Consider the following 144,179-nt stretch of genomic DNA (forward strand, 5'->3'; position numbering starts at 1 on the left):
GCCGCTTACAGTTATCGATGCCACCGCCAGATGCGCTCGCTTCCAGCTTCTCATTGGCTTACCCCGAAGAGGGCGGTAGCCGGCGATGCACGCGGCGTTCTCTCACTGGCTGAAAGGAAGAGGGCGGGAGGCCTGACGGAAACCACGCGCGAGTGACGATCGAGCGACGTGGCAACGTTTGCAGGCTGCATGCAGGGGGCATGTTTGCTCGCGGGGACAGTGGGCGGGGCTGATGTCGGCGTGGGGGCGGCGCCACTCGGCCGGCGGCCTCTTGCTGTCTCGGATTGCTTTGAAGTCCGCGAACTGGGTGATTTAAATATTAACTCGAGCGTGGGACCGGCTACACCTTAAATTGAGCAGTTCGGAGGGAGCCTAAAGGCAGTCTCCACGTACAGGCTCGGGAGGAGAAACTTTTCGCTCTGTTACCGGTGTCGGACGCTGATCGCTCCGCTCTCTTCTGTGGGAAACGGTTGGGTCGACCATGGGCTCGCGGCCGCGGTGGGACATCGCTCTGCTGCTCGCGGAGCTTCTCGCTCTGTGCTCCCCGTGGGCATGCGCAGAGAGAGACGCGGAAACATACTGTGGAGGTGAGCGATTGGGGGGCGGGGTCCCTGCTGCTGCGGCTTCTATGGTGACCTTGGTGGGGTGGGAGATGGACACCAACGTGGCTCTGAGACGAGGACATATGGAGCTAAGTATTTCCCCCTTAACGGATGAGTCAAGCCAAAAGTCGGAGTTTATTGCCATGTACACAATGAAAAACTTAATTGTAGCAGTAGTCACAAGTAAGCACATTTATGCACATTTTTTAAAACAAAAAAAACACGCAAATTAGAACAGAAAACTGAAACTCATCTTCGTGCAAGGTGGTCATAATTTTGCTATACTGAGGTGATGGTTGGGGTAGCATAGGTTGGTTCAAGAACTGAATTTTTGAAGGAAAGTAACTTTTTGGACATGGTGTGAGACTTAAAGGCTTCTCTGCATTATGGTAGTTTCGAGAAGATAGCACGGGGTGGATAAAAGATATTTGCGTTCTTATGACTGCCGCACGTACTTAATATATTAAGAGGTTATGCAAAAGATTTAAGTAAAAACTTTGTAGAGAGAGGTTATGATTCAGAATTACCTATCCATGAGAATGGTGGAATCGGTGCCTTCAAAACGGTTAAATAAAGAAAAGCCAGCGAGGTTAGCACTCTTGAATCAATGACTGGCAGAACTGGAAAGGTGAGAAATCAGGCTTGTAAATTGAAAGGTGTGTGTGGAGGTGGGGAGGTGGGGGGGGGGGGGAGATCTGGGAGATGTCTGTTCTAGGGTGGAAACTAAGATCTTGAGATGACACAATTACTCTTAATCCTACTGCGAAGGAAAGGAATATAACAGTTCTGTAGACTTGCGGGGAAAGATTGAGAGGGTGTGGAACTTTTGGGATTGTTCTGCTTATAATTGGCAGGAGACTTAACAGTAAATTTATTATCAAACTGGGTATATGTCTCATACGACCATGAGATCCAGTTTTTTCGGACATTCACAGTAAACACAAACTAAGACCATCGGGCAAACGACCATTATGCAAAGGAAGACATACTGCAATACAAAAAAATAACCTCATAATAATAAGTAAGATTGAGAGCATGAGTTTCAGAGTCCTTGAAAGTGAGTCCAGAGGTTGTGGAATCATTTCAGTGTTGGTATGCATGAAGTTATCCACTTGACCATTGGTGGAAAAGCAATCATTTTAAAAGTTAACTTCAGATATGGTAATGTAGCCATTCAAAGAGAAACCGACTTGATTGTTCTGCATTTGGCTAAACTGAATAATACTGTCTGTAGATGCCCAATGTTGGTTTTTAAACTCATTCTTTATATCCTCCACAAATATTTATTTTTGTAGGAAATGAAGATGATCAAAACCTACAGATGCTGAACATTTAAAATCAAATAGAAAATGCTGGACCTCAACAGGGGAGGGGAACAGTTAAGATTTGAGGTTGACAGAAGGTTTCATTTGTATTTCTTTAGCTGGTGTATTTTAAAAAAAATATAATACCCCATGGACCTTCATTACCAGTTCAGGGAGTAGCAAAGAACATCTATTTAAAAAAATAAATAAAAACGAAGAGATCTGCAGGTGTTGGAAGTCCAGAGAACACCCACAAAATGCTGGAGGAACTCGACAGGTCAGGGAGCATCTATGGAAATGAATGTTAATGTTTTGGGCCGAGATCCTTCAGCACCAAGGAGGAAGGTGAAGATGCTAGAATAAAAAGGTGGGTTATTTAAGATTAGTGCTTTATAATCAAATCACTGAAGTAATTTGTGAAATGTAGGTTCTGGTATAGTCGTTTTTATTGATTTGCTGGGTAGGCTTAGACCTAATTACTGTTGTGAAGGAAAGAGTGAGCTCCCGTACTGAACTTGCAATGTGGTAAGTTGGGAGCTTTAGACTGGATGGAATATTGATATATTTCAGATTCAGGATGTGGTGGATCTGGTGGCTAGTTTATATATAGCATACTCCTATAAAATAGCAGTGATAATGACCAGATATTTTGCTTTTTTGCCTTTGGTTTGAAGATCCTGATGGAATGTATCCCAGGGTACTGAAAGGAATAGAAGTTATAGTTGAAACTTTGGTGGTAATTTACCTACATTTTTTGGACTCTGGCCAGGTTCCAGTGGATTGGAAGAAGGCAAATGTCACTCAGCTGTTCAAAAAAGGATGCAGACAAGTGGCAGGTAACTATATAGGCTAGTTAATTTAATATCTGTATTTGGGGAAAATGCTCGAAGCTATCATTAAAGAAGAAATGGCAAGGCAGCTGGAAAGAAGTGGATCCATCAGGCAGACACAGCATGGATTCAGCAAAGGCAGGTCCTGTTCGACAAACTTACTGGAGTTCTTTGAGGATATAATGAGTGCAGTAGATAGACGGGAACAGATGGACATTATTTACTTGGATTTCCAGAAGGCATTCGATAAGGTGCCGTATGAAAGACTTGTCCATAAGATAAGGATGCATAGAGTTGGGGGTGATGTAATAGCATGGATTTCTTAACCAATAGAAAGAAGAGAGTTGGGATACATGGGTGTTTCTCTCATTGGCAATCAGTGGCGAGCGGTGTGCCATTGAGATCAATACTGGGCCTACAACTGTTTATAATACGCATTAACAATCTGGAAGAGGACACTGAGTGTAGCGTACCTAAGATTGCTGATGACACCAAGTTGCGAGAAAATGGAAATTGTGTAGAGGATATGGAGATTTTGCAGAAAGATATAAATACGTTGAGCAAGCAAAGTAAATGGAGTAAAATGTTGCTAAATGAGAGGTCATCTACTTTGGAAGGAAAAATGGAAGACCAGATTATTTAAATCTTGAGAGAATAAGGGGCATGCCCATAACAGTGTTCTGCTCTGTTCTGGGTGTCAGATGTGGTCTTTCCAGCGGACACCCAAACTCCCTGATAGACACATCTGCATCAGGTGCATCGAGACAGGAGACAGAAAAATGGGTGACTGTTAGGAGAGGGAAGGGAGAACATCAGATAGTGCAGAGCACCCCTGTGACTGTCCCCCTTGACACCGTCCTCCATTTTTGAGTACTGTGGGGTGGGGAACCTATCTGGGGGAAGCAACAGGAGCTGTGCCTCTGGCACTGAGTTTGCCCCTATGGCTCAGAAGTGTAGGGAACTGAAGAGGATGGTAGCAGTAATAGAAGACTTTATAGCTGGGGGAGACGGATGGGTAATTCTGTAGATGCAAAAAGGAAACACAGATGGTAGTTTGCCTCCCAGGTGCCAGGATCTGAGATGTTTCAGGATGTGTTGATAGTATCCTGAAGAGGGAGGGTGAACAGTGAGAAGTCATGGTACATATTGATACCAACAACATAGGAAGAAAAAGGGAAGAGGTCCTGAAAAAAGAATATAGGGAGTTAGGAAGGAAGCTGAGAAGGAACCTCAAGGATAGTAATCTCGGAATTGCTGCCTGTGCCACATGAAACTGAGGCCAGGAATAGAATGAGGTGGCAGATATCTGTGTGGCTGAAGAATTGGAGCGGGGGCGGGGATTCAAATTTCCAGATAATTGGGACCTTTTCTGGGGCAGGTGGGACCTGTACAAAAGGGACGGGTTGCACTTGAGTCTGAGGGGAACAATATTCTTGCGAGTAGGTTTACTAGAGCTGTTGAGAGTGGTTTAAACTAATATGGCAGGGCGTGGAAGCCAGTATGATAGAGCTGAGGATGATCCAGCAGGTTAAGAAGGCGTCGATGAGTGTAACATGAATACAAGAAAGGACAAGCCAATGACTAGGTACAAATTCAGACAGAGCATAAGGTTAAATTGTACCACAGTGGCAAAATTCAAAAGGATGAAGATGTAGGACTGAAGGTGCTATATTTAAATGCACGTAGCTTTCGAATAAGGTGGACAAACTCATGGCGCGATTAGAGACTGGACAGTATGATGTGGGCATCACTGAGTCATGGCTGAAAGAAGGCCATAGTTGAGAGCTTAACATCAAAGGATATCCTTTGTATTGAAAGGACAGGCAGGAAGGCATAGTCAGTGGTGTGGCTCTGTTGGCATTACATCTTTAGAAAGAGGTGACATCGGGTCAGAGAATGTTGAATCTTTGTAGGTGGAGTTAAGCAAAAACAAGGGTTTTTAAAAAAAATAATTAATTCTGGGAATCATATGTGGCCTCCAAATAGTAGCCAAGATGTGGGGTTAAGACTGCAAAGGGTGCTGGAAAAGGCATGTAATAATGGTAATTGTAATGGGAGACTTCAATATGCAAGAAGATTGGGAGAATCAGGTTGGTGTCGGATCACAATAGAGGGATGTCTACAAGATGGCTTTTTTTAACAGAGCAGCTTGTTTTTGAGCCTACTTGGGGAAAGGCTATTTTAGATTGGGTGTTGTGTAATAACCCAGATCCCATTAGGGAGCTTAATGTAAAGGAATTCTTAGGAGGCAGTGATCATAATATGATTGAACTCATAGTCAAGTTTATTGTCATTTCGACCATAAGCTGCTGGTACAGTACACAGTAAAAACAAAACAACATTCCTCCAGGACCATGGTGCTACATGAAACCACACAAAACTAGACTAGACTACAGACCTGCACAGGACTACATCAAGTGCACAAAACAGTGCAGGGCAGTACAATAATTAATTAAAATAATTAATAAACAAGACAATTGGCACAGTAGAGGACAAATTTCAATATAATAAATGATGTAGATGTCATTCTGGACTCTGGGTATTGACTGATGGCTTGGGAGAAGGAACTGTTGCACAGTCTCGTCGTGAGAGCCCGAATGCTTTGGTACCTTTTGCCAGATGGCAGGAGGGAGAAGAGTTTGTGTGAGGGGTGCGTGGGGTCCTTCACAACGCTGTTAATGCGGGGAAGCGAGACCCCTATGATCTCAGCTGACCTCATTATCCGCTGCAGAGTCTTGTGATGACAGTGCAGTTTGAGAGGGAGAAGCATAAATCGGATGTATCAGTGTCACAATGGAATAAAAGGGTATTACAGAGGCTTGAGAGAGGAGGTGGATTAGCGGAGGATACTGGTGGGGATGATGGCAGGGCAGAGATGGCTGAAGTTTCTGGGAATAGTTCACAAGGCATGGGATAGAAGTGTCCCACAGAGAAAGAAGTTCTCAAATGGCAGGAGTAGGCAACTGTGGCTGACAAAGGAAGTTAAGGACTGCAGAAAAGCCAAGGAAAGGGCATATAAGGTTGCAAAAGTGAGTGGGAAGTTGGATGATTGGGAACCATTTAAAATTCTTCAAAAGGCAACGAAAAAGGCTATAAGAATGGAAATGATTAAATATGAGGGCAGACCAGGCAATAATGTAAAGGATATCATTTTTTTTCAGTTGTATAAAGAGTAAAAGGGAGGTGAGAGTTGATATTGGACCACTGGAAAATGATACTGGTGAGGTAGTGATGGAGAACAAAGAAATGGTAGATGAACTTAATGGGTACCTTGCATCTGTCTTCACTGTGGAAGAGACTAGCGGTGTGCCAGAGGAAATTGTAAGCCAGTTAGCCTAACCTCTGGTTGGCAAAGTGCTGGATTCTATTATTAAGGATGAAGCTTCAGGGTACTTGCAGACTAATGATAAAGTAAGTCAAAGTTAGCATGGTTTCTGTAAAGGGAAATCTTGCCTGACAAATCTGTCAGACTTCGAGGAAGTAACAAGCAGGAGAGGCCTTCTGAAAATCCAAGTAAATGATAAGGTGCCACACATGAGGTTGCTTAATGGAGTAAAATCCTATGGGGTTTTTCACTTTTTTTTTTGTCAGTGATTTGGATAATGGAATTAAAGGCTTTGTGGCAAAGTTTGCAGATGATACAAAGATAGGTGCAGGGGTAGGTAATGCTGAGGAAGTGATGCGGTTGCAGCAAGACTTAGACAAATTGGAAGAATGGGCAAAAAAGTGGCACATGAAATCAGTGTTGGGAAATGTATGATAATGCATTCTGGTAAAAGGAACAATATTTTCATTTATTTCAATGGGAGTAGAATGTGAAAACAAGGAGATGATGTTGAGCTTTATAAGACACTCGTCAGGCCGCACTTAAAGAATTGTCAATAGTTTTGGGCCCCATATCTCAGGAAGGGGATGAGGATGATTCCTGGAATGAAAGGGTTAACATGGGAGTATTTGGCACCTTTTGGCCTGTACTCTCTGGAATTTTTAAGAATGCATGGGGATCTCATTGAAACCTACTGAATGTTGAATGGACTAGATACGGTGGATGTGGAGAGGATGTTTCCTTTGGTTGGGGTATCCAGAGCTAGAGGGTGGAACCCTTTGGAACAGAGGTAAGGAGAAATTTTTTTTCAGCCAGAGTGTAGTAAATCTGTGGAATGCTCTGCCGTAGACTGCAGAGTCTGTGTGTATGTTTAAGGCGGAAGTTGATTGTTTCCTGATCGGTTAGGGCATCAAACGATATGGCAAGAAGGCAGGTGAATGGGGTTGAGTGGGATCCAGGATTAGCCATGATGAAATGCCAGAGTAGACTTTGAGCTGAATGGCCTAACTTGTTTGTATGTCTTATGGTCTCGTTATTTAAATAGTAAAGATTGCAGCAGGGGCTTGGGAGTACTGGTGCATGAATCACAAATGGTTGGTTTCCAGGTGCAGCGGGCTATCAAGAAGGCAAATGGAATGTTGGCTTTCATTGCTAGAGGGATTGAATTTAAGAGCCAGGAGGTTTTGCTGCAACTGCACATAGGACTGGTGAGGCTGCATCTGGAATGCTGTGTGCAGTTCTGGTCTCCTTACTTGAGGAAGGATATACTGGCTTTGGAGGTGGTGCAGAGGAGGTTTATCAGGTTGATTCCAGAGATAAGGGGAGTAGACTATGAGTAGAGATTGAGTCACCTCGGACTGTACTTGCTGGAATTCAGAAGAATGAGAGGAGATCCTGGAAAAATATCAAATATATAGTGGCAGGGAAGTTGTTTACACTGGCAGGTGAAACTAGAGCTAGGGCACATAGCCCCAAGATTCAGGGGAGTAAACTTAGGACAGATGAGGAGGAACTGCTTTTCCTAAAGAGTGGTGAATCTTCTGAATTCTCTGCCCAGTGAAGCAGTGGAAGCTACCTCAGTAAATGTATTTAAGACAAAGTTGGATAGATTTTTGCATAGTAGGGAAATTAAGGGATAATGGGGGGGGGGGGGGGGGGGCGGGGGAGGAGGCAGGTAGGTGGAGATGATTCCATGGTCAGATCAGCCATGATCTTATTGAATGGTGGAACGGGCTCGACAGGCCAGATAGCCTTCTCCTGCTCCTATTTCTTGTGTTCTTATGATCAATACTGGACAGAATGTTGTGTGGAGAATTAGCTTGCTTCTCTCTGAAATGGTGTTTAGTTGATTTATTTTTTTTTTAAAGCATTCTAAGAGTACTAAGTCTTCGGCTCGTAGTCTTATTGATACGTAGTTCATCTAACAAGATAGTGTATCTTCAGTATTTAAATCAAGGTTATGTAGTCAGGTCTGTGGGTTGGGATTTTGAGGCAACAATACTATTGGCTGTGCCATAGGAGGCTTTAATGTTCGTCATTCATATCCATTGATTCTGAAGGGGAAGTTTGAGAGAAGATGTGATACATCTTGAAAGCTAAATGGATTACAAACACTTGATTTCTTTCATAATATGGAAATTCATAGCTTTTTTTTGTTGAATCAACTGAGGGAATAAATTCTGAGGTGGCAAGGTAGTATAGCAGCGCAGTGCCAGTGATCACCGATCAGGATTCGACTCCTGCCGCTGTCTGCAGGGAGCTTGTGCGTTCGCCCTGTGACCACAAGTTTCCTTCAGATCCTGTGGTTTCATCACATATTCCAAAGATGTATAGGTTGGGGTTAGTAATTTGTGGGTATGCTATATTGCTACTGCAAGTGTGGCAACACTTCTGGGCTGCTTTCAGCACAATCCTAAAATGCAAAATGGTGCATTTCACTGGATGTTTTGATATACATATGACAAATAAAGCTAGTCTTGAACACTTGAAGTGCAGGATAAATACATAATTCACACTGTCAATGTTAAGATAATTGCTTGAGTATTGTCCCTGATGCATAATCAGTATAAGTGTGCTTTTGATTGTGAGAATCAGTAAAAATCAGGGAGAAAGTTTCTTTTTTCTCATTTGGACCATGGCATACTAATGGAAAACAAGGATGTCCATTAATTTAGCATTGGGATGTATCGAGATCCACTCAATATTTGGATCACTGTTGTAGTAAATGCATCTTTGTCATAAGCACAACTGCATATATACACAGGTCAAGGAACATCTTGCTTGTAGAAGCATCACAGGAACATAGCATCATATAAGCAGCTTTTACAAGAAAACAGAAACCACTATCTATTTTAGTGCACAGTTGTTAGTGTTGCTAAACTGTAGTGAAAAGGGTTGTACCAGTTTGTTCAAGAACCAATTATTGTAGCTGTTCTTGAACCTGGTAGTGCAAGACTTTTGGCTTTGCTACTTCCTGCCTGATGGTAGCTGAAAGAAGATTACATAGCCCAGGTGGTTGAAATTTTTTACGATTGCTTTTTGTTAAGGTACGGCAACAATGAATATAGACTTGACACTTTTTTTTAGAAACAAATGAACATTTAAACTCTGGTCAATAAAAATGAAAACTAAACAAACAACTAACTTAACTGGAAGTTAACTGTGATGCAGCAACTCGAACAGTTCTTAAACCGATAAATGTGAACACAGTTCTTAAAGTGATAAATGCAAAAGTCCAAATGATTTATACGATCAATTAGGATAGACTTTCCTGAAGTGAGGAATTCCTCGACGACATGATGTTACTGCTGATCCCAGCTGAAATATACCTTGCACGAAGGATTCATGATTAAGGAAATAAAAACGGCTTTAAGGAACTGACCTTTTCCTTGGCGAATAACACTGCGCCCAACCCTTTCTGTTCTTGTAATGAAGGGGCTATCTTGGATGCAGGTTACTATTTCTTGAACGAAGATCCAATAAGATCGATCCTGTATTAAACCGCCGACGACACCAACTTTACTCGGTCCTTCAGGTTTCCATACTTTGGTAAATCTTCACTCTCCAATACTTAGACTTTAAAATTAAATCAAAGATGCATCAAACATAACTAGCAGTGATTTTCAAAACTGCTGGCACAACAACAATGTATCTTACTGTTAAAATTAAAACTCCACTTTAAAACAAAACTGCGTCATGAAACCAAATACGCAGCATAATGGAGTAATGAACGACTTAAACGTCATCCCAACAAAAACTCCTGACTCACAGCAGGCTTTCCCCGTTTTATACCTGTTGGAACAGGCCATCACATGACCTCACACTGGCGGGAAAATATATCACCCCACCATCATAAGACCATTACATCACGCTCACCAGATACTCACAAAGTATGTAACATTTTTGATGTAGCATCTCCTGTATTAATGGTGGAGAGGATATGCATGTGAAATTTTGGATCGAGTCCACAACTGTCTGCAGCTTCTTGCATTCCTATGTATACAATTTGCTATGCCAGGTCATGATACAACCAGATAGGATACTCTCATGTTCAATGACAATCTGAACCTCCTTAACCTTGTAAGAAAGTAAAGTAAAGTACTTTGCATTTAGTACCCAGAATAGGTCATTGTATATGTTAATACCCAAGAATACTGGTATTTAGAAGAATGCTGGGTAATCCATTGAAACCTACCAAATGTCAAAAGGACTAGATAGGATGGATATGGAGAGGATGTTTCCTGTGGTTGGGGTATGAGGGCACAGCCTCAAAATTGAGGGGTGACCTTTTAGAACAGATGGAAGGAGGATTTTGGTCAGAGTGGTGAATTTGTGGAATGTCCTGCCTTAGAGTGCTCAGGGTGTCAGCGGATATGGCAAGAAGGCAGGTGTATGGGGTTGAGTGGGATCCGGGATAAGTCATGATGGAATGGCGGAGCAACTAAGATGCCTTTTCGCATTTTGCATCCCATTTTGCTCTAAAATAATCTTTACCATCTTCCCCTTTCGTTGTCCTCCATTCTTTCCCGAAGGGAGGGTAATACAGAAGCTGATTCAAAGGGTGACTCGCTTTGGAGTAGTTCTTGACAAAACTCTGATAGTTTCCACAGAATCCAAGGAACGAGTGTCGAACACACATTCTAGGGCCTTGGCCATGGGGTGACTACCTCTATCTTTGATAAGTCTGCAGCTACTCCATCCTGTGAGACTGTGTCGAATATAGTTGACAGACGTCTTGCAGAACTGGGATTTGTCTAGTGACAGTTTTAACCCTTCAGTATTCAGTTGGCCTAACACCTTCTGTAGCCTCGCCTTGTGCTCTTCCAGGGTAGATCGAAACACTGGGATCGTCCAGGTACACCAGCACCTCAAACAAGTTCATATCCCTAACAGTTTTTCCCATGATAAATTGGAAAGTAGCCGGAGCTCCTGATATGCCCTGAGACATCCCTTCAGACTGAAAGAATCCAAGTGGACTTATGAATGCTGTCTTCTCGTCGGCCTCACTCATGGGTATCTGATACTACACACTCTTTGGGTCCAGTACACTGAACCACTTCAATCCACTCAAGCAGGCCAGTGCGTCCTTGATCCTTGAAACAATATACTGGTTGGAGAATGTGCGTCAGTTCAGAGTCCGATAGTCATCACTCATTCTTCTTCCTCACCACCACTATGGGGATGCACAGGGGCTCCTGAACTCGGTGATAATCCCAGCTTCCTTCAGTTTCCGTAAATGCTGCTGAACATCCTCTGCCTCGGCAGGTGCCAGTCACGAAGACCTTTCTCTGAAAGGGGTGTCCACTGTCACTAGAATGGTGTGGCGAGTACTCTTGGAACACTCACATCAAACTCATCAGGAGAAAAGACATCTTTGAACTTCAACATCTTTTCTGTCAACCTCCAGGTACCAGGAAGTCACCAAAGTTGAATGACTTTACTGTCAACTTTCCCTTTCCAGGAGCTGGTTTCTCTCCTGCTTGTTTCACCAGAAAACGAGACATTACAGTTACTGGAAAATGGTGTGCCATTAGCATTTCCAGTTTGAGAGGGACCTCCATCTCCAAGGTGTTTCTGATAATCACTGTCACCCTGTACAACTGACAGCTTCTGTAGTTCAGACCTCTCCAGCACTCCTGCAGGTAAGTATAACTCCTCTTCGTGGTCTCTGGAACATCCACCAAGAGAGCCATAGCATCAGGCATGCCAGGAGATTTAGAGCTTCCCATCACTAGCTACTTCTCCAGAATTTTTATTAAATCTACCAAGAAGATTATATTGAAGTTTAGAAATCACACCTTAAGAAAGATGTACAAAATGTTGGAGGAACTCAGCAGGTCAGGCAGCATCTATGAAGAAAAATGAACAGTCAGTGTTTCAGACTGGAAAGCAAGGGGGAAGACCTGTTTAAGAAGGATGTATTCATTTTGGCAAGCAAATCTACTGGAGCTTAACAGGGTTAAAGAATGCAATAAGTTAAATAAACCATTTTAGAGCTTTAAATGATGTTAGCTTTTAGGTGCTAGGTAGTAGTAAATAATTCATATAAAAAGGGAAGTGTGTCCTGCCTACATTTGATGTTTGCGTAGAAAATGGTAATCCTGATCAAAATAGAATGATGTCATGCTATTTGCAAAGCTGTGTCTTAGATTAGAGCAAAAGGGCTGGTTTAGTAGTCTTGAAAAATACTCTATTGCATTTGGTAAATAGGGGCATTAAGTGTGTTGACATGGCTAGAGACATGTATCCAGAAAGATTTTGATTCACAGTATCAGGGCATATTCTAAAGTATTTAACTAAATTTTGCACCACTATATAAAAATGAGGGGAAAAGAGGTTGTGTTCATAGGTTAATTTTGCATTCAGAAATGTGATGGTAGAGGGGAAGAAGCTGTTCCTGAAATGTCGAGTGTCTATCTTCAGGCCCTTATACCACCACCTTGATGGTAGCAATGAGAAGCTGGCATGTCTTTGGTTACACTGTTCGTGTAAATGCCTCATGGCTATCGTTGTTGCAGCAACTCGTCCTGATCTTGAGCACTTTTCTCCCTTTTGAAGCAGGTGGGAACCCTTTTAGCTGGCATAGTTTTAAGGATTTTTAAATTAGAAAGTGCACAATTGGTAAAGTGATTTGAAGGTAGAATAAAAACAAAGTTATGGTAACAGCTTAACAAACCTAAATGTGGAAGGCTTTTTTGGCTCAGCGGCATCCTTCTGGACAGTAACTTTTGAGTCATTGTTGGAGAATAACAATGTATACATTGTTTTTACAATTATTGCAAGTGTTACTTTTCTATTGTTAGCTGATTTGTTAAACACAACATGGATGTGGGAAATCCTAAATTTATTTATTGTTTGAAATTGACTCAAGTGTTGTGCATTCATCAATTCAACTTAGTTATATTTGCATCAACACTGATGGACAGATCTGTGCTTTTGTAGTTGTAATCTCTTTCTTCGTTACAGATTATCTGTCCTTTAGCTTTAATATTAGCATTTGGGATTTGACATTTTGAATCTGGAGGCAAAAGCCGATTAATATGTCTGCTTCTTACCATGATGACTAGATCAGTGTCATATTTGTGCTTACTTTCTACATTGCAGCAATCAAAATACCAATTAATGGAAAATGAATGTTAAATAGATAATGTGAATTAAGTATGAACAACAAAAATACTTGCCTTCCACATTTTGCATTTCTTGTCAGGAAGTGGTCCAGGTTCACCTTAAAACCATAGTCTACCGTTCCATGATAGAAAAATGAAGGGCTAAGTAGAAATAAAAGGTTGGATTGATCTTGGAATAGGTTACAAGTCAGCACAATACAGTGGGTCAAAGGGTTTGTGTAGTGCTGTAGTGTTCCATTAAACATCTACCATACCAGACAGAACTTGACATGGACTAAGACGCTAAAGATGCATGTAATTACCATTATTAATTGATTTGGACTTGCTCTTGGATCTAAATCATTGCTGCTTTTCTAATAGATGCTGCCTGACCTGCTGGGTGTTTCAAGCATTTTCTGTTTTTGTTTGAGTTAGGCCAAGTGGTGATTATATCCCATTACCTTTTTTGAAAGTTTCTTTTTGCTTAATTGCTTTTATCATTACAGTGCAATGAAATTTTATTTAATTGTATGGCTGAAAATGTATTTTGTGATGTACAATTAATTTTCTAAAGGCTTTTTAAAAAAAATACAAGCTTAAGATTTTCTCAGTTGGTGGTGAAATAGAGTACATTTCTAAATGCCACAGTTTTAGGAAGCAGTACAGCTTTGCTCTTGACTCAACTTTTTTTTTGTTTACTGATTTATCTTAAACCACTGACAAAACAGTTTCTTTCTTCATTTTCACACTCTAGAAATAGCCATGGTGGTTTTCCTCTACTTCAATTCTTGTGATCAAAATGCCCATTAGCCATTTCATCTCCATCTGTTAAAGTGAAAGTCACTGCTTTCTTTTTCAAAAGTGCGGCCTTAGAACAAAATCAAAATTGTATTTAAGGGTTTATATTACTTATCATACAATTCTGGTTTAAATGTATCATTTATACTAAACCTGACAGTTGGAAAAATAATGACAGATGGTAACAAAGTAAAAGATAACTAGTAGATCTTGAGGCACTGTTTGGATTTTACATTTTCCACCCTGGCGATTACTGTTCTTTGGAGTAGGTGCTGAAATGCTGTAACCCAAGAATCTTATAGTAGATTGATACATCCTGGCTAACTCGTCTCAATTCTAAAAAGTGATTCTGTTTTAAATGTGTTTTATTTAAGTTGCAGTACTCAATTTTTTTTTTGGGCCTTATCACCTGTATTATTTGGTTATCTTAAACTTTCTCATTTTAGCAAACGGTGAGACTGGCTTTGGGTCAGTAGAGCCATTTGTACAACAAGGTTGGCTAAACACTTCTTCAAGTCTTTTGAGTATTGATTTAATGATTATTAAAACTTCTATAGTCCATAAGTTTCATGATTGTGGTGAGGTTCTTCAGCATTGGAAATTTATTACAGTAGTAATTTTTCTTTAGACAGCTTAAAAGAACAACCTTTTTTTCTTTGGTTTTAGATGAGTCATTCTACTTTAGTCTCATGATATTTTGTGGAATACTTTTAAAGTGCACTATTTTGTAACTATTTTTCTTTTGTACTGTCTTGTTATAATGTGATGAAATTGTCAATATTAATACGAAAAACTTTCACTGTACTTCAGTACCTGTGACAAAAATAAACCAATTTACTTGTGATCATAATCAGATAGAAAGGAATTAACACACTTTTAAAATTTGGAGTTGCATTTCTTATCATGCATTTTCAGAAAATGATCTTCAGGAAAAGACTAAGTGAAATGTTACTCCTTTTGGACTAGAGCCACATGAAAAGGAATGCCTATCATGCGTCATAAACAAGTTCTTTCTTTTTACAGTATTTTTATTCAGAAGAAAAAACAAGATTTACAGAGTGCAACACATAGATACATCTCAACATAAAGTGTGTACATTCATATATTGTAATAAAATTGATCAAAATGTTATAGCACATCACATAAAGGTATACCATTCCATAATCCAAATTTTAAAGATAGGTCATACATCATAAAAGAAATTTTTTATATAAAAAAAATCAACCAACTACCAAAGAAAAAAGCTGATGGATGATAATGGATAATTGGAGGAAAAAACATATTCGCTTAAGAAGAGAAGATAGAAATATACATAAAAGTCTGTGCACTGTTGAACTTTATAAATTGGAAAAGTAATTTAGGAAAGGTCCCCAGATATCATAAAAAGATTTTCGAATTGAAGACTGAGCAGCGGATCTTCTCTAAATTTAAATATCACGTAGCCATTGAAGATGTGTAGGAGGGGTAGACTCCTTCCATTTAAGCAAGATTGCTCTCCTTCCTAAAAGAGAGGTAAAAACTAAAACCTGTAGGTTAGGAATATTAAAGTTATATCTTCATTTGCAATAATACCAAACAAGGCGGTAAGGGGATTTGGGTCAAATTGGACCCTAAAAAGTTGTGAGAAGATATGGAATACTTCCCGCCAAAACTTTTCAATTTTAGGACAAAACCAAAACATATGAATTAAAGAGGCATCAGCAGAGTTGCATCTATTACAAAGTGGAGAAACGTTCGGATTAAAAACTGGACAGCTTCTGTTTAGAAATGTAAGCTTTATGAACCACTTTAAATTGTAGAAGAGAATGACAAGCACAGAAAGATGATTTATTAACCCGTTTAAGAATTTTATTCCATCTTTCATCAGAAATCTGACAATTTAGGTCATCCTCCCAAGCTTTTTTTATTTTATTTAAAAAGTCTTGTCTAGAATCAATCAACAAGTTATAGATACCAGTAATAGAGCCATTAACAAAAGGTTTTAAATTTAAAAGATCGTCCAGTAAATTTTTATCAGGACCTATAGGAAAAGTAGTTAATTGGGAACGTAAGAAATCTCTAATTTGAAGGTATCTATAAAAATGTGTTTTTGGCAGTGCAAATTTAGTCGACAATTGGTCAAATGAAGCAAAAAACCCTGAGATAAACAGGTCCCAAAAACACTTAATACCTAGTTCATCCCAGTCCTTAAAAACTTTGTCGGTCATGGAAGGGATTAAAAAAAAAAAATTAAGGGGAATGGGAGATGATAATGAAAAATTCGCTAAACCAAAAAATTTTCTAAATTGAGACCAGATCCTTAAACTTTGCTTAACAATTATATTATCTGTTGTTTTATTTGTTGAAAAAGAAGAGTATGATCCAAGAAGAGAAACAATAGAGGAATTTTTTTTACAGAATTAACTTCTAAGGAGACCCATGATGGGCAGTCTTTACGATAAATATAATAGGACCAAAAAGTAATATTCCTTATATTGGCAGCCCATTAGTAAAACCTAAAATTGGGTAGGGCTAATCCACCCATCTCTTTATTTCTTTGTAGGTAAACTTTACTTAAACGAGCTTGTTTATTATTCCAAATATAACATGTTAAAATTGAATCTAAAGAATCAAAGTTGGTCTTGGGAATAAAAATAGGTAATGCCTGAAAAATATATAAAAATTTAGGAAGAATCTGCATTTTAATGGAATTAATTCAGCCAATTAGGGATAAAGAAAGAGGAGACCATTTAGAAAGCATCTTTTTCACATAAGTCAATAAAGGGTTTAAGTTTTCTTTAAATAAATTCTTGAAGTTTTTAGTCATTGTTATACCTAGATATGTAAATTGACTTGTAACAACTTGGAACGGAAATCTGGCATTTGATGACATTAGGTCATTTAAAGGAAATAGCTCATTTTTATGTAAGTTCAGCTTGTATCCTGAAAAATAACTAAACTGGGAAATTAAAGAAAGAACTGAAGGTAAAGAAGTTAGTGTTAGAGATAAAAAGTAAACTATCATCAGTGTATAATGAAATTTTTTGAGTCATATCTTCCCTTAGTATACCAGAAATGTCCTTAGATTCTCGAAATGCTATTGCTAAGGGTTCTATAGCTAAAGCAAAAAGCAAAGGACTAAGAGGGCAACCTTGTCTAGTTCCCCGCTGTAATTTAAAGGGCTTAGAAATTTGAGAGTTAGTAATAACCTGAGCGGCAGGAGACAGGTAAATTAATTTAACCCAACAAATAAAATTAGGCCCAAAATTAAACTTTTCTAAGGTCTTGAAAAGATAATTCCACTCAATCCTATCGAAGGCTTTTTCTGCATCTAAGGATAATATACACTTTTTTTGGATGGTGAATATATCACATTCAATAACCGATGTATATTAAAATGTGAGTAACAGTTTTTAATAAATCCTGTCTGGTCATGTGATATAATAGATGGTAGAATATTTTCAAGTCTTCGAGCTAAGATTTTTGATAAAAAAATCTTGCATCAACATTTAAAAAAGAAATCGGTCTGTATGAAGAACATTCAGCTGGATTTTAATTTTTTTTAAGAATAAGAGAAATAAAAGCTTCATAAAAAGATTGAGGGAGTTTACCTGATTTAAAGGACTCTGACAAAACAGAGGATAAATAAGGTGTAAGTGACGTAGTGAAAGTTTTATAAAACTCCCCAGGAAAGGCATCAGGTCCTGGGGTCTTACCAGAATGGTGGAAATCATTCTAACTGGTTGTATTGCTGTCTGATATGGGGGCTCCAATACACAGGATCACAAGAAGTTGCAGAAGGTAGCATCCATCACTAAGGTTCCCCTCTCTGCCTCTCTTCTCTTCTCCCCACCCCACGTGTGCAGTTGGTTGGGGGGGGGACGTCATCAGGGAGTAGGAGAATAGAGGCAAAGCCCTTGTGCTCAATCTCTGCCCTCAACCTTGTTAGAGGTACTCTCATTTGAGTTGAAAAATAATTGTTTCCAGATTTGTCTGAGATGCTTCAGCACAAAAATTTAAGTTGTCTCTGAGGCTGGATTGTTCAAAATGACATTTTGCTAATGGGATGTTAAAGTGGTTTAGCTGATTCTTTTTCACTTTTGAGAGAATATAACAACGAAACTACTGTCCACACTAGGTTGCAAGTGGAGCAAGTAATTGGGAAAGCAAATGCTGTAGCATCAGGATTTATTGTAAGATCTTGGGGTTTGGAAATGGGGGGTGGGTATTATTACAGTTGTACAGATGTTGATGAAGCCACCTGTGTGCAGTTTTTGCCCCAATTATAAGAACTTGCATTGGAGACAGTCCAGAAGAGAGTGATTCCAGGAGTTATAGGATATTCTTAACACAGACAACTTTAAAACAGATCTATATTCATTGGACTATTGGAAAAACTGAGGGTTGATCTTAATTCATCTGCATGAAATCCTAAGGGGCATGCTTGATATCCTGTGCTATTATTTCTAGGGGCAGCACAAGTGTTCTCAATTGTTTGGCTAGAGCTTATCAGCCAGCTATTATCTGGTCATTGCTATTTGTGGAAACTTGTTATAGGTAGTTTGCATGCAAACCTTGCGTCAGTGGTATGTCGTGTACATTTGATAAGATAGGCTGATCAACGATGGTCAATATGTCTGTCGGGGAGGAAGGAATTTGGCTTAATTGATTTTGTGTTTTTTTTTAAGGAAGTAATGAAGAAGTTTGAAAGTGATGTGGTAGATGTCACATACACTGAAATCCATTTAGGCAAGGTCTGGGTGGAAAGTAACAAGGTTAAGTGACATGGCATTTAAAGAAAACTGGCTCAGTGCATGTAAGTGTAAAATTGTTCTGGTGATTAGCAGAGGGTGGTAGTGGTGGAAGGTTGCTTTTCTGATTAGAAGTCTGGTCAAGGATGAGTGTTGGAACCTTTGGTTGTCATGACTTGGATGAGATTGGTAGGAAGAACAGTTGTATTTCATTTGCTCTTCTCGTATTTCATCTTTTTCCTTATGGCTTTTTCAGTTGCCTTTTGTTGGATTTTAAAAGCTTCCAATCATCCAACTTCCCACTCACTTTTGCTACTTTGTATGCCCTTTCCTTGGCTTTTATGTAGTCCTTAACTAATTTTGTCAGCCACAGGGGCCTAACCCCCATTTGACAACTATTTCTATTCATCCTGCACCTTGTGAACTATTCCCAGAAACTTCAGCCACCTGCAGTATACCTCTGTAATGTACCTGGACAAGCTTCTTCTCTCTCATGACTCTGTAATTCCCTTTTATTCCATTGTGATACTAATACATGTGATTTGTGCTTCTCCCTTTTAAATTACAGTATGAATTCAATCATGTTATGATCACTGTCATAATATGTCTCTGGATGGTGGAGGCCAAGTCTCTGGATGCATTCAAGAGAGAGTTAGATAGAGCTCTTATAGATAGCGGGGTCAAGGGATATGGGGAGAGGGCAGGAACGGGGTACTGATTGTGTATGATCAGCCATGATCACAGTGAATGGCGGTGCTGGCTAGAAGGGCCGAATGGCCTACTCCTGCACCTACTGTCTATTGTCTCCAAAGGGTTCCTTTACCTTAAGCTCCCTAATAGAATCTTAATTATTACATAACGCCCAATATAAGATGGCCTTCCCTTGAGTAGGCTCGAGCACAAGCTGCTCTAAAAAGCCATCTCATAGGCATTCAACAAATTCCCTCTCTTGCAGCTCGACACCAACCTGATTTTCCCAATCCCCTTGCATATTGAACTTCCCCTTTACAATTGTAACATTGCCCTTATTACATGCCCTTTCCAATCTCAACCCCATTATGTGGTGACTATTTGGAGGCCAATATATGATTCCCATTTTTTAAAAACTCTTGCAGTTTCTTAACTCCACCCACAAAGATTCGACCTTCTAACCCTATGTCACCTCTTTCTAAAGATATAATTCCATCTCTTGCCTCCACACCCACAGCACCGCCTATGCCTTCCTGCCTGTCCTTTCGATATAAATAATGGTGGATTTCAGTATGCAAGGGATCTGAGGAAAATTGGGTTGGTGTCGGGTCACGAGAGCGGGAATTTGTTGAATGCCTATGAGGTGGCTTTAGATCAGCTCATGCTTGAGCCTACTCAGGGAAAGGCTATTTTAGATTGGCTGTTGTGTAAAAACCCAGATCTTATAAGGCAGCTTAACATAAATGAACCCTTGGGAGGCTGTGATCATAATATGATTGAATTCGTACTGCAATTTGAGAGGGAGAAGTCAGAAGTATCAGTATCGCAATGGAATAAAAGGGAGTTAGAGGTTTGAGATGGGGCTAGCCCAGGTGGATTGGAGGAGGATACTGACAGGGATGATGGCAGAGCAGGGATGGGTGATGTTTCTGGGAATAGTTTACAAGGCGTAGGATAGGTATGTCCTATAGAGGAAGAAGTTCTCAAATGACAGGGATAGGCAACTGTGGTTGACAAAGGAAGCCAAGGACTGCATAAAAGCCAAGGAAAGGGCATATAAGGTTGCAAAAGTGAGTGAGAATGATGATTGGGAAGCTTTTAAAATTCAACAAATGGCTACAAGAAGGGAAAAGATGAAATATGAGGGCAGAACAGACAATAATGCAAAGAAAGATACTAGAAGTTTTTTCAGTTATATAAAGGGTAAAAGAGGTGAGAGTTGATATTTGACTATTGGAAAATGATGCTGGTGAGGTAGTAATAGGGGACAAAGAAATGGCAAATGATCTTAATGGGTACTTTGCATCTGTCTTCACTGTGGAAGACACTAATGGTGTGCCAGAGGTCTGAGTGTCAGGGAGCAGGAGTGAGTGCCATTGCTATTACAAAGGAAAAGTGTGTGATAATCTCAAAGGGCTTAAGGTGGATAAGTCACTGAGGGAGGTTGCTGAAGAGATAACCGATGTATTGGTCATGATCGTTCAAGAATCACTTGATTCTGGCATGGTCCCGGAGGACTGGAAAATTGTAAATGTCACTCCACTCTTTAGGAAGGGAGGAAGGCAAAAGATAGGAAATGATTGGCCTGTTAGCCTAACCTCAGTGGTTGGGAAAGTTTGGAGTCCATTATTAAGGATGAAGTTTCAAGGTACTTGGAGACTAATGATGAAATAAGTCAAAATAAGCATGGTTTCCCTAAAGGGAAATCTTGCCTGACAAATCTGTTAGAGTTCTTCTGAGCCAGTAGTCAGGCCACCTCTTGAGTGTTGTCAACAATTTTGGGCCCCATAGCTCAGAAAGGATATGTTGTCTTTGTGGAGGTTCCAGACAAGGTTCACGGGGATGATTCTGGGAATGAAGGGATCAACATGTGAGGAGCAGCTTTGAGCCTGTACTCACTGGAATTTAGAAGAATGTGGGAGGATCTCATTGAAACTTATTGAATGTTGAAAGGACTAGATGGGGTGGATGTGGAGAGGATGTTTTCTATGGTGGCGTTATCCAGCACTAAAGGGCACAGCCTCAAAGTTGAGGGGTGACCCTTTTGAACAGAGGGAAGGAGGAATTTTTTTCACCAGAGTGTACTAAATCTGTGGAACACTCTGCTGCAGACTACGGTGGAGGCCAAATCCATAGGTATATTTAAGGTGGAAATTGTTTCTTGATTGCTCAGGGCATCAAAGGATATGGCAAGAAGGCAGGTGTATGGAGTTGATTGGGATCCAGGATCGGTCATGATGGAATGGTGCACCAGATTCGATGGGCTGAATTGCCTAATTCTGCTCCCATGTCTTATGGTCTTGTATCCTTTGATGTTAAGCACCTAACTATAACCTTCTTTCAGCCCCTACTCAGTAATGCCCACAATGTTATGCTGACCAATCTCTCTCTAACAGTGCCACGAGTTCATCCACCTTATTCTGAATACAACATGTATTTAAATACAGCACCTCCAGTCCTGCATTCTTCACCCTTTTGAATCTTGCCTCTTTGCACTGTATGCATTTGTATCCAATCATTGGCTTGTCCTTCGTTACATTCATATTACACCACCATCTATTTGTAAACTCACTAGCTCACCCTCACCTCTATCATATTAAGGTCTCGTCTGTGGATTTAACTAGATGTGAATTAGAACATTAGTCTGAGAAATAGTTCTCCCACTTCAAACCTTGAACTGCAGTTATTTCTGCAAGAGGCTTTGTTCAAAGTAAATTTATTCTCGAGGTAGATGTATGTCACCATATACAACCATGTGCGATGGTTGTTGTGCGATCATTGGATAGATGATTAACTCATTTTTTCATCTACTACCCAATTTCATATTGGGTGATCATCCTTTGTTTATTTTAGCAGTACTATCACACAACTTGCTCAGCCAGCAGAGAGAAGCAAAGAATCAGCACATTACTTGTGTGTATGCCAGGACAGAATGGCTATAAATTTCAGATTGCCTTCTCTAACAAATACTATTGATCTAGCTAGATGGGTTTTTAAGGTAATCTGGTGAAACCTAGTTCAAAACATTTTTAATTTGAATTTAACAGCTGCTTGGTTAGCTTTAAATTTTATATTCAAATATGGACAGAGCCTTTTAGTTGTGAAAGATTCCAGCATCTGCAGTCTGTTAGCCTTTTGACTGGTAAAGCAATCAGGTAACCCAAGAAACTTGAGGCTATCTCCCTCTAGAGGCCAGTTGCAGTTGCAACTGTGTAACCTTTGAGGAAATTTAAGATGTCTTTTCATTTGCACAGAGCTGTGGATATTATGTTCCAATAAGATAAAATTCCAGATCCTGTGACGTGCAGTTCCTGGAATCTGGTGATTTCCGTTTGAAAGCTTCATTCAAATTGTGGTTTATGTTGTATGGAAAGAATGTATGTTTGCTCTGTTTCTGATTTGAGATTTTGCATCATACTAAGAATATTAGCAAACATTTATAATTAATAGATGTATGGCATAAAACATGACTCTTTGGCCCACCAAATCTATGCCAACATTTTTGCCCATTTAGACTACTCCTATCCCTTGCCTATTGAAGTGTTTGTCTAATTTATTCTTCAGCATGGTTATTGTGTCTGACTCTACCACCACCTCTGACTAAGTGGGGAAGAAATTGATAGGTGAATCCAGGAGGGTTTCTTGACAGTTTGTCAATAATCCAACTAGGGAAGAGGCTGTAACAGATTATATATTGGAAAATGAGCTTGACCGTAATGACTGGAGTTAATGGGAATCAAAACTCTGTGGGTGTATATATTTACGGCTAAGATAAGACTAGACCTTAAGAGTGCAAAATTGGGGAAAGGAGGTAGGATTCCTTGTAGGAATTTAAGACTAACATCTTCCTGTGTGGAAGACTGAGGATGGCAAGGTTCACGGACCTTGCATGATGAGAGATGTTGCAAAGTTAGTCAAAGAAAAAACAAAGTTTGGGAACCTGAAAGGAGAGTGAATATGTCTGAGTATGACTTAAGAAACTACCACTGCATTTTATGAAGCAGTCTAGTGAAGCTTAAGAAGCTTTTAGTGGACACAAGAGTATGATGGCAATGAAGGGATATGGAAAAAGCACAGGAGGATATTTAGTATAAATTGGCATTGAGATCAGCACCACATCTTGGACCAAATGGCCTCCCCAGTACTATACTATTTTTAACTTCTGTGTTCATATGTTATGACCCTTTCTGTGTACTCCTTATTCATTCCTTTCTCTCCCACACTCTTTACTCTTCAAGAGACTCTTGATTGCAGTTGTGTCTTGTCTGCTATGTTCCCCACTGCCACCCCCGCCCCCCGTCAATCCTTTTGTCTGTTGTCATCCATAGTTCCCTAAACTTGCCATATTTGCATTTCACCTTTTACTGGAACGTTCTGGCCTTGAACTTCTGCTAACTCTTAAGTATTCTACTTATCAGCTATCATTTTGCCCATAAGTATTTACTTACAATCTATTTTTGCCAAGTCCTATCTTGTGCTTTTCAAATTGACCTGCATTTCAAAACCTCAACTTGAGGACCAACCTCAATTAAACGCTGAGTCTTTTCTCCTCGGCTTCAAGGGTAAGCTTCCAAGCCCAAGGATTGAATTCCAATCTTTCTTTAGTTTTTGGCTCAATTTCTTCTCGTGACTTCTGAGTTCATCTTGTCTGAAGCCCTTATCCTTGTTTTTCAATCCACCAAACAATTTGTGCTCCCTATTTCCTGATTTGCTTCTGGTATTGAACAGTGTATGTCAAATTTGTTATTCTGTCTCAAACTTCTACTAATTTTTTTCCAAACCAGTTCTTCATCTACATATTCTTCAAAATTTGGACAATTCTTCAAAAGTAATTGTCCAAATCTGGGATTATGTTTTCCAAAAATTGCAATTCAAGACAATGGATGTGGACTTATTAATGGTGCAGAGTTGAAACTTGTCACATTTTGTGTTTTTTGAAGATTTTTGCTTCCTTTTCTTGATCTTTAACATGATTCACCACTGCTTCAAACTTATCAAATCATGAACAGTAATTGCCTCTTGTTCTCATCCAGTGTTGCATGTTGTTCATTCCTGTGGCTTGTCTTTGTTTTGCTTTTCAAGTATGCTGGTGGCAGCAAATTCTAACAATTCATTGCTTCCAACTCTGTTATCTGTAAAGTTTTGAATAGAATTTTTCTTTTAATAGACATGTGAATGTGTAATAACTCTGTATATGTGTTCCATTTATTTTGGTGTTTGTGCAGATGTAGACCTTCAGAGTTTTTAAATCTGTAGCTTTGAAGTCCTATGTGGTGTTAAGGCTTTCATGAAGAAAAATGGCGCAATGTTTCTTACAAATAGCACAAAGATACAGTTGATAGTTCTGAATCTGTGCACAGTATTCTAAATTAGGTTTCACTCTGAAGAACTGTAATGAGAGTTTGCATTCTATCTCCCTTCTGATAACTGCTAACATCTCAATTCCCATCGGTTTTCTAAGGAAAAGACAGGATTCTGAAATGTGAGTCTAACTTGTTTAAGTGAGGTGCGCACATATATAGTATCATGACATATGCAATTCACTTATTTTTACATATAACTCAAATTATTTAAATGAACAAAAATGCTTAATCAAACAATATTGTTATAATATTACTTAAATGCTACTGAAATATTAAATATGCAACACTCTTCCACAGCTATAAACACCAACTCAATGTAGAATGCATGTTAACTGTACACATTGTACAGATTAACTATAATCCACCTACTATACAGACATGCAGCTTATGGCAAGGTCTGCACACCATCGCTGACTTCAAAGCTTAAACGCATTGGAGTTTCCAACATCACTGCCTCTCTCTCCCACACGAGCTAAATCTTTTTTACACTCGATTCAATGTCGCCAGCACTGAGCCCCTGAGGAGACCTGCAAATGATGCGACTGGCAGCTTGGTCATCTCTGAGGCCAAAGTATGCAGGTGCTTCTGGCAAGTGGACAGTCGCAAGGCTGTGGGACTGGATGGCATCCCAGGGCGGGTACTCAGGATGTGCATGCATCAACATGTAGGTGTGTTTACAGACATTTTTTAAACTCTCCCTCTTCCAGTGCCGAGTGCCCTCCTGCTTCAAAACATCCACTATTGTTCCAGTACCTAAAAAGACCAGGTAACATGTCTGGACAACTGCAATCCTATTGCACTCGTCTCAGTAAGCAAATGCTTTGGAAAAACTGGTCAAGGATTTGCATCTGCAGCATGCTACCACCCACACTGGATCTCTAACAATTCGCCTACCAACACAACGGATTGACAAATGATGCAATGGCCACAGCTCTACATACTGTCCTTGCACATCTGGAGAAGAGGGATGCTTATGTGAGAATGTTGTTGTTGGACTACAGTTCAGCATTCAACACCATAGTTCCCTCCAGGCTTGACAAGAAGCTCAGAGACCTTGGTCTTCACCCTGCCTTGTGTAGTTGAATCCTGGACATCCTGTCAGATCGCTGGTAGGTGCTAAGAGTGGGCTCCCTCACCTCTGACCTTCTGACCCTCAACATAGGTGTCCCTCAGGGCTGTGTACTAAGCCCCCCCCCTTTACTCTTTGTATACTCGTGACTGTGTCACTACCCCCAGCTCCAATCTGCTAATTAAATTTGCTGACAACACTACACCAATTGGCCTAATCTCAAATAATAATGAGGGAGCTACAGAGAAGAAGTTGCCACCCTCACACAGCGGTGTCAAGAAAACAACCTCTCCCTCAATGTCACAAAAACAAAAGAGCTGGTTGTGGACAACAGGAGGAATGGAGACAGGCTGACCCCTATTGACATCAATGGATTTGGGTTGAGAGGGTTCAAGTTCCTCGGCATAAACACCACTGAGGATCTCGCGTGGTCTGTATGTACCGGCTGTGTGGTGAAGAAGGCATAACAGTGCCTCTTTCCCCTCAGACGATTGAGGAAGATTGGTGTGTGCCCCCCTAATCCTAAGAACTTTCTCGATAGTGGCACAATTGAGAGCATCCTGACTGGCTAAATCACTGTTTGGTATGGGAACTGTACTCCCCTCAATTGCTGGACTCAGCAGAGAGCGGTGCGGACAGCCCACCGCATCTGTAGATGTAAACTTCCCACTATTCAGGACATTTACAAAGACAGGTGTGTAAAAAGGGCTTGAAGGATCATTGGGGACCTGAGTCACCGCAACCACAAACTGTGCCAGCTGCTACTATCTGGGAAACAGTACCACAGCATAAAAGCCAGGACCAACAGGCTCCAGGACAGCTTCTACCACCAGGCCATCAGACTGGTTAATTCACGCTGATACAATTGTATTTCTATGTTATATTGACTGTCCTGTTGTACATTCTATTTGTTACTATAAATTGAACATTCAGATGGAGATGTAACGTAAAAATTTTTACTCATGTATATGAAGGATGTAAGTAATAAAGTCAATTCAATTCATCCACAGTATAGTAAATGTTTAAATTGTCCCATTCAGGCTTAAAGATTTAATCACTGTGGAGGTTTTCAAACTCTTGTTGGTAACTTTCCTGATAAGGTGATTGGGGGGGGGGGGGGGGGGGAATCACTCTGCTTGGCAGGTGAGACTTGTGTCTGTGAAACAATCTCTGGTTCTGGGGCCTCCTCTGTGATGTTTGTAGGGATTGACTCTGAAATGGCAATAATTGATTCTGACAGCTCTGGACACCTTTCTTCTTTTCTTGGCTTTTCTCTGGATCTACTTCAATCCTTGCACACCTCCCAGTCCAGGCTTCTTTCATTGTAATCCTGCTCTCGATCCCTTTTTTTCTTCCTTTTTCTAAGATGTGTGTCTTGATCTTGGGAAGGTGCATTTATTTCACAGGACTATTCTCTTATTAATCCTTCTACTGCTCACTTTATGAACAGATCTTTCCTCTTGGTTTCCTCATCCACAACATCATCTGATGTCCTCTGTTTTCATTTGTTCATTAACTGCTTTCTTCTTGGTCTTCCATTCATCCAGCTGGGCTCTGGTCTTTACATCTACTTTTACAAGCAGCTTTGTTGTCTCCCACTTGAAGTTTGCGCAATACCCTTAATGCACTCAGCGTAAATTCTAGTTCTTTATAAGACCACAAGACATAGGAGCAGAATTAGGCCCTACAGCCCGTCATGTATGCTCTGCCATTCAGTCATGATGGATCCCGGATCCCACTCAACCCCATACACCTGCCTTCTCTCCATATCCTTTGATGCTCTGACTGATCAGGAAATGATCAACTTCCCACTGTGGTCTGTGGCAGTGCATTCCACTGATTTACTACTCTCTGGCTTAAAAATTCTCCTTACTGCCATTCTAAAGGGTCACCCCTCAGTTTTGAGGTTGTGCCCTCTAGTTCTGGATACCCCCACCATAGGAAACATCCTCTCCACATGCACCCTATCTAGTCCTTTCAACATTTGGTAGGCTTCAGTAAGATTTCACCACCCCCCACCCCCGTCCTCACTTTGCATTCTTCTAATTCCAGGGAATACAGGCCCAAAGCTGCCAAATGCTCCTGTGTTAACCCTTGCATTCACATAATCATCTCATGAAACTCCTCTGGACTCTGTCCAATGACAACACATCCTTTCTGAGATATGGGGCCCAAAACTGTTGACAATACTCCAAGTGAGGCTTGACTAGTGTCTTATAAAGGTTCAGCATCTCCTTGTTTTTACATTCTATTCCCCTTGAAATAAATGCCAACATTGCATTTGCCTTCTTTACCACAGACTCAACCTGGAAATTAACTTTCTCGGGAGTTTTGCACGAGGACTCTTAGGTCCTGCTGCACCTCTGATGTTTGAACTTTCTTCCCATTTAGATAATAGTTGGCATTATTGTTCCTTTTACAAAAATGCATTATCATACATTTCTCAACACTGTATTCCATCTGCCACTTCTTTGCCCACTCTTTGAATTTGTCTAAGATATGCTACATCACATTGCTTCCTCAGCACTACCTACCCCTCCACCTATATTTGTATCATCTGCAAACTTTGCCATACAGCCATCAATTCCATTATCCAAATCACTGACAATGTGAAAAGCAGCAGTCCCAATACTAATCCTTGAGGAACACCACTAATCATTGGCAGCCAACCAGAAAAGACCTCTTTTATTTTCACTTTCTGCCTCCTGCCTGTCAGATACTCCATTGTCCATGCCAGTATCTTTCCTGTAACACCATAGGATTTTATGTTGTTAAGCAGACTTGTGTGTAGCTCCTTATCAAACGTCTTCTGAAAATTCAAATAAATGATATCCACTGCCTCTCCTTTGTCCATCCTGCTTGTTACTTCCTTGAAGAACTCTAACAGATATGTCAGGCGTGATTTCCCTTTACAGAAACCATTGCTGACTTTGACTTATTTTATCATTAATCTCCAAGTATGTCAAAACCTCATTCTTAATAATAGATTCAAACACTTTTACAATCAGTGAGGTTTAACTAACTGACCTATAATTTCCTTTCTTTTGCCTTCCTTTCTTAAGTGTGGTGTAACATTTGCAATTTTGCAGTTCTCTGGGACCATGCCAGAATCTAGTGATTCTTGAAAGATCATGACCATTGCATTTGTTACCTCTTCAGCAAGCTCTCTCAGGACTCTAGGATGTAATCTGTCTAGCACAAGTGACATGTCCATCTTGAGAGCTTTGCGTTTGCTTAGCAGCTTTTCCTTTGTATTAGCAACGACACTTGCTCCTACTCCCTTGCATTCACGGACCTCTGGCACATTGCTGATGTCTTCCACAGTGAAGACAGATGCAAAGTACCCATTAAGTTCATCTGCTATTTCTTTGTTTCTCTCCCCACCCCCCATTTCTACCTCAGTAGCATCATTTTCCAAGGGTCCCATAACAATTCTCACCTCCCATTATTCTTTTATATAAATCTAAAAACTTTTGTTATCCTGCTTTATATTATTGGCCACTCTGCCCTCATATTTCATCTTTTCCCTTATAGATTTTTTAGTTGTCTTTTGTTGGATTTTAAAAGCTTCCCAATCATACAACTTCCCACTTTGCTACCTTGTATGCCCTTTCCTTGGCTTTTATACAGTCTTTAACTTCCATTGTTGGCCACGGTTGTCTACCCCTGCCATTTGAGATCTTCTTCCTCTGTGGGACATATCTATCCTGCATCTTGTGAACTATTTCCAGAAACTTCTGCCATCTCTGCTCTACTGTCATCCCCACCAGTATCCTCCTCCAATCCAGCTGGGCAAGCTCCTCTCTCATGCCTCTAATTCCTATTTATTCCATTGTGATACAGATACGAGTTATGCTTCTCTCTGAATTAATCATATGATCACTGCCTCCTAGGGGTTCCTTTACATTAAGCTGTCTAATAAGATGTGGATTGTTACACAACACCCAATCTAAGATGGCCTTTCCCCAACTAGGCTTGAGCACAAGGTGATTGAATTTTTGAATTTGTTGAGATATTTTTAAAAAAATAACAAAAGCTTTCAACAAATTCTCTCTTGCTACCCAACACCAATCAGATTCTCCCAATCCCCTTGCATATAGAAGTATTCCCCCGTTACAATTGTGTTATTTACATGCCTTTTCCAGCTCCCTTTGCAATCTCAATCCCACAGTTTGGCTTCTATTTGGAGGCCTATATATGATCCCCTTAATGTGTCTTTCTTTTTACAATATTTTTATATTTTTATTCAGAAGAAAAAACAAGATTTACAGAATGCAACACATAGATAAATCTCAACATAAATTGTGTACATTCATATATTGTAATAAAATTGATCAAAATGTTATATTATATCACATAAAGGTATACCACTCTGTAATCAAAAATTTAAAGATAGGTCATACATCATAAAAGAAATTTTTTATATTAAAAAAAAGTCATCCCCCTACCAACTACCAAAGAAAAAAGCTGATGGATGGTAATGGATAATTAGAGAAAAAAAACATATTCACTTAAGAAGAGAAGATAGAAATATACATAAAAGTCTGTGCACTGTTAAACTTTATAAATTGGAAAAGTAATTTAGGAAAGGTCCCCAGATATCATAAAAAGATTGTTTCAAATTGAAGACTGAGCAGCGGATCTTCTCTAAATTTAAATATCACGTAGCCATTGAAGATGTGTAGGAGGGGTAGACTCCTTCCATTTAAGCAAGATTGCTCTCCTTGCTAAAAGAGGTAAAAACTGAAACCTGTAGGTTAGGAGTATTTAAAGTTATATTTTCATTTGCAATAATACCAAACAAGGCAGTAAGGGGATTTGGGTCAAATTGGACCCTAAAAAGTTGTGAGAAGGTATGGAATACTTCCCGCCAAAACTTTTCAATTTTAGGGCAAAACCAAAACATATGAATTAAAGAGGCATCAGCCGTGTATGCAGAAATGTCCTCCTCATTTTGATTCCACTTATGAAACCTAAGCATTATGTAATCAACAACTGTTGGGATTCTAAGTTTTCCTGTGTTACTTTCATGATATCAGCAAGCTCATTTCAGCTGTTTGCTTGGATCAGTTAGGTTTCTAAGCAGACTGTGTGCCTTTAAATCCAATGTACTCAGCAAAATTGGTACTTGTTTCTCATAGGCTATTTCATTTGCTTTAAAATAGTGCTCAATCTATTCCGTATACGTATTCCAGTTGTTGTTTGTGTAATCAAATGTGTCAATCTTTCTCACGTCATCAGCATTTCTGTTCTTTTTAAATAATTATTATCACCTAGTACTCACTGTTTGAGGCCATGAATTCTTCAGTTTCTTGCCTTTTTAAAAAAAAAACACAACCGTCTTTTTTTTTGAAGAGCATGCGCTGCGCTGTTTTTATTGAACTCCAATGGCTCACTGTGCTTCAAGTAGGTGTCAGGTGAGGTTTTAAAAAAAAAAATTTAAAAAAAACCTGATCACTACTGTTGTGTTTTGTAATTCCAAAGCATTAAATTAATTGAAAGGAAAAGGCACGAGTCCAAAATGTGAGTCTAATTTCATACAACACACACAAAATGCTGGTGGAACACAGCAGGTCAGGCAGCATCTATAAGGAGAAGCACTGTCGATGTTTTGGGCCGAGACCCTTTATCAGGACATCTAATTTCATGTTTACTTTAAGTGAGGCACACATGTATCACGTGGTAGTGTCATGATGTATGCAGTTTCACTTATTTTTTTACATCACAATTATTTAAATGAACAAGAATGATTAATCAAACAATATATTTACAATATTATTCATACTACTGAAATATTAAACACACACCATACTACTTGCTGCACTCACATACTTGCTTTGTGTATTATCAGCTATGTATCAAAGTATCTACATGTGCTGTTAAGCAATTTGTGCTGAAATAGTTTGGGATTAAGCTTTTTTGTGTTTCCCTTCTGTGAAGCCACTTGAAACTTTATTGTATTAGAAGTCTGATAGTTCTAGCTGTGGTGATGTATGAAAATAAATTCTGAAGTTAGAAGTGGACATCAGCATAAGGCAGAGAAAAAATTAACTTCCATTGCCATTTTATTTCTCTTTTAGAATCTAATACTGGAATAGATGACATGAAGCTTGTCTTGTGGCAAAGAATAAACTAAATGAATGACTTTTGATATGGGAGAAAGTCAGAAAGAACTATAATGAAGTGACAAAGTCTCAATGTGCAGTTTTTTGGTAATATTCCTTCAGAAAAATGAAAAATAATCCTGTCAGCTTGTATACATAATTTTGATTGTAATTCTAATGTGAGTTGAAATAAACATTTGAGAGGAAAAAAAGATTTGAACATGTATTCACATGGCTTCCTACTTCATGATTTTGCATGAGTGCTGGGTTAGAAACTTCACAAAAGCCAATGAAACAAATTTAAATTGGTTTCCCTTGAGTCTTGTGACATTCTGCAATCTCTTAAAAGCCAAAAGCAGTCTTCTACATTCCTCTGGAGAGCATAATCCAGCCATTTTTCTTTTCATTATCCTGTCTGCCTCTAAATCGTTTGACTTGTACGTGCTCTGAAGACCGAAAGAAATCGCTTGCATCAGCAGCAGCTTCTGATCGTTTTGTGGAATTTTTTCCCACCATAAACGTAAAGCTCAAATAGAGAAAGTAGGTTAGGAATTGTGTTTGTCCACAGACAATGGAAAATATTTCAGTTTTTTTTCTGGTTTATAAATTTTACTCCCACCCCCCACCCCCGATAAGCCAGAGTTTTCCTGCTCAGAGTATTAACGTTTCAGATTTAAGAGCATAGTGATGCAGAATTAGCACTACTACCACACAGCTCCAGTGATTCAAATTTGACCCTGACTTGGGGTAGGATCAGTTAAATTTGCATGTTCTTCCAGTGACTATGAGATTTCCTCATTCCCCTGTTTCTTTCCCCCATCTCTTGTACTGATTAGGAGATTAATTAGCTGCTGTACATTTTCCCAGTGTAATGAGTGACAAGAAAATGTATTTTACATATACGTCAAATCTGATGGATACGTAAAAGAAAGTAGCGGATAAAGACCTGGGTGGGCTGAATGGCATAATGAGGAATTTTAAAATGAAGAGGCAATATCACTGGTATCCTGAAGCATTCCCACAGCATGATGTAGCCATCACCATGTTTCACAGTAGGGATGGTGTGTTTTTGGTGATGTGCAGTGTTTGGCTTTTGCCAAATACGGTGTTTGATGGCCAAAAAGCTCAATTTTGGTTTCATCAGAACATAGAACTTTCTTCCACGTGGCTTCAGTGTCTCCTACATACCTTCTGGCAAACTCCAGCGAGATTTCATCTGAGTTGTTCCTTTTTCAACAACAAAGCTTTCTCCTTGCCACTCTCCCATAAAGCTGCGACTCATAAAGCACCCGGGCAACAGTTGTTGTATGTGCAGTCTCTCCCATCTCAGCCACTGAAGCTTGTAACTCCTCCAGAGTTGTCATAGATCTCTTGGTGACCTCCCTCACTAATCTCTTCACTCAGTTTTTGAGGATGGCCCACTTTAGGCAGATTTACAGCTGTGCCATATTAGACCATAAGACCATAAAACATTGGAGCAGAATTAGGCCATTCAGTCCATCAATTCTGCTCTGCCATTCCATCATGGCTGATCCTAGATCCCACTCAACACCATTCACCTGCCTTCTCGCCTTATCCTCTGATGCGCTGGTCGATCAGGAAACGGTCAGCTTCCACCTTGTATGCACACAGATTTGGTGTCCAGCGCACTCTGTGGCAGAGCATTCCGCGGATTAACCACTCTCTGGCTAAAAAAAAAATTCCTCCTTGCCTCTGTTCTAAAGGGTCACCACTCAATTTTGAGGCTGTGCCTTTTTTAGTCTGGATGCCCCCACCATAGGAAACATCTTCTGCACATCCACGCTATCTAGTCCTTTCAACATTTGGTAGGTTTCAATGAGTCCCCCCCCCCCCCCCCCCGCATTCTTCTAAATTCTAGTGAGTACAGGCTCAAAGCTGCTTCTCATATGTTAACCCCTTCATTCCCAGTATCATCTTCAAGAACCTCCTATGGACTCACTCGAATGACAACACATCCTTTCTGAGATATGGGGCCCAAAACTGTTGACAATACTCCAAGTGCGGCTTTACTAGTGTCCATAAAGGTTCAGCATTATCTCCTTGTTTTTACTGTATACTCCTTGAAATAAATGCCAAAATTGCATTTGCTGCCTTTACCACAGACTCAACCAGGAAATTAACCTACTGGGAGTTTTGCACGAGGACTCCTGGGTCTGTCTGCACCCCTGATGTGTGAACCTCCTCTCCATTTAGATAAGTCCTCACTATTGTTCCTTTTACCAAAATGCATCATCATGCATTTCTCAACACTGTATTCCGTTTGCTACTTTTGTGCCCATTCTTCCAATTTGTATAAGATGTGCTGCAATTGCATTGCTTCCTCAGCACTACCTACCCCTCCACCTATGTTTTGTATCATTCGCAAACTTTGCCACAAAGCCATCAGTTCTATTATCCAAATCAATGACAAACAATGTGAAAAGCAGTGGTCCCAATACTGACCCCTAAGGAACACCACTAGTCACCAACAGCCAACCAGAAAAGGCCTCTTTTATTCCCACTTACTGTCTCCTGCCTGTCGGACATTCCATTATCCATGCCAGTATCTTTCCTGTAGCACCGTAGGATTTTTATCTTGTTAAATAGCCTCGTGTGGCACCTTATAAAATGCCTTCTGAAAATCTAAGTAAATTACTTCCACTGCCTCACCTTTGTCCACCCTGCTTGTTACTTCCTTGAACTCCAACAGATTTGTCAGGCAAGATTTCCCTTTACAGAAACCATGCTGACTGACTTATCATTAGTCTCCAAGTACCTCAAAACCTCATCCTTAATTACAGACTCCAACACTTGCCCAACCACTGAGGTTAAGCTAACTGGCCTATAATTTCCTTTCCTGCTGCAATTGCATTGCTTCCTCAGCACTACCTATCCCTCCAGCCATCTTTGTATTGTCTGCAAATTTTGCCACAAAGCCATCAATTCCATTATCCATCCTTGGACTCACTTTACACCACACGCTGTCGGAACAGTGCTGCCAGGATAATCAAGGACAAGACCCACCCAGCCAACACACTTTTTGTCCCAATTTCCTCCGGGAGAAGGTTCAGGAGCATGAAGATTCGTACGGCCAGATTTGCGAACAGCTTCTTTCCAACTGTGATAAGACTGCTGAACAGATCCTAACCTGGATCTGGGCTGTACCTTTCAAATATCTGGACCTGACTTGCACTACCTTACTTTCCCTTTTCTATTTTCTAATTATGATTTATAATTTAAATTTTTATTATATTTACTTCGATTTGTACTTCAGGGAGCGCGAAGCGCAGAAGCAAATATCACTGTGATGATTGTATGCTCAATTGTTTGGTGACAATAAAGTAAAGTATCATTGACAAACAATGTGAAAAGTATTCCATTTCTTGGTGATTGACTTAACTGTACTGCAAGGGGCATTCAGTGACTTGGAAATTTTCTTGTATCCATCTCCTGACTTGTGCTTCCCAATAACCTTTTACTGGAGTTGCTTCGAGTGTTCTTTTGTCTTTGTGGTGTAGTTTTTGCCAGGATACCTAACTCACCAGGTGTACACAGGTGTATATTTTTTTACTGCAATCGATTGAAACGCCTTGACTGCACACAAATCCCCATTTAATTATGTGACTTCTAAAACCAATTGGCTACATCAGTGATCATTCGGTGTGTCATATTCAAGGCAGTGAATACTTGTTCAATCAATTATTGTGTTTTATATTTGTAATTTAAATCACTTTGTAGAGATCTGTTTTCACTTTGACACGAGTCTTTTTCTGTTGATCAGTGTCAAAAAAGCCAAATTAAATCCTCTGATTCAATGTTGTGAAAACTTCCAAGGGGGTGAATACTTTTTAGAGGCACTGTATAAGTAAATAGCAATAAATAACAAGCATGAAATAACAAAACAGGGTGCTTAAATGAGTGCAGCTATCCCCTCTTGTTCAAGAGCTTGGTGGTTGATGGGTAGTAGTTGTTCTTGTGCATAGTGGTGCGAGTCCTGAGGCACCAGTACTTTCTAATTGATGGTAACGGTGAGAAAAGAGGATGGCCTAGATGGTGAGGATCTTTGATGGATGCTGCTTTTCTATGGCAACATTTCATGTAGATGTGCTTAATGGTCGGGAGGCTTTTACCCATGATGTACTGGGCCGAATCCACTACCTTTTGTAGGATTTTCTGCTCTAAGGCATTGGTGTTCCCATACCACGCCATAATGCAGCCAGTCAGCACATTTTCCACCACACATGTATAGAAGTTTGCCAAGGTTTGCAATGATATGCTGAATATCCACAAACTCCTGAGCAAGTAGAAGTGCTGACATGCTTTCTTTGTAGTAATATTCAAATGAAGCATCCAGGACAGGTCCTCTGAGATGGTGACACCTAGGAATTTAAAGTTACTGACTTTCTCCACCTCTGATCCTCCAATGATTACTGGCTCATGGACCTTTGGTTTCCCTCTCCTGAAGTCTACGATCAGTTCCTTGGTCTTTTTGACATGAGGTTGTTGTTATTACACCACTCCGATAAGTTTTCAATATCCCTCCTGTATGTTGATACATCACCTCCTTTGATAGAGCTCATACCAATTGTGTCATCAACAAACTTGTATATGGAGTTGAAGCTGTACTTGCCCCCATGCTCTACTCACTTTATACCTATGACTGTGTGGCTAAGTGCACATCCCTTTTTTGCTCCTGTGCTGATGGAGATTGTAGAGGAGATGTTTTTGATTGGGGTCTGCAAGTGAGGAAATCCAGGATCCAATTGCACAAGGGGGTATTGAGGCCTGGGTCTTGGAGTTTTCTGATTAGTTTTGAGTAGATGATGGTGTTAAATGCTGAGCTATAATTGATTTATAAAAAAAAAATTCTGAAGTATGCATCATTACTGTCTAGATGTTCTAGAATTGTGTGAAGAGCCAACGAGACGGCATCTGCTGTAGATCTGTTGTTTGGGTAGGCGAATTGGAGCGGATCCAAGTTGCCATTCTGACAGGATCAGACGTGCTTCAACACCAGTCTCTTAAAATACTTTATCACTGTGGATATAAGTGCAACTAGGTGATTGTCATTTAGACATGTTACCACGCTCATCTTGGTCACCAGTATGATTGAAACCTGCTTGAAGCAGATGGGCACCATATACTTACTTCCTCTAACATTCTCAATTGGATCTGTCCTTATCACTATTATATCTGTAGACAATTCGATTTCTTTGATTCTACACTATATTCTTGTCAATTTGGTTGGGTTGGTTCATAAGACATTTTTTTGCCCTCCTTATACATCTTCCAGATGCACTCTAGAGGGCACCATACAGTTTATATCTTGTAGAAATACTGGTGCAATTTGAGGAAGGGATTTCTTGACTTCAGTAATTTGTATTTCTACAAAGACTAAAAGCTAGTAATGTTCTTTATTATGGTTTGTCAAAAGCTGTTTCTCTTTAAACTTATAAACTCAAAACAAGGTGTATAGAGTGGTTTAATTCATTTTAAAGTAGTTACATATAATAAAACATTAACTATTTTAGAGCTTGTTTGTGCTTTTGTCTTCAGTGACCAAAAAGACTCGATTAGCTCTTTATCCATTTGTGTTGTAGTAAAAAGACACATCCGTAAAATTTAATGATGACACTAATATTGGCAAAATCTCATGGTGATGAGCAGGTGTACAAGAGTGAAAGAGATAGGCTAGTTAAGTGGTATCACAACAACCTTGCTCTCAGTATCAGTAAGACTAAGGAATGGATTATGGACTTTTGGAAGGGGAATTTGGAAAATCTCTTAGCAATCCTCATTGAGAGGTCACTGGTGGAAAGGGTGAGCAGCTTCAAGTTCCAGAGTATCAACATGTCAGAGGATCTTTCCTGGGTCCAACACATTGATACAATCATGATGAAGGCATACTGTACTTCATTAGGAGTTTGAGGTATTGTGGTATGTCACCAAAGATGTATTGTGGAGAGCACTTTGACTGATTGCATCATGGTCTGGTGTGGAGGCACCAATGCACAGGGTCATGGAGGCTTCAGAGGATTGTAGACTGCCAACTCCATATGGGTGCAAGCTTCCTAACCGTCAAGGACACCTTCAAAATGTCCTTCAAGAAGGTGTGATGCATCAGTATGAACCCTCACTATTAGGGACATGCCTTCTTCTCATTGCTGTCATTAGAGATGAGGTACAAGAGCCTAAAGTCCTACACTCAATGTTTTATGAACAGCTTCTTCCCCTCTAATATCAAACTTCTGAATGGCCCATTAACACTGCTATTCCTGTTTCGCACTATTTATTTATTGTGTTGTAACTTGTAGTATTTTTTTTCCTCTGCTAAACTCTCTACTGCTACCACAAAACAACACATTTCATGACTGATTTCAGTGACAGTAGACTTTCTGATTATTGGCAAATAAGTATTTCATGAAGCTTTGCTCCAAAAAAACTAGCAGAGATTTAGTTGATTTAAAAGTTTAAAATTATCATTTAATGCATCTGTGATTGCAGCCATCGGGAAAGTACAACTTTCTTTCCAAACAAAACCATGCCAGTGGCAATATGCACCAGTACTTTCAATGCTAATCAAACTTAGTGTGCCAGCTCCTCTTGCTCAGCAGAAGTAGCAGACTTCTGAATGACATGAAATATAATTAACGCTCTAGCACTGGGATTTATATCTGTTGGTATAGATCTATTCACATTTTAACCTCCAGGTCGCTTAATATAGGAAAAAATGGATTGAATTGGAGGTTTGTTGTCTATATAACTCAATTAAAGCAGCTCAGGTTCAGTGTGATATGGAGGCAAAGATAACAAAAGCAAACTGTCACAGCTAGTAAAATCTCTGTACAATTTAATGTTATTTCTGGTTTGAAAGTGGAAATATTCATGGATTTTCAAATTCTTTGAATTAGATTTTTTGATATTTTCCCCATTTTTGTATTTCCAAAGACTGTTAAGGTCAAATGTGAAACAAAAAGCTCAACAGCTTGGATAGTAACTTTATTTCCAGTACTTCTCTTAGAGCATGATAACAAGCCCTTCCAACCCAATAAATTCTCACTGGCAATTACACCCATGTGACCAATTAACCAATGAACCCCCAAGTCTTTGGAATGTGGGAGGAAACTGGAGCACCCAGAAGAAACCCGTGAGTTGTGGGGAGGATGTACCAACTCCTTGCAGTCAGCCGTTGAATTGAATCCAGGCCACTGTCACTGTAATAACATTACGCTAACCACTGCGCTACAGGTCTGTGGAGAGAGAAACATTAAACCATAGAATTTGAGTTATTTTGCATATAATAAAAATCTTTCAAACCTTGAATTTTTTTTTTCAGAAGAACAGTAAAATTTAGAGATGTGAAGTAAGTTCAGTAGAATAAAGTTTTTTTTTGTTGTATTTTCAACACCCTTGTATATCACCCAGGTACCCATTTCATGATCAGCACAATTCTGATTTAGTATTGTTAAACCTTGCAAATAAATTATGGAGTGCATCATTGACCTCTAACTGAAGGACTATACTAACCATGTTGCTGAGGTATTGCTCATATATTTTGTATTAAATGATGAACTGTGTTTTGTTCATAATTGGGGATTCCAAAAACAGATCTATTCTGAATGTACTTAAAAACTCATTTTGTCTTTAAATATAAACTTTATGTATACTTATTTTGACTTGAATTGCTTTTCTTTTAAGTTTGCAGGGCATTAGTAGATGAAATAGACTGGGCAGTTAAGAAAGTAGATCCAAAAAAGACAATTCAAGTGGGATCTTTTCGAATTAGTCCTGATGGCTCTCAAAACCCAAATGAGGTATGTATGTTGTTTATTATGCATAATTTATAGCCATTTATCCAAACAGCAGTGTTCTACAAATTTGGTAACCTTAGTCACATAGGATAATAGAATATGAATTAACTTTACCCTTGGGAAATGGAAATTTTTGGTGATGTGTAGAATGGACTTAAATATGTGAAGAATATAAAACATTAAAAATGCCTTAAAGAAGGGAGAAATCCCAAATTTACCCCTACAATACAACATTTACCACTCTTCAATTTAATAGAATTATAATGGGCAATTAAAATTGTATCCTCTATCGGTGAACTTCATATTCTTCTTGGTCTTTAATCTCTACATTTATTATATGAATATTTAATAGTTTATGACAGTTCACTAAATGTTCATTGGTTGTTTGGGTTTTGCTTATGTGTATTTTGTTTATAAATTTTATTGTATTTTTTGTTTCCTATAAATGCCTGCAAGAAAATGAATCTCAATGTCATATATAGTGACATGTATCTACATTGGTAATACGTTTACTTTGAGTTTGACTAGAAGGTTAATTCTAAGTTGCATCAATTTTCAAAAAAAACAGCTGCTTTTTTTTGGGAATAAAGTATATCAGTAAAGGTAGGAAATTGGAAAAATGGTCAAAGGATGATGTGGATTTGAAATCCTACCCACTGTCTAATCAGGTGTTATGATCTGTATAACCAAAGATAAAATATTTTGAAATATCATACATGGCAGAAGAAGAAAAGGAAACACTTAAGTAGCATTAACCTTCTGCCTGTAGGTAATGTCTCAGCCATAGTAAGAAATACTTGTAAATTTTAGAATATTTTGTTACTTAAGGAAGCTTTCAAAGAGAGATGATTTACATACAAAGTAGGGAAAAGAAGGATATCTAAAAGTAGAGCTTACTCAGTGATCTAAAGATAGACCTGAAATGAGATGGTGAAAAGGGATTTAAGAAAATTATACGATGAATTCAATATAGTAGAAATCTAATCTAATCTGAACATGAAAGTCACAGAAGATAACTTGGAAGAAAACATTAATGAAAGTAGATTACTGACCATAAAAAAAGAATGCAAGTATTCTGTAAATGTTTAAGTTGTAATGAAAAGTGTAATTAAAGGAAGATGAGGCTGTCCAACAAAGAAATTTGGTGTGCAATGAGTACTTTGCATCTGTCTTCACTGGGAAAGGGTGGGGTATAATTGTCTTAGTACACAATAGGGAATAAAATTAAAGGGGAATGAGATTAGTTGAATAGCTCTTTTAAAGTATTGTGACACACACTTTTTGTTCTATATAATTCATCCCAATTATTTTTCAAAATGGTTAGAAGTTCCTTTCCTCCTCGAATTTGTTAGCTGCATACCCCTTGGCTTGAAGCAGTTCTGTACCTGGATTAATGTCTTTTGGTTTAATGCTCATTGTGTACTTGACACATAACCAAGATAATTAATTATTAAAATGCTATTCTTTGGATTATTATTGCTCTGTCTACTACTTATGGTGTCTTGATCGGTATTCTTTGCTTAATCAAAAGAAAATCCAATTAGGCACAATGGTTATTCATTTTGCATTGTTTTCCCTGGGTGGTTGGCTCAACAAAACATTTGCTTCAGAAAAACTAAAAATGTACATATGATCAGCAAATTAAGGTAAATCTGTAGAGGAAAAACAGCTAATGTTTCATCTTGATGATGTGAAGAGTGGTCATCAGTATTAATGTGTTTTCACCACAGATGCTGTCTGACTTGATGAATATTTCATTTTTATATCAGATTTCTACCATCTGTATTGCTTTAATTATGTAATAAAAGTTTTGTTTTCTTTCTCAACATGCACAAGATGCTACCAAAACTGGCAGACTTCCAGTTCCTAGTACTTGATAAGCTACCTTCTGGAACTACTATAGAGGTTTGATTTAACTGAGTATTTTGCTGGGCCATTTGGAGGACATTTTAATGGTCAGCTACATTATCATGGGTGAGGTACAGATGACAGTTTAATGAGGCCTGGATCCTAGAGCCAGCTATAAGTTAACTTGCTGGTCTCAAATCATCTTTTCTGATTGTATTTTGTTTATGGAAGTAGTTCAGACAGTTTCTTTTCAGCCAGTTATGGTGGGATTTCAACTCCAAAGTTCGGCTTGGGCTTTATTAGCAATGTGTTGCTACACTGCTATAGATGATGTTAATGAGCTACATATATCAGACATCTGTGTTGAGCAAGATATATTAGTTAGTAATTGTTAACTGTTAGCAGCAGGAGGTGGCTTAAAACCATCAAAGTTAACGTGGATTTAAAATTGGATTTGATGCTTGGCAGATAAAAGTATTTTGTGTCCTGGAAATCCATGGTGACTTCGAAATGCCTACTGTTTTGAAAAACTGAAGGCTCCTATAGAGCCTAATTGGCTTGTATTTAGCTCTGCACAGAGGTTTATATGGACAGTAGTTTTTGATTAAGTGCATTTCTATCTTATTACCCAGTTGAAATGCAGTACATTTTAAATAATACATAGTAATAATAAGTTTGGTTAAGATGCTCATCATCAAGCATCTATTCAACAGCAACTTCAGACATGGTAGGTTGTGCACACAGAATTTGGGAACTTTAGGGAGTTCGCTCTGCCGCAAGCTGTGTGAAAGCAACATCTTACTAGCTGGCTCTACATTTGAGTGTATAAATGCTGTGAAGTTCCTTTGGTTGCATTTTAAAAATAGACCAAACTTCCACAGGAAAGTTGGGCTCATTTCATTTCAAGTGCCCATTTTAATGGCACCACGAGTCTCAATTGCTATTATTAACTTCCTGAAAATTAATTGATAACTGTGGACCTGCAGTTTTCAGCTTGTAATTATTTTTATAATTTGTTTTTAAATCTAAATTATGTTGAATTTTAATCAAATCTTTCTTTATCTCTACATTTTTCTTTCTGTACCTGTTTAGAGATTTTAATTCAAACTTGTGTTGGCTCATCTACTGAGCTGTTCATTATCGCTTCTTCAGTATAATACCAAAGATGCCCAAAAGCTTTCCTTGTCACTCTGGGTTCCTTTCCATATTGACTGTTCATGGAATGCTAATGATGCACCATGCAGGACAGCTGCCTCCTTGAGATGTGGATGGAGCAAATTGTAATTCAATCAGTTATTCAGATTTGATTTTTGTCTCTGAAGTTTATTGGTAGTAGTTTAAGATATAGGGAAACATTGGCAAGACCATTATAATGCTAAGGAGGCATGTGACAAATCTCACTGCCTTACAGGTCCAATTCAACCTTAATAATACTTTGAAATGAGTGGGTAGAGAATTCCAAATTATTGGGCAATCACAACATTGAATGGTGCAGAATCACCAAATCAGGATAACAAATATGGTGATGGCTTAATGAATGCTCGTCTTATCCATTTTGGTAAGAAAGACAAACTCTTTGTAACAAAACTAGAAGATGTTGCTTTTTTATTGCTAATACTAAGAAAAAAGTAATTTAATAAAATAATTACATCAATATAACCATTTTGGAAGAAATGACAGTTATGAAAATTTGAACACACTCTTAATTGACTACTTCCTCAAATTACATCTTAAAAAAAAAACCAGGATATCCTACAAACAAAGCCAAACTAACTATCAACCCCTAACTTTCAAAACTTGGATTAATCCTGACTCTCAGTAATAATTCCAATAATTCCTTTCAGTAATTTCCCTACAATTAACTATTCCCTACTTCCTCAAATTGACTAACTGCTTCTTGCTGTGCCCAACATGCTTAATTAAAACACAACAAAATTCAAGTGAAATCAAAGACAGCACTTTGTCATTTGGAATGCCAGTGCATTCAACTTCATACATAAAATAAACTAAAGGCTTAAGGATTAATTTCAAGTAGCTAAGCTAGTGAGAGATAATTGAAGTATTATTAATGTAAGTTAGCCAAGATACATTTTCTGTGACACAGAATATATGGAAATAATTATATAAATTCAGTGAGTGTTCTGTGCAAGTCTCTGTGCCTGTTCCTGCTGGCTAAAATGGATGAAGTATTTTCCGCTTCATGAAATTAATGCAGCAATGAGCAGTAACCTCTGAGGTGTTGCAGGTATCTAGTAACATTGCTCACAGATGAGATACCAAATGATTAGAGGCAGCAAATGCTGTACTTTTTTTTATTTATAATGATAAGCCAGGTAATTTGAGTCCAGTGAGTTTAATATTGGGAAATTATTGGAAGGAATCATTACTGAAAGTCAGGATTAACCCAACTCTTGAAAGTTAGGGGTTGATAGTTAACATGACCTTGTGGGATATCCTTTTTTTTAATCTTTAAGTTTTTACTTGAAGATATAACAGGATGAGAACAATGTGGTGGATTTAGTTTTCATGGATTTCAGTAAGGCCTTTAATAAGGTCCCACATTGAAGGCTGGTCCAGAAGCTTGGAGCTCTCCATGGAGAAGCCATTCATGGGCCATGTGCATTTGAGGAATGGTTAGTTTGCACCTTTCTAAAGTCTGTATCATCTCTTTAGTCTTGTCCTTGTTGAGATTCAAGCTGTTGTGCTCACACCATTCTACCAGCTGGTCTACCTCCTCTCTCTACACTGTCACAGTGAAGTAAGGCCGGGTAAGTTCCTTTCAAAGGAGAAAGTTTCAAAAGTTGAGACAAGTATTGGGTAGGTCATGGCAGCTGAGATCAGCCCCGTGGTTTGTTCATCTTGCAGCATGTGGGAAATCATGGATACTTCCAGTGTCCCTGACAACTATGTGTGCAGGAAATGTGTCCAGCTGCAGCTTCTGGCAGACCGCATTGAGCGTCTGGAGCTGCGACTGGATTCATACTGGAGCATCCGCGATGCTGAGAAAGTCGCGAATAGCACATTTAGTGAGTTGGCTGCACCTCAGGTAAAGGCTACACAGGCAGAAAGGGAAGGGGTGTCCACTAGATAGCATAGCAGTAGGCAGGTAGTGCAGAAGTCCCCTGAGGTCATCTCCCTCCTAAACAGATAGACTGTTTTGGATACTGCTGGGGGAGATGTCTCATCGGGGTAGGCAGCAGCAGCCAAGTTCATTGCATCATGGGTGGCTCTGCGGCACAGGAGGGAAGGAAAAGGAGTGGGAGAGCTATAGTGATAGGGGATTCGATTGCAAGGGGAATAGATAGGCATTTCTGCGGCCGCAAACGAGACTCCAGGATGGTACGTTGCCTCCCTGGTGCAAGGGTCAAGGATGTCTCTGAGCGGCTGCAGGACATTCTGGAATGGGAGGGTGAACAGCCAGTGGTCATGGTGCACATAGGTACCAACGATATAGGGAAAAAACGGGATGAGGTCCTACAAGGTGAATTTAGGGAGTTAGGAGATAAACTAAAAAGTAGGACCACAAAGGTAATAATCTCTGGATTACTACCAATGCCACGTGCTAGTCAGAGTAGAAATAGGAGGATATTTCAGATGAATACGTGGCTTGAAAAATGGTGCAAGGGGGAGGGATTCAAATTTCTGGGGCATTGGAACCAGTTCTGGGGGAGGTGGGACCGGTATAAACAGGACGGTCTGCACCTGGGCTGGACTGGAACCAATGTCCTAGGGGGAGCGTTTGCTACTGCTGTTCAGGAGGATTTAAACTAATGTGGCAGGGGGATGGGAACAAGTGCAGAGAGACAGAGGGGAGTAAAATGAGGGTAGAAGCAAAAAGTCTTAAGGTGAAAAGTAAAAGTGGCAGGCAGGCACATCCAGGGCAAAAAGCAAAAAGAGCCACTTTTCAACATAATTGTATAAGGCCTAAGAGTGTTGTAAAAACAAGCCTGAAGGCTTTGTGTGTCAGTGCGAGGAACATTCGTAACAAGGTGGATGAACTGAATGTGCAGATAGTTATTAATGAATATGATATTGTTGGGATCACAGAGACATGGCTCCAGGGTGACCAAGGATGGGAGCTCAACATCCAGGGATATTCAATATTCAGGAGGGATAGACAGGAAAGAAAAGGAGGTGGGGGTAGCATTGCTGGTTAGAGAGGAGATTAATGCAATAGAAAGGAAGGACATTAGCCTGGAGGATGTGGAATTGATATGGGTAGAGCTACATAACACTAAGGGGCAGAAAATGCTGGTGGGAGTTGTGTACAGGCCACCTAACAGTAGTAGTGAGGTTGGGGATGGCATTAAACAGGAAATTAGAAATGCATGCAATAAAGGAACAGTAGTTATAATGGGTGACTTCAATCTACATATTGATTGGGTGAACCAAATTGGTAAGGGTGCTGAGGAAGAGGATTTCTTGGAATGTATGCGGGATGGTTTTCTGAACCAACATGTCGAGGAACTAACTAGAGAGCAGGCCATTCTAGATTGGGTATTGAGCAATGAGGAAGGGTTAGTTAGCAATCTTGTTGTGCGAGGCCCCTTGGGTAAGAGTGACCATAATATGGTGGAATTCTTCATTAAGATGGAGAGTGACATAGTTAATTCAGAAACAAGGGTTCTGAACTTAAAGAAGGGTAATTTTGAAGGTATGAGACGTGAATTAGCTAAGATAGAATGGCAAATGATACTTAAAAGGGTTGACGGTGGATATGCAATGGCAAGCATTTAAAGATCGCATGGATGAACTACAACAATTGTTCATCCCAGTTTGGCAAAAGAATAAACCAGGGAAGGTAGTGCACCCGTGGCTGACAAGGGAAATTAGGGATAGTATCAAGTCCAAAGAAGAAACATATAAATTAGCCAAAAAAAGCGGCACACCTGAGGACTGGGAGAAATTCAGAGACCAGCAGAGGAGGACAAAGGGCTTAATTAGGAAAGGGAAAAAAGATTATGAGAGAAAGCTGGCAGGGAACATAAAAACTGACTGTAAAAGCTTTTATAGATATGTGAAAAGAAAAAGATTGGTCAAGACAATTGTAGGTCCCTTACAGTCAGAAACAGGTGAATTGATCATAGGGAACAAAGACATGGCAGACCAATTGCATAACTACTTTGGTTCTGTCTTCACTAAGGAGGTCATAAATAATTTTCCGGAAATTGTAAGGGACCGAGGGTCTAGTGAGATTGAGGAACTGAGGGAAATACATGTTAGTAGGGAAGTGGTGTTAGGTAAATTGAAGGGATTAAAGGCAGATAAATCCCTGGGGCCAGGTGGTCTGCATCCCAGAGTGCTTAAGGAAGTAGCCCAAGAAATAGTGGATGCATTAGTGATAATTTTTCAAAACTACTTAGATTCTGGATTAGTTCCTGAGGATTGGAGGGTGGCTAATGTAACCCCACTTTTTAAAAAAGGAGGGAGAGAAAAACCAGGGAATTATAGACCGGTGAGTCTGATATCGGTGGTGGGGAAAATGCTAGAGTCGGTTATCAAAGATGTGATAACAGCACATTTGGAAAGAAGAGAAATCATCGGACAAAGTCATCATGGATTTGTGAAAGGAAAATCATGTCTGACGAATCTTATAGAATTATTTGAAGATGTAACTAGTAGAGTGGATGGGGAGAGCCAGTGGATGTGGTATATTTAGATTTTCAAAAGGCTTTTGACAAGGTCCAACACAGGAGATTAGTGTGCAAACTTAAAGCACACGGTATTGGGGGTATGGTATTGATGTGGATAGAGAATTGGTTGGCAGACAGGAAGCAAAGAGTGGGAGTAAATGGGACCTTTTCAGAATGGCAGGCAGTGACTAGTGGGATACCACAAGGCTCAGTGCTGGGACCCCAGTTGTTTACAATATATATTAATGATTTAGACAAGGGAATTAAATGCAGCATCTCCAAGTTTGCGGATGACACAAAGCTGGGCGGCGGTGTTAACTGTGAGGAGGATGCTAAGAGGATGCAGGGTGACTTGGATAGGTTAGGTGAGTGGGCAAATTCGTGGCAGATGCAATTTAATGTGGATAAATGTGAGGTTATCCACTTTGGTTGCAAGAACAGGAAAACAGATTATTATCTGAATGGTTGCTGATTAGGAAAAGGGGAGGTGCAACGAGACCTGGGTGTCATTGTACACCAGTCATTGAAGGTGGGCATGCAGATACAGCAGGCGGTGAAAAAGGCAAATGGTATGTTGGCATTCATAGCAAAAGCATTTGAGTACAGGAGCAGGGAGGTTCTACTGCAGTTGTACAAGGCCTTGGTGAGACCGCACCTAGAGTATTGTGTGCAGTTTTGGTCCCCTAATCTGAGGAAAGACATTCTTGCCATAGAGGGAGTACAAAGAAGGTTCACCAGATTGATTCCTGGGATGGCAGGACTTTCATATGAAGAAAGACTGGATCGACTAGGCTTATACTCACTGGAATTTAGAAGATTGAGGGGGGATCTTGTTGAAACGTATAAAATTCTAAAGGGATTGGACAGGCTAGATGCAGAAGATTGTTTCCGATGTTGGGGAAGTCCAGAATGAGGGGTCACAGTTTAAGGATAAAGGGGAAGCCTTTTAGGACCGAGATGAGGAAAAACTTCTTCACACAGAGAGTGGTGAATCTGTGGAATTCTCTGCCACAGGAAACAGTTGAGGCCGGTTCATTGGCTATATTTAAGAGGAAGTTAGATATGGCCCTTGTGGCTAAAGGAATCAGGGGGTATGGAGAGAAAGCAGGTACAGGGTTCTGAGTTGGATGATCAGCCATGATCATACTGAATGGCGGTGCAGGCTCGAAGGGCCGAATGACTACTCCTGCACCTATTTTCTATGTTTCTATGTCTCATCATTGTTGTCGATGAGGCCAACCACTGCTGTGATTTCATTTGAACTGGATCTAGCGTTACAGTCATGTGTCAAAGGCATGAACAGCTTTGGACTGAGCATACAAGCCCTAGGGGAGCGCCAGTGCTTAGTATGATGGAGCTAGGGGTGTTTCTGCTAACATGGACTGACTGGTCTTTCAAGAAGTAAAAGCTCCAGTTACAGAGAGAGGCATTGGGACCCAATGAGGACAGTTTACCCACCAGCTTCTGAAGAATGATCTTATTGAATGTCAAGCTAAAGTCACTAAACAGCATCCTGGTGTATGAGGCACCATTTTCTGGGGTAGAGCAGAACAGAGTGGAGTGCAGAGTCTGTGGCATCATTCATTTATTTGAATGATAAGTGAACTGCAAAAGGTCTAATGTAGCAGGAAGATTGGATTTAATGTGATCTGTATCCAGATGCTCAGAGCACTTCATTGTTGCTGAGGTTAGTGCCACTGGATAGTAATCGTTATGGCAGGATACTGTCACCCTCTTGGGCACTGGGATGATAGTGGCTGCCTTGAAGCCTGGGGATTCAGTGGATTGTTTCAGAGAGATGTTGAATATTGTCAGTTAGAACCTCTGTTAGCTACACTGCATAGTCCCTCAGCACCCAACCAGCTATGTTATCAGGCCCCCCTTTACGTGAGTTGCCCCTGGCTAGGGAATTCTTCACAGTAAAGCTTGTGTACATTGATGACTTTTTAAAGTGAGTTACTTATGATAGCTAAATTACACAACTATCTTGGACAAATGTTAACTTGGGTGGAGAATTGGCAGGTAAAATATAAGCCCAACAAGTGGGAGATCTATTAAAGGTAGGGACAATACTGTAAATGTTAGGACTCCAGTGTATTCAAGAACAGAGGGACCTTTACGTACAGTTCATAGAATCTTAAAGTCACAACACAGAATCATGAGTAGATAAAGAAAGCATATGGATGGCTTTATTAACCAGAGTATTGAAAGTAAAAGCATGGTGATCATGGTACAGTTTTATAAAACTTTGTTTAGACTAAAAAAGTTGTAATTCCACTATAGACCCTGCAAGGGAAATGCACCATGATGTTGTCGGGTAATGATGGAGTTTCTCAATTGTAAAGAGAGACTGGATAGTCTGTGGCAAAAAAAAAACTGCTGGACAAACTTGGTAGGTTTACCAGCATATGTGGAGGCAAAAGGATGGCCAATATTTTGGGCTGTGCTGCCAGACTTGATGCAGGGTCTTGACCTGAAAAGTCAGCTATCCTTTTCCCTCCACAAATGCTGCTGTATCTACTGAGTTCCTTCAGTAGTAACTCTGGATGATGAGAGATGTTGCAAATTTAGTCAAGAAGCAAAGGTTGAGGAAGCTGAAGTCAGACAAGGTCTGTGGAAGCAAGCTGAAGGGTTAAACTGCAGGAGGGTTAAATCAGGCCAAGAAAATTGTTATGTATGATTACGGAAAATCCCAAGCCATTTTACACATTTAAAAACAATTGAGTGGCTAGGGAAAGGACAAAGCAACTCATAGACAAATGAGAGAATTTACAGTGGAACCATAGAAAATCAGCAAGGTACTAAATGAATACTTCTGTATCGGTATTTACGAGGGAGAAGAACATGGAGGATGATGAAGTCAGGGAGGGGTATGTTGATATCAAAGAGGAGGTGTTGTGTCTTGAAGAACATAAAAGTGTATTAGTCCCCAGAGAAATAAATGAAGTGATTGCAGGGGCCTTGACTGAGATCTGTTATCCTTGTTAATGAAATGTGAGATCCCAAAAGACCAGAGAATAGTCGAGATTTGTTTTCTCGAAGAGGACAAACCAGAAAATTATAGGCCTGTGTACCTTCATCAATGTTAAAGAAATTATTGGGGATATGATTGGCATGGACTAGAAGGGCCAAGATGGCCTGTTTCCATGCTGTAATTGTTGTATGGTTATATGATTTACTTTCATTTAGAAAACCATATACTTACTAAGGAAAACCAATGTGGTTTTATGTGTGTGAGAGGGAATAAGACCATAAGACATAGAAGCAGAATTGGGCCATTCAACCCATCGAGTCTGCTCCACCATTCCATCATGGCTGATCCCAGATCCCACTCAACCCCATACACCTGCCTTCTCACCATATCCTTTGATGACCTACCGATCAGGAAACTATCAACTTCTGCCTTAAATATATGCACAGACTTGGCCTCCACTGCAGTCTGTGGGTTGAACATAATCGATCAGTAGATATTGTATGCAGCTACCTTTTGTAAAAGCTGTCAATAAGATCCTCAATAGCAGACTGATTTTAAATATATGGGTTCCATGATTTTCATATACTGGATTTAAGATTGTCTTGGCCATAGACCAAGGGTAATAGAAGAGGGATGTTATTTTGCTGGAGGTCAGTGACAATTGCTGTTTCACAGAGATCAGTGCTGGGATCTCTGTTTATAAGATTTGAGCAAAAATGTAGATGTGCTGAATAGTAAGTTTGCAGACAACACAAAAAAATGGCCGAGTTCTAGATAGTGAGGAAGGTTGTCAAAGGATACAGCTGGATAGAGATCTATTAGAAATATGGACAGAGGAAAGGCAGATGGAGTTTAATTCAGACAAATATGGTGTTGCACTTAGGGGAGGTCATTTGAGAGGAAAGTATACAGTAAATGGCAGGACCCTTGGGATAGTTCTCAAACTGGAAAGCTAAGTACACCCTATCCTTGTTATATGCATCTTCAGACAATGCGGATTCATAGGAATGAGAGGAATCTATTTCTACCAACTTCTCCTTTTTATGCTTCCAAAACTCAGTTATGCAAGGAGCACTACTTTCACGCCAATACAAGTCACGTGCACACGCCTCACAGTCTCACTCGTGCCAGTCTCGCATTGGTTTTGGCAACATGTGGATGTGCAATCTTGCACTCTTAAACTTTTGTTGTTTTTACCTACAGTGCAGTGATTTTGTGCTTGAAATATTTAACTATGCCTCCTAAGCATCCGATGTCAAGTCCTGGGCCATCAGCCAAGCGGCAAAGAACTGCTTTAACACTTGGAAAAAAAAGTTGGAAATTATGGGTCAGTGGAGTCTGGAAATCAATTTGGGAGGAGTGTGTGCACACCCTCAAGGGGTTTCCTGCCTTCACTGCAGCCGTCCAGGATTGTGTGGCCCTGAGCCGTAAAATTGGTGGGGAAGGATTCTGAGATCTCGAGACTGCTGACGTGGTAGAACTCCTGGATTCTCATGATGAAGTATTAAGTGCGTTTAACTCAGACTGAAGGTGATAACAATGAAGAAAAATGTGTCGAGTTGCAGGTGAAGAATTTTACGGTGAAGCAACCGGCAGAATTTTTTAAGGCTGTGGAGCACTTGGCACAAATGGCGATGGACATCGACCCAAGTTTAGAACGGAGTCAGCGTTTCAGTCATTCCCTGCAGTCAAGCCTTCTTCCCTACAAGCAAATTTATGCTGAAAAACAAAATGCTACCAAGCAAACAAGCCTCACCACTTTCTTCAAACCAGTGTCATCTGCTGCCAATTGTACTGAGAATTCTGTGAGTCTTCCTTCACCCCTTACTGTCCTTGATGATCCTGACAACACACAACCATCCACCTCATCCATGTAAAGCTGCTCGACACCACAACAACCACTCATCTCCCAGAGTGAACACACCTGCCACTGTTGGTGAATGCTGTACACCCTAGTATGTTAACTTTCTATGATTTATTACATTGAATATTTCCTTAAATTGATGAAATATAATACAAATGTTGCCTTGTGGTACTGCTTTTGTGTCGTATTGGTATGAAAATGTGAATAAATTACAGATAAAACATACTTAGGAAGCCCTCTGGAACGTATCCCTATTTTCTCCATTTAAATAATTATTCACATTATGCATCAACTACGAGGGATGTATCCCCCGCATATAACGAGGATAGGGTGTAGATAGGATGATAAAGAAAGTGTAAGGCAGCAACAAGCTTTGTCTGATCCTGAGGTTGGCATGATAAACTGCTGGAGGACTCTGCAGGTCAGGCATAATCCAGGGATGGGAATGTACAGTTGCCATGTTGGGTTGAGACCCTTCATCTCAAAACAAATTTATTGTCATTCAGATTCAGTTTATTGTCATTTAGAAACCACAAATGCAATACAGTTAAAAAATGAGACAATGTTCCCCCAGAATGATATCACAAAAGCATATGACAAAACAGACTATACCAGAAAAATTTGGCAATCCCCAATCCAGAGTCCGGAGAGGCTGCTGCGTATTAATATCGCGCTACCGTCTTAGCACGTTCCCCAGAAAGGAGCTCCAAATCCACCAGACAAATGAGACCAAAAACTAAAGCTACAAGACCTGCACAAAACCACATAGTTACAACAGTGCAAACAATAGCATAATTGATAAAAAACAGACCATGGGCACAGTAAAAATAGTCCAAAGATGTTAAAGGACTATAAGTTCATAAGAAATCACCACACAGTTTCCACAAGTCCCCAGGGTCCCGACAGACTTGCCATCCCATGCTGGCGGCAGAAGGGAATACCCCTGCTATGGACTTCCATGGCGCTGCCCGACTCAGCCTCGCAGATGCAGCACACAGTGAAAGCTCCGTCAAACCCAGCCTCGCAGACACAGCACACACTGAAAGCGACCTGACCGCAGCGGACTCCGAGTCCGTCGAACCTCCGAGTCAATGACCATCCCCTCCGGCACAGCTTCTCCGAGCACCATCCTCTGCCGAGCATATTAAGACGACCCCGCCAACGGCCATTGGCAACGCAACCCCGAGGACTGAGGGCCTGTTCTTCCCAGCAGAGTCCCGGACCTTGCAGCAGCAGCAACAAAGAAGGTCTTCCTGGAGATGTTCCGGATGTTCCTCCGTGCTCCCACATCCGTTTTCAATTGATTATGGTTGCGCATGGCACCCCACTTCACAAATAACAGATAATCAGCTCCGGAGTGGCCACTGAAAGCTGCGTTGCGCCGCCATCTTGGAATTTCATAATCACGTATGCACATTTGCTATAGAAAATCTTGCTTGCACCATCACAGACACATACCATCAGATAAGTGGCATTCACAAAAGTAACATAAATATAAATGAAACACACTTAGAGCAAAAATGCCCATTTTAGTACAAAGTGATCTGTGTTGCTAAAATATAGTGAATAGGGTTTTGCAAGGTGCTTTAAGAACTAATTTTTGAAGGGTAGTAGCTGCTCTTGACCCTTGTAGTGTGGGACTTAAAACTTCTGTACCTCCTGTAGCTGCAAGAAGACAGTGGGTCTTGATAGATTCTGCCTTCTTAAGACAGCACATCATAGATGCCACCACTTGTAGGAAGTGTTTTGTGACCGTGGGTGGTATCCTCAACTCTCTGCAGCATCTTGTATTCCTGTGCACTTCAATTGCTGTATCAGACCATTGTGCACATTTGTTTTAGTGGATTGTGACCTTTGTGATATGATATTTGAACAGAAATGTAGGCATGATAAATAGTAGTTTTGAAGATTACATGAAAATTGGAGTCCTGATGAAGTATCAACTGCTGGTTTCCCTCCACAGATGCTGCCTGACTTGAGTTCCTCCAGCATTTTTTTTTAGCTCCAGATTCCAGCATCTACAGTCTCTTGTCACCTTCTAAGAGTAATATTGATCTTGCACATGACTTTGTAACCACAGAAGGTCACAGATCTGTAAGAAAATGACTGCACTTTATGTTGGTCTCTTAAATGAACCTTTTAAAGAAATGGGAAGTTGGGAAAGTCTGGCTTTCTGTTAGTAAATAAGAACGTCTCATATTTGGGGTTGAAAATCATACTGGAGGTAAATTGTAGGTATGATGCCATATTGGATATTTTACACAAGTGAGAAGATATAACCAAATAGCCCATTCAAAGGTCTAGAATCAGTTTCTGAATGAGTGCTGACATGTTTGTAAATATTACACGAGTAAGAGATTAAATCAATTTTTCCCCCTAATTATACAGTATTCTATTTGGGAGTTGTGCCAAGGAAGTTCGATGTCCCTGTGTCACCATGACTTATTTGAAGATGTGTTAAGCTCTATAACATGCTATTTAACACCTAAAAGGGTTTTTGTAGTTCTACATGAAAGGTTATGAATTAATGTATATTTTTAAGGACTGATCATATTGCTAAGAATGGTGTTTGAGTTAAGACAATTGGGAGTCTCAGTGGTCTAAATACAACTACTGTAGACCAGGAAAGAGAATAAATCAACATTCAACTACATTGCCAGATATTTGTGGTCTGCAAAAGTGGTGATCAAACCTTTTTAATGTTTTCAGCAGTGACTGGTTCTTGTTGCAAAAAGACATGAGACATTCAAGAAATAGTGGGAGTACAGAGAGATTGTGAAGCTGGTTCACAATCTAAATACAGCTAGTTAAGCTGGAAAATGCACCTGAGAGGTGTGTTTCTTTTTCAAAAGGGGGTAATTTGTCAATCAAGACTAGTACATAATGTTAAATCACTGAAAGTTGATTTTTCTTCAGTGTGATCAGTGCTTGGAGGCCAAAATCCTGGACTGGTTTTAGAAATACAGTAATTGATTACTAGCAAGCAGAATTTTAGGATATCTTTGAATATATACATTAAAATATGCTAAATAGCCTTTACTCATTTGTGACCCCATTGTTCATTTAAACAGCATTTAGGATCCTTCCAGACCAAAGAGGGTGTGTATTGAATCCAATGGCAGGGAACCTGTTGTGTAATGTTCTGTTTTATATGATGCTCAAGATGAGTAACTGAACATTACAATCTTAACCAGCATTGTGGATAATGGAGACCTGAGAGACTGCAGATGCCAGAAACTTAGCAGGTTGAACAGCACTTGTGGAGGGAAAAAGGAATTGTCAATATTCACTCCAAAACCTTGTGGAGAAGGAAGATGGCCAGAAATGGAGGAGAGGCAGAGTTGCAATGGGAGTCAGTAGGTGACAAGTGAATCAGCAGATGGAGTCAGGTAAGAGAAATGAGTGGAGTTGAGATTCAGAGGCAGGTGGGTGATTGGTAGAAGCAGCCAGAAGGCAGATAGACAGGGGTGGGGAGGGAGAGTAAAGGTAGAGACAGCTAGGAGGGTGATAAATGAGAGCCCATGCTACCTGTACTGTAGGGAAGGTAATAATGGAAACCATTTCGGGCAGATTTTAAGGGTAGATGGAACAAGATGAATGAAGAGTGATCTGGTGGATAAGAGTGTGGGTGATAGCTGATATGATTAAGCCTTGGGTGAATGTTGCTCTCTGGTGATAGCTCTCTATGCTGTCAATTCATCAGGATATAGTTTTTTTAAAAATCATTACTATGAGCTGTATTAAATGCAAGTGTGACTGACCTTTTGTGGTCTGACTGTTACACTGCTCATTTTTTGGGAGAAAAGCTAGAGAAAGTGTGAATGGAGTTGCAAATGTTCCTAATTATAACCTCGTGATGAGATATCAGCTTTTTTTTCTGCCAGCTGTATGTGGTACTATTTTTTGAACTCACATGATTCTACTAAAATTTAATTCATTTTAATTTAATCTATTTTGTATCCTTCATAGTATAGATCGTGCCTGTAGGTTTAAGTTTAGTTTAGCCACACTCTGGACACATTCTTAAGGTGAACTCCAAAGAAATTTATTTCTGTAAATGGCTTTAATGAAATGTTAAGCAGCTGGAAGAGGCTGCTAGGCCTGCTGTGCCTTTTGCCAGCTTGTAATACCATGCTCTGGCCTTTTGCTAATAATACTGTGAAACAGTTCTCCAAGTTTTATTATTACTAATTGTTGAGTGAATTGCTGCCACAGTGAATGTAAAATTCAATTTCCCATGACTGATCTCTTCTTGCTAAATCCAGGCATAAATTTTCTTTTAAAATCATTCCTTATTCATTACAAGCTGCTTCCAGTTCTATCACAATAGTGTGACATTGTCTCTCTATTTGGAGTTGGGTATTTCTATGTGAATTCTGCTACCACTTTACACACACCAGATAAATATTTCATGACTTGCAGGATCTTCAGTTATTGTACTTGATAACATTATTATAGACAGACAAACCAGGTCTCAACGAAGTATCTTTCTATATTATCTTTACCTGTAATAAATAATGCACGAGGAGATGGTTGTGTTTCCTGAGAAGAGTCTTGATGCTAAAACCGTAGAGGTGAATTGCAATATCTTCTTAGTAGAAACAAGAAACATACTTGGTTGGTGTAATTAATGACTTGGAGTCACCAAGGCCTCAAAGCATTCCAAAAATATCATGACTGGTTTCTTAAAAATATAATGCAGATGTCAGATACTGGGATTAACTGTGATGTCAGGTTCTTGATTAGCCAGGGCATCAAAGGGTATGTGGTGAAGGCAGGGAAGTGGGATGACTGGAAGAATTGAATCAGCCCATGGTTGAATGGCCTACTTCTGCTGCTATATCTTATGGTCTTATGATTAGACAATTTCAGAAGTTAAGTTGGCAATGATTCCCACTTGTTGCTTTCTGCTAGGATGGATGTTTCATTCACAATTTGTTGCTGTTTTGTTTAGTTGCTGGACTAATAATGCCTCCACTGGTCAGAGTTGACCATAGCTATTGTGTCCTAGCTGTCTAGATATGAAGTCTAGGGGTATTATATGGAGTGCAAGCTGTTGCCCATGTAGCAAGCTCCCCTTCTCCACACATCTGATGAGCCCAAAGGAATGGCAGAGACCGATATAGTTTGGTCCCAGCAGTGTCGCAGGAGTTGCCAGTCAACATTCAGATTCAATTTATTGTCATTTAGAAACCACAAATGCAATGCAGTTAAAAAATGAGACAACGTTCCACCAGAATGATATCACAAAAGCATATGATGAAACAGACTACACCAGAAAATCCATGTAACATTTGGCAATCCCCAGTCCAGAGTCCGGAGAGGCTGCTACGTATTAATATCGCGCTACCGTCTAGCGCGTTCCCCGGAAAGGAGCTACAAATCTACCAGACAAGAACAAGACCAAAAACTAAAGCTACAAGACCTGCACAAAACCACATAATTACAACATATAGTTACAACAGTGCAAACAGTAGCATAGTTGATTTAAAAAAACAGACTATGGGCACAGTAAAAATAGTCCAAGATGTTAAAGGACTGTAAGTTCCAAAGAAATCACCACAGTTTCCACAAGTCCCCAAGGTCCTGACAGACTTGCCATCCCACGCCGGCGGCAGAAGGGAGTGCCCCCACTATGGGCTTCCAAGGCGTCGCCCGACTCAGCCTCGCAGATGCAGCACACAACGAAAGCTCCATCGAACCCAGCCTCGCAGGCGCAGCACACTTCGAAAGCGACCTGAGTCCGTCGAACCTCCAAACCAACGACCATCCCCTCCGGCACAGCTTCTCCGAGCACCATCCTCTGCCGAGCGTATTAAGACGGCTCCACCAACGGCCATCGGCAACACGACCCCGAGGACTGGGGGCCTGTTCTTCCCAGCAGAGTCCCGGACCTCACAGCAGCAGCAGCAACGAAGAAGGTCTTCCTGGAATTTCCTGATGTTTCTCCGTGCTTCCACGTCCGTTTTCAATCGATTATGATTGCGCACGGCACCCCACTTCACAAATAACAGATTATTAGTTCCGGAGTGGCCACTGCAAGCTGCGTCGCACCACCATCTTGGAGTTCTTTCAACATTGAACTCAATGTAGAGCTGCCTTAGGGACTCTAGCTCCGGTTTTCCCCCTGGGATTTACTCCAGAGTCCTTCCCCATGAGTGGCTATAGCTGCAATGCAGCGGAGGATTCAAATCAGCGTTTTTTTTCTCGATGAGCCGCCAACCACAGCTGACGAACCCCATCTGCCTGAAGCAATTGGTTTTAAGGTGCCAGTAACCCATCTTTACCCCTTCTCCTGTCAGTAGAAATGGTTCCACCTGGCTTAGTAGCTAAGCCACACATGAAGGCCAGGTTATCAGAGGCTATTTGAGGCACACACCATTGGGAGCATTTAATGGATAGTGGGAGCTTGTCCCTATTACAACCCACAACTATAACAACCAGATGCTGGACTTGATGAACTAGGTATTTGATAATTTGGTCCTTGTATAAAGTAACGAAGAGTAAAACTGCAACTTCTGCCATATTATGAGAAGCCAAGTAGAATTAATGACATCTTTCTCGATAGTTGGACAGCTAGTTGCATTTTTATATTTTGGGGAAACTGCTCAGGGGTTCCTATTTTGACAAAGATATTTTCATAACAGTTCACTGGATCTTGAGTTCAGAGATTTTTGATCTATCTGGCTTAAGCCACCATTAAAGGCTAAATATTATCATCATTATCGTCATCATAAAGATGGTCTTTGGGTTTAAATATCCTGATTTAAAACTGTGTGGCTGAACAGTAAATCCAACATATGGAATGCATGAAGGTCCCTGTTTTAATCCTGATAAGTATGCAGCTTTTCTATCACACGTCATGTGTTGATTGGCCATGCTAGGTATATCTCAGATGCATATCTGTATAAATACTTGCATATAGTTTTGGCAAAGTGCTAGTCATTGTTCCTTTTTACATGTGGGTAAAGATGTTAGTGTCAAATTTAAAAAAATAAATGGATGTATAATTATCCCATTTAGTACACTAGTTCTATAGTGTAAACCTCCCATAAATTGCTGTCTGATTCAGCCATCTCAATGGTTTAGGATAGGAGTAAATCCATAATCTTCTCAAGTGAAGGCAAGTTCTACTAAGTGAACCATGCCTAGTAACTATAAAAACACTTCTGCAAGTCTGGAAATATTACAACATAGTGGCAAGTAAGCCTTCATTTTGATTTTTCTGGTGCCTTAATTAACATCACCATTTTTCTTTTGAGTAGCATAGTCCATGAACAGTGCTTCTATTTTTTTCTAACTTGATCCTTGAGTAATGCATCCTCACTTTTACCAGCTCTTTTCTATATTCAGCATGCATATTTCTAATTGCTGCTAATATGATGTTATAAAAAAGTAAGTTAAATATAAATGAAGAAGCTCATTTGATACCTCTTGCCTCATGTGTGGGGAAAATGCAGCTACATTTTCAATTTGACAAACCAAAATACTGTGGATTCTGTCCAAAATGATTACCGTCATCTATCTATCTGGAAAATGATTCATATTCTTTGTATGAAGTTTGTCATTGTACCTGTCAGGCAGTGGGAAGCATGTAAAAGAAAAAATGCATAATTTGAAAATCTGATATTTTGTGGCATAAGAACCCAACAGGAAAATTGATACATCTGTGGGTGACAAGAAAATCTGAAAGACACCCAAGGAAGTCGTTTATAAGGTAGCCTGAAACAGCAAATGGGCATGAGAATTAAGAACATTTGAAAATGATTGAATATCAAGGATTTGGTGGTTTGCATCAAATTTCTGAAATGAGTAGCTTTAAAAATGAATGCCCTAGTTATCTTCTGAACTTCTATGTATTGTGGAATTGTTCGCATGATTTGGAGTATGGCAAATATGATCCCTTTTTTCAAGAAAGGAGAGGATGAGAAAATGGAAACTACCAATTTGTTAGCCTGACTTCAGTGGTAGAGGAAATGTTGGATGACCTTAAAGAATGGATTTGTGAAAGGAAATCATGTTAAGTTAATCTGCTGGAATTCTTTTGAGGATAAGAGGGGAGGGAATAAGTTTCAAAGGCATTTTAGAAAAATGCCTTTGAAACTGTCCTCCTCTACTATCAAGATGAATCCACACTCAGGTTGAAGGAACAACATCTTATATACTGACTGGGTAGCCTCCAACCTGCTGGCATGAACATTGACTTCTCTAACTTCTGTTAATGCCCCTCCTCCCCTTCTTACCCCATCCCTGACATATTTAGTTGTTTGTTTTTTTCTCTTTCTCTCTGCCCATCACCCTGCCTGTTCTCCATCTCCCTATGGTGCTACCCCCTCCCCCTTTCTTTCTTCCGAGGCCTCCCGTCCCATGATCCTTTCCCTTCTCCAGCTCTGTATCACTTTCGCCAATCACCTTTCCAGCTCTTAGCTTCATCCCACCCCCTCCGGTCTTCTCCTATCATTTTGCATTTCCCCTTCCCCCCCCACTACTTTCAAATCTTAGTATCTCTCCTTTCAGTTAGTCCTGACGAAGGGTCTCAGCCCGAAACGTTGACAGTGCTTCTCCTTATAGATGCTGCCTGGCCTGCTGTGTTCCACCAGCATTTTGTGTGTGAGCAGAATAAATGGATCATTTTGGGTTGGTAGGTTGTAGCTTCCAGCTGTTCACAATCGAAACAGAATATTAGAAACACTCAGTAGGTAAGGCAACGTATGTAGAAAGAGAAATGGAGTTAACACTTCAAGTTGATGATCCTGAAGATGTATTTTCTGTTTTTATTTCACTTTCCATTACCAGTGATTGTCTTTTGTACATCCTTGTCAAATGTATTTTAAAAAAATTCCGTATGAACTGTTTGCTTTATTCTCTTCATCAACCATTTTTTATATTTATCAAAATATTCAGTCAGATCAGTTAAGCACAACTTGCCTCTAACAAATCAGTGCTGATTCTATATTAGCTCAAATTTAGTACCTGATCATTTCTTTCACTGATTATGATTTCTAAAAGCTTCTCTATGGATGCTAACTTGACTGCTCTGTGGTTTGGTTTGAACTTGTTCCCTATTTTGAACTAAGCTTTGCAAGATCATTTCAAACCCTCCTTCAATCTTGCTGCTCTTGGCAATTAGGCTGCAGCCTTCTGTACCAGGTGATCAAGTATAGCCAGCCTTCTTTGTCACCTCTTTACCAACATTTCACTCTATTCATTATACATATTCTGTGACATATTTTGAGATTTTGACATTATGTGCACCAAATTGTGCGACTTTACATTGAAATTCTCCCAGAAGACTGTGAAGATGAAGGCTAATACACTGTATTCTAGCCATGTGTCTATAGGCAATGACTGTCTTTACGATTCCTAATACAGTGGATTCTGGCCCTCGATTCTTTGAGCTGCCTCCAATGTTGTCTCACTATCTTTAGGCAAGGGAACCAAAACTGCCAAGTTTTTCAAGTACATTTTGGCCCAATTAAGTGGCTGCCCTAATTAGTGGAAGTTTCATGACATTTATTAAGGTCTATTTTAAAAAAAAGACAAACTACTGTTTAACTGACTAAGAAATTATGTATTTAGCCTCGTGATTAGGCTAGGGTTAAATTGGGTGGGGGGGGGGTTCTGGTCAATGCAGCTTGAAGGGTTGGAAGGGCCTGTTCCATGCTGTATCTCTAAATAAATTAAAGTGCAGATAATGGATGGATTGCTGTCATGCAATGCTTTCAATGATTGCATCCTCCAAATCTTCATTTTCGTTGTAACATTTAAAATGGTTGTCAAAATCTTCAAATTCTTTGTAGTTCCCAACTTGTTAAAGTAGTGGTATTGTTTCATTTTCACTCCCTTCTGTTTCTGGTACCTCCAAGCCTAATAATTGAAATTGCAGTGAGCAAAACAGTTCTGAATTGTCTTACTGCTATTTCTTGCTAACTATCAGTGACAAAATACTGCTTTTTGAATACAAACACTTGCAACTGATGCTATTTTAAAAGCTGCTCTGAGCATTGTGTAGTGTGTATCAGCTACACAAGTACACATGACTGACGCTAGTTAGAAACTGTTCAGCAACGTTCTCCTGTCCCAATTAAGCGCCAGAAAGTCCCAAATGAAGAGTATCCTGGTTATTTTCTCGCTTTGCTTTTGTTCTTTAATGGTTGTCCCAAATATGTGGCTACCCTGATTAACCTATAGCCATATTAACCAGAATCCACTGTACTTAGCAGAATAGAAAGCTACTGGTTGAAGCAATTCTGAATGCTTTTCAGAAATTCCTATCCTTTTGCTCTGATTTTGCTATTATCCCAATCAGTCTAAGGGTAATTGTAGTCTCCCAATGTCACTAAAGTTCATGCACATCTTTTTAACTTCCCGCTTTCTTAGTTAATCCATCTCCCTCTTTTTGGCAGCTTGGTTATCATAGACAGTAGTGTGGCAACACTTTTATTTTGTTTATCTCCCAATAGTAAGACTCTGCCCTTGGTCCCTCGAGGCATATTTTGTCTGTTTGTCTCTCATTACCTTGTCTACTTTTCCTTCCTAGTCTTTTCTAAATATACCTTTTTAACTATGAGAATTAACAGTTAAGTCTTGTCCTTTTTTAATTGTTTGAACCTTTTTATAATCACTACATTAGACATGCAGGGAATGTATTGATGTGTACAGCTCACCAACCCTAAACGCTGTATTTTTTTGGATTTGTATACATGCTTTCTAAATTGGTCTTTTTATTTCAAATTGCTGTCAGGAACACATTTTTGTGCAGCTTATTCTTTTCTTTTACCTCTAACTTGGATCTCACCATAGGCAAGACAGAATTTTCTTTTTTTTTATTAGATTGTATAGTTTTGTTAGATCTACCCTTGATTTGCTGAATGAATATGTACAGTTCAATCTCTAGTCATAACTAATGAAGCTTATCCCTGAACCTGTCCTGCTAAGACTTCTTCTGTACTGTCTCCTTGGGTATTGACAATCTTCCCCAATACACAGGGAGCAGCAGCATTTTAAGTTTATGCTGGCTCTGAGCATTGTCGTAAAACTCAATACCCCCAGTGATTTCCAGTAACCTGTTCTCTTGGTGTATTGATGCTGCATGACCTGAGTATTTACAACATTTTTTGCTTTTAATTCAGATTTCCAGCAGCTGCAGTGTCTTTGAATGCAAAAGCAAGGAAGTGATTGATTCTTTATTCCCATTTAGAAAGTGAAGTAAATATACTTTCATTAAAAGCATAATTAATTTGGCCTGCAACCTTCAAAGATTTGTCATGTGCATCCTAAAGTGTTCTTTTTATTTTCCACTGTAAAGTCCAGTCTTAATTGCTCATCCTTAATTAACTTTGAAGATGATGCCTCCTCCTTGAACTATTGCTACTCTAAAGAAAAGTCTTCTTAATTGCTATTAGAAGGTTCTAGAATATGGATTGTATTGAAGAAGGACTTGAAAATGTGTACATTACTGTTTTGTAGCTTGGACGGTGGTGTTCCCATGTACTTGCTGTTCTTTTCTTTGAGTTAGCCCTTCACCAACTCAAACTCTATCAGCAGAAAATAATGTAGTGCACTTTGTTGTTGATGTACACTGCAAACTCCTCTGCGTGCCTTTGCTGGAATGAATAAATATTTGAGGTGCTAATCAAATGGAATATGTTGTCCTGGACATTTTGGAAATTGTTGAGAATAAATGGTGCTACACCCAGGAATACAGCAGCATGAAAAGGCCAGCAGGCCCCTCGAACCTGCCCCATCGCTCCACTCTTTAAGAAAGGAGGAAAGCAGCAGCAAGGAATTTATAGACCAGTTAGCCTGACATCAGTGGCTGAGATTGTGGAGTAATTGGTGACACAGGACAAGATGAGACAAAATCAGCATGGTTTCCTAAGGGAAAATCTTGCTTGACGAACCTGTTGGAATTCAATGAGGAGATTCCAAGTAGGATGGATAAAGGGGATGCAGTGGATGTTGTATATTTGGATGTTGTATATGCTCACCATGTTAAGAGCCCATGCTATTACAGGAACATTACTGGCATGGTGAGAGCATTGGCTGATTGGTAGGAGGCAGCGAGTAGGAATAAAAGGATCCTTTTCTGGTTGGCTGCCAGTGACTAGTGGTGTTCCGCAGGGGTCGGTGTTCGTCTGCTTCATTTTATGCTGTATATCAATGATTTAGATGATGAAATACTTGGCTTTGTTGCCAAGTTTGCAGGTGATACGAGGATTGGTGGAGGGGCAGGTAGTGTTGAGGAAATGGGTAGGCTGCCGAAGGACTTAGACAGATTAGGAGAAAGGGCAAAAGAGTGACAAATGAAAGTGTGTTGGAAAATGCATGGTCATGCACTTTGGTAGTAGAAATAAATGTGCAGCCTATTTTCAAAATTGTTGAAAAACCAAAAATCTGAGATGCAAAGGGACTTGGGAGGTCTTGTGCAGAACAAACTAAAGATTAACTTGCAGATAGTCAATGGTGAGGAAGGCAAATGCAATGTTCACATCATTTTCAAGAGGACTAGTGACTTTATAAGGCACTGGTGAGGCCTCACCTTGAGTATTTTGGACTCCTCATCTAGGAAAAGCTGTGCTGACATTGGAGAGGGATCAGAGGTGATTCACAGGGATGATTCCAGGAATTAAAGGGTTATCATACGAGGAGCGGTTGATAGCTCTGGGTCTGTACTCACTGGAATTTAGGAGGATTTCACTGAAACCTTTCCAATGTTGAAAGACCCAGACAGGGTAGATGTGGAAGGGATGTTTCCCATGGCAGGGGAGTCTAGGACAAGAGGTCCTCGGGGGACATCCTTTTAAGAGAGGTGGAGAAATTTCTTTAGCCAAAGGGAGGTGAATTTGTGGAATTTATTACCACAGGCAGCTGTCAAGGCTAGGTCATTGGGCATATTTAAGGCAGAGCTTGATAGGTTCTTTACTGGACATGGCATCAAAGGTTATGGAGAAAAGGCTGGGAAGTGGAGCTGAGGAAGGGAAAATAGGATCAGCTATGGTCGAATGGCAGAGCAGATTTGATGGGCTAAAGGGCCTCATTCTGCTCCTATGTCTTATGGTCTTATGATCATAACTGATCTATATTGGAATCAACTCCTATGCCAGTCCCCATGGCCCTTAATTCTTCAGGCTGCCTCCAATGTTACCTGTTTTTAGACGAGGAAACCAAAAATGCACCGTATTTCAAGTGTAGCCTCAACACCACGTGCAGCTATAACAAAAGCTCCCTATTTTCAGCTCAAATTTCTTTGCAATAAAGGTTAAGATACCTGTTGGGCTTGTCTGTTAATTTTTATAACTGATGCACCAGAGCACCTATATCCTAACATTTTCCACAATTTGTATCTCTATTTAGATGATCTGTCTTTTGATTTCTCTTGAGATGCTTGATCTCTCATTTCACTGTAAAAAAAAACCACTCCATTTGCCAAGTTCTAACTTGTGTATAGCCAATTACAGAATCTCTTGTGTCCTAATTATATCTTGCTGTACTGAAGAAGTCCTGCTGTCAGGTATTGGTCTGAAATAGACTGTTTACTCATCTCCATAGATGCTGCCTGGCCTGCTGAGTGCTAAGGACTGAAAATCATAAACTTCACTTCCAATGAGCATTCTTCTTCATCTTGTTGCTTTTTTTTTGGTAATTTCCAACCCTGTCAGATATCCATTACATTTCATACACAACAAAGTTGTTAATTTAGTGAGGAAGACTATGTAACCATGAAGTATAATGTCCTTCATTCAGTGGGTGGAGGTGAAAGGATTCACTCCTTTGGATCATGCTACAATTTTTTACATTACTTGGAATCAAGTACAATCAAGTTCCTTTTTATTTTCAAAAATCTGACCGCTTTCTGTTCAAATACAAACTCAATCTTGGCCAGAAAGATCCTGTAAATTGTCCTCAATAGCTGGATGCATTACAGTGATTTGCATTGTCTTGTCGGATGAGTGCATTGAGAAAACAATTGTAACATGGTTATTATTGAACTCAAACTAAGGTTAGTTGTCATTGTGTACTTGTCTGAGGGCAGTAAATGGATTCCTAATTCATGCAATAGACTCAGCAAGAAAAATGCTTTCTCCACAACAATGTGGGGAAAAATGCAGAGGGATGAGGGCAACTAAAAGAAGGCATACGGAAGGAATTGCGATTTGGTGGTGTTATTAATTTGAGAACTGCATAACCTTGGCCTGGAAATGGGTCACTCCTGTATGGCAAGAAATGATGTGTGCTCTGTGGCAGAATCCTTTAATATATACAAACTCTTCTTAATTGTCTAGACTTGGTATTACAGAGCTGTCCTTGCAAACTGCTTTAAATACACAAATTAACTTAACTGTGTGGTGTTTCTCCATTGCTATAAGGAAATTCTATATACTTCAGTGCAAAATGGTATAATTGCAATAGTTTTGGAAAATTCCCAGGACACTTGGTGGTTTTTTTTTTGTGTAACTCATAGAAACTTTATAGAAACTACTCTGTGACAGGCACTTTTACAATAATGCTGCTAAAGAAGGACGTAATTCTATAATGTATCTCTTTGGTGGAGTTTGGTAAAATGGAGTATATCTGAATATTTAAACTATCCCTCATAGATCCTTGGTTCCAAATTAAACTGTCCTTTGTGAACATTTTTCTTTGGTTTATATAATTATCTAATTTTACTGCATAGGCTCATTTTTACTTTTTTTCTTACTAACATCGTTTCCTACAGAAGGATTGTGAAATCTTTGGAAAATTACAAATATTTTAAAGACTTCTTTTATCAGTCTTTGTATTAAGTTTTAGGGTGAATTTTCATTTTGGTTGCATATTAATACTTTGGTACAGCAGTGGTCTCTCTGTTTGGCTAAGTTACAGAATGCTGTTCCCATGATCCTTTGTGACCAATATTAAAACTTACTTGCTGAATAATTGTCAAGAATACTCTATGGAATTTTATTGTTCACCTTCAGTTTAAAAAAAATATGACTTGAGGGGTTTCATTAAAAGGTGGCTGGAGGCTTAAGACTGACATCTGACAGTTACTCTGTAAGCCATGAGCAATATGTTTTTGATTTGTTTGGACCTCACTGGGCTCGAATTTCAAAGAGTTGATGAGATTTGTTTTATGGCGTAAACAGCTTTAGTTCCTCTTACATCCAATTTTCACACTTCAGATTTTCAATAGTAATTAATGCAGTTACACTCTAATTTCTGAAAAGTTTGTTTCAAATGTAGTCTTAAGTTTATCAAAACCTTATCAGCTTGTTCTTTGAATTGAGCAACAGTAAGTTTTAACTCAAACTTTCTCCTTGTAAAAATACAGCAATTTTAGAAGAAATGTGCGTGGAACTTAAGTTTGCTTTTAATATAAAAAGAATCAGAAAATGCTTGAAATACTTTAATTTCAGGAGTTTTTTTTCCCCTTTAGTCCTTTAAAGCTCTTATATTCATCAGAAATCATAGCATATATTTACAATTATTTAGAATTTCAGCCTTTTACTACAGGTAAAGCTGCTTTAATTGTATGTTTTTTTTTCCCCAAGCCCTCATTTGGATTAAAATCTTCAGATATCTCTCTATGTGTCTTTGTATGTCATCTCAAATTGATTATTTCTGTTTATAACGTAAATTTTGTGATAGTTTATAAAAACCAATTAATTTTATTACTGTAACTGTGACAATGCATTTTTTAAAAATTGTTATTTTCCAAATTGTGGGCTCCAAGTTATATTCATTGAAATAAAATAGCAATTTCAAATAACTTTTAAGTGAATGGTTGGTATGCATATTAAATTCTCTTTTCAATGTGTCCTGTCAAATTGTAGATTTCTAGTATAATGTTATAAGTAGGCTGTGTTTTTTTTACATCATATTTGGAGTAAATCTTTTTTCATTAAATTGTGCAGGTGTGCATTTTCATTAGCACTTGGTTATCTTTATTTACGAGAAAAGTACATATGTATGTAAGCTTTTGTTGTCCTGAAGGTGGGAATCTATGCTTATGTTGCCCCATCATTTGAAAATCAAAAGTGCTTCATCTTTATCACCTCTTTGCAGAGCATGTCTTATTTTTTCAGTAAGATAAGAAACTTTTGTCCAAAGCAGACAGGGAAAATTGATTGTGACTCTCTTCCATCACATTTTGATGATGGCAATCTCTTCATTCTTATTTCAATGGCAACACAATTTGCAGGGCGGTATCTCAGACATCTTTTCTACTGGCAGAGGGCAATGTGTGTTTTTCTCCCCCCCTCCTCTCTGACACACTAAGAAATGCTTTTTATGAAAATGATTCATCTGAGGTCGTGCAGCAGTTTTAACGAAAAGCTTTTATTTTTTGCTCCTTCCAACTATGTGGTTGGTGCTGAGTTCTATAGATTTCTTAGCTAGTCACTAGAAAATTAGATTTTGTCCACAATGCCAGTAACTGTTGTAGATGTGAATTGAAACGTGCAAATGTGAATATATTGTTTTTCTACAGTCTTACCAATTACCTATATAACTTTGAAGATTTTGTCAAAAAAGTTTATTGAAGATAGTTTGCTTAATTCTTCTGAACTTTTTATCAATTGGGTATAATGGGGAAAATATCTGAGCTGGTAGTGTAGTAAGCAAAATACTTTAAGCGCTGATGTATTTGCTTTGTGATCAGATGGCAATGAAGCAAGGAGAAACCTTTTGTGCGAATGAACTGCTTATGTGAAAATGCATCCATAATGTAATCACTGGGACCGGAAGGGGCCATACTGTGTCTGAATGGAGACAATGGAATCTGGCCATATCTACATTGCTGAAATCGAGTTCATCAGCAATTCAACCCTTTGACTGTGGTTGTCATGCAAACTTCCTACTTTGATCAGTAGAGGGTGGAGGGAGGGACTTGCAAAGGCCTATGGATGTATCTCTCCTGTTTACCCTGTACTTGGCTTCAATAGAAACTCTTCCGGAGATAGCAACGGGGCACATTTTGCACCTTGACCTGTCTAGACAGTTAAAACTTTTTACCCAGTTACCAAGGAAAGGACTGTTTTGACCTCTGGTTTGCTCTTTGTAGCAATTCATTCTAGGCATATAGGTGTTGTCTGGGTTTTGTTTTCTTGAATTTGGTGAGGGGAGAGAAGATGAGAGACAATTCAGCAGCTTTAACTCCAGGAAATGAAAACTGAGACTGTAGTCTTGAGTGATGTTACTTCGTAGGCCTTGCTTTCCCTCTGAATCCTGAAGAAGGATTAAGCAGCTGCTGAACAATGTCTGAACTAAACAGTCATGTGAACAAACTGGATATAGTCCACTAAATTTAATTTACTAAAGTGAGGTGTTTTCTTCCCATCTGCTTTTGTCAAATTTGTTGTTTTCAAAGGAGCAAAGATTGTGCATTTACTAAATTACAATCTAAACTGCAATCACAAACTACATTATCAATTTGAGCTCTTGAATTAGTTTAATCTTAAGGAATGTATAATATAATGTTCACATTGCTCATTTCCTGCAGATACCATATGCAAGATCTGAGATCCATCTACTTGAACTTTTTGAAAATATTTGTTCAAACATGGATGATTATGCACTATATGTGGATCCTGACACCCAGAAGAGGACTTACATGAGATTTGCTCCAAGAGATTCTGAGAAAATGGGTTCTGTAGATTTCAAGAATTTCAAATTTGATCCTGAAAATTCAAAATCACTAAAGTTTGTGGTAAGGTTTTTAAATGTGTTCAGATGACTATTACAGCAGAGGGCACTAGAACTTAAGCTTGTGAAATTGATGATAAGAATTATGCTAAAAATATTTTGGAAATCTTCAAAATTAAGCAGAAATAATATCATTTTAATAGAATGGTAATTAGCTGGCCATAATTTCTTGGTAGTTTCAGGTTTTGGTTCTTTTGCTGTGGAACTACTCAAGTGGTTTTGCCAAGCTGGTGAAAGAGAAAACAGAAAGTGGTAGGGTAACAAAGAAGCATCTAGAGCTATGCATGCCTAGCAGTGATGAAGATTCATTTTGACTGTGTTTTGCATTGTAATGCACTTCAATTTAACTCTGATCTCGCAGTGTGAAAATATAGTGGAAGAATATGAAGATGAAATAATTTCCTTATTCACCCATGAGGCAGACCATGTGGCTGACAAGCTATGCAGTGAAAAATCAGGTATTGTCTCCGATTTTAATGTCTAGTTTCTTACATTTCATGTTACTATGTTGCTTTGATGTTCTGTGGAAGAACATCTCATCAATCCATAGAAAGTGACTTGGCTTGTTACTTGCAAATGCAAGCTTTTTTTCAAGTTTCCAGTAGGCAAATTAAAATTTGGCCTGATTACTGTTGTTCGTAGCTGTTCAAATTTAGCAACCTTTCTTTCCAGCATGCTGCCTAGAACTTGATTTTCTTTTAATGTAAACAACAACAATTTAATGTATATAGTTTGCTTGTACATTAATACAGAATTGTGCTAAGTATATCTTACTATTAGTAACTGGTTGTCATTAGTATTCAGAAAAGCTGCTTGCTCAAAATCCCCTTAGCTGAAATGAGATTCTTTAGGGAATGAGTGGCTAAAATCTCAATTTTCTTTTGATTAAAGTCCATCTTTAATAACTAATGCTTTTTTCATTTGTAATGTTGATAATGAAAAGGTGATCTATCATAATATTACAGGCTGCAAACCTTAATTTCAACAATGTTTTACTTGATGTGTAATGGTCTGCCTGTGACCCAAAAGCTGGTTCTTGAAGATGTTTCTCTCGTGTCTCACTGCTGTAATGTTTTATTTCAAAATGTAGGTGGAACCATGTTAGGAAATCTTTATTTCTTTTTTTTAAAAGTAATTTACAACTTTTGTGTATTTTACCACACAATTTTGACTGGTGATCCACACCTGACATTATAATAAACAAAAATATCAAAGAAATGTAGCTAGAGAGAATTTGATACTCCTGCAAAATATCTTGGAATACTATTGTATTTTAATCTTGGGGTTTCTGGCTCAGTTTTTTTAAATGAGAAATATAATTGTTTTTGATACTGTAGACATAAAAATGAGATCCAAATACAATTGAAGATGAAAAATAACTTCACCTAGTTCAGAATATCAAAACTTGAATTTTCATTGTTTCTGAGTGTTAGTTTTAAATTGTCACTAACATAAGGAACCTTAAATCTTGATTATCATCGTATGATATCTTTAGTACTGGATATTCAAAATTTACAAGACTCTAGTATAACCTTGTGAGTTAGTTCAAGATTTAGGTACTTTTCTATTATGATAAACCGATATTTAGTGCCTGTTGTACATTTACTAAGCTTGCATACAGGCATAGCAGAGCATGGTGCTTTACCAGGTAGACCTCTACTGTTTTATACACATCTTCCTGAAAGAATCTAGCGCCACAGTTCTGGGAAAATTAGCAACTTTTAAAAATAAAAGTATAACTTAAAATGCCTAAAATAATATGTATAATAATAAAAGATGCTCCAGTAACTATAAAAATGGAAAGTGTTTTGCCATACTTCCTAATTTTCAATTGTCTTTTTCTCTGCAAAAAAAATGGTATTATTCTAAATTTAATTTAACTGGTTTTGAGAGCCATAGATAGTTTGAAATCCCTTTTTAAATTGTGACTGACTAGAGAGGACAGTTTACTTCAATATAATACTTAAATCTAAAATTATTTCCTACAGGATATAAAAATGATAAATTTTGGAATTATTGTACCATCCTTAGAGTTTTGCCACTCTGTGCAACTATTTGTATAAATTGATTCCTTTATTACTAAATTTACTTTGATAACGCTTCTCCAGGTTTCAGCTGTTCAAACAATGGAAAAGATAACTTTAGAAATGTCTTCACCTTCAATATAACAAAGCTGGGTTTTTTTAAAATCCTACAGTTCTGTTCCAAAGTGCAGAATATAGAGTCACATAATTATTGTTGAATTTGTAATTTTGTAATTTCCTTTCATTTTGCAATAGTAAGGAATGTTTTCTTTTAAATTGTATTGTTTTGTAGTAATTTAAACATGATATTTTTTCAAATGGATTTTGTGCTGAGTAGATATTAAAGATATTACTAGCTATTAAAATATTGATACAGTTTGAGCTATCCTTTAATAAAATGTATTTATTTTTCCCTCCTACCTCACTCACCAGAATTTTGCAAACCATCTGTACAAACTCACCACCCTGAACTATAAAAAAAGATATTTCAAGCTGGAATGGAAGAGTTCTTAATGTCTGCATCAACAACTGGCAATTTACACTGGACCAGAACTGCTGTATTTAATCTTTGCTCATATCTTCTGTCCAAGAACCACTCAACCACAGATTTGGATATTTTCATTATGACTATCTTTTGATAATTCCTGATTTATTAAAGTCTATCTGGATTATCTAAAATTTATTAAAGGAGTTTTATAAGTCATTTGTATTAATGCCCATTTTCAGGAATATTTTTTAGCTTAATACTGGAAGTAAGAAAATGCTCCTTTAATTTTCAAATGGTGTGTTTTGATTCTTTCTAAAGCTTATGTTCAAGCTAATGTTTCAGTTCTTGCAAATAAAGATTTTATTCAAAATTTGTGGATTTGTCATTTCTGCTAGTTCTTTTTGTGAATTGGCTTTTATTCCTGTGGACTACCCTATTTAAATTTAAACTTCCCAAGTTGTTTAATTGCCCTTTTGAAAATTGAAGAATTCTATAAAAATGGTTAGCACAGAATGTATAAGTTGTTTTTTTATCTCTGCATAACAGTAGAAATCCCATTTCTATGACTAATAATGAACTATTATCTGTACTATGTTTAAAAAGAAATTGTACCTGTTTATCCGTGTATGCTATTTTCTCTTCTAAAACTGAGATTGATGGGGGGAAATGCCCTTTTCCACCCGCCCCATACCATCCTCCCCCCGCAAAAAGTTTGCATAATGGTTCCAATAGACTCAGCAGAAAATCATTTTAACAGACGACTTGCTTGGTAAGGACAATGCAAGGACATCGTTCCTACCTTGTCATTTTTATATAAATAACGGTTCGCACACTTTTAATTTCTGGGCTATAAGCATTTTAAATGCTCCCTTAATTTATGTGGTAACGATAAGGACGAAGCATTGTATGATTTGATAACTTTCCCAACAACAGGTTATCAATTATGCCCAGTTCTTCTGTGACATAGCCGCTGTACTTTCTAAGTATACTGCCCAGTTGATTATGATAAAAGGAGGACAATGGGCAAGCGTCGGCAAATGTTTTAATGCTTCAAATTCGACGACTTTTTAAGTAACGCTACAAGTAAACTTCATTATCGTTTAGTGAAGCCAAAGATTCCTTAACCTGGAACCTCTGCTGTTGGCTCAATAATTGTTTCTTTATGATGCTGAAATTGACACATAATCTGTGGTCATGAGGTCAAAGTCCTACAGAATGACCAGTATAAAGAGGAACTTTCTAAGTTTGAAAACACCAGAGGAAAATCTGAAACGCTCTGGTTGTTAGCTCGTTTCGGCTACCGACCCGAGAATGTTCATTTAGTGAATACTTTGAAATGATTTTTCTCTCTTCTGATGATCTGCAGCAAAGTATTAACTCTTTGTCAGCTTACCATGTTTACATTTCAAATTGTGCACGGACTCATTAATTGTGTAAAGGTCCTATAGTGTGTTTCCTTTTAAGCAGGAGCATATAATTGTAATTCAATGCAGAGTCCTGCTGAGAAGGGTACACTTGTGGAGATGCAGCTAATGGCGTTCCTTTTTAAATAAATATTTACTATCGTAGGTTTGTATTTTTGTTTAAAACTTATAAAGACAAGCACTGTCCTCGATTAACTAAAATAATTCCGAATTTGATGTACCAGTTTTAAACAAACTTCTACCACTGATTGGATTGCATTTATACTGACCGATCTCGAAGAGCAATTGCTTTCGCGAATTATTAGTGGAATTTGAACAGTGAGGAGAAATTAATAGTATGACTTTTGAGTTCGGGCTGGTAGAAGTTCCATCCACCCCAAAGGGATGAGCACCTATGCTCACCCCGTGTTACGTCCATACCAGCGTCTTTTAATGGATAATCGCTTACAAGTTTTATTGGTCGACTGCAGAAAAATAGAATCTTGCATTTAACAAGGCTTCTGCTTTAGCTTCAAGAATATTTATAGACATGGGTATTACAATTTGGTTCACTTGGTAGTGATTTATATTTACAATTAATTTTTCATCTGCGTCTTCCCAACCTCTCCAATGCCACGGTGTACTTTTAAGCTACTTGACTTTTTGAGTCTATTGTTGTGGACTATATTTCTATAACTACAACACAAACTGTCATTAGCAATTGTACCAATGAGCGAGATCAATGTTCTGCCTGATGTAAAATTAGTGGAATGGATTTAGTTTGCCATCTACAAACCGGACAGATAAATGCTCATTTCCTCCCGCTCGTATTCGCCTTGGTAGGGGAGCTTAGCAAGGTCAGTGACACAGCTGCTAAGGCTTTGGGTGGAAGGGAGGGAGTATCTTTCTTTAGACTAGCCTGGTCTGTATGAAGGAGCATTTTGTAAAATTACTTAAATTCAATATCATTGAACCAGGAGGTCCACCTCAATCAGAACTGCAGCAAAGTGGTTCTCTACAGTCTGACAAAGTTCAGCCTCTGAGCTGCAGCATTAACTTGTATTCTAACAAGATTAAAATATATTTGTCCTGGGGATTAGCATACTTAAATCCCCCTTCCCCTTTTTGGTGGTGGCAGTTCCCTTTGATCTGTGTTGCATGGCAAGAGCCTGGCTTGGTCCTGGCCATCCGAGTGCCAAGTGTGAAATCGGCCTGATGTCATCCCTATTCTTCACTTTTACATCTTTCACCAGTTTAATTATATTTCCGCCACAAAAGGCTGGCGCTTCATTGCATATTCAAGTTGGACAAGGAAGCATTAAAAAGTATGGGTGAAATAACTGTGGGGGGAGGGGATCGCTTTTGTGTTGAAGACAGCTAGTCGGCCCCCAAAAAAAGTAATTTTCATCTACTTATTTTCTCTTTTTGTTTCCCCACCCCAAGACACATTTCTACATAGTGCATTAAATCATAACATTACACTCTGTAGTGTATCGTGCTTGACTAAAATATTTAAGTTGGACCTTTATTTCTCCCCCGATACATTTTCTACCCACCCGCCATTTGCAATACTTAATTGTAAAGTCACTGGGGGGATAATCCTTTTTAGCTGAACGTCGCAGGTTTTGATTGGTTAAAACGGGTTTTGATGGGAGAGTGTCATCTCGACAGTTTGACGAGGTGTTCTGAAAGTTTGTGAATTTTATTCAGAGGAGCAGATGATTTGGGACAGAGAGGAAATGAACCACCTGCAGTTGTGGCAGAAGCTTTGACCTTCACCCCGGTCTCCTGGCCGCAGACTCTATTCACGGTGTCTGAGAGGCTACACAGTTGCTCCCCACTTGTACAGGACCAGGCTCATCAAGGCAGTGACCATTGGGCGTTACTTCCACATACAAGCTAAGCAAGAATAGAAATGCAGATTACTTCTTTAGCATTTGATACCAGGTCAATGCTGGGAAATGCTCAGGCCTGACAGCTCCTTTTGTCCGACGTTTTCAGTAACGTTTCCCAGTCTCTATATTTAGCAGAGACAGGTAGAAACAAATAGAACTTAATGACATTCAGGGACGAAACAAAGGTACTAAGATTTAAAAAAAGAAAAAGCTGTTATTTACGTTGTAGCTACTTTATAAGTAGAAAATTCAGCTAAACAGGAGTTTCCTGTTTCAATCAAAACAAGCCTGACAGATGTTAAAAGTTATTAGCCAAAACGTTCCAGTAAATTTGGCATTTGTTTGAATATAATTAATTGCATCAAAAATGCTTCATGACCGCGCGAATTATTTTTTTAAATATCCCGAACTGAAACTATCCACTTTAGAAAGTTATTACATTTGCTGGGAAGTTTGAAATGGTAAAAGATAGAATATTAAAAAGTTCTTTGAAGGCTACAAAATTCGATTTCCTAATATAGATTGTTTAAACGTTAAATATAAATGATAAACATGAAGTTTGCAATCTCGAAGAGACTTTTTTCATCTCCTCGGAAAAAAAACTTTCAGCAACATTCGGAAAACCGCGATCTGATCCGCTGCGTTTTTCCCCCGCACACAAAGCATCATATTTGAGAGTAACCCAAAAAAGCACTTTATTCAAACCATCTGTTCTTTAATAACTTGATTTGCCAGCATCTTGGCTTTTTCCAAGTATCATTTCCAAAATAAATTAATTGGCTGATATGCCGGAGGATCTGGTTAGGGGGATTTAAAGATGAAATTCTGTTGGCAAGGGAGGATCATGATTTTAAATCATTCACACACTTTACTGGGATCAAACTTCTATTGGTTCCAATTAACAAATTCTTTCAAAACCCAATTATCACTAGTCTTCTATCTGCCGGAAAGGAATCTTTGCGATGTGTTGTACGATATGTGTATTTTATATTTTTATTTGCAATGCGTTATAATAACTGATCTCAATTAATGCTCAAACCCACAGCCAAAATTCATTGGATTAAACTCGCCGAAATATCCCGGTTTAACAGCAATAAGAACTGTGAGCATGAACCAGAGTGTGAAGCAACATTTTATTTTGTTAACAACGACATTCCGTGAATGGGAAACTTGCTTTAATTTTCATTCCTGAAATGTTTTCAAAATCTCTATAATACCCAAGAGTACGAAATTCTTGGGCACTTCAGCGTCTCTTTCAATTCACACCTTTTAAACCCCTATGGCAGAAGTGTTTTCACCTTTTATTTGTCCTTTCTGTGACTAGTTTAAAAACTTTCCTTTCTAACTTCTATCATCCTTTGCCAATGGTCTTTGTTCAATTTTATTCCCTACTTAAAAACCAGGCAATACTTGAGGAAAAATTAATTTTATGAACGGCAAGCCAATTGGACAATTAGATCATTATCTGCCAACTCATCGAGAAAGTTTCGAAAACTGCAACAAAATATTATTTTAATATAGTCTGCCGCTCGAAGATTTATTATCAAGTTTTTAAAAAAATCTTATTTGCATTAAGACCGATAAGTGTTGAACTGGCATCAATATATAACCCAGTTGGCAATTATTGCCCCTTCGTCCTCTTAAACTTTTAGGCCAGATCTTATTTTCCCATTAATCTCATGCATATCAGTTACTGCACGTTTTAATTGTTGAACAATGACCAAGGTAGGATTTTGCTAAATGCGCACGCTTCCTAATGCTCCACTAGTCACTGGCTACAGGGCCGTTATACTTAATGCGTTGATGAGAAATGCCTACCCATCAGCTTTCTGTTTGGCGTTACCAGACAAATAAAATGATTTGTGTATTAAGGTAAAGAGAAATAAGTTGCTCAAACCTGTATTTACGATTATATTTACTTCTCTTAAATTTCCTCCACTGAATATTAAATATATTAAGCCAAATCTCGGGTGCACTTACCATTCAGAATAATTGTCATTTTACAAAATCTCACAAAATAATCACTACATTTACTTATTAAACTCTGTCTGATTTAAAGGGCAATTAATTGTAGAGTTCGTAGTTTACACGAGTACAAATTAGCAATGAATCTGTTGAATGACCTTAAATGGTCTAACCCCAGAATTTACATTCCTTTCTATTTAGTTTGCTTGTAGTTTTGATTGACAATTGACAATTTATAGTGGCGGGAATTAAATGTTTTGGAGACTTTTTTTTAACTTCCCAGAATGCAATGAGTTTCGCTTTCAGGTCCCAGTTATTAATTTATTTTAATTATCTGAAACATTATGAATTTTCTTCGCCTAACTACACGTGCTGAATCAAGCTGGAGGAAAAATCAACACGTACAAACAAGCTGGAGGATGACCACAGCATCTCTAGTGTACTTTAGTACACTGTGTACAGGTGCTGAAGCCGCTGCTTTCCCGCATTATTCCCAAAGTGAAAAAAAAATATGAAATCCTCAAAATGATTTTGACTTATAGAGATATATTGGAACTGATGGCAGAAAATGTCAGCAACAACCAGTCAAATATAATTCCAATGCAACGCTCTGTTAATTTCGACCACGTCGTACCTGGTAACTACTTAAGATCCTGAGTTTGAAATGTAATTCCCTTGTAACCGGTTCGCCTTGCGTTCGCGGAGTACAGATTGTTATCACCAAGATCCTTTTAAAATTAACTATCATCAAATGTCCTTATTGATGCAGATCACTGTCTTTGATTCTTGTAGCCAACTGTGCTCAGTGCTCCTTGGATTAACTGCAACCTTTTGGGTGGAATGAAAATTAGACTCTGTTTTAGACTGGCTTCCGAGGACTTCCTAACATTTACTTTTTAAAAATATCAAAATTAGGGTAGTTTTAATCCAGTTCCTCACACCCCATCTTTCCAAAATTATGGCTTCATTTGTTCTGGGAAACCAACATAGAAGTCAGTAATCCCATAGTTTATTGCCATAGGAAAGTTTTATAAAATTATTTGTTTAACTGGGTATTTAGCTGCGTTAACGGCCAAAAATTCTATTATTTTATAATAGAACACCAAGCTGAATCGTTCACGAAAGTTATGCAGCTTACAAATAGAGCCGTAGTGAATAAAACTTCTTGGTTCCATTTATGTACATGTTTACGTCTGTCTCGTCCTGCACCGTAACACAATATGGCGCCAAAGTCAGTATTTTAGAGTTTCCTTTCATGCTGTTACTGGTTTGTGAAGTCTGAATTTTTGGTCACTTTATCCATAAAAACGAATCCTTAAATGTTACGTGGCGTTTATGAATCATCAAACTGCAATTTTGTAAAAAAATATTTCCTTTCGGTAAACATCTATTGAGCAAGAGTAACATACTGCTGCACACAACGTCGACCTTTTGTAAAATGTGATATATAATTAATAAGAAAATGTTATACATTCCTCCTGTCCTTTATCGCGAGACTAACATGATATACGATATATATTAAATTAGATGCGATTATAACGTTCCAGACTTTATCAATAAGAAGTGAAAAAAGATCTATGATTCATAATTGTACGTCGTTTTCACTGTACATTACAATCACGGTGTAAAGATAAATGGACTAAAGAAAGCCAGTTTCGATTGGACTGATAATATCTTGAACTGCCATTAAACCCTTGCTCTTGTCGTCAAAGTGTGACCTCGGTATTCATATTTAGCCAGCACTGTATAGGGTCAATGTGCTTCAGTTTTATCCTATTTGGACCTCAGTGGCAAGCCTTTGAAGTATGAAATTGTTTACTTCACCTAACTAGGAACAGAACGTTTGTAAATTTGAGATATGAATGAGTGAAAATTAGATATAATTATATATCATTTCCACTGTATGAAATCTTAAGTCATGGATGCACGGATAAGTTAGGAAGAATATATACAAAATGATTTGCTTGCTTTGCATTTCGCAGGCCAAAAGAAACCACACATCCACCGATAACACTTCCTGTATTACGCAGTCTAGGTACTTGCTATTAGTCATCATTTTCAAAACGATTTTTTCCCCGGACGGTAGTGTACTAACAGCGGCTGCATGGAAATCAACTACAGAAAGTATGTAGACGCATTGCAGCGCCTTGTGTAATTACTACGTGATTTCACTAAACTTAAATAATTAGGTGCGATATGGCAGTTACAAAAGTATCAGTTTATGCTATAGCGGCTTTATTAACAGTTACAAGCAAAGTTAATTTAGATTTAACTTGTTAAAGTAGAAACTTTATACAAGAGTCGACGTACGATTGTACCCTTGTTTAGGTAAGAGATATCAATGCATTGTATAATTGTTACTGTTAGAATAATTTTGTGAAAAGACATTAGCAAAGGTATTCGGAAGCCTAATTTTTCTTTTCGCGACTTTAGGTTATTGACGATCATTTTCTTAAATCAGAGAATAATGCCTTTGGGGTATATTTTTACCGGGTTCAGTTCATCTGAAAACTAGCAAGGAATACGACAATAATATTTTTGCAAAGAAAGGACGCTCTCTATAGGTCTTGAAAATTACAGCAAAAATTACGTTGCACTTTTTTGTGTGAAAGAGGCTACAGAGCACGTGGGCGAAGCCGCAGAAATTGTATTTCCGCGAGGCTTTGATTGCGTCGAATTTTAGGTTGGAGATCGAAGGGGAATGAGCTGCTGTTTCTACAGTGCAGTCTTTAAAATGGTGCCTTTAAATCGGAGAGTACAAGTGCACTCGCAACCGGACACAGGAGAGAGAGAAAAAATATTCTCCACGTTCCGGTTGGTTATCTACAATTGCGAAGTAAGTGGCACCTTTCGTGTTATTTATGCTTCAATGTGTGTTTAATTTTTTTAAAAAAACAACACAGTCAACAACGAAGCAAGGATTCAAATTATAAAATAGCTATAGAATTTTTTAAAAACAGTTTACAACAACACAAAGTGTTTTCTGGTCGATTGCATTGTGAATCAAGTTCTGAGTTGAACTTGACATTTCCCCCACCTCTCCATCTGCCACAGGAAGGCGCTCCAGAGGCGGAAGACAGTCGACTGAACACTTTAAAAACCCAACCACCTTCCCTCCCCCTCCCACTCCACAACAACACACTCCGCTTTTTTTTTGAAAAAAGGAATGAAAATAGTTTCATTTATCTTGACCGCTTGTTTCCAAAGTTTTGTCGAACGCTTGCAGCGTCCCCACTCCACAACACTCCAAATGTTTTAAAAAACTCAACACCTCACCAAAGCAAACGCATCAGTGAAAGTTTCATTCACCGCGCCTCACAACCTTTCATCAAGCCCAAAGAATAATTTATACATTTTCACACAGATAACAAAATTTGACCATCCCTCACAACGTAATTATCCGAGCCTCTGTTAAATCTTTTAAATTATAAGGCTCACATTTCCGCTATTAATAATCTAGACCAGTTGATGTGACGCTTGAGTGTATCTTGCCTTATCACCGCCTTTCGTTCTTTGTTTCTTTTAAAGAAAAGTCATATCAAAAATCTGTAAGCCTTGTAGTAGAATCAAACATTTGATATTTATTTAATTTAACATTTTTTGTCTGTAAAAGAACAGCAGGAAAAATCTTTGGACTTCAGCGGGTAGGTTTAAATGTCACGTTAGACTGTTCGCCGAGCGCCTGCAGCATCCAGTCGACGCCTGGTAGAAAATGCGACCAGCAAACAATATCCACGGCAAAAAAAAAAGTAGCTTCTGAAATCCCAGAAACAATATCTCATCATATATTGAAATATTTTTTCAGTTTTTTACAACACCTTACCTGAATTATATACACAGAATATTGCGGAATAATATTTCATACAATTTCATTTCTTTTAAAAACTATGCTGGTATCTTTTTTCTCTCTCTCTTTCTCAATACACTGGCCCTTTATTTTTGATTTATATTATTGCATTGTATTTTTTCGCACTTTAGTTAAATCTTTGCTATTCACTTTCTTCCTTGTCTTCTTTCCCCGTGCTGGAATGGTTATAAAGTCCTTGCGCCATTAAATGGAGTGCCAGTGTGTTCTTTGATCCGCTAGCTTTCTTGATTTTGGCTCGCTTATTCTGAAACCAGATTTTGATTTGGGATTCGTTGAGACTGAGTTCGTGAGCCAAGCTCTGCCGGCGTTGCTCGGTTAGGTAGCGGTTAGTCTGAAACTCGGCTTTCAGTCTCTGCAATTGTTCGGCAGTGAACGCTGTCCTCGGTCGCTTGTCCTCTTTATTGGGAGTCTTTTTCTTTGGTTTACGGGACCTGGGACCTAAAATGAAAATGGAACGCAGTGTTAACAGAAACGCGATGAGCTTTTAAATGACAAAATCAAACAGAAACCCAATCTGCCATTAAAATATACTCTTGTATGAAAGGCATAGACGTGAACACAGGTGCCATTTTTTTTTCTCCCTCGTGACAATTTTGTTTCCAGGAACAATAAATCAAATCTTAAAACAATAAACAGATTCTTAGCTCTCGAGCCATGTCTGATGATTGGCAATTTCTCTCTATTATATTAGTAATTTTAACATGCAGATATTTCTATCAAAACAGTGCCCAAATTTACATACCAGAAAGTACATTATCGGATGGTATACATCAGCGAGATTGGTGAAGGCTTGAAAATGTGAAGTAGAATTGCAATAAAAAATCATTTTTGTATGTGTTCAGTGAAACATAATTAATTGCAAATTTATAGAGACATGATCCATAACATACTTAAATACAGACTGTGTGATAACAGTTGTCTATATCTTTAGCTTCATTCCGAAGTTGTAATTGCTTGTGCCTCTCTCTCGCTCTCTATTTCTAAATTATACAGCTTTCCAAACTTCTAAAACCCCTGCAACAACGCAATTAGAGTGACGTTTCTGCTTACTATATTGACTGGCCATTAGACAGGCTTCCGATTATACCAGCGTGCATAAGATATCTCGAGTCCAGAACACAATAATGCAACAGTACAATATTTACTTCCACACGCAACTCAAAAAGTTGTGAGAAAAGAACAAAACATTTGCCGAGAGCTGCCAACACTGACCCTCTCTGTATGACGTTTAACGGTGGTGATTAGACAGAGAAAATGTGTGAGATTTCGTGCGGTAATAACTCCCCCTTTAACAGAGTTGCAGCCGATTTGCAGTAGCTATCTGATATGTGGCAACGCGCAATGGAAAGTTTCTGGGCCATATTTGATAAGCCAGGATAAAAGAAAAAAACATTATCACCTGCGTCTAAAAAGTGTCATGAAAATAGAAAGATGGAAAATAACTAAAATACACTGAATTAATAAGCATTGTTTTCGACGCTTCAGCAAAACAACAAACTTTAAATATATAATAAAATAAGGGTTCTGCAATAATGACAGAAGAACCACTCATTCTTACTGTCCCTGCGGTATGAAAGTTGTAAGATTATCAAATAACACTGAAAGTAAGACACGAACTAACGCCTGATACACAATCAACATCTCTAGGTCCAAATGCACAACTTTGGCTTCTCAGCGTTGGGAAGAAAAATACATTAAAAATGTGACTTGAGGTGGAAGGCTAAGAGTTTAACACCTATTTATCTATAATTTCAAACGTTATCAGAAGTAGCAAATCTTTGAGCAGCCTCGGAAGAAAGTGTGACAGTCCAGGGGGCAGTGGGTCTATATGTGGCTGTAATTCGGCCAGCGAGTATAAGGCTAGTTAAATTTTTAATGCATCCGCCACTCAGCTTCTATATAAAGTATGATACCTAACAGTCTACTGTTCACAGCTACATGGATAAAATATAATTTGGATTGAAAAATTAAGAAGTATAATAAACAGTTTCCACCAGACTAAGCTAATTATATATGATCTATATTTCAAAACCTCTCTTTAGCTATTACGTTTTATTATTTTTAATTAAACGCGATCATCTAAGTTTAGGTTAGAGTTAACATATTATTTGATGTCATTCGTCCTTAGAATCAACACCTCCGAATAAAACATGCGCTGATATTTATATATCCTTTAAAAATCCCAGTTATTTCCGGTGAGTTATTGCTCGTGTCTTTCGAGGGCTGAAGTTGCAAATTTTGCACCTTACGAAATTTCTAAATCTGATTTCAACACTGCATTGTTGAGGGTTATTTACTGCGTGTGTTGTAATACTCTTCGCCAATCCCGCTCTCATGTATTTCTCTCTTCGTATGCTGCAAGTCTGAAGCCGATCGAATATAGCGAGGCCTACTTCGCTGACAAAAATATGCTAAATACTAGTCAACAAAGAGGCAGACAAGAGCGATGGAGTGCATCGTGAGCGTTTTAGTAATAATAATCAAACATATATCATCTTTAAAAATCCACTTTGTTTTCAGACATGAAACTCAAAAATATCGTCCATTTTATGCTAACAATGGAAGGGGCTTTCTTTCAAACAAAAGATCTTGAGATAATTTATCCTATAGGCGCGCTATTGAAAAATGTTAACCACCAAAGCGCGCCCGGGGGAACAGTTGGAGGGACTTGTTCATCGAGTCGATGTTTTCAGACAGATCCCGTGCCTGCAATCTTTCCAACTTCAAAATATGACCTTTAGATTTTTACCGGGAAACGGTAAAGCCGATACTTGGGTCGACTCGATTCAAAGTATGTTAAGTAGAGAGTTGAGAGTGTTCCGTGTCCAATTCTTTCCCTGAAAAAAAATTCTAGAGTTTCGACTAACCATAAAAATTATATTATAAAAACTGATGTCTGTTATGAGGATCCCACGTGTATGAGAATCAATCTTTTGTTATTTCAGAAAGCGAGACGCGTTTGGAAAAACACCCAGGATACGTTTCAAGGCCATCGCCGTGTTTTAGTCTATTTTGGGAAAGTTTTAATTTACTGGAATATGGAAACATTCCTGTAAAATATGGCACAAGGAAACCGAACGTAAGATCAGTCTATATTTATCACGTCTGCAAAATTAATTTAAACGATGATTCTGTAATTTTAAGCCCTAGATAAGCTGCCTTCCAAAGTTTAACGCAAGCCCTTTTCCAAAATAAAGATGACGTGGAGAGTGATTTTATTTTTGTGTTCCCTCACCTGAAGAAGGCCTGTCCGAGTATCTAGTGCAGTAAACCCAGGCAGGCCAGAGCATGGGTTGGGAAACTGCGTTGGTGCTGCTGTGGGAGCTGTCGGAATCCGAGCTTTGGGACTGCTCGGCGCTCTCGCCGTTCCTCAGCGCCCCTTCTCCCGCCACATCTCGTTTCTTGGCCGGGGCAGACGGGCTAGGTGGAGCTCCTCCTCCTCCACCACCGACACCACCACCACCACCACCTCCTCCTCCTCCTCCTCCTCCTCCCAGCCCGGGCGGACTGCCTCCGCTCTGTCCGGATACCACGGCCAACGGGCTGACGTTCTCTCTCCCAGGGACGTGGCTCTGATCGCGGTGGCCGTCTTTCCTTTTGCCGAAGTCCGGCCGTAAGATGTTGTCGATGAAAAAGTTAGTGATCCGGTGAGGGAGCTGGTTGCCCGGCGCGTGAAGAAGCGGCATGATGGCTCGGTTAGACTCGTTGCTCGACTCCTGATTGTCCACTGGATGGTTATTCTGATCATTTTCTTCCATAGTGTGTGAACGCTTCGGAACTGTAGTCCCCGTCCCCTTTCCCCACTCTTTTTATCCTTTACCCACTCAGTATGCAACGATATCCAACTTGGTTTAGAAAGAGAGAGAGAGAAAGCCCAGATCTTGCCTTTTAGTTGTCCCAAACGTTCCTCCTTTAATATCTTGCCAGCATCAATCTCTCCGCCTTTAACGTCTCCCCCCTCCCCCCGTCTGATTCCCTTTGCTCGTTTGGTTTAGGTGCGGATAATCATTGCTTTGCCTTGCCTCAGTTCCACACTCAGGTATCCATGGTTCACATTTAATCTGCAGCCTTCACTTTTCAAGGCTCTTGTCTCTCCTCCTCCTCCTCCTCCCCCTCCCTACCCCAACCTGCCGCTCACCCCTCGACTTGGGCAGCAGCAAGGGGGAGACAATCTCTCTCTCCCTCCTTCTTTCTCTCTCACTGACGCACGCACACACACGCACACACTTAGACAGGGAATTAAAATTAAGGAGAGCCGCTAACTGATCAGAAATACTTTCAGTGCGCTGGATTTTTGTTCTTTTTTTAAATAGAGGCGGTCACGTGACGCTGGTCCCCGGGATCCTAGACACGTGCCTCCGTCCAATAAACGGGAGGAGATTTCACCACATGACGATGAGACTTTGATGAGATGACAACGCCGCGTAACTCTCATCTCCCCCTCTCCTTACTTAAAGCTGTAGTACTCTCTCCTCCAAGGCATAACCGCACCGTAAAAGCTCCCCACAAACACTCAGCACACGCCAGGCTTTAAGTTCATCAGTCATTTTCACCTCCAGCCAATTAGAACAAAAAATAGCTCACTCATTTTACTATGACCTTTTTCCCTAATACCCTCTGTACAATAGAAATCTTTTTTTCCTGTGCACCTACCCACAATCCTTCGCCCTATTATTACACAAATAATATTTGATTGGGTAAAAGCACAAAGCGATGGGGGAAGAGAGAGAGAGGCAGGGAGGCGGACAGGACAGCAATTTCTCATGCCCGTTGAAAGCTTTTAATTTCAGTGTGGGTTTCCCAATCACGCCAACGAGCTTTGGAAAGGCGATTTGAAATTGCATAGGTGGTTTAATCTGCCTTCCTATAAAACCTTAGAAATTCAGTAGTAATGGAAAGTCTTCAAGGTAAGATGCTTCATAGTAACCGGGGAAAACCTAGACCCGAAATAGACTTATTATGGGGCCCTTTGGAAGTCAGCAATTCATTAAACCGCCCCCGCTCCAAAAAAAAAAACAGATCTCTCTGTCGAAAAACTCGGGTGATATTTGCTTCATTTACTGGACCCCAGCGGGAAGGACAAAGCTAAAGCAGCAGCCGATGCAACTGGCCAGTTTATTTTGGGTCAGGCGTCAGTGCATTATTCAGGATCCCGACGCCTGAAAATCGGACTGTGAGAGTCATTTCAACTAGGAATATCAAGCCACTCCGCAGCTTTGGGATAAGCGTCCGCATTCCCACCTCCGCTTCCTCTCCTTCTTCCTCTTTCGCCGTGAACCAGGAGCTGGTTTGAAATGGGAAGACTATAGAAGTTGCCGACAGCTGACGAGGTGGAAAGGAGATTTTCTATTTACCGAGGGAAATGCTGATCCGCGTTGTGATTTTATTTTAATGTACGCACGATTCCGAAGCCCGCATCTCGCGGTACATACTAAATCGGAAGGTGGCGTGCGACTGTGAGAAAAGAGTAGAGCGACTCGGGGCGGCAGAGAACCGGAATCGGTTGATCACCCCCCCCCCCCTCCACTCACTATACTCCCTTCCCCTCCCCCCAGGGACATAATGCGACGGTCTAACTCTCACACAATAACTATCTGGAGCGCTGAAACACCAACAGGCTTCGGCGCAATCTCCCACCTAAGAGAAAGAGAAAAACGCTCCGGACGGCCGATCCTGTGAAACTTTCTCCGTGTGTTTATGGTCCCAGAATCCAAACTACGGAGTAACGTATTTGAAAGTTTTTTTTCCCAAACTTATTTGCAGCCCTCCCCAACCCACACCAAAACACCATTGTTACATTCCCATGTTTACGTCCCTGCAGATGGGGGGAATTCTAACTTTGGACAATTCCAAAGTTTTTTTTAAAGAAATCTTTAAGCACCCGACCGTTTTTCTTAACCACAGATTTACCACGCTCTCAGTAACTATGAAAGTCAATTAGAGCGACTCCGCCAATCAGTTAGCGATGGTAGGGCTGATCTAGCGTGTTAATGCTCAGTAATTAGGCCCCAGAATGTTGTTGCAAAGTTATTAGCTATTTTCCTTGCGGGGCTTCACCAGTTGAAACAAGTTATAGGTGCAATCGCATTGAATGGACTTAAAATCCGTCGTCTTTGGAAGGGGGTTGAATCTTTCAGTAAGAATGAAATAATTTAGAGGCTTGTTGTAGGGCAATAGTTTTAGGAACACACATATTCTCGGGTGTCTGTACATTGGCCGTTATATCAAACCACAAACAAGAGAAAATCTGCAGATGCTGTAAATCCGAGCAATACACACAAAATGCTGAAGGAACTCAGCAGGCCAGGCAGCATCTATGGAAAAGAGCAAACAGTCAACATCCCGAAACGTCGACTGTACCCTTTTCCATAGATGCTGCCCGGCCTGCTGAGCTCCTCCAGTATGTTTTGTGTGTTGATCGGACTTTAAATAAATCACAAGATGTGAGCTATGAATTTCAAACCAGTGCCCAGTCGTCGTTTTGAACCGCGACGGTGTTGTTGATGGAGCTCTCCACTAGTTTTGTTTGGACTGTGAACGGTTTTGGCTTCGCTCTTCTCGCCAGCCAGCAAACATGCATACATATATCTTTATTTGCCCTCCTCCTCCCCCCACACCCTGCACGTGGGAGGGTTCTATTCTCTACACACACTACCCGCACCCCCCCATTCCCTCCCGAACCACATCACACACATTGATCTTTTGAAGCAGACGTATCGAATCGCGAGTAACAATTATTTAGTTCTCCTTTACAATTGCGTACTGAAAACGATCTTGAATCGTTCTCGCTTCATGCCGAATCATGCAGTGTATACAGTTCTTGTTTTCCCCCCACTACATTAACGAGGGTGGTTTGCTCGGAAGATCTGCAGGTGGGGTTTTGCTCCTGGGCCTGGCCAAGATGGCCATTCAGGTGGCAGGGAGTCGAGGGCTCTGCCCGAGCCGATTGGCTACCCATCTTCCGGGTTTACGTTCGTGCTAGAGTTTCCTTAGAAAGGGAGCATACGGTCACTGTGGGAGCAGTAAGGGAGTTCCGAGACGGTGCCCCCCCCCCCCCAAAACACATGCACAAGGAATTTTAAATAGTAACCGTATTTTAATTTGAAATTGTAAATAGTTTTGTAAATCTCTGATCATGGCTTGTTTTTGTGTGAGCGAATAAACTCCTGTAGTTTTGTGGGGGGGGGGGGAATCGAGGTTGTATTCTAAGACGTGTGTTAGTGAGTCTCACAAAACACACAAAATGCTGGGGAACTCAGCAGGCCAGGCAGCATCTATAGAAACGAATAAACAGTCGACGTTTCAGGCCGAGATTCTTCATCAGGACTGAGTCTCCGGTGTTAGTGATTCGCAGTTAAGTAACATTACTACCATACAAACATGACCGAAGTCTAGAATATCATCATTGTTATTTTTGTGACAGATGTAGTTTTAAACGAATCCATATAGAATTTCACAGCTAATCTCCCACAGTACTTGGTGCAGTATAGTCAGTGCATCGTTGCTGGAGAATCCATTTATTCAGACTCTGCACCTCCCGCCACTCCCCCCCCCCCCACTTCCCATACATTCCATGCACTTGCTAAAATCAACATTAGAATTGTTATGGAAATCAGCCCGAACGTTTCTAACAGGCAAGCAGAGGAAAATGCCACATATGCTACGGTGCGTATCAATGCAGAAAATGCCCGTCCGTGTTTTATTATTGTAGTGCAATATAATAAACTCCCTGTTATTTTTCTCACGTCACACCACCGCTTTAATTGAGGGGACGAAATGCCCAGAACTATCATATGCCGAGTTTAGCCCGTTGAGCGTTTGAAACGAACTCTCCCAGCAGCCTGCAATGAGTCTTGTGAATTTTTAATTTTGCGGGTTTTTTTTGTATCGTCGTGGATGTGTCCTGCACGCCCCACCCCACACATTGCGTGGTTTGAGTGTCACGTGGTCATGAAAGGCGCTACGGAAATGCAGGTTTTCAGACGGGAATAAAGTCAGAGGAGATTAAAGTACTGTAACTGGTTGGAAACCATTCTTAACTTTGTGATTGTTCACTGTCCGTGATAGTCTGATAATCCTGTACAACAATTCAGCTCAGAACGCACAGAAACGTCGACTGCTCAATCCTCGCCGTTTGTTCTAACTTTTCTTTAATAAGTTTCCAGATTCCCTCCCCACTCCAATTCATTGGAAACTTATTTTTGGCGGGATGGAGTTGATGGCGGAGCGAATAATAAGACCATAAGACATTGGAGAAGAATTAGATTTTTCGATCCATTAAGTCTGCTCCGCCATTCTATCATGGCCGCTTTATTATCCCTCTCAATCCCATTCTCCTGCCATATCCCTGTAACATTTACGCTCTTACTAATCAAGACTCCATCAACCTCCGCTTTAATGACACCAACAACTTGGCCTCCACAGAGGTCTGCGGCAATGAATTCCACAGATTCGGCACTCTGGCTAAAGAAACTCCTCTTCGTCTCTGTTCTAAATGGACGTTCTTGTTTTCTGAAGCTGTACGCTGGTCTTGGACTCCCCTACTATTGGAAACTTCCTCTCCACGTCCGCTCTATCTACGCCATTCAATATTCGATAGATTTCAATGAGATCCCCACTCCCCATTCCTCTAAACTTCAGCGAGTACAGACGCATCAAGAACTCTATACAGAGTTGAACGAGACCACTCGGTCCATCGAGACCACTCCAGCCCTTTGTAGAGCGTCAGTCTCATCTCTCGTTCTCCCACAATAGCCTTTCAAATTTTAAAGCTTCACCTACTTCCTGATCATATTCTTTTGGGTTCGTTATCCATGCTTCTAATGGGAACTGACATATTATATGGCGAGGCCGCGTTGCCCTTTCAGCAGCAAGTGTTTAAAGTTAACCCTCAGTTTAATTCGCCCCTGGAAAACCATTCTCGGTCCAGAACGCCAGTATTAATTAGCTCTGCGAGACTGAAGGTGTTCTTATCAGTGTGAGAGGAAGTCCAAACGCCAGCGGTATGAACCAACAAATTGCAACATTCTTAAGAGCCCCACGGCTCATATACACTCAGTTCACAGGTACTGAAACTACCTTCTGTTTAGTTTCCACATCAGGCAGTGGGTGAAATGGGAAGCATACCAAGACCTAATTTGTGTCTTCCCGTGCCTTCGGCCTTACTGTTGAGTTCGGGGACTTAGCCGGCACTTTATGTTTCAGACCAAATGTCACTGAAGATCACTTGTAAACACCATTAGCATTCTGTACTGGATACATTGATAAACATACATTGGGATAAAGATCCGTCAATGTAAGTACTGTTCATTCACCCACACCGCGAGGGAAAAAATGAATGAATGAACTAACAATTAAAGGATATCTCTGGGTTTAGCATTTAATATTTGTTTAAACAATTGTGTCCATGCCGTTCCCAACAAGTTATTAAACGTCACAACAATTTTATTTTTGTCTTTTAGTAACAACTTGGTAAATTAATCCCTGCGTCTTCACACATACATTATGGGGTCGTTGAATATCGGTGAGTTCACCTTTAATGAGAATTTCTGTTGCCATATTCTCTTTTTACCCAGTTCTTCCTCAGCCCTGAGTTCAGTGGAAGTTTTCGTTCACCATGACTTCAATGATAACTCCCGCCAAAGATATAGAAAGTCTTTTTCAATACACCTGAGCTCGGACAGGTGAAGCTCGCAGACTCCAGTATACGGCGTGCGATGATAACAAACACCAGAAAGACACCTCAGTATTAATGGGTAATTATGTTAACCCCTGAAGTATTTACACCAAAGTGTCCGTCCTAAATAAAAATACACGTCACCTTTTATATCATCTTCTTATGAAGAGCCTATGCTCCGCACTTCAGAGGAAGTATTCGCACCTGAGTAAAGTAATAAATTAGGTGAAATTTATTAAATACTCCGTATATTTAAGACCATAATAAACAGGAGCAGAATCCGGCCATTCGGACCCTGGAGCATGCTCCGCCATTCGATCACGGCGGATTTATTCAATCCCATTCTCTTGTTTTCTTTGACAGCCTTACTAATCAGGAACCCATCAACTTCCAGTTTAAACATACCGAATGACCTGGCCTTCACAGCCGTCTGTGGCAATGAATTCCACAAATTCACCACCTTCTAGCTAAAGCAGTTTCTACGGAACTCTGTTCTAAACGAACGCCCTTCATTTTGAGGCTGTGTCCTCTGATCCTAGAGTCTCACACTGTTGAAGACATCTTCTCCACGTCCACGCCTTTCAATATTTGGTAGGTTTCAATGAGACCCCCTTCATTCTTCTAATTTCCAGCGAGTACAGGCACACAGCCATCAAATACTCCTCATACGTTGGCCCTTTTTGTCCCGGTATCATTCTCGTGAACTTCCTCTGAATCCTCTCCAATGCCGGAACATCCTTCCTTAATTGAACGGGCCAAAACGGTGGCAATACTTCAAAACGCGATCTAACCAGTGCGATCTTATAAAGCCTCCTTGTTTTCATAAGACAATAAAACGATAAGACATAGGAGCAGAATTAGGACATACGGCCTATCGAATCTGCTCCGCCATTCCATCATAGCCGATTTATTATTCCCCTCAACCCCATTCTCCTGCCTTCTTCCTATAACGTTTGACGCCATGATTAATCAGTAACCTATCAACCACCACATTAAATACACCCAATGACCTGGCCTGCGCAGATGTCTGTGGCAAAGAGCTCCACAGATTCACGAACTTCTAGTTAAAAGAAGTTTTCCTCCTCTCTGTTCTAAATGCACGTCCCTCTATTCTAAGGCTGTGCCCTCTGGTCCTAGACTCCCCCACTATAGGAAACATCTTCCACATGCACTCTATCTAGGCCTTTCGATATTCGATAGGCTTGAATGAGGTCACCCTGTGGGTAATTGTAATGTCAGCGTTCATTTCGAGACGATTTTATTTTAGTCCTCTCGATATGAATGCTGACACTGCCTTTGACTTCCTTACTACTTTCAATGATTCTGTTATAGAAACATTGGAGCATAGAAAACCTACAGCACAATACAGGCCCTTCGGCCCACAAAGTGTGCCGAACATGGTTATTATTCTATGCAGTTATTGAGGATGGAGATTGCTGAGCCTCTGGCAATGATCTTTGCTTCATCAAAGAGAGGTTCTGGAGGATTGGAAGGTTGCAGATGTTGTTCCCTTATTCAAGAAAGGGAGTAGAGATAGCACAGGAAATTATAGGCCAGTGAGTCTTACTTCAGTGGTTGGTAAGTTGATGGAGAAGATCCTGAGAGGCAGGATTTATGAACATTTGGAGAGGCATAATATGATTAGGAATAGTCAGCATGGCTTTGTCAAGGGCAGGTTGTGCCTTACGAACCTGATTGAATTTTTTGAGGATGTGACTAAACACATTGATGAAGGTAGAGCAGTAGATGTATGTGGATTTCAGCAAGGCATTTGATAAGGTACCCCATGCAAGGCTTATTGAGAAAGTAAGGAGGCATGGTTTCCAAGGGGACCTTGCTCTGCAGATCCAGAATTCACAAGCACACAGGAGGCAAAGAGTGGTTGTAGACAGGTCATATTCTGCATGGAGGTCGGTGACCAGTGGAGTGCCTCAGGGATCTGTTCTGTGATCCCTTCTTTTCGTGATTTTTATAAATGACCTGGATGAGGAAGTGGAGGGATGGGTTAGTAAATTTGCTGATGACACAAAGTTTGGGAGTGTTGTGGATCATGTGGAAGGCTGTCAGAGTTTACAGTGGGACATTGATAAGATGCAAAACTGGGCTGAGAAGTGGCAGATGGAGTTCAACCCAGATAAGTGTTAGGTGGTTCATTTTGGTAATAGGAAACTCAAAGCTGCTACACAGGTTGACTGTGTGGTTAAGAAAGCATATGGTGTATTGGCCTTCATCAACTGTGGGATTGAATTCAAGAGCCGAGAAATAATGTTCCATTTATATAGGACCATCGTCAGACCCCACTTAGAGTACTGTGCTCAGTTCTAGTCACCTCACTACAGAAAGGATGTGGAAACTATCAAAAGGGTGCAGAGTATGTTGCCTGGATTGGGGAACATGCCTTATGAGAATAGTTTGAGTGACTTGGCCTTTTCTTCTTGGAGTGACAGAGGATGAGAGGTGATCTGATAGCGGTGTATAAGATGGTGAGAGGCATCCATTGTGCAGATAGTCAGAGGCTTTTCCCCAGGGCTGAAATGGCTAACACGAGAGGGCACAGTTTTAATGTGTTTGGAAGTAGGTACAGAGGAGATGTCAGGGGTAAGTTTTTTTTAAGCAGAGAGTGGCAATTGTGTGGAATGGGCTGCCAGTGATGGTGGTGGAGGCGGATACGATAGGGTCTTTTAAGAGACTCTTGGACAGGTACATGGAGCTTAGAAAAATAGAGAGCTATAGGTAACCCGAGGTAATTTCTAAAGTAAGTACATGTTCAGCACAGCAGTGTGAGCTGAAGGGCCTGTACTGTGCTGTAGGTTTTCTGTGTTTCTATCTTTCTATGTCCTCAAGAAAATGAATCTCAGGGTTGTATATGGTGACATAGATGTACATTGATAATAAATTTACTTTGAACCTTGCAAGGGAGTCTCACACTAGGATCACAAGACCCTTTGCTCCTCCAATTTATGAATTCCCCTCCCATTTAAAAAATAGTCTATGCCTTTATTCCTTGTACTAAAGTATATGGCCCTGCACTTTCTTACATTGTATTCCATCTGCTACTTCCTTGCCCATTCTCCTATTCTGTCCAAGTCCTTTTGCAAACTCCCTGCTCCCTCAACACTACCTGCTCCTTGCATATCTTTGTATTGTGCACAAAACTTGCCATGAAGTGCTCAAATGCCTTCTGAAAATCCAAGTGAACAACATCCACTGAGCCTCATTTTTCTATCCTGCCTGATTTTTCCTCAAAGAACTCGAACATATTTGTCAAATAAGACAAATAAGATAAACTCAGCGATGCTGGATTTGGTGATTTTCCAGTCCTCCGGAACCATTTCAGAATCTAGTGATTCTTAAAGGACCGCTATTAATACCTCCACAATCTCTTCAGCTAGCTCTTTCTGAAACCTGGAGTGTAGACCATCTGGTCCAGTTGACTTATCTTTCTTTAGAACTTTAAGCTCTCCAAACACCTTCTCCTTAGTCATAGTTAATACACTCACTTCTGCCCCCTGACACTCTCGAATTTCTGGCATTTGCTGTTGTCTTCCACAGTAAAGACTGATGCAAAATACCTATTCATTTCGTCCCTTATTTCTCTCCTCCCCCCCCCCCCAGTTACTACCTCTCCATTTTCTAATGGTGCGATGTCCACTCTCGCCTCTCTTTTACTTTTTATATGTCTGAAAAAACTTTAGGCATTTTCCTTTATGCTGTTGGTTAGTTTTATCTTCATATTTCATTTTTCTTTCCTATTGATTTAGTTGCCTCATGGTTTTTAAATACTTTCAAATCTTCTGACTTCCCACTTTTTTTGCTATATTGTATGCCCTCTCTTTTGTTTTTAAGCTGTCTTTGCCTTCCCTTGTCAGCTGTGGTTACCTCATCTTCCCTTTTGAATCCTTTTTGGGGATGAACTTATCCTGAATCCTCAACCTACGTCCTCAGAATTACTCACACAAACAACAGCTATTGCTAATACAATCACTCCTAGGGTCCCCTGCCAATCAACTCTAGCCAGCTCCTCTCTCATGCCTCTGTAGTTACCTTTACTCAACTATGAAATTGATACATCTGGTTTTAGCTTCTCCCTCTTAAACTGCAGGGTGAATTGTATCATACTAGGCTTACCATATTTTTTTACTGAGTTAAGTATTGTATGTAATTAGTTTTGCTACAACAAGTGTATGGGACATTGGAAAAAAGTTGAATTTCCCCATGGGGATGAATAAAGTATCTATCTATCTATCTACTGTTTCTTAAGGGTTCCTTTGCCTTAAGCTCCCTAATTAAATCGGGTCCATTACACAACACTAAATCCAGCACTACATTTTTTATCATCGGATCAACCACAAGCTGCTCTAAAAAAAATCTCCTAAGCATTCTACAAATCCATTTTCTTGGGATCCAGGGGATCCAGCACCAATTTGATTTGCCCAGTATACCTGCATATTGAAATCCTCAATGATCATTTTAACATTGCACCTTTTTACACGATTCCTCTATCTCCCATTGTAATTTGTTCTCCACATCCTGACCACTATTCAGAGGCTTGTATATAACTCCCATCAGGGTCATTTTACCATTGTAGTTTCTTAACTCTACTCGCAAAGATTCTACCACGTCTAATCCCATGTCACTAAGTATATTGTTTCACTTTTTTAACCAACAGACCCGCCACATCCCTTCTGCCTGTCTTTCCGATATGGTTTGCATCCTTGGATATTTAGCTCCCAGCTGTGATCTTTCAACCACAACTCCGTGGTGCCCACAACGTTATACTTGCCAATATCTAGCTGGCTATAAACTCACCAAACTTATTTCGTATGCAGCACGCATTCAAATACAACATTCCCGTATTCACCACCATTCTCAAATTTGTCTTCTTGTTGCCTGAAGTTAAATACTTACCCCTTTCTAAACTTTCTGTCTTATTCTTTACTATGGAGGCTTCAGTAATCTCTCCTGTACGCTCCTTCCATTTTACTTTATCGATACTTTTCCAAACTGTTGAACCCCCCACTATTTAGTTTAAAGACAGGCCTGCCTAATACTTCAGTCTCCCGAGCGCTATAACATCTTATTGAGTGTTGCTTAAATGAACCCTCGTGCTTTCCAAAAGAACCAGATGTCCTTCCCTAGCCCAGGCAACTCCTGCCACATTAAATCCGCTTCGGCTGGCATTTTCAGCTTGCGAAAAATTGCTGAGGCATTCCTCTATTTGGAGCTAATCAACTTTCCAGTAGCATGTCCAGGTACGTCGTTCGGGAGTGAAGAATAACTTTCACATTTGGAAGATGACAAATAATTGATTACAAAGATTACAATTGCCCTTCATATACAGAGGGTTGTGATACATACAAAACGTTGGATGAATTCAGCAGGAAAGGTAATGTCTATCGGGAGGATTATTCCTCTCCATAGATGCTGCCTGACCTGCTGAACTCCTCCAGCATTTTGAGTGTGTTGCTCTGAATTTTCAGCATCTGCAAAATCTCTTGTAAGGATTGTGAGGACGACAAAACACTCCCGGAGGGGGGGGGGGGGTATGGAGGGACCTGAAATAATGATATGATTCCCCGATTTAGCTTTCCCACAAGAACCGGGGGGGGGGGGGGGGGAGGGAGAGGGAGCGGGAGAGGGACAGGGAGAGAGAAGGGAATTTTAGAAGTCCTGTACCTCTGAATCTCCATTGGATACATACAAGCTTTTAAATTTTATCTCAAGCTGTGCCTAGAAAAGAGTAAAGAGACTGCGGTAACAAACGCACATGTCCTTTTCTGGTCTACCATCCGACTGATCTGCCGAAGTTTAAGGACGGTGTTCAGAAATTTAAGTATTTTAGCGCGACAACACACGAATCGAACATCGACGCTAATCTCTCAATAGATGTGACACATTCCCACTCTGCCCCCCCCCCCGTTCTGAGAATGTTCAGCATTTTGCAAACTAGAGTTAAAAAGACCGTGGCTGGAAAATTTGGGAATTAATGCACCAGGCCACACCGGAGCTAAACAAAAAGAAGAACACGAGTTACTGCAGAGGTTCCTACTCCGCCTGGATTTAATTTCAGACCCAATAAACTCCCCCCTCTCTCTCTCTCCTTCCCTCACTCAAAGCATTTTGATGGCTAACTAATGACTTCGGGCCGCCGTTGCAAATCACATCACAACATATGAAATCAGGACGTTGAAAACATAATGGCAAAATGTAACACTTGCACAACTGTGACCGTGTCAACATGATACAAGCTGTTATCGGGTAAGTGCCCAGAGATGTGGCAGGCATCGAGCGGATCGGTGTAGGGAATGCACGCTCAGATGGGCAGGTCAACCGGAATCTTTCATCATTCTCCCTTATCTTACTATTTTCGTTTAGAATTCGAAACACAGTATTTCCCTTTGCCTCGAGTTTCAAGGCTTTTCTCACTTCCGAGCTGCTAATCCTCCTAGACACAACAAGGAATATTGTGACGGTAAAGTTCTGCAATACTATCCGATCCTGGGTATTAACGTAGGCCCTGGCGAGTGAAACAGGATCCGCTCGAGTATTTAGTCAAAAAAAAAGTAGCGAATTCCTTTGGCTTTTCACGTCGGTATAATTTTCTTTTAACGGGGGGGGGGGGGGGGGGGTTCAGAAACGGGCCTCCTTTAAGGTGACAATTTGAACCCACACATTCCACGATTGTTAGTTTTGTTTTCGAGCGGTCCCTTTAAATCTTTATCAGCCCGTGCTGATCACTGGGAGGCGTTTATATATCATCCCTGGGGCATCCAGTGATCAGTATTAAATAAACCGTAAGACATAGGAACAGAACTAGACCAACCGGCCCATCGAGTATAATCTGCCATTCCATTATGACCGATTTATTTCCCCTCTCAACCCCATTCTCCCGCCTTCTCTCCATAACCTTTGGCACTCTTACTAATCAAAAAACTATCAGCCTTCACTTTAAATATACCCAATAACTTGGAATCCACATCCGTCTGTAGCAATGAATTCCACAAATTCACCACGCTCTGGCTAAAGCAATTACACCTCACTTGTTCTAAAAGGACATCCTTTTACTCTGAGGAGCCAACGCTTGCTTGCTTAGGGGAAAGGGCAATGATTTTGCACCGTTCGTGGAATAGAAGGGCCTAATTATAGGTCCCCATTTTGACTTTCCCTTGTGCAGCCAATTCCTCCCCTGGAACCTTTGTCAATTACAGCGTCCTTTGTTTCCAACATGGCCTGTTTTAAGTCCAACAGTTAGTTCCCTGCCAAGGTGCTCAGTTTGGAAGAATTGTTTAAAGCTTTGCCCTACTTTGGTTATTTGCACTTCCACTTTTTCTTTCGTGGGAGGGGGCAAAATCACCCAGAGGGGGTGTAAAACACGTGAGTCCGGTTGTACCCAGTGAGTGAAATCAGTTGCAAGCGGACCGGTATCGCTGCCTCATCATTCCTTGGTGAATGTTGGGACAACATCTCCCCACCCCCACCGGCTCCCGCCAACTCTCCCACCTGCTTTCCAATCCCACACTCCCTTCTCGTTTTTTTTTTCATTTTACCATTCAGTTTTTTTTGTCAACCTGACTAAATATAAAATCGATCAGTACTTCCAAACTAATGCCGAAACTGTCAGACACGGTTTGAGAGACAAGAGCCTGAATCAAGGAGTTTCATTTATGGATGTTTACTTTTTTAAAAAAAAAACTTAATATAAAAGAAGAGAACTCCTCCGCTCGAATTATAAAAAAAAAGTTTGTCTAAGCCGTCAAGTTAGAGGATCTTGTAATTTCCGAAGCACAAGATCTTTTTTCCCACATTGTTGAGTCTGTTTGAATAGGCAGCTAATACGCACGTCCCACGGCTGCTTTAAGGGTTGTGCATTTCCTCCAATTCTAAATTCTACAAAGTGACCAGCTGTTCTCCGTCAATACTTCACAAACGGGGCAAATGGCGACACTGTTGTACTTAAGTGGCTAATTGCTATTTTTATATATAAATATTCGATATCTACTCGTCAGGATGTGGGATCGGAGGCGTTTATATTCAGAATGTCATTGGCAATTCAGTGCTGTAAGGTCAGAGATGTCACACTTGTCTCCGCGTTTAAAAGTATTTATGAATGAACGGCGTTGAGGTTGCCAGTCCATAGATCATAGAGCCAGTGCGGCTACAAGGATGTGGTCCAATGAATTGGCGCAACAGCAGCCGAAACACAAAGCGAGGGGTCACAATCTGAATCTTCAAACTCCAAACATGAGCGGTGAAAAAACCAGATCGCCTGTCATGTCCTTAAAATGTGACCCACTAAAAACAAAACGAAGGCTTCCTATCATTGTGGGGAGCAGATGAGAGGTTAGAATATTGGTTTTAAATAAAACCCTGTGCGGAGTCTACTGCAGTCCCAGAGCTGTGTGTATTGTTAACGACACACGTTGTAAACCCCTTATGAGGGCCCAGCAGATGACGCAATTTCTATTAAAATGCAGCCTCTATCTAAAGCGTGAAACATCTGCTTTTATTTTGCAATGGACACTCTAGCTGACAATTATACGAAATCTGTCAGTTTATCATAGATTAAAAAAAAGAAGTAAACTTGTCCACAGCGTAAGTGAGATTCTTGTCCTGATCTTATCTAAGCCATTCTGCTGTTTCTACAACCTATTAGTTTTTATTTAACGGGAGTCACACTAATAACGCGTGAAATCACAATCAGGTGACTGGGAAACTAATCAGAAATGCCGTCTTGGTGAATATTTTGTCATTTTAACCCGAGAAAATGCAGAACAAACCAGACAATTTTGCCCACATTTTAAAAAAATAAAGACCTACAACGGATGCAGTGTTTGAAGTTGGCGCAGCGGCTGGTTTAAAATCTTTATTTTGGTGAAGGGGGGTGGGGTAGGTCGTTGTTTGATTGGATTTTAATAAAATAAGTATCGATATCTCATCCGGCGCCAGGTCGCTGCTGAGCTCCGCTCCCTTCTTTTGTCGCTGTTTTGTTTTAAGCTTGATCCAATTTCTTTGAAAGGGCAAAGGCAGCATCAGAGGCCTTCTCTCGAACCGAGTGGACACTTTGAAAAAAAAATGTTGCGAAAGATAATTTCCAGGTTTTAATTACTCTTTAATCCGCCTGATCGCCGCGGCGTGAAGAAATCCCTTCTGAATGGGCCTTTCTGAAAAGCGCCGTCAGGATTGTGCATGCAGCCCCTAATCAAGCCCTTTGCAGTAGTGTATTACACACTCCTCGCTCCTAAAACGCAATTAAGGACCTGTAGATAAACCTAATTGAATGATGGTTCTTGTCTTTGGAGACACCGTTTAGTAAAATGGCTTCATTGAAAGCCGGAGCCTGATCATTTATCCCGCTTTCAACTTTTGTATTGACGGTGCTGCTGTATAATAGGATGATAAACAATTTGAAGTCATTAGTGGCGTCCTGGCCCATTTTTCCAGAATGCCATTTTCGTGATATTTTCATTAAATACACGTGTGAATTCCACGGGACATTATTTCCAAAGAGCCGACTGAATGACAACAACAAAGAAAACAATAATAATTGCTAATTTGGTGGCCTCGCTGGCCTTTCCTTGGGCAGATATTGCTACTAACGCGCGGAAAGTGAAGTTTGTGCAAAAATAAAGCTTTTTGTAAACAAAGTACAATTGCGGCACGATGATATGATGTGTAGCGGCAGGAACAATGTTCAGGTCACTTTTCCCATGAATGAATGAATGACTGTGTGCTTCCGATTGAAACAGACCGCATTCATTCATAAGGATTTTGTTTTCAGATTCTAGTTCCATGTAGTATCACACATTTCTGTTGCAAGGGACTGGGTAGGTTCACTAACACAAAGGGCATTACTGTCGGCAAAGCAACTTCGCAGGTTGACTGAAACATCTTGAGGTGCACTGGTGTAATTGGGGAATTAGCAAACAGTGTTTCTAATGTTCTAGGGAATTAATTAAATATATGGGACATTTTTAAAGAATCCAGCTGATTCATCTGCATTTGCACATACCAACAGTATATTAACCCGTGCACACGGAGGCTGTTTGTCACAGAAAGCGGTTTGGGAACTTTCTGCAAAGCCGATTCATCTTGTCGAGTGGTCTCCACTTTACTCCGAAGAGGGCCGGTTGAATACAATTTCTCTCGGTTCCATTATTATATATTCTAATATTTTTAATGATCAAGTTTCAGTAAATCAAGTCACATCTGTTGATATTTTTCCACCTTTCAATAATCCATTCATTGCATGCAGTAAATCTTGACGGAGGAAGTATATTTTGTCTTGGCTTCAGTTGAAGAGAGGCTCAACCTGAACAGTTACCTGTCCGTTTTACACGTACCGATGAACCACTGAGACTGTCCGAAACGTTTCGCCTTCTTTAATATCTCTAGCATTTTTTTTAATATCCTTTCAAAATCCTCACGATTTTTTGGCCGGTTTTATTGCTAGGACGCCGATATCTAGAATACTTAATTTAAAACAGCTATGTCTGTGTTCTAGGATAGGTCTATATTTTCTTCTTCGGAAATCACGAAATCATGTTTTCACCCAATATTAATATAGTCGGTTAATGAGTAATTGTATTCCGGTCAAAATAAAAGACAAGAACGATTCCGACGTGCAAGCCCTTCGGAGTGAAAGGCAGCCACAAAAGTTAACTTCAGGGGTTTTATATACGTTAAAGTCTACACGGCTATGCTAAGCCATTGCTGAAATAGGGTGCAATCTGTGGGTAGATCTTGTACAAACGTTTTTGTAATTGTTACAACATACAACTAATGTTCACGAAAGGCAGTATTTTTTTAAATCACTACGACGCAACCATAACTGATATTGAATAAAGTTTACCAGAAGACCGAAAAGATCGGCTAATCTGTTTTTCAATTTCCTGCAATAAACAGCATTAGGGTGTCTTAACATTTCTTTGGAAAACAAAATGGGGATGAAATGAGTTCAAATAAACGCTCAAGCACCTTGCTACCAAAAACTTGACACTGCCGAGCCTCAGCTTTTGGGAATCGACAGCATGACAAATCGATTCATAGACAACAAACGTCTGGAATTTGAATTCTGTACAAAATCGTTTCCAAAGACCCATGTTAATAAACTTGACTTGTATATATTCGCACCGGAAGCGTTAATAATAGATGAAAGAAAGAGCCCAGTGTCCCTAATGCCGGACAGAAGGTAAGCAGTAAAACTGGACGAGTACTTTGACCCTACAGACAGTGTGTTTACTCCTTTACTCGCCTTGCCTAAGATCAAGGAATTGCTAAAAACGGTATGGGAATTTTATTTGTGGGCCCAGTTACTCAGAACTTCTGTTGTGGGATAGGTCATCCCAGTTCGCTTATTTGTATATTAAAAAGAAGTCTTTTATGATCACTTTGTTGTGAGTGGGATCCTGATTTCCTTTGCCCGTTGACTTTACCCCCCCTACTAGTCACGAACTGATATTATTGCCACCGCTGCGTATCCGGGATTCCACGGTTTACATTCACAAGGCATATCTCCCTTTCATTTGATTTGTATACCTGCGCAGTGCCCCTTCATTACTGCGGTAGAACGTCTTCCCATTTTTTTTTCATTCTGGTGATTTTTAATCCTCGCAGTTCGGGTCCCCCCCCCCCCCCTTCTTCCCCCTCATAAACACACACTTGCAATTAACAAACACGTCCCGGAATAAATCAAGACGATTATCGGATTGTTGAACAAATATTGTTTTCCTCCCTTCCCAACTGCATCGGCAACATTAAACCACGAAGCGGAGCTCTTAAATGCCCCTCTAACTTGCTTTAATCCCAGATATTTAGCAATTATGAATTCTCAGATACTCATTACAGGGGAAGACAATACCTTTGTACCGCCCTCAGCCGCAGCTGTGGGCTACAATAAACCTAATTACCATAGGCGCCAGCTTTCCAAACATTTTGAGGGCAGATCAAGTCAAGGTTGAGGTTTAACAGGCAGAACATGTTTTTTTTTAATTTTTGGAAGGGGCGCTAGTGGAAATTTTCACCATCGCGCCGGTTCCTTATATTAAAAAAACATTTATAACAAACATTCATTCCAATCAAGGGCCGGGTCTCAGTTCCCAAAACCTCCTGGAGTTTGCAGCTATGCTAATTACTCGTGGATTATCGAGCGGCCAGATAGTTTGTTGTAGGAATGGAATGTGGATTCAGGGACGGCTCGTTACACCCCAGAGGTCAGTCTTGTAATTCGATGGAACTATTTCTTTTACGGGACAATTTTTAAAAATTTTTCGAATTCTTACTCTTTCTCTAGACGTGTTCTGTTTAGTATTTTCCCCAGCGAGAATAAATTGGTCGCAATGAGGGTTCAAAATATTCAAAATGTTTCAGATTTGCCACCTTAAATGGCCGAGGTTATTGGCAGGGTCTTGAGGTCACTCCTGTAAACTTCACACGCAGAAAATTGCAGTCACTATTCGTTTGTCACAGTCAATTACCAGGATTTCATCTTCTCTGAATCATTTCAGGAGGAGCTCGTGAGGCATCGGTCCCCAGACCGTGAGATCGAAGGGCAGAGATAACACCACCATGACGTCATCAGGGGAGCACGAGCCCTTTGATGTCAGCTGTCATTGACGTGGCTGCCCTGTCAATCAATTTACTGATGGGTGGTGGGGGGAGCCTCCCTACCCTATTCATAGCCAGAGACTGCTTATTAAAACAATCTCTAATACTCCACTCCTCGGTGTGAAGCGAGATTGCCATGAACCACAGGTGTGTGGGATCTTGAAACTAGATATAAAAAACATATCAATGCCGAACCTGTTCAGGTGCCCCACAGCAGTTCACCTACAGTCAATTACACTGAAAAGTAAGGTGTCATAAGTCAGGCCCGGCAATTCCTCCATTCCCCTCTCCCCTCCTCCCTCAAAGCTTGCTCGGAAGCTTAGTGCCAGACAGAACCAAAAAGCATTTCAGCAACTTGTAGAAAAAGGGACATTAATCAGAGGCAGGGATCTTAAGTATTAGTTGAAAGCAAGGAAAACCAACAGGAAATTCTGTCCTGTGGTGGTTAACATTTACCTGGGTTCCACTAATCACAGTGCTGGAGCTAATGCAATCTCCCTTCATCCTGTTCACTATATTAATGACGTAATCAGTGCTTTGTATACCTCAATGACTGTCCTTCCACAGGTAGTTTGGGTAGAGATTTACAAAGATTCTCCACTCTGTCTATTTCAGTCCTAATTGCCCACTCTGGTACTGGTACCACCCAGTCCTGGACTCCAAACTCAGTTGAAATGCTCATCTACCCTATTCACCCCTTTAAGTATTTCATGCTTGACATTGAGATTAGTTTTCATTCTTCCAGTCTTGCACTACTTATTTAGTTTAAATTAAAAATATAAATACATACAGTTGAAAATAAAAATAGGTATTGTTTTTATGTATTGCACTGTACTGCCAAAAAAATATGTGATGATATTGAACCTGCAAAATTCAAGATTGTTTGAAGCCATTTTGAAATAATTGTTACTTCAGATCCCTAATTCTGATTTTGATTCAAACTCTGGAGAAAAGAGGCCCAGCCTACTCAATATCTCCTCAGCTGCCATCCCAGAAACCAGTCTGGCGAATCTTCACTACACACTCTCATTTGCAAGGACATATTATTTTTTATAGGTAAAGTGACCAGATCTCACCTAAGTCCTATTTAATTACAATAAGACTTTTAGACTCAAATCCTTTTACAGTAAAGCTTAATGAAGTATTTACCTTCTTTGTAGCTTGCAGCTTAACCTGCAAGTTAACTTTCAGTGACCAATGTGTGACCTTCAAGAACATAAATGTTTCCTAACCTCTCACCACTTATTGAGTTTTTCTGCTTCTGTCTACCAAAGTGCATGAATTCAGATTTTTCCTCTGCTATGAATATTCAGGGAATTGAGGGATAGGGAGTATGTGCAGGCAGAGAGGTTAGTTTAAATTGGCATCCTAATAGGCACAGAAGAGCCTACACTGCTGTATTGTTCTATAGACTATGTTCTAGATTGTTGGTATCTTACAAAATTTGCCTTGATGCATTCTCATCACTAGCTACATTCCCATTTAGTTTCAGGTCAGCCAAAACATTCATCCAAATTGTAAGCAGGCAATCCAAATTGCAATTCAATTTGCAATTGGAAGCCCAAGTATTGATCTTTATGTACTCCATTAGTCAGAGCCTGGTAACCTGACAAGAACCTGTTTAGTTTACTCTTTGTTATCTACCTGTTTAACCAGTCTCAATTCTCACTAGTACATTTTTGATTATTCCATGTGTGCTATCTTGTTCAGAATCTCCTGTTTAGGATTTTATCTTGAAAATCCAAATAAACTGCATCTGCATCCACTAGTTTCCTTATCTACTCTACCATATATATCCTCAAAGAGCTTCAATAGATTCATACAATATGCAATTTTCAAAGACGTGACAGTGGCTATGTTTCACTCGGAGTTTGAGGAGACTTGTTATATCAGCAAGGACTCACATATTTCTACAGATGTTCTGTGGAGTGGATTCTACCGATTGCATCACCGTCTGGTATGGAGGGGCCACTGCAGAGGATTGGAAAAAGCTGCAGAAAGTTGTAAACTCAGCCAGCTCCATCATGAGCATAAGCCTACCCAGTATTGAGGTCATCTTCAAAAGGCGGTCTCGGAGTAGTGGCATCATCATTAAGGACCCTCATCGACCAGGACATGTTCTCTTCACATTGCTACCATCGAGGAGGAAGCACAGGAGCCTGAAGACACACACTTAATGTTTCAGGAACAGCTTCTTCCCCTCTGCCATCAGATTTCTGAATGGGCATTGAACCCAAGTACACTACCTCACTATTTTTTGCTCTCTTCTTACAATACTTATACATTGTATATATATTTCTTACTGTAAATTTATAGTTTTTTATTATTATATAGTGCATTTCTACTATTAAGTATTGCAATGCACTGCTGCCACAAAACAAATTTCACAACATTTACCAGTGATATTAAACCTGATGGTGAGTCAATGATTTTCCTTTCAGAATTCTGTGTTGACAGTTCAAAAAATATTATCTTCTAAATACAAACATAAAAGATTCCGCAGCTGCTTGAAATCCACAGTAATACATAAAAATGTTGGAGAAACTCAGCCGGTCAGGTAGCATCTATGGAAAGGAATAAACAAGTGGAGGGACCTAATATAGGCAAATAGGATTAGTGTAGATAGGTTTGATGATTGGTATGGAACAGTTGGGCCAAAGGCACAGTTCCTGCACTCTACAGCTTTACACCATAAGGCCATAAGATATAGGAGCAGAATTAGGCCATTTGGCCCATCAAGTCTGTTCTGCCATTTCATCAAGGCTGATCTAATTTTCCTCTCAGCCCCAATCTCCTACTTTCCCCCCCTACCACCCATATCCCTTTATGCTCTGACCAATCAAGAATCTATCAACTAACAAACAAGAGAAAATCTGCAGATGCTGGAAATCTGAGCAACACACACAAAATGCTGGAGGAACTCAGCAGGCCAGGTAGCATCTATGGAAAAATGTACAGTCAGCATTTCAGGCTGAAACCCTTTGGCAGGACTGGAGAAAAAAAGCTGAGGAGTAGATGAACTTCTGCTTTAAATATACTGTACATTAAGACTTGGCCTTCACATTTGCCTGTGGCAACAAATTCCACAGACTCACCACTCTCTGGTTAAAGAAATTCTTCCTCATCTCCATTCTAAAAGGACACCTCTTTATTTTGAGGCTGTGTCCACTAATCTTAGATTCTCCCACCATAGGAAAAACCCTCTCCACATCCACTCTTATCAATGCATTTCACCATTCAATAGATTTCAATGAGATCAACCCTCATTCTTTTGAATTCCAGTGAATACAGGTCCAGAGCCATCAGACATGACAAGCTGTTTGATCCTGGAATCATTTTTGTGAACCTTCTTTGAACTGTCTCCAGTTTCAGCACATCCTTTCCCAGAGAAGGGGTAAACTATACTCTCAATACTCCAAGTGAGGCCGCACCAGTATGTTATAAAACCTCTATATTCTTGAAGTGAATCACATCATATTTGCCTTCCTCACCACAGACTCAACCAGCAAATTAACCTTTAGGGAATCCTGCACAAGGACTCCAAAGTCCCTTTGCCCCTCAGTTTTTTTTAATATTTTTTCTCCATTTAGAAAATAGTCAACCCTTTCATTTCTTCTTCCAAAGTGCATGAGCATACACATTGTATTCCATCTGCCACTTCTTTGCCCAGTCTCCTAATTTGTCCAAGTCCTTCTGCAGCCTCTATTTTCTCAAAATTATCTGCCTCTCCACCTATCTTCATATTGTCTGTAAACTTTGCAACAAAGCCATCAATCCCAACATCCAAATCATTGATGTGCAACATTAAAGAGATTGGTACCAACACCACGTCACTAACAGCCACACAAAAAAGGCTCCCTTTATTCCCAATCTTTGCCTCCTGCCAATCAGCCACTGTTTTATTCATGCTAGAATCCTTCCTGTAATAGCATGGGATCTAATACTAAGACTAATAGGCACTGGAGAAGTTTTTTCCCTACTGCGGTCACTTTGCTGAATAGTTAACTGCCGGTTAACTGTCGGCTAACTATTACTTGGATTGCACTACCTGTATGTATAATCTATATTTTCATTTATATTTATCATTATTATTATGAGCAGAGAGACAACATCTGCCGGAAGTAAATTCCTTGTATGTGCATAGGTACTTGGCGATTAAAGTCTGATTCTGATTCTGATTCTGATCATAGCTTCATATGTAGCAACTTGTCAAAAGCCTTCTGAAAATCCTAGCACACAACATCTACCAATTCTCCTTTGTCAACACTGCTGGTTATTTCTTCAAAGAATTCCAACAGATTTAGGCAAGATTTTCCCTTGATGAAACCATGCAGACTACGGCTTATTTTATCATGTGCCTCCAAGTGCCCCAAAACCTCATCCTTAACAATTGACTCCAATGTCTTCCCAACCACTGAGGTCAGACTAACTGGCCTATAATTACCTTTCTGCTGCCTCTCCCCAGTCTTGAAGAGAGGAGTGACATTTGCAATTTTTCAGTCTTCTGGAACCATTCCAGAATCTAGTGATTCTTGAACAATCATTACTAATGCCTCCACATTCCCTTCAGCCATCTCTTTCAGATTCCTGGGGTATACCCAATTTGGCCCATGTGACTTATCTACCCTCGGACTTTTCAGTTTCCAAAGAACCTTCTCCATAGTAATGGTAGCTTCACACAATTCATGACCCCTGACACCTGGAACTTCCACCATATTGCCATTCTCTTCCACAGTGAAGACTGAGTTCATTTGCCATTTCCTTGTCCCCCATTGCTACCTCTCCAGCATCATTTTCCAGTGGTCGATATCCACTCTCACCTCCTTTTTACACTTTATGTAACTGAAGAAACTTTTTGAATCTTTAATATTATTGGCTAGGATCTAGTGCTTTCCCAGCATATATGACAAATAAACTCTTTTTGGACTTCCAGCTGGGTAAAAGTATCGATTACAACCGATGTTTCAAAGTCAAACTCTCTCATCTTCATTAGAGATGATACCTGGGCATGTCTAGACTGGTGGTATTTATACCCCCATAGTCCACCCCTCCTGACTGGTTAGTCCCCATTCAATCAAGTTTCCGCTCACCCACCTTGTTTACAATTGAATTTCAGTCCTTACTTTGAGTGAGACCTTCTTCTTTGTTAAAATTATTTTCCTCTAGTTTTATTTCGATGGCTTCCTTTACCAGTTGGATTCAAGTTTATTAGTGCAGCACAGTAGTTTTGTGCTGTTGAAGTCAATCCTATGGCCATTGCAAATGCAGTGTTCTGTTACCACCTATTTCTCCGGGTAACCCAAACGGATACACCTGCTGAGCTCCTTCATATGGGTTTCCACCATCTGGCCAATATACGCTGCTCCACATTCACAGCGAACGTGTGAATGCCAGCTGACCTGAATCCTGGGTCATCTTGAACCCACATAAGCTGTGACTTGAACACATGGTGTTTGTAAGAGTCAATCCTGGGGCTGCAGGAAGTGGTTCTGCGACCTCTGGACACTCTTCTTCTCCAACAATTGACTCTCCTCTCCTCAAATGACTGATGTGTCATCTCCAGGTGATATCAGACACAGTCTCCACTGTGTAGGAGAGTGGTCCGACTCTGTCTTCAATCTTTCCAAGTACCGTCTTTTGATCACCTCTGTAGTCCCTCGCCAGGACTGCTTGTCCAGGTGGGAAACATCAAACCTTGTTTGAGGATCCCTCAATTTGTCTCATCTGTTTTCCTGCATCTTCCTTCTGAGATGAGGTTTCAGGTGATCTGAGCATGATTGGAAGGGATGACCCGGGAACAGCATATTTGGCGAGTTGGTGGTTGTGGAGTGTGCTGCATTGTGATATGCAAGGAGGGATTTAGCAGGCTTCTGATTCAGTGACAGTCTAATGTGTTCTTTGGACTCTGGATCAGCCTTTCTGCCAAGCCATTTGTTGCTGGGTTATACAATGCAGATGTAATATGCCTTATTCTATTAATTTTCAGGAATGACTGAAACTGTTCCACAACAAACTGTGGTCCATTGTCACCAACTAAGTCCTTGAGAAGAGGCTTCTCAACACTTCAGCCGTCTGCAAAGCTGTAGTGGAGTCTATTGGGAAAACTTCTGGCCAGTTTTTAGCTGCATCCACTACTAGCTAGAAATTTCTGCCCCTGAATGCTCTGGCAAAATCCATGTGAATCTTTTACCAGGCAATGTAGGCCAATCCCAAGGATGGAGAGGCATTGCTCCTGACATCTCCTGGATGTGTTGGAATGCTGAACAGTGCAAGGTGAGCTGTTTGATCTGCTGATCTTTCCTAGGCCACCAGCCAAAGCTTGGAGCCGACACTTTCATTCTAACCATGCAAAGATGACCTCCAAAACATTAGCTCTCAGCTTGGATTATAAAATAACTGGGGGCAATGGAATTTCTGCTGCCCATTCCAGCCATTTTCAGTTGCCATGTAGATGTGAGTCGGTGTGGAGTCTTTTCTAGTTTCTCCTTGGATCATCACTGCTGTGACAGGGAGACTTTCAATTTCCATTCAGGAAAACACATCAAGGGGAGTATCCTCTTTTGTAAATTTTTCAGGTTTTTCCATTTCCAAGGGTAAAAGGGATAATCCATCTGCAATTCCATGATCAGTTGTCCTCTTGAATTCAATCTTGTAATTGGATTCTCCAAGAAACAGAGTTCACTTCTGCATTCGTGCTGCTGCTGTTCACCCTTCTGTGGATTGAAAATGGACACCAGTGGTTCATGATCAATAATGAGGGTAAACTCTTCCCCCATAAAAGTACTGATTGAAATGTTTTACACCCTAAACCAGACTCAAGAACTCTTTGTTAATCTGTGTGTAACTTTTCTCTGCAGCGGTAAGGGAGTATGATGCAAAGGCTATGGGACATTCACTTCCATCACTCATAACATGTGACATGACTCCCCCTATACCATAAGGTGAGATGTCACACGCAAGCTTCACTGGATGATGTAAATCTTAACGTGTGAGTAAAGCCTCTGATGTCACCATTTCCTTTGTTTAGGAAAAAGCCTTGTACAGTTCTTCCTGATCTGTAGTAGTGAGTTCAAGGGGTGGAGCACAGTAGCCAGGTTTGGCAAGAAACTAGTTATAGTAATTGACAAATCCTAGAAATCACCACGACTGTAACGCATCCCTTGGCCCTGGGGCATCCACCACTGCTTGAATTTTCTCATCACATTTGCAGAATTCTTGTACATCAATGGCATGATCACAGTCAGTGATGCTTGGTTTAAAGAATTCACACTTGCTGCGTTGTGCTCTGAGCCCATAATCTTCTATTCTTTTTAACATTGTCTTGAGGTTTTGGAGGTGTTCCTTGCTATGCTTAACAATGATGTCATCCAGGTAACACTGACTGCCTGGACAGCCTTGTAGCACCTGGTCCATAGCTTTCTGCCAGAGTGCAGGTGCAGATGCTATTTCAAACATAGGCCGATTATAGTGATAAAGCCTTTTGTGAGTGTTTGTGGTGAGAAGCACTTTGGACTCTTCTTCCATCTCCATCTGTAGCTAGGTCTCAGCTAAGTTCTGTTTTATTGATTACAATTTACTGTTCAATAATATCACCTTCGTATAATCATCAAGCTTCCAAATCTGAGTCTCTATACCCCACCCTGCAACTGGATCCTCAGTGCAGATCAGTAATCATTTATTATTTATTTTGAGACACTGCACGGTAATAGACCATTCTGGCTCATGAGCCTGTCCCACCCAATTACATTGATGTGACCAATTAGCCTACTAACCTGTACATCTTTGAAATGTGGGAGGAAAGCAGAACACCCAGAGAAACTGAACCTGGGTTGAGGGTATCATGCCACCCCAACTTCTTCTCAATGATAGTCAACACGTTCAACTTAATGATGGGTGCTTCACCCACTGCTCTACTCTCTTTACGCATATGGCCACATGGCAAAGCACAATTCAAACACCATCTCTAAATTTGTGGATGGCATCACTGTTGTTGGTAAAACCTCAGATGACGACGAGGATGTGTACAAGAATGAGATACATCAGCTGGTGGGTCATGTTGCAAGAGCACCCTTAAACTCAACATCAGTAAAAGCAAGGAATTGTTGATGGACTTCAGAAAGGGGAACTTGGAAGAACGCACACACAGTTCTCACTGAGGAGTCAGTAGTGGATAGGGCGAGTGGCTTCATGTTCCTGTGTGTTAACATCTCAGAAGATCTATCCTGGTCCCACCACACTGATGCAATTATGAAGAAGGCACACCAGTGGTTCTACTTCATTTGGAGTTTGAGGAGGTTTTAGTAGAATCTGGCAAATTTTTTATAGATGTATGGTGGACAACATTCTGACTGGTTGCATGGTAGCCTGTTCTGGGCTCCAATTCACAGGATTGCATGAGGCTGCAGAGAGTTATAGATTCAGCCAGCCGTGGGCACAGCCCTTCCCAGCACTGAGCACATTTTTGAGACATGCTACCTCAAGCAGGCAGCATCCATCATTAAGGACCTTCACCATCCGGAACATTCAAAGATTCAAAGTCAAAGTACATTTATTATCAAAGTATGTATGCAGTCTACAACCCTGAGATTCGTCTTCCCACAGACGGGCATGAAACAAAGGAACACCATGGAACCCAGTCAAAGAAAACATCAATTACCCAATGCTCAAAAAAGAGCAAATTGTGGATCCAGGATTTGTGGCTAAATTTGCCAATGATACAAAGATAGGTGGAGGAGCAGGTAGTGTTGAGGAAACAGAGAGCCTGCAGAGAGAGTTAGATAGTTTAGGGGAATGGGCAAAGAAGTGACAAATGAATTACAATGTTGGAAAGTGTATGGTCATGCACTTTGGTGGAAGAAATAAATGGGCAGACTATTATTTAGATGGGGAGAGAATTCAAAATGGAGAGATGCAAAGGGACTTGGGAGTCCTTGTGCAAGATACCCTAAAGGTTAACCTCCAGATAGAGTCAGTTGTGAAGAAGGTGAATGCAATGTTGACATTCATTTCAACAGGGACTTGATGTTGAGGCTCTAAAAGGTACTCGTGAGACCACACTTGGAGTATTGGGTGCAGTTTTGGTCTTATTTTAGAAAGGATATAATGACATTGGAGAGGGTTTAGAGACGATTCACAAGAATGATTCCAGGAATGAAAGGGTTACCGCATGAGGAACGTCTGGCAGCTCTTGGGCTGTATTCCCTGGATCTCAGAAGAATGAGGGGGGATCTCACAGAAAACATATCAAATGTTAAAAGGCCTGAACAGATTAGATATGGCAAAGTTATTTCCCATGATAGGGGAGTCTAGGACAAGAGGGCACAACTTCAGGATTGAAGGACATCCATTTAGAACAGAGATGTGGAGAAATTTAGTCAGACGGTGGTAAATCTGTGGAATTTGTTGTCATGAGCGGCTGTGGAGGCCAAGTCATTGGGTGTATTTAAGGCAGAGATAGATAGGTTCTTGATTAGCCAGGGCATCAAAGGATATGGGGTGAAGGCAGGGGAGTGGGGATGACTAGAAGAATTGGATCAGCCCAGGATTGAATGGCGGAGCAGACCAGATGGGCCAAATGGCCCACTTCTGCTCCTATATCTTATGGTTTTAAATGGCAAAAACAAGTGAATAACACACAGAATATTAAACATCAAACCGCAGAGCCTTGTAACAATCTAGAGATGCCCTCTTCTCATTACTACAATTAGAAAGGAGTACAGGAGCCTGAAGACCCAACTCAACATTTTAGGAACAACTTCTTCAAAGTTCAAAGTACATTTATTATCAAAGTCTGTATAAATGATACAACCTTGAGATTCGTCTGCTTACAGGCAGCCACAAAACAAGAAACCCCAATGCCCAGAGAGAGAAAAAAACCCCACATCATGCAAAACAATAAAGCAAACAACAGCATTCAGAACAAAACTGAGTCTATAGACCTAAAGCTCAGACAGCCAGAGCAGGCCCATAGCCTCAGTCTCAATTTATCACACAGCGGGGCAAATTGCCGTGAAGCTCGCAGACATGAAGCCTGAAGCAGTTGGAGTAGGGCACAGCCTCAGCACTGAGGAGAGTGGAGTAAATGTCGTGGAGCAGAACCAGGCCCGATAACCTGCTCCTTCAGTCTATCTAGCCCAAAGTCTAAAATGTCAAACACCAGGTCATTCCCTGCACTTAAACACGGGCTCCACTGCAGAGATTCATTCCTTAGTCTCCAGACTCCAGAAAACATTATCACTACATTATTCTTCTTTTCTCAGTATTTATTTTGTACCTCATAACAAATTTCATGCTCTATAAGACAGTAATAATAAACCTGATTCTGATGCGAAATACTAAGTTTCTTCTGAGTCATAATCAGACAATCCTCTAATGCTGTAATCAGCAACCCTAGTTTTCAATCAGAGGAAACTTTGCTCGAAAATTTTATCACATTTTGTTTAATATTTTGATCTTCTTGCATAGCTTTACGTTTCAATAATTTTTATACACTCTCTTTTCATTGAAACGATCTCCCATCTATGAATTTGTCTAAAAAAACTTTGTGGCAACATCTCTAAGGGTCCTGGGTACAATATCAGCATATAATTGCAAAGGCTTCCTTACTCTGGTGTGCTGAAACTAGTTCCGAAACCTGTGCAGATTTCTCCCTGTGACCACCTGGATTTTCTCAGGATATTCCCACTTCCTCCCACATCCCTAAATCCCATTGATTTTTAGGTTAATTGGTAACTGCAAATCCCCACTAGTATGGATGGCTGGTGAGAGAATCAGGGGCTTGTTAATAGGTATGTATGAGGGAATTGATTTCAGGGAAATTGATGGAGGATGGGATTGTTGGGATTACTTTGAGAACCAATATCGACTTGAATCAGAATCAGGCTTATTATCACTGACATATGTCATGAAATTTGTTGTTTTGCGGCAGCAGTGCAGAAAATACATAAAAATACTATCAGTTACAATAAGAAATATATAAAAAAAGTGCCTAAAAGCAACATAATTAAGTACTGATGGACTGAATGGCCTATATCTCTATTGTAAATAATTATAAAAAAACAATAAATATTAAAATATTACTTGGGTTTCTAACTGCTTGGTATCCGCATTTTACTTGTGTATGATTTATAGTTATGAAAACCGGAATTCTACTGATTTCCAACATTTGCCAATGCTTTACAATTGAGAAGATGACCTTCTTTTCCATTCTTTCAGTGAGAGAGAAAAATCTACCCACTCCTATGCCAGTCTTTATACTGGTTTCTGGCTTTTTGCACTTCCTTGCTATTCCTTGCACCCACTGTTCCATCGAGCATAGTAGGATTAACAGGTGGCCTAGAGACAGTGGCGTTTAGCTGGAGCTCTGGAATGATGATCCAAAGACTTGAGTTCTAATCATGGCGTCTGGGGAGTTTAACAGACCATAAAACAACAAGACAAAGGAGCTGAATTAGGCCGATCAGCCAGTTCAGTCTGCTCCATCATCTGATCATGGCTAATTTATTTTTCCTGTCAACCCCATTCTCCTGCCTTCTCTCCACAGACTTTGATGGCCTTACTAAACAAGAACCTATCAGCGTCCATTTTCAATGTACCCAATGATTTGGCCTCTACAGCCATCTGTGGCAATGAATTCCACAATGAATTCACCACCATCTAACTAAAGAAATTCCTTCTCATCTTTGTTCAAAAGAGACCTCCTCGTATTATGAAGCTGTGCCCTCGGGTCCTAGGCTCGCCTACTGTTAGAAACATCTTCTCCGTGTATTGTATTTGGAGTTCTGTGTGCAGTTCTGATCACCTTCAGTGCCAACAGGAAAGATATTAATAAGATTAAAAGAGTACAGAGAAAATTAACAAGGATGTTGCCAGGTCTTGGGGACCTGAGTTATAGGGAAATGCTGAATAGGTTAGGACTTTATTCCCCGGGGCACAGGAGAATGAGGGGAGATTTGATAGAGGTAGATAAAATTATGAGGGGATAGATAGGATAAACGGAAGCAGGGTTTTTCCACTGAGGTTGGATGAGACTAGAAACAGAGTTAAGGATGAAGGCTGAAATGTTTAAAGGGAACAAGAGGGTGAACTTCACTCAGAGGGTGGAGAGAGTAGGAGCAAGCTGCCAGTGGAAGTGGTGGATGTGGGTTTGATTTCAATGTTTAAGAAAAGTTTGGATAAATTCTTGGATTGGAGGGCTACGGTTCAGGTGCAGGACAATGGGACTAGGCAGAATAATAGTTCAGCATGGACTAGATAATTGGCTCTTTCTATGCTGTAGTGTTCTGTGACTCTATACCCACTTGATTAAGGCCCTTCAATATTAACTACATTTCAATGATTCTGATTCTGAGATCCCCCCCCCCCTTTTTCAAAACTTCTAAACTTAATCTCAAGTCAAATCATATCACTTTTTATTGTTATTTCGACCATAAACTGCTGGTACAGTACACAGTAAAAACGAAACAACATTCCTCCAGGACCCTGAAACAACATGAAACAACACAAAAACTACACTAGACTACGTAAAACAACACAAAACTACACTAGACTACAGACCTACACATGACTACATGAAGTGCACAATAATTAATTAATAAATAATTAACAAACAAGACAATAGGCACAGTAGAGGACAAATTTCAATATAATAATAAATGATGTGGATGTCAGTCTAGACTCTGGTCTAATCAAATAAACCTGGAATTTAAAGAAAAGTTAGTCTCAATAATGGCAGCCATGAAATTATTGGATTCTCATGAAAATCTGTCTGGTTCTCCAATGACTTTTAGAAAAGTTACCTTGCCTTTATGTGCTTCCAGACTTGCTGAAACGGTTGAATCTTAGCCTGCTTACTCAGCAAAAAGACATTTCTCTCGTGTTTCCCATGATATGGGAGATGATTCAGCCCATTGATTCTATGCAAGCACTCACAGCAGTCAAATAATTGTAGCCATGAAATTACTGAAATCTACCTGGCTCACTAATGTCTTCTAGAAAAGTTATCTTGCCTTTATGGCTTTTGGGGTGGCGGAATGGAGATACATCTCTACCAAAGGAGGTGTAAGGTGCTCCTTCCCTCCGCTAGCCTGTAGGTCACCCTTAGGCAAGGTGTAGCACCCGCTTAGCCCTCCTGATCAGGGTCATGTGCATATCACAAGTCTTGGTTATGCGACCACTGACTCTGAGCAGACAACCTCTGAAGAGCATTGATAACATCTGGGGTCACACTGCCCGGAAGAAGGCAATGGCAAACCACTTCTGTAGAAAAGTTTGCCTAGGAACGATCATGATTGCCCACGTCATACGACATGGGACATAACAATGAGCAATATGCTTCCCGACTTGCCAATGTGTTTGAGTCTTTGCCTGCAACTGGAGATTTCGCTTGTATTTCTCGTGGTATGGAAGGCGATTGAGCCCAGTGAATCTATGCCTCCATTCAGAGCAGTCCCATCCCACAGCCCTGCTGATATCCCTGTATTTGCTCTCTCATACATGCTCATTAACTGGCCCAAAGAAGGGTGTGGTAGCCAACTAACCCACCCACCAGTCCGCTATTGGGATGTGGGAGGAAAGTGGTGCATCTGGGGGAAAGCTGTGCAGTCACAATGAGAATGTGCAAACCTTAACTTCTCTCATCTAAGTCACCTGTCAGTCCATTGTGTCTGTTGGTTCACTCGTAGACTTCAGTTAAGGAAACCTGCTGTCCTTCACCAGTCTGGCCTGTATGTCACTCCAGACCCAGCAATGTGACTGATTCCAAAACAACTCACTCAAAGACAGATAGGGAGGGTACTACACACTCGCCTTTCCAGCAGTGAGCAGGTCCTGAAATATGAATTAAAAATACCCTTCATTGTTACCCTGTTGGCTGTTTCTCCAACTGCTACTCCTCTAATGCCAAGTATTCCAGCAAGCATTTCTGTCTCAGCTTCTCATTACATGGTATAATGGTCCGATAAAGTAAAATCTCATAATGACTTTGAATGTTACTTGCACTCATGTTAATGCAAAAATATGCGCTGTAGGTTGTATGTTTAAATTTCTTTCCAAGACAAAATGCATGTTTAAGTCTTTCATGTTAAATCAGTTGTAAAAGTAAATATTCATTTTCTTTAGTTTTCATGGTGAGGACATAAGAGGAGATTTAAATAATTTTAGTGAAGTGATTTTATCATAAATATTGCATTAAGGAGAAGTAAATGGCTTATCTGAGTGAAATCACAGTAAGGAAATGATTAAACAGATATATAAAATTGTGAGGGATATTATAGGGCTTTTTTTCATTGATGTTGGGTGATACAAGAGCTAGAGGTCATAGGTTAAGTGTGAAAGGGAAACATGAGGGGGATCTTCTTCAATCAGAGGGCGATGAGAGTGTGGAATGAGCTGCCAGTAAAATAGTGGATGTGGGTTCGATTTCACCATTTTAGAGAAGTTTGGATAAGTACATGGGTGGGAGAGGTATGGAGGGCTATGGTCCAGATGGGACTGGACAGAAAAATAGTTTGGCACAGACTAGATGGGCTAAGGAACCTGTTTCTGTGCTGTAGTGCTATATGACTCAATGATAAACAAGTTTACTGATACGTTCTACGTCACATTGTCTTTATTTCAAAGTTCCCTTTGTGCGTGAAGGCATTCCCTCGAATTTCCTAGAGACATCCAAAGTGGTTGTTCTTTACTGGTGTATCACCAACTGAATGATGGCCTATTTAAGGCTTGGGCGAGTCCGTCCTGAATTTCCACTCCACATAGTGGAGTTGTTAGTCAGCTGGGATTCCTCGGACTGGAACAGCTCGAATGCTGCCTGTCTCAGATCCAGGAGAGACTGCGTCTGTTTTCCCTGGAGAGGAGGAGGTTAAGAAAGTCCATGAATTATGAAGTAAGCAGGTAACTTAGAAGCAAATGAAGCCAGATGACATAGGTTTAGGATAAGGGTAGGAGATTTAGAAGGGGTCTGAGGGAGACCTTTCCACCACCCTGTGAGTGGAGTTTCTGCAATAGTACCTGACAGAGTGGTGGAAGCAGACTGCTGGTAGCATTAATATTGGCTTAGTGTTGTCACGTGTACCGAGACGCTGTGAAGAGCTTTTGTTTGTATGTCATCCGGACGGATCATTCATTGCATAAGTACAGCAAGATGGTGAAAAGCAAAACAATGCAGAATATAGTGTTATAGTTACAGAGAAAATGCAGTGCAGGGGGACAGATAAAGTGTAAGGGCCACAGTGAGGTCAATTGGGACATCAGGAGTTCACCTTTTTGTTTACGAGAAGTCCATTCAAGAATCGGATAACAGTGGGATAGAATCTGCCCTTGAGCCTGGTGGTACGCACTTTCAGGCTTTTCTATTTTCTGTCCGATGGGAGAGAGGAGAAGTGAGAATGAGGGGTCTTTGATTAGATTGGCTATTTTCCATAAGAATTTAAGAAGTGTTCCGGACAAACCCTTCAAGTTACACAGGCATAAAAAGTGACGGAAGCTGAGATTTATACAGATATGTGCTCACTGGTTGGATTGGACATGATGGCCTGTTTCACTGCTATGACTATCAGATTCAGTGGATTGTATCGACAGAAATGTTACTCTCAGCACTGTCGTTGACACTGTGATCATGGAAGGAATTAGAGCACTTATATATTTTGTTCTCCCCATTTGCCGTCCATTGTCTCTATAGCAGTCAATTCTAATCAAGGCAAACCGCTGCTGCTGTTGACCCCCACAGGTTTGTCATACTTCTAAGACGCACTCTCAGCTTCAATAATGATTGTTGCAAAAGTCGAAGATATGTTTTCGATCCTTTATTAGCAATTAGCAAACATACAACATTGAAGCGATGAAACTGAAGAGTAGCCAAATGTGTCAAAAACAAGAGAAATTCTGCAGATGCTGGAAATCTGAGCAATACACACACAATGCTGGAGGAACTCAGCAGGCCAGGCAGCATCATGGAAAAAAGTACAGTTGACGTTTCGGTCCGAGACCCTTCTGCAGGACTGGGCAGTTAAGTGTAATTGAGCAGTCAACAAAAGATATGACATCCGTCAGTCCCCAGCCTCAAACTTCCACGAACAAAGCACGAATACGTAATTTATTCTCTTTGCTTTTACCATGCCCCCACTCGCGTGATTAGTTGCCAGAATAAACATAATAAATGTGCAACACAGAATACAATGTTAATAGAGAACAGATGCATGCTTCCTGCAGTCTCTCCAGTGCACACAATGTTTCCCTGTGGTGTGCAGCATCTTGCATCTGGCCACATCAGACAGAGTTTGGCCATGGTACACAATGCATCAGGAAATGCAGAAGAGGTTTGACCCTAAAGCAGAGCAGTGGAGGTGATTTAGCAGTAAGTGATATTTTACTAATAAACTGTAAACTAGCAAGCCATGAAGTGCCACAGAGTGAGAGTGAACAGTTACCTAACATGACAAGGCAACAAGGTAACTGAAGGCTCGGAGCAACTGGTTGTGGCTGGCTGGTTCCTATGATTGTGGTTTAAATAGGCTGCATGTGATGTGTTGGAAATGAGTGGCAGGTGACTCCTGCAACTGAGTGAAGACTGGGAGGTGCCAGTCTATTTAGGCCTATCACAATATCTCACTGGGTGTTGCCATGTTCCCCTGTCATCCAGTGTCATTTGTGTCTTCCCATATCAGGCAGTGCCCCTCAGTGTCACACACAGTCTCTCCATGATTCCGCGCTAAGTTTCATAGCATCTCCCTCATCAGCCAGCACTCCTCCATATCGTGTATTAACTCTGCGTGTATTGCCTCTCAGTGTCTCTCCATGTCACTCAGCATATCTCTTTGCGTCACCTTGACAATGTCCCTGTGACATGCCGTGCATCTTTCTTGTCACGCAGTGTGCCTTCCCTTGTCCTTCCCAGAGGATCACCACCTTGTCGTGTTGGAGAGGCTTGTGAGTTCCTGAGATCCCGCAGCGATGCTGTCTGCATCTTAGCTCCTGGTAGGGTCACCCACAGTGGTCAGGTCAAGAAGGGGGTTCCAGCCAGAGAGCGACCCAACGTTGGAACTGGTTGACGATGCTGACACAATACAACATCAGTGAAGGTGTAGGAAGTCTGCAGCTGTGAAAAGTCACCGGTCATCTGGCTCTCCCTGCCACTGGACCCTAACCCTGACCTGTCAAGGCGTCTGTGGTGGCTGCCTGGGCATCAGCCTCCCCACATGTAACAAAGTCATACATGGGCATTCTCCATTATGGGTAAAACCCCTCAGGAGAACATCATACTCGACTCAATCAATCGCACAACTATTACAATTCTCCACTTAGTGACTGTCTCTGTGCGTCCCTTAGCTTTACAGAGCTTCTCTGTGATGTGGCCCAATGTGAAATGTACCGTGTCAAATCGTGTCATGTAATGTCTCTGTGTCACAGTGTCTGTCTGGGCAGTACAGTCTATCTTTTTCATGTCCAGTGTGAGTCCCCACATCATGCCGCATCTCCTCATTTCTTGCCCAAGCCATGAAATGTCTCCAGTCTCTCTGATCCATGGAATGCATCTCTGCAAAAGTTAAGGAGACATGGTATTTTCTTACCAATGTGAATTGTTTGTTACTGTGTGACAGCATCTGTCTGTTCCATGCAGGTTTTCCCTGTATAATCCTTGCATTTCTTGGTGTCAGGCAGTTCAAATTTTAAAGTTTAAAGTAGATTTTATTATTACGGTATGTATTTGTCACCAAATACTACCCCGAGGTTCATTTCCTTGCAGGCATTCATAGTAGAACAAAGATACACAGTAGATTCAATGAAAGATTACATACAAAGACCGACAAATTATGCAAATGCAAAAAGAAGTAGTAATAAATAATTAAACAAGTAATTAGATTCCTTGAAAGTGAGTCCGAAGGTTGTGTTCGATGATCGGTTCAGTGCTGTGGTGAGTGAAGATGTGCACACTGGTTCAGGAACCAGTCTCACCTTGGTGAGTAGTCTGTTTCTGTGCATTGCCGTGCCTCCAGTTCACCCAGCGTCCGTCTGTTTCATCATGACCATCTGCATTGTGCAAGGTGAAACACTGCCATGTTGCATGACGGTGCATATGTCGACTAAAGATTAAAGAATAGCTTTATCTGTCACACGCACATGAAGCGCATCATTTGCGTCAACAATCAACCCAGTCCGACTATTTGCTGGGGTCACCACACTTCTGGCACCAACACAGCATACCCACAACTTGCTAACCCTAACCCATACGTGCTTGGGATGTGGGCGGAGACTGGGAGCACCTGGAGGAAACCTACGTTGTCATAGGGAGAACGTAGACAGTGTACATGTACGCAGTGTCTGCCTGCTTCATGTGGTGCCCGTATCACACGGTATCACGTAAGATCACATGGTGTGAGAGCGCACCTTCATATAAGACCATGCAACACAAGCAGAATTAGGCCATTCGGCCCATTGAGTCTGCTCTGTCATTTCATCATGGCTGATCCATTTCCCTCTCAACCCCATTCTCCTGCCTGTTCCCCATAACCTTACTCATGCCCTGACTTACTAAAAACCTATCAACCTTCGCCTTCAGTGACCTGGCCTCCACAGCCACCTGTAGCAACAAATTCCACAGATTCACCACCCACTGGCTAAAGAAATTCCTCCTCCTCTCTGTTCTGACTGGACATCCTTCTATCCCGAAGCTCTGCACTCTGGTCCTAGACTCCACCACCATAGGAAACACCCTCTCTACATCTATGTTCTTTCAACATTCGATAGGTTTCAATGCCCCATATCACATGGGTTGCCTCAGTTCTCTGCAATCTCCTTCCATATCAATATTGCAGTATTTTCCTGTGAAATTAAATATCACCTTGTGTTGTAGTGTCAATCTGTGACAGCCTGTTTTATGCAGTGTCTCTTCATTTCATGCCTGCTCTCTCTACAGGATGCTCTGTCTGTCTGTTTCACTGTATCTTGTCACAGCTTCTCTCTGAGCCACACAGGAATCACATAACATCTCCTTCTGCCTGGCAGTGTCTCATTCTTTACCCCTTTCCTTGATATCTCCCCACCGAATTGTGCAGAGTCTTTCTCCCGTCCCAAAGTTTCTGCCCCCCCCCATCCCATAGTGACTCATAAATGCATGCTAACTCTTCTCAAGAACACAAGAGATCCTGCAGATACTGGAAATCTTGAGCAACACCCACAAGTTGCAGGAGGAACTCAGCAGGTCAGGCAGCATCTATGGAGAGGAATAAACAGTCGACATTGCAGACCGAGTTCCTTCATCAGGACAGGAAAGGAAGGGGCAGAAGCCAGATCTATTGACAGGTCCTGCCCCCTCCATAGATGCTGCCTCTACTATTTTGTGTGGCTAGTTTTGCTCAGTCTTGTTTTCAAGCTATCTTGTTATTACATCCCTTATTGGAGAACACAACATCTTCCCCACCATTGATGACTCACTAATAGGTCTGTCTTCCCTTCTTGCCCCTCTTTCCTCAATAGTGGAGTCATAACCTGCAGAAACCATTTCGGAAGCTGTAGTTGGAAGAGGACAACCAATCTCTATAACCACCTCCTTCAATACACTGGGATGTAGAAGATAGACACAAGAGGTACTGCAGATGCTGGAAATCTAGAGTAAAACACACAATGTGCTGGATGAGCTCAGCAGGTCAGGCAGCATCTATGGATGGCGATAAGCAGTCAAAATTTCAGGCTGAGACCATTCTTCAGTGCCAGTCCTGATGAAGGGTCTCAGCCCAAAATGTCAACAGTTCATCCCCATCCAATAATTCTGCCTGACCTGAGCTCTTCCAGCACATTGTGTACATTGCTGGGATGTAGAAGATCCAGTCTTGGGATTTGCTGTTTTATTTACAAAGCTACAAAAGTTTATTCACTTGTAAAATACATCCCAGATATTCTCTCTTCTTCTCACTCCCATTGGGTAGAAGATTCAAAAGCTTGAATGCACATACCACCAGGCTCGAGGACGGCTTCTTGAGCCATTGTTGTCAGACCACCCTTTGTGTAATAAGTTGGACTCTTGGCCTCTGGATCTACCTCATTATGATCTTGCAGTTTGTTTTTATCTGCACTGCACTTTTTCAGTAGCTTTTATATTTAATTCTGCATTTTGGTAGTTTTACCTTATTCCAGGTCAATGATTTGATCAGTATGAACATGGAACATAGAATAGTACAGCACATTACAGGACCTTCGGCCTACAATGTTGTGCTGACCCTCAAACCCTGCCTCCCATATAACCCCCCACCTTAAATTCCTCCATATACCTGTATAGTAGACTCTTAAACTTCACTAGTCTATCTGCCTCCACCACTGACTCAGGCAGTGCATTCCACGCACCAACCACTCTCTGAGTGAAAAACCTTCCTCTAATATCCCCCTTGAACTTCCCTCCCCTTACCTTAAAGCCATGTCCTCTTGTATTGAGCAGTGGTGCCCTGGGGAAGAGGCGATGGCTGTCCTCTCTGTCTATTCCTCTTAATATCTTGTATACCTCCATCATGTCTCCTCTCATCCTCCTTCTCTCCAAAGAGTAAAGCCCTAGCTCCCCTAATCTCTGATCATAATCCATACTCTCTAAACCAGGCAACATCCTGGTAAATCTCCTCTGTACCCTTTCCAATGCTTCCACATCCTTCCTATAGTGAGGCAACCAGAACTGGATACAGTACTCCAAGTGTGGCCTAACCAGAGTTTTATAGAGCTGCATCATTGCATCACGTCTCTTAAACTCTATCCCTCGAATTATAAAGGCTAGCACCCCGTAAGCTTTCTTAACTACCCTATCTACCTGTGAGGCAACTTTCAGGGATCTGTGGACATGTATCCCCAGATCCCTCTGCTCCTCCGCACTACCAAGTATCCTGCCATTTACTTTGTACTCTGCCTTGGAGTTTGTCCTTCCAAAGTGTACGACCTCACACTTCTCCGGGTTGAACTCCATCTGCCACTTCTCAGACCACTTCTGCATCCTATCAATGTCTCTCTGCAATCTTCGACAATCCTCTACACTATCTACAACACCACCAACCTTTGTGTCGTCTGCAAATTTGCCAACTCACCCTTCTACCCCAACATCCAGGTTGTTAATAAAAATCACGAAAAATAGAGGTCCCAGAACAGATCCTTGTGGGACACCACTAGTCACAACCCTCCAATCTGAATGTACTCCCTCCACCACGACCCTCTGCCTTCTGCAGGCAAGTCAATTCTGAATCCACCTGGCCAAACTTCCCTGGATCCCATACCTTCTGACTTTCTGAATAAGCCTACCGTGTGGAACCTTGTCAAATGCCTTACTAAAAACCATGTAGATCACATCCACTGCACTACCCTCATCTATATGCCTGGTCACCTCCTCAAAGAACTCTATCAGGCTTGTTAGACACGATTTGCCCTTCACAAAGCCATGCTGACTGTCCTTGATCAGACCATGATTCTCTAAATGCCCATAGATCCTATCTCTAAGAATCTTTTTCAACAGCTTTCCCACCACAGACGTAAGGCTCACTGGTCCATAATTACCCAGACTATACCTACTACCTTTTTTGAACAAGGGGACAACTTTCGCCTCTCTGCAATCCTCCGGTACCATTCCCGTGGACAATGAGGACATAAAGATCCTAGCCAGAGGCACAGCAATCTCTTCCCTCACCTCGTGGAGCAGCCTGGGGAATATTTCATCAGGCCCCGGGGACTTATCCGTCCTAACGTATTTTAACAACTCCAACACCTCCTCTCCCTTAATATCAACATGCTCCAGAACATCAACCTCACTCATATTGTCCTCACCGTCATCAAGTTCCCTCTCAGTGGTGAATACCGAAGAGAAGTATTCATTGAGGACCTCGCTCACTTCCACAGCCTCCAGGCACATCTTCCCACTTTTATCTCTAATCGGTCCTACTTTCACTCCTGTCATCCTTTTGTTCTTCACATAATTGAAGAATGCCTTGGGGTTTTCCTTTACCCTACTCGCCAAGACCTTCTCATGCCCCCTTCTTGCTCTTCTCAGCCCCTTCTTAAGCTCCTTTCTTGCTACCCTATATTCCTCAATAGACCCATCTGATCCTTGCTTCCTAAACCTCATGTATGCTGCCTTCTTCACCTGACTAGATTTTCCGCCTCACTTGTCACCTATGGTTCCTTCACCCTACCATTCTTTATCTTCCTCAGCGGGACAAATTTATCCCTAACATCCTGCAAGAGATCCTTAAACATCGACCACATGTCCATAGTACATTGCCCTGCAAAAACATCATCCCAATTCACACCCGCAAGTTCTAGCCTTATAGCTTCATAATTTGCCCTTCCCCAATTAAAAATTTTCCTGTCCTCTCTGATTCTATCCTTTTCCATGATAATGCTAAAGGCCAGGGAGCGGTGATCACTGTCCCCCAGATGCTCACCCACTGACAGATCTGTGACCTGACCTGGTTTGTCACCTAATACTAGAGCTAGTATGGCATTCCCCCTAGTTGGCCTGTCAACATACTGTGACAGGAATCCATCCGGGACACACTTAACAAACTCTGCCCCATCTAAACCCTTGAAACTAATCAAGTGCCAATCAATATTAGGGAAGTTAAAGTCACCCATGATAACAACCCTGTTATTTTTGCACCTTTCCAAAATCTGCCTCCCAATCTGCTCCTCGGTATCTCTGCTGCTACCAGGGGGCCTATAGAATACCCCCAATAGAGTAACTGCTCCCTTCCTGTTCCTGACTTCCACCCATACTGACTCAAAAGAGGATCCTGCTACATTACCCACCCTTTCTGTAGCTGTAATAGTTTTCCTGACCAGTAATGCCACCTCTCCTCCCCTTTCCCCCCCTCTCTATCCATTTTAAAGCACTGAAATCCAGGAATATTGAGAATCCATTCCTGCCCTGGTGCCAGCCAAGTCTCTGTAATGGCCACTACATCATAATTCCATGTATGTATCCAAGCTCTCAGTTCATCACCTTTGTTCCTGATGCTTCTTGCATTGAAGTACACACATTTTAGCCCTTCTACCTTACTACCTTTATACCCTTTATTCTGCTGCTCTTTCCTCAAAGCCTCTCTATACGTTAGATCTGGCTTTACTCCATTTCTTTCACTGCTCTATCGCTCCGGGTCCCATCCCCCTTGCAAGTTAGTTTAAACCCTCCCGAACCATGCTAGCAAACCTACGAACAGTATGCGAAACAAGCCTTTCACTCCCTCTTGGTACGTGTGACGATAATGAACCAATTCAGAGTTTAGGAACGGCATGTTCCTGTGAAGAAGAAGGATAAGGGTGGCAATGTTTGGGATTCCTGGATGACGGGAGACATTGCAAATTTAGTCAGCTAGGAAAAGGACGCATATGTTACGTTTAAACAGGGCCCTTGAGGAATATAATGGAAACAGAGAGAATTAAACAGGGAATGTGGATTGCTGAAACAGACCATGAAATGTCCTTGATGAGTAGGATTAAAGATAATCCTAAAGCATTTTATACATGCATTTAAAAACGAGAGGAACGAGAGAAAGGATAGGACGCCTGACAGACAAAGGAATGGATTTTTATCTGGAGCCAGAGGTTGTAAATGAGGTACTAAAAGATTAGTATTAACAAAGGAGAAGGACACGGAAGATATTGAGATTAGGGAGGTGTATTCTGATCCATATTGATATGAAAAGAGAGGAGGTGTTGGTTCCTTAGAAGAGCATTAAGGAGGCCAAGTCTTCAGCACCACCAGATATGATCTATCCTAGGTTTTTAGGAGAGGTAAGAAAGGACACTGCTGGGATGATGACAGAGATTTTCACATCCTCTTTAGTTCCAGGTGAGAATAACCAATTTTACTTTTTTGCAAGAGATTCTGCAGATGTTGGAAATCCAGAGCAATGCACACAAAATGTTGGAGGAACTGAGCAGGTCAGGCTGCTTCTATGGAGAGGAATAAAGAGTCGACCTTTTGGGCCAAGGTCCTTCATCAGGTCTGGAAAGGAAGAGGAAAGACGCCAGAGCAAGAAGCTGGGGGAAGGAGTGCAAGCTGGCAGGTGATAGGTGAAACCACATGAGTGGGAAGGCGGGTGGTATATAGTATATTAATCGGTTGTGCTACCCTAACACAGCAGCTTAGACCTGGCTCAGAACAAACTGTGTTTTGAGAGATCATTCAGTCTTAGGAAAGGATACAGAAGTACATATTTTTTAACATCTTATCTTGCTGACAAGCATCTTCGGGGAGCTGCCAGTCGATGAAGATACAGAAGGTGATATTTCATGGTGAGTAGCCTCGCCCACGACTTGGGACTCAGCCTGGCAGCACAGAAAGACTCCCTAAGGCCAAGAACAGAACATTCCATTGCACTTGGCAAATCCAAGCTGAGGAGGAAAAGCAAGGCTCTGTGCAGGCAGAGACTGAGTGGGATATCGCACGTCCTCCAGTGGGGCAAGTTCAGGTAGATCAGTTGCTTGAAGGTCTCAGCGCGAGGTTTTTATCATTTAATCAAGCTAGCTCTCCCTCATTCCCCTGTAGAATACAGGTAAGCCATTCAATATTATTTAACTTCAGCGGTGAATCTATGTATTCAAATGCACTCGAATCACGTTTGCCTGTAAGTGCAGCTCCCAGTGAGTTTCTATTACAGTAATCAATCTTCGACTCTGTCATTCATTATTATGGAGATTCTCTCAATGGGGAACACAACAGTTTGATTGGCTAATTATTCCACCTTCATTTAAATATCCTTTGCCAGGCTAAGTAATCAGTCCAAAATGATGCAATTACTGCAGGTTCTCTTTCCAGGTTATTATGTGACACCTGCTGGATGTGACATTATTACTATTGCTGATGGAAAGGTGAGTGACAGGGGAGGTAGCTGTCACACCACAGCTGGCACCTGCACGCTTTTTCAAATAACATATTTGGATCTTGGATCAGCGTAGTGATACTCTACCGTTTATATCACAAAAGAGAAGTGGAAGCACCTCTCAGGTGATGTGAACATACACAGGCCGTTCAGCCCACCATCTTTTACCGATCATGATGCCAATTTATACTACATAGCTTCTTCCTGTGTATCAAAGTTAAAGTAAATTTATTATCAGAGTATGTTATATGCCACCGTATACAATCCTCAAATTCATTTCTCATGGGCATTTATAGGAATATAAAGATGTACAATACAATTTATGAAAAGCTTTACTGCCACCAGCAAGGACCCCCACCACACAGTGCTTTTCACTGCGGCCATCAGGAAGAAGGTACAGGAGCCTCAGGACTCACACCACCAGGTTCAGGAAAAGTTATTACCCCTCAACCATCAGGGTCATACATCAGAAGGCATAACTTTCACTCAACTGTTCCCACAACCTATGGACACACTTTTAAGGACTCTTCATTCCCTGTTCTTGACATTTATTGCTTATTTATTATTATTAAGTCTATTTTTTTCCTTCTGTATTTGCACTGTTTGTTGTTTTTTGGTTGTTTGACTGTCCTGTTGGGTGAAGTCTTCCATTGATTCTATTGTGTTTCTTGGATTTACAGAGAATGCCTGTAAGAAAACACATCTCAGTGTTGTAGATGGTGACATAGATGTACTTTGATAATAAACTTACTTTGAAATTTGAAATAAAGACTGATAAACAACTGATTTACAAAAGGGGGTAAACTGTGCAAATAAGCGACATATAAATATTTTTCAAGACTGTTTATTGTCATTCTTCAGTACATGAGTGTAAAGGAGAATTAAATGATTGTTACTTTGGGTCCAATGGCTGTCCTTTTTCTCCTTCATTCAGACAGAGGCTAAAGAGCAAGGCTCCAGAGATAAGGACAACAAATAGGCGGTCACGGGATGCAAAGAAGCGGCTGAGGGATTTCTTTGAGCTGGTGGACTGGGCCGTGTTCAAGAACTCAGACCACTGATGTCACGGACATTATAAAAACAGCTGCAAATGAGTGTGTCCTCACAAAATTATTCAGAATCTTCTCCAACCAGAAACCCAGAATGAACCGTGAAACCCACAACCTGCTGAGGGTCAGATTAGTGGCATTTCGTTCTGGTGACCAAGTAAGGTACAAGATGTCCAGGTATGATTTCGGGAAAGCTATCTTAAGTGGAAACTCCAGACCGAACTTGAATCACTGAAGGACGCTTGATCAGTGGCAGGGCTGGAATGCTATTTCCTCTTACAAAGTGAAACCAAGTGACATAGGAAACAACAAGCTTTCACTTCCAGTTGTGCTCAGTGCCTTCTGTGCTTGCTTTGACCATCAAAATGTGAAGGAATCATCACGAACTGCCACAGCCCCGGTGACCCTGTGATTTCAATCTCTGAGGCAGGCATACAAGCATTCGGCTTAGATGGGGTACCTGGCTGAGTACTAAAGACCTGTTCTGATCAACTGGCTGGAGTGCTCAATAATACCTTTAACCTCTCACTGGCAATCTAAGGTGCCCACCTGCTTCAAACAGTCTTCAGTTACACCAGTGCCTAAGAAGAACATGGAAACCTGTCTCAATCAATATCATCTACAAGCACTTACTGCTATGACACTGTTATGAAGTGTTTTGAGAGGTTTGGTGATGGAATATATCAACTCCTGCTTGAGTAGCGACTTGGATCCGCTCCAATTTCCCTACTGATACAACACGTCCACAACAGATGCTATTTCATTGGCTTTTCACTCAACTCTAGGATATTTGCTCTGTCGTGGGCAAAGTACTGGAGAGTTTAACATCGGTAGCTGAGCGAAGGGCGCTGAGTAGGCTACGGTCAATTATGGATAACTCTGAACATCCTCTACATAGCACCATCCAGAGACAGAGAAGCAGTTTCAGCGACAGGTTACTATCGATGCAATGCTCCTCAGACAGGATGAAGAGGTCAATACTCCCCAATGCCATTAGGCTTTACAATTCTACCGCCAGGACTTAAGAACTTTTAAAAAGCTATTATTAATGCTTTTTGAGATAGTGATTTAGATGCATATCATATTTTTTTACTGAGTTAAGTATTGTATGTAATTAGTTTTGCTACAACAAGTGTATGGGACATTGGAAAAAAGTTGAATTTCCCCATGGGGATGAATAAAGTATCTATCTATTTATCTATCTATCTATCTGGACAGCAAAAATTTATACATCAAGATGCTGTTTATCATCTACATTTTGGCATTCAATATTATCATCCCCTCAAAACTAATCTATAAGTTTCAAGACATCGGCCTCAATACCTCCTTTTGTGCAACTGGATCCTTGATTTCCTCACTTGCAGACCCCAGTCAGTTCAGATTGGCAAAAACATCTCCTCCATAATCTCCATCAGCACAGGTGCACCACAAGACTGTTTGCTTACCCCGCTCTACTCACTTTATATTATAACTGTGAGGCTAAGCACAGCTCCAATGCCATATTTAAGTTTGCTGATGTCGCTGGCTGACAGGTCAAAATGTAGGAGGGAGATTGAAAATCTGGCTGAATGGTGCCACACAAACAACATCTCAATGTCAGCAAGACCAAAGAGCTGATTATTGACTTCAGCAGGAGGAAACTGAATGTCCATGAGCCTGTTCTCTTCGGGGGGAATCACAGGTGGGGAAGGTCAGTAGCTTTAAATTCCCTGGTGTTGTCATTTCAGAGGACCTGTCCTGTAAGTGCAAATATCAAGAAAGCACGACAACACCTCTACTTCCTTGGAAGTTTGTAAAGATTTGGCATGACATCTAAAACTTTGACAAACATCAGTAGATGTGTGGTGGAGAGTGCCTGCATCACAGCCTGGTATGGAAACACTAATGCTCTTGAATGGAAATACCCGCAAAATGCAGTGGATTCGGCCCAGTCCATCACGGATAAAGCCTCTCCACCACTGAGCACATCTGCACAGAACGCTGTCACAGGAAAGCAGTATCCATCATCAAGGACCCCACCACCCTGGCCAAGCTCATTTCTCACAGCTGCCATCAGGAATAAGGTACAGGAGTGTCAGAGCAACACCATCTGGTTCTGGAACAGTTATTACCCCTTAACCATCAAGGTCTTGAAAAAATGGAAATAACTTCACTTGCCCCATCACTGAACTGTTCTCACAAACCATAGACTCACCATCAAGGACTCTTCATCGCAAGTTCTTAATATTTATTGCTTATGATTGTTATTATTATTATTATTATTTCTTTTTTACTTTTTTTGTATTTGCACAGTGTGTTGTCTTTTGCACGTTGGCTGTTTGTCCATCCTTTTGGGTGTGACCTTTTACTGAGGTTCTCCAGAAGACTATGGCACCAATGAACAACGTTAGCAAAGGCAACATTAAAATGGTTTATGAAGCAATTCCTTTCACTTCCTTTACATATTCTTTTCATTACAGATATAGTCCTGCTGCTGCTAGAGCCTGTTACTTACACCCTGTGGTGCGTTTTCGAGTCGATCAGGTGATCTGGCATTCTGCTGTCTTCAAGAGCGTTCCATAAGGCAGTGACCAAAGTGTGCGGCGTGGAGGCAGGAAGCCAGGATACGTGGTGTGGGCCCATGATCAGCTCCATCTTTCACCAATTAAATTGCTGAGGAAGACTGAAATTATTGTGACGGGTGTAGACGAGTTAATGTTCAGTGCCATCCACCAGCCTCTCGCTTGTTGCTGCTGGAGAAGGCGTCTGCGTGCGGCAGTGTCTTGCTCTCTCTTGTCCTTGGCTGATGGTGCTGGAGGAAAGTTTAATCGATGTGGATTGTTGATTCGGACTTTAATTCAGGTTTATGATGTGTTTTAATTGTAGTTCTAGATCTGGTCATTGTTACTTCTTTTGGGTGACTTTTGAATCAGGGTGGCCTACAGATAATGAACACTGAGCTGAACTGAACTGAAATATACTATTTGATTTTGTGTTATATATTCTGTACTTATGCTCATTTTTTGTTGCCATTTGCATGACTTTTTCTTTGACTGTGGGGGATAAAAGTGTTTTGATGTTTGTTACTTTTCTTTGATCGGGTTGGTTCCACGGTTCCTCTTTGTTTTGTGACTGTCTGTGGGGAAGATGAACTTTTGGGTTGTATACTGAATATACACTTTGAGCCTCTGAACCTTGAATCTTGTTTCTTGAATTTACTGAGTATGCCTGCTAGAAAATGAATCTCACGGTTGTAAGTGGCGGCGTGTGTAGTTTGATGATAACTTTGAACTTTAAGAAACACAAAAAGGCTGAAGAACACAATAAAATTCCAGTAAATATAAATACATAAGCTTATCTTACATACAGTTCATAGATAAATAATACTGAGAACATGAGTTGCAGATACCGTGAAAGTGGAACTGTAGGTTGCGGAATCAGCTCGCAGTGGAAGTGAGTGAAGTTGTCCACACTGGTTCAGGAGTCTGGTGATTGTAACTGTTCCTGAAGCTGGTGGTGTGCAACCTAGAGCTTCTGTGTCTCATGGCCAATGGTAGTAGTGAGAAGAGGGCGTGGCCTGGATGGTGGGGGCCTTTGATGATGGACGTGGCAGTGCTCCGAGTCATGCTTAACGGTGGGGAGGGCTTTGCCTGTAATGGACTGGGCTACATCCACCACTCTGCTGTAGACTTTGGTCAGTCAGCTGTTAGAGGTGAAGGAACGTATGCGTGTGATAGCGGTAGACACTCTCATGTTTAAGACTATCCAAGTGAGCAACTGAATTGCGAAGGCAGAGTATGTTACAGACAAAATACTGAAAAGAGGTTAGTATGGATTGGCATTTGATGTTTGGCATGGACATGATGGGCCAAAGGGCCTATTTCTGTGCTGTCTGACTGTCTCTCTCTGCCCTTCTCTGTCTCTCCCAGTCTCACTCTCTGTCTTCCTCTGTCCCTCTTTCTCTGTCTCTTGTCTCTCTCTTTCTAACCCAGTTCATGAATTTTGAGACGTTTAGAAATTCCAGTCCTCAGCTAATCTTGCAAGAAATAGTTGATGGCTGTTGCGACTTTTGCTGTCATCAATGTGATAATTTCCTGACCTGACATTTATGAAACATAATGGGTGGTGGAGAATTAATTCCAGAGCCATAATCTAATTGAAGGGTTCCAATCACTTTGGTTCGGAGTGAAGATCAAAGCATTTACAACTGCAATGTGACCCCTCAGATGAAGCCAGAGCCATTGTTTACATTGAGGTAAATATAAATCACTCAATACGTGACGTTTGTCGATTCCACAGCTGTCAGTGAGACCCCTGTCTGTCAGTGCTCTTTAGACAGATGGTGACAGTCAGAAAAAGAGTACTAACGCCTGCAGGCATGAGCAGAGAATGGCATTGATGGGTTAAATGATAAACTAAGAATGATGGAAATCTCAAACATAAGCAGGAGATTCTGAAATGCCAGATGCCATCTGAGGGGACAAAGAGACGGATGTTTCAACTGAGCTTGTGCCAAGCAGCTGGTGAGGTCACGTTGCAAGACTGGCCAATGACAGGCAGATTGCAGGGGCTTCTCTGGGTAATGACACAGTCTCACATAGGGTGAACTGTACTTATGGGTGGGACTGAAAGGCATACATTCATGTAACCCCGTTCATAAACCTTTAATGACGTCCCACATTCCACACACCCAACAAATTTTTGGTCGCTTGTGTGACACAGGAAAGGTGGCAGATATTTGAATAGAGTAGAATACACAAAATGCTGGAGGAACTCAACAGGTCAGGAAACATTTATGAAAGGGAATAAATAGTTAATGTTTAGGGCTGAGACCCTTCTTCGGGACTTATCAGAAACATTGATTGTGTATGAGTAAACTCTTCTTGGGCTTCCAGCTGGGTACAAGTATCAATTATAGCCGACATTTCAATGACAAACTCTGCCATCTTCATCAGGGATAATGCCTGGGCATATCAAGTCTGGTGCTATTTATACCGCCATAGTCCATTCCTCCTGACTGATTAGTTCTCATCCAATCAGGTTTCTGCTCTCCTCCCTTGTTCACAATCAAATTCCAATTCTTTCATACTCCCCTTGAAATAAATGCCAACATTGTATTTGCCTTCTTTACCACAGACTCAGCCTGTAAATTAACCTTCTGGGAGTCTTGCACGAGGACTCCCAGGTCCCTCTGCACCTCTGATGTTTGAACATTCTCCCCATTTAGATAATAGTCTGCACTATTGTTCCTTTTACTAAAATGCATTATCATACATTTTCCAATGCTGTATTCCATCTGCCACTGTTTGCCCATTCTTCCAATTTGTCGAAGCCCTGCTGTAATCGCATTGCTTCCTCAGCACTACCTACCTCTACACCTACCTTTGTATCAGCCACAAAACCATCAATTCCATTATCCAAAGCATTGACCCAATACTGACCCCCGAAGAATGCCACTAATCATCGGCAACCAACCAGAAAAGGCTCCTTTAATTCCCACTCGCTGTCTCCTGCCTGCAAGTCATTCCACTTTTGTGAAACGCCATAGGATTTTATCTTGTTAAACAACCTCATGTATGGCATCTTATCAAATGCCTTCTGAAAATCCAAGTAAATGGCATCCACTGCCTCTCCTTTGTTCACCCTGCTTGTTATTTCCTCGAAGAATTCTATCAGATTTGTCAGGCAAAATTTCCCTTTACAGAAACCATGCTGACTTTGACTTATTTTGTCATTAATCTCCAAGTACCTCGAAACCTCATCTTTAATAATAGACTTCAATATTTTCCCAACCACTGAGGTTAGGCTAACTGGCCTATAATTTCCTTTCTTTTGCCTTTTTGCCTTCTTAAAGAGTGGAGTGACATTTGGAATCTTCCAGTTTTCCAGGACCATGCCAGAATCAAGTGGTTCTTGAAAGGTCATCTACTTTCTCTTCAGCAACCTCTCTCAGGACTCTGGGATGTAGTCCATCTGGCCCGGGTGACTTACCCACCTTAAGACCTTCCAGTTTGCCTAGCGCTTTTTCCCTTGTAATAGCAAAAACACTCACTCCTGCTCCCTGACACTCACGGACCTCTGGCACACTGCTAGTATCTTCCACAGTGAAGACAGATGCAAAGTACCCATTAAGTTCATCTGTCATTTCTTTGTTCCCCATTACCAGCTCTCCAGCATCATTTTCCAGTGGTCCAATATCAACTCTCACCTCCCTTTTACTCTTCATATAACTGAAAAACTTTTGGTATCCTGCTTTATATTATTGGCCAGTCTGTCCTCATATTTCTTCTTTTTTCTTCTTTTGGCTTTTTAGTTGCCTTTTGTTGGGTTTTAGAAGCTTCCCTATCATTCAACTTCCCACCCACTTTTCCTTGGCTTTTATGCAGTCCTTAACTTCCTTTGTCAGCCACGGTTGCCTACCCCTGCCATCTAAATGCAGAACCCTCTCACTTAGAGAAGATACTGAGCCATTAACAGGCATTCTTTAGTGTCCTGAAGAAGATGACTGAGCGATCAACAGCGACGTCCTTCAGAGAGTTCACAAAACTACTTCTAATACTTCTTTTTCTTTCAAATATAATTCTGCTACTAAGCTGAGTGCGATTGGAATCTGTGATTGAAATTTTAATGGGGTGCTTTCAGGCTGATTGAGGGATCAAGTGCTTTGCTGTCTCCGAGGGAGTTTGGTGAGGTTGGGAGGTGAGTATGTGGCCTGGAGACAGGGTGCAAGCCCATAATCGACTCCATTTCTCGCTGATCTCATCAGTTAAAGCATCGAGGAAACTTGAAATCAATGAGGATGAGAGTGGAAAGCGAGAGGGTGTTCAGCACCTTGTCTGCAGTTGACCGGGTTCTCTCTCCATCTCGTTCGCTGCTGCACCTGAAGGATGGTGCCAGATTTTTGGATCTTGGGCAAGGATTAATTTTCACAGTTTGTGGATTGGACTCTTGTAGCTTATGTTATGATGTGTCCTGGGTTCTGGTGACTTTATTTTTATTGACATTTTTTGCAAATTTGATCGGGGTGGATTGGCTCTGCAGCCTGCAGTCAATGAATGGCACAGCACTAAATTGAACTAAACTGAATGTTCCCAGACTGCTTCAAGAACTTTGTGGTGTGATGGTTAATATAATGTGTGTTTTTCACTCGTTTTTTTACCATTTATGCAACTTATTCATTTTTCTTGTGTGTTTGGTGTTTGATGTTTTCTTTGAACATGTTCTACTGTGTTTCTTTTTCTCCTGGCTGTCTATGGAAGACAAATCTCAGGGTTGTATACTGCATACGTATTTTGATAATACACATCTGCAAAAACAAAATGAACAGATGGAATTATTCACCTGAAATTTCCAGTCAAAATTGCAGCTTTGACTTAAATTCTTCCTGTATTTTGTTGCATGCAATATATACAGAGCAGTTCATTGAATTAAATGTATTACAATGGGATTGTTGGATTACTGTTGCACTCTTTGCCTTTCTTTATCAATACTCTGGTCTCCTTTGCTGAATTCTGATTCTTGGCGGTATACCGTATGTACTAACTTCTTGTTCGCCACAGCTGGATTACCTATCCTGTTTAAAGGGATTTATATTTGCCGTCACTTATATATTAAGTTTTAAAATGTTAGCCACTGTTAGCTACCGTACCTTTAAATATGGTTTCCCAACCTATTTTAACCAACTCATGCTCTATGTTTCTGTAGTGTGTTTTGTTTAAGATCCATGACTTCAGGTTGAACTAAATCATTATTCAATCAACGGCCACTTTACTCAAGCCACCCAGTCGAGCATCAACAATCATTCCATGGTCAAAGTCACTTAGGTCAACTTTCTTCCTCATTTTGATGTTTGGACAACAGCTGAACCTCTTGACCATGACTGAATGCTTTTATGCATTGAGTTGCTGCCACATAATTGGCTGATTAGATATTTGCATTAATCCACAGCTATATCTAAAAATACGGCCACTGAGTGTATGTCCACCATACTAGGCTATTCATTCATCTACATCCATTGAACAAGGCAAGCTGTAAACCTAAATTCAATGTGGTGGGCCATCCATGAATCCAGCTTTAAAGAAGGTAAGGGTACAGAGCAGTTTTCCAAGGATATTGCCTGGAGTGGAGGACTTATGTTATAGGGAGAGATGGGATAACCTGGGGTTGATTTAACTGGAGCCAAGGAAAATGTTTAAAGGGGAAAGTCTGATTCATTTTTTATTTTACACAGGGAGTGGTTGATATCTGGAACATGCTGCCAAAGAAGTTGGTGGATCAGATACATTCACACTGTTTAAAAGGCATTTGAATAGGTAAGGGATAGAGGTATATGGACTTAATCCAGGTAAATGTGATTAATAAACACAAAAAAGTCTGCAGATGCTGGAAAACCATAGCAACACACACAAAATGCTGGAGGAACTCAGCAGGACAGGCAGCATCTATGGGAATAAATAAACAGTCAACATTTTGGGCTGAGATGCTTCAGGACTGAAAAGGAAGGAAGATGTCAGAATAAAAGATGGGTAGAGGGGAAGGAGACTAGCTGGAAGGTGATAGGTGAAGCCAGATGAGTGAGAAAGATAAAGGGCTGTAGAAGAATGAATTTGATAGGACAGGAGAGTGGACCATAGGAAAAAGGGAAGGAGGAGGGGCACTTGAGGGAAGTGATAGGCAGGTAAGAAGAGATAAAAAGCCAGAGTGGAAATAGAGGAAGAAGGAAGGGAAAGATAATTTTATTTTACCAGAAGGAGAAATCAAAATTCATGCCTTTGTGTTGGAGGCAACCCAGATGGAATATAAGGTGTTGCTCCTCCACCCTGAGGGTGGTCTCATCTTGGCACAAGAGGAGGCCATGGAATATCATGTAGATATGCAGATAGATTGGCATGGAGATGTGTGAGAATCACAAAATTTAAAGTGTAACTTCCCTCTCTTCTTACACAGTAGTTGATCTATGGAAAATTGAAAATACTTGCCAACCATCTCCCTGACTGGCACTGATGCAGCACTGCATAACCAAAGTCCAGTATTGCAAAGTTATGATAATAAAGTATGGGATAAAACTGGGAGGGAGAAAAGATTTTAGTTCAGAAAATCAAATGCTGTTGACAAGGGATGAGTTCAAGGAAGTGGAGAGAAATGGTCTTGGCTTGGTAATTCAGGAAGAAGAATTGGAATCAGTCTAGATGAAGCGAAGGAATTGGAAGGGGCATAAAATCTTGGTAGAAGTTGTACATGGACCTCATTCACCAGTGTTCTTATAGGGTAGAAAAATAGAACTGTATATTACAAACTAATGCAGTATTCATGTAGGACTTTAATGTAGATATGGACTCCACGAATAGAATTATGCAATGGTAAGAAACGTTGAGTGTGTATGAAATGGCTTTTTAGTTTTGTATGCCAAAGAAGCATCATGTGTACAAGCTATTTTAGATCTGGTATTGTGCAATGTGAAAGGATTTATTAATAATTTTATATTTAATGTCTTGGAGGAGGAGCAATCATAATTACAATGGACTTTTCTAAAGATCCATGATGATTTAGCTCAATCTCAAATCATGAGTCTTAAAACAATCCTCAGAAGTACAGAGTTGGGAAAACATACTTAAGGGTGTAATAATAAATAATAGCTGGCCGGTGGTGTAGTGGTACCTGCATGGACTTTGAAGGAGCGTTCCTGGGTTCGAATCCAGCTGCCTCCTTGCACGCTTTCCCTCCGGGTTGGGTTGAGCATCGAGCTAGCAACTTGGCCTCGTAAAAAACAGAAAAATGCTACAGAAATGGCAAGGTTGCCACCTGATGCGACGTAAGGCATGGAGAGGAACAACAATATTTAAAATAAGTATCTAATCAGTCAATCATTTGGTAGGAACTCAATGCAGACATGGTCAAGAGGATCAGTTGTTGTTCAGACCAAACATCAGAATGTGGAAGAAGTGTGATCTAAGTGATTTTGGCTGTGGAATGATTGTTGGTGCCAAGTGGGAGAGTTTGAGTATCTCAGAAACTGCGGATTTCCTGGGATTTTCATGAGCACCAGTCTCTAAGGTTTACACAGAATGAAGTGAAAAACAAAAAAAAAATCCAGTCAGTGGCAGTTCTGTGGGTGAAAATGCCTGGTAAGTGACTGAGGTTAGAAGAGAATGGCTACACTGCTTCAAGTTGATAGGAAGTGATAGTAACTCAAATAACCACGTGATACAACTGTGGTGCACAGAAGAGCATCTCTGAATGCACAACATGTCAAACCTTAAAGTGGATGGGCTACTGCCAAAAAAGACCACACCAGGTTCCACTACTGTACCTAATAAAGTGGCCATTGAGTGTACATTCATGCATGGTCCACTTCGTTGGATACAGATTTTTGGATGACTCATTTCTAAATTGCACTGATGTCTGGATGATCCAGTGTCTTAACATTGTGTGTGGTCCAGAGCTCCAGTGATCCTAATTCAATCTGACCTCTGCTGCTGACTGTGTGGAGTTTGCATATTAGGGCTAAGACTGCGTGAACTTCCTTCGGGTGCTCTGATTTGCCTCAATATTCCAAAGGTGTGAGGGTTGGTCAATTAGATGACCACTGTATATTCCCCCTAGTAGAGGAAGTGTAGAATGTGGAGTGTGTTGACGGGAATAATGTAGGATTAGCATACTGGGTGCTTGATGGTCAGTATGGATTTGGTGGACTGAATGGGCTTGGTTGTCCCTATGCTGTACAGCTGGATCTACAGATGACTCCATGCAGTGAATTTAAATCTCTGGATCTCCATTTCTGCTGGATTTAGATCTGGAGCTGGCCTATTGTAGTGAATTTTGATTCATGGATAGCCTGGTGCATTGCCATTACTTGTACAGGTAGCCCAGTCACTTGAGTGCAGATTTATGGGTTTCCTGCTGACGTGGATGTACATTTATGGGTGACGCAGTTCATTGCATCCAGATTTATGGGTGACCCACATTAGTTGGATAGCTCATTGTAATGTATTTAGGTTAACATAAGTTCATAAGACCATAAGACATAGGAGCAGAATTAGGCTGTTAAACCTGATGGATTTAGGTTTCTAAATACTATCTGATCTTTATGTATCGCTGATCCAGAATATTGAATCTAAATTCATAAATGATCTGGACCATTACTTTTAGATTTATGTGTTGTCTAGAATGCTGGATTTGGATATATAATGTTTCAAATCTTTGTCTTTACATTTACGGATGATCCAATTTATTGGATGAAACAATTAATTTAATTTATGGATGGTTAAATAATTTGATATAGATGTACAGATGACTCAGTGAGATAGATTTATTTTTTAGTAATTTCCCAGTGTATTTGATTTATATTTATGGATCATCCAGTGAATTGGATATTGATTCATGGTTGGCATAGTGTATTGGATTAAGATTTGGTAAATTTACACTTGGATTTAGATTTATGGATGACCTGGTATGTTGAATTCAGATCAATGGATGGTCCTAACTATTGTATTTATATTTACTGATGATACAAAGTCTTAGATTTAAGCACTGCTAATATATTGGATTGAAGCTTATGGGTGACTGGATAGAGTCATAGACTACTACAGCACAGAGGCCCTTCAGCCCATCTAGTCCATACCAACGTAATCTGCCTAATCTCATCTATGTACCTCCAGGCCAGCTCTCACCAAACCCCTTCCATCCATGCACCAATCCAAACTTCTCTTAAATGTTGCAGTTGACCCTCTACTTCCAGCGGCAGCTCATTCCACACTCGCACCATCTTCTGAGTGAAGAAGATTCCCCCTCAGGTTGCCCTTTCACCTTGCACTCTAGTCTCACCCAATCTCAGGGGGAAAAGTCTGCCTATATTTATTCTATCTATATCCCTCATAATTTGGTATGCCTCTATATTAGGAATTCCCAACCTTTTTTATGCCATGGACCAATGCCACTAAGCAAGTGGCCTGTGGACCCTAGGTTGGAATTCCCTTCTCAATACGACCTCCCCTGACTTTCTTATTCTCCAGGCAATGATGTCGTAACCTATTCGAGCTTTCACTACAAGTCAGGTCCTCAGTTTCCAGTAACATCCTTGTAAATAGGATGTCTGCTTAGATCTGTATGGTATTTCATTTGTGAATGGTCAAGAATATTTTCTTTTGACTTATAGATAGATATATGAATGAACCAGAGTTAATATAAATTTGTAATGGCCTTGTGTTTTATATTTAGATTTATTGATGACCCAATGTATTTTATTTGGATATATGAATGATCTTTGTTTTTATATTTATTGATTGACCAAAATGTTGGGTTAGATTTCCAATAAATTGGAGTTGGGCTTCTGCATATCCCAAATTTTATGGATGACATGGAACATGTAAATCAGTGTGCTGGAATAAGGTTTGTGTACAGTTCCACTTTTCACCTTTAGATTAGGCTTTGTATGCAATTCATGCAACTGGAATTTGATATACTGTACACACATATGTTAGCTTTACAGTGTGCATAAATCCACATGCTATCCAGAATACTGGGATAGATCTGAGCACAGACGTCGAACTTGTGTGGCAAAGGTCTGTACAGTGCATTTTATTGGGATTAGATTTATTTACAGTGTTTGAATATGATATCAGACTCTGATTAGGTTTGTACACAGCCCGGTGCATTGGGATTACAGTGTGTACTGATTAGTGAATAGGATCTATGTATGGTGTTGTGAAAAGGGTTAGATTTTTTGTGTTGCCAATTGTATTAGGACTAGTGAGCTGTGATTAAATTTGCATACAGTCCATGTACTGGGATTTCTAAAGGCCAGTGTATTAGGATTGATGTACTGCCCGTCCAATTAAATTGGGATTAGATGTGTTCAGCCTAATGAACTGAGGTTAGATTTGCATGCATCCCAATGCACTGAAAGTATATAGCCCTTGTAGATAGCGCTGTAATTTTCTAAAGCCCAGTGTATGAGGATAGATCTATGCCCCAATTTAGGCTTCCATACCTCCCCATGAAATGGATTTAGAATTACGTGTGGCCCAGTAAACGGCAATGAAATTGGTGAACAACCCAATGGCCGCAGGATTGACTTCAACAGCACAGAACTACAGTGCCACACCAGTGGCTTTTGGGACCACCTGGTGAAGGAAGTCACTGAAAGAAAACTAGAGAAAGTGTTTTAACAAAGACGAAGGTCTCACTCTTAGTAAGAAGAGGAATTCAATTGTAAACAAGGTGGGACAGCAGAAACCTGATTGGATGAGGACTAACCAATCAAGAGGGACGGATGACGGGTGTATAAATACCACCAGACTAGACATGCCTAGGCATCATCCCTGATGAAGATGGCGAAGTTTGTCATTGAAAGGTTGGTTAAAATTAACACCTGTACCTGGCTGGAAGCCCAAGAAGAGTTTATTAGTCATACACCCTGGGAAAGCACTAGATCCTTTTTCAAGCAACACACACAAAGTGCTGGAGGAATTCAGCAAGCCAGGCAGCATCTATGGAGAAGAGTACAGATGACGTTTCCGACTGAAATCCTTTGGCAGGACTGGAGAAAAAAAGCTGAGAGGTAGACGTAAAAGCTGGGGGGAGAGAGAAACAATAGGTGAAACCTGAAGGGCGAGGGGATGAAGTAAATTGGTAAAAGAGACAGAAGACCATGGAAGGGGGGAACAGCACCAGAGGGAGGCAAGGAGATAAGGTGAGAGAGGCAAAAGGGGATAGGAAATGATGAAGTGGGGTGAGAAGCATTACCGGAAGTTCAAGAAATCAATGTTCATGCCATCAGTTTGGAGGCTACCCATCGCAACATAAGGTGTTGTTCCTCCAACCTAACTGTGGCCTCATCACGGCAGTGGAACAGGCCATGGATAGACATATAGGAATAAGAATGGGAAGTGGAATTAAAGTGGCCACTGGGAGACCCTGCCTTTACTGGTGATGGAGTGTAGGTGCTCAGCGAAGTGGTCTCCCAATCTACATCTGGTCTCACCAATACACCTGGAGCACCAGACACAGACCCTAACCCCAACAGACTCACAGGTGAATTGTCGCCTGACCTGGAAGGAGTATTTAGGGCCCTGAATGGTAGTGAGGGAGGAGGTTTAGGTTTAGGGGCAGGTGTAGCACTTGTTCCGCTTGCAAGGATAGGAGCCAGGAGGGAGATCAGTGGGGAGGGACAAATGGACAAGGGAGCAATCCCTGCTGAAAGTTGCAAGTGGTGGGGGGGGGGGGGGTGGGTTAGGAAAGATGTGCTTGGTGGCGGGATCCCGTCGGAGGTGGTGGAAGTTTTGGAGAATTATGTGCTGGATGCGGAGGCTGATAGGGTGGTGATCCTCATTCAATCCATTTTTGGTTTTGTGCATATCCGTACAAACTGGGGAAATATCAATGAGTGTTTCCTTGTGCTGGGATTAGTTTTGTACAATTTAATGACTTGGGATTAGATTAATGTACACTTCTGTTTTATTTAGAGATACAGCATGGTAACAGGTCTTTCTGGCCCAATGAGCCTGTACCACCCAATTCCAGAACATCCCTGTGGCCAATTAACCGACTAAAATGTACGTTTTTGGAATGTGGGAGGAAACCCGAGCACCAGGAGGAAATCCATGTGGTCATGGAGATAATGAATAAACTCATATCAGACAGCAGCAGGAA

The 144,179-nt window shown here is 40.5% G+C and overlaps 2 protein-coding genes across 4 annotated transcripts; one reads left to right on the forward strand and one right to left on the reverse strand.

The window, feature by feature from the left end:
- Positions 1–224: 224 nt before the first annotated feature.
- Positions 225–72,617, forward strand: cnpy1 (canopy FGF signaling regulator 1). 3 transcript variants are annotated; one of them, XM_073054892.1, is made up of 6 exons: positions 1,195–1,230; positions 2,676–2,742; positions 39,620–39,735; positions 69,534–69,740; positions 70,098–70,194; positions 72,193–72,617. In XM_073054892.1, the coding sequence occupies exons 1-6, from the start codon at positions 1,210–1,212 to the stop codon at positions 72,234–72,236; spliced, it is 552 nt and encodes a 183-aa protein (XP_072910993.1). In that variant the 5' UTR covers positions 1,195–1,209; the 3' UTR covers positions 72,237–72,617. The 3 variants fall into 3 exon arrangements, with proteins under 3 accessions (XP_072910992.1, XP_072910991.1, XP_072910993.1); XM_073054891.1 differs by lacking the exons at positions 1,195–1,230; positions 2,676–2,742 and adding an exon at positions 225–587; XM_073054890.1 differs by lacking the exons at positions 1,195–1,230; positions 2,676–2,742 and adding an exon at positions 630–785.
- Positions 72,618–81,071: 8,454 nt separating this feature from the next.
- Positions 81,072–85,813, reverse strand: en2a (engrailed homeobox 2a). Its single transcript, XM_073054893.1, has 2 exons — positions 84,614–85,813; positions 81,072–81,816 (listed from the first exon to the last, which is right to left on the reverse strand). Exons 1-2 carry the CDS (start codon positions 85,134–85,136, stop codon positions 81,500–81,502), a joined length of 840 nt encoding a protein of 279 aa, XP_072910994.1. The 5' UTR covers positions 85,137–85,813; the 3' UTR covers positions 81,072–81,499.
- Between the last annotated feature and the right edge of the window lie 58,366 nt (positions 85,814–144,179).

The sequence above is a fragment of the Hemitrygon akajei genome, chromosome 8 (genome assembly GCF_048418815.1).
Source record: "Hemitrygon akajei chromosome 8, sHemAka1.3, whole genome shotgun sequence".
NCBI classification, from domain to species: Eukaryota; Metazoa; Chordata; class Chondrichthyes; order Myliobatiformes; family Dasyatidae; genus Hemitrygon; species Hemitrygon akajei.

Bases quoted from the DNA above. Each gene is read 5' to 3' on its own strand.
- cnpy1 (XM_073054890.1), top strand. From the start codon at position 653: ATGGACACCAACGTGGCTCTGAGACGAGGACATATGGAGCTAAGTATT. The intron at 39,736-69,533 runs GTATGTATGTTG...CATTTCCTGCAG, and splicing joins GCTCTCAAAACCCAAATGAG to ATACCATATGCAAGATCTGA. The intron at 69,741-70,097 runs GTAAGGTTTTTA...CTGATCTCGCAG, and splicing joins CAAAATCACTAAAGTTTGTG to TGTGAAAATATAGTGGAAGA.
- en2a (XM_073054893.1), bottom strand. From the start codon at position 85,136: ATGGAAGAAAATGATCAGAATAACCATCCAGTGGACAATCAGGAGTCG. The intron at 81,817-84,613 runs GTGAGGGAACAC...TTTTCATTTTAG, and splicing joins CTCGGACAGGCCTTCTTCAG to GTCCCAGGTCCCGTAAACCA.